Source organism: Cygnus atratus, chromosome 3 (genome assembly GCF_013377495.2).
Source record: "Cygnus atratus isolate AKBS03 ecotype Queensland, Australia chromosome 3, CAtr_DNAZoo_HiC_assembly, whole genome shotgun sequence".
NCBI lineage: Eukaryota > Metazoa > Chordata > Aves > Anseriformes > Anatidae > Cygnus > Cygnus atratus.
In genome coordinates this window covers 84,703,281-84,846,648 of record NC_066364.1, presented here as the reverse complement: position 1 = coordinate 84,846,648, position 143,368 = coordinate 84,703,281, and the positions used below count along the sequence as shown (strand labels likewise).

At 40.9% G+C, this 143,368-nt stretch overlaps 6 protein-coding genes and 2 long non-coding RNA genes across 21 annotated transcripts; 3 read left to right on the top strand and 5 right to left on the bottom strand.

The window, feature by feature from the left end:
* Window positions 1-32,831: 32,831 nt before the first annotated feature.
* SULT6B1 (sulfotransferase family 6B member 1) lies at window positions 32,832-40,171 on the bottom strand. The gene is made up of 7 exons (XM_050709999.1): window positions 39,958-40,171; window positions 37,137-37,249; window positions 36,797-36,886; window positions 35,689-35,815; window positions 34,915-35,009; window positions 34,472-34,628; window positions 32,832-33,558 (listed from the first exon to the last, which is right to left on the bottom strand). The coding sequence occupies exons 1-7, from the start codon at window positions 40,157-40,159 to the stop codon at window positions 33,428-33,430; spliced, it is 915 nt and encodes a 304-aa protein (XP_050565956.1). The 5' UTR covers window positions 40,160-40,171; the 3' UTR covers window positions 32,832-33,427.
* Window positions 40,172-41,510: 1,339 nt separating this feature from the next.
* LOC118255008 (uncharacterized) lies at window positions 41,511-46,503 on the top strand. 2 transcript variants are annotated; one of them, XR_004780855.2, is made up of 6 exons: window positions 41,511-41,673; window positions 42,832-42,876; window positions 43,136-43,220; window positions 43,340-43,745; window positions 45,648-45,794; window positions 45,888-46,012. It is a non-coding gene; the product is annotated as an uncharacterized LOC118255008 (long non-coding RNA). The 2 variants fall into 2 exon arrangements; XR_004780856.2 differs by lacking the exon at window positions 45,648-45,794 and having other exon boundaries at window positions 45,888-46,503.
* Window positions 43,235-58,182, bottom strand: CEBPZ (CCAAT enhancer binding protein zeta). The gene is given in 17 exon segments (XM_035560835.2): window positions 43,235-43,440; window positions 44,211-44,292; window positions 44,379-44,440; window positions 44,943-45,026; window positions 45,884-46,095; window positions 47,143-47,203; window positions 48,035-48,135; window positions 49,250-49,316; window positions 51,003-51,071; window positions 51,757-51,859; window positions 52,581-52,634; window positions 53,162-53,250; window positions 54,421-54,595; window positions 55,115-55,346; window positions 56,378-57,654; window positions 57,656-57,895; window positions 58,003-58,182. Coding segments are annotated over 17 exon segments (3,195 nt in total). The 5' UTR covers window positions 58,150-58,182; the 3' UTR covers window positions 43,235-43,300.
* Window positions 58,183-58,214: 32 nt separating this feature from the next.
* Window positions 58,215-63,807, top strand: NDUFAF7 (NADH:ubiquinone oxidoreductase complex assembly factor 7). 4 transcript variants are annotated; one of them, XM_050709998.1, is made up of 9 exons: window positions 58,215-58,491; window positions 58,587-58,640; window positions 58,927-59,094; window positions 60,072-60,282; window positions 60,792-60,850; window positions 61,569-61,682; window positions 62,541-62,684; window positions 62,974-63,147; window positions 63,639-63,807. In XM_050709998.1, exons 1-9 carry the CDS (start codon window positions 58,237-58,239, stop codon window positions 63,708-63,710), a joined length of 1,251 nt encoding a protein of 416 aa, XP_050565955.1. In that variant the 5' UTR covers window positions 58,215-58,236; the 3' UTR covers window positions 63,711-63,807. The 4 variants fall into 4 exon arrangements, with proteins under 4 accessions (XP_050565955.1, XP_050565954.1, XP_035416803.1 ...); XM_050709997.1 differs by having other exon boundaries at window positions 63,514-63,807; XM_035560910.2 differs by having other exon boundaries at window positions 58,587-58,661; window positions 58,984-59,094; window positions 63,514-63,807.
* A 653-nt stretch (window positions 63,808-64,460) lies between these two features.
* Window positions 64,461-104,965, bottom strand: PRKD3 (protein kinase D3). 5 transcript variants are annotated; one of them, XM_050709994.1, is made up of 20 exons: window positions 104,468-104,570; window positions 103,660-103,771; window positions 101,513-102,556; window positions 93,378-93,516; window positions 91,570-91,701; window positions 90,725-90,882; window positions 88,641-88,830; window positions 85,867-85,944; window positions 83,910-84,093; window positions 82,180-82,303; window positions 79,358-79,435; window positions 77,418-77,694; window positions 74,635-74,687; window positions 74,189-74,261; window positions 71,171-71,277; window positions 70,424-70,585; window positions 69,854-69,952; window positions 69,456-69,723; window positions 68,499-68,584; window positions 64,461-67,699 (listed from the first exon to the last, which is right to left on the bottom strand). In XM_050709994.1, the coding sequence occupies exons 3-20, from the start codon at window positions 101,801-101,803 to the stop codon at window positions 67,526-67,528; spliced, it is 2,673 nt and encodes an 890-aa protein (XP_050565951.1). In that variant the 5' UTR covers window positions 101,804-102,556; window positions 103,660-103,771; window positions 104,468-104,570; the 3' UTR covers window positions 64,461-67,525. The 5 variants fall into 5 exon arrangements, with proteins under 5 accessions (XP_050565951.1, XP_050565952.1, XP_050565953.1 ...); XM_050709995.1 differs by lacking the exons at window positions 103,660-103,771; window positions 104,468-104,570 and adding an exon at window positions 104,928-104,965; XM_050709996.1 differs by lacking the exon at window positions 103,660-103,771 and having other exon boundaries at window positions 104,530-104,698.
* A 1,117-nt stretch (window positions 104,966-106,082) lies between these two features.
* Window positions 106,083-123,532, bottom strand: LOC118255068 (uncharacterized). Of its 2 annotated transcripts, XR_004780866.2 has the most exons (5): window positions 123,415-123,532; window positions 121,844-121,941; window positions 111,620-112,030; window positions 109,361-109,466; window positions 106,083-108,066 (listed from the first exon to the last, which is right to left on the bottom strand). It is a non-coding gene; the product is annotated as an uncharacterized LOC118255068 (long non-coding RNA). The 2 variants fall into 2 exon arrangements; XR_004780865.2 differs by having other exon boundaries at window positions 121,844-123,486.
* QPCT (glutaminyl-peptide cyclotransferase) lies at window positions 110,710-124,247 on the top strand. Of its 3 annotated transcripts, none has more exons than XM_035560981.2 (7): window positions 110,710-110,874; window positions 114,650-114,796; window positions 117,003-117,284; window positions 119,633-119,809; window positions 120,699-120,798; window positions 121,283-121,399; window positions 123,502-124,247. In XM_035560981.2, exons 1-7 carry the CDS (start codon window positions 110,770-110,772, stop codon window positions 123,648-123,650), a joined length of 1,077 nt encoding a protein of 358 aa, XP_035416874.1. In that variant the 5' UTR covers window positions 110,710-110,769; the 3' UTR covers window positions 123,651-124,247. The 3 variants fall into 3 exon arrangements, with proteins under 3 accessions (XP_035416874.1, XP_050565950.1, XP_035416864.1); XM_035560971.2 differs by having other exon boundaries at window positions 110,712-110,874; window positions 119,630-119,809; window positions 123,502-123,915; XM_050709993.1 differs by lacking the exon at window positions 119,633-119,809 and having other exon boundaries at window positions 110,711-110,874; window positions 123,502-123,915.
* A 3,649-nt stretch (window positions 124,248-127,896) lies between these two features.
* On the bottom strand, window positions 127,897-143,119 carry SLC30A6 (solute carrier family 30 member 6). Of its 3 annotated transcripts, none has more exons than XM_035560940.2 (14): window positions 143,052-143,119; window positions 141,885-141,971; window positions 140,190-140,274; window positions 139,259-139,301; window positions 136,756-136,821; window positions 136,223-136,303; window positions 135,007-135,042; window positions 133,835-133,929; window positions 132,936-132,984; window positions 131,942-132,061; window positions 131,546-131,648; window positions 131,224-131,271; window positions 130,579-130,647; window positions 127,897-129,116 (listed from the first exon to the last, which is right to left on the bottom strand). In XM_035560940.2, the coding sequence occupies exons 1-14, from the start codon at window positions 143,052-143,054 to the stop codon at window positions 128,619-128,621; spliced, it is 1,383 nt and encodes a 460-aa protein (XP_035416833.1). In that variant the 5' UTR covers window positions 143,055-143,119; the 3' UTR covers window positions 127,897-128,618. The 3 variants fall into 3 exon arrangements, with proteins under 3 accessions (XP_035416833.1, XP_035416844.1, XP_035416853.1); XM_035560951.1 differs by lacking the exon at window positions 143,052-143,119 and adding an exon at window positions 142,672-142,861; XM_035560960.1 differs by lacking the exon at window positions 143,052-143,119 and adding an exon at window positions 142,588-142,702.
* Between the last annotated feature and the right edge of the window lie 249 nt (window positions 143,120-143,368).

Sequence of the window (143,368 nt, the reverse complement as noted above, 5' to 3'; positions counted from 1 at the left end):
AATACCAGCCAGAGTGTATAAAATGAGTAAGGAGGGCAGGGAAAAAGAAGAAAGTGGGTGAAACTAAACCAGGACTATATTCATCCTACTACCCTAGTGCTTCTTATAATCTCAGTGTACTCACAGTTCCAGTCCATAGAAGGACAATAATACGTTAGCCTGAAAAATTCAGGGATCCACATACAGGGAAAACCATTCCCTACAATCTATTTTGTTAGGCAGAAAAAAAAAAAGCTGCCTCACAATAGACAAATATGGGGAAAGGAACATCATCTGCTTGTCATCTCTTAAAACATTATTATATCAGCCATTTTTTTGGTGTGGTTTTTAATTCCATTTGATCAGAGAGACAGTTTTCATCAACACAAATCAATCCAGTAATATTGTAAGATTATATGGCTTACTGTGCAGGTATTCCCTTATTCTGTAAACATAATAAATAATAACAATCTTCTGACCCATTTCTTGGTGTGGAACTCACTAAGCAATAGTCCTTCCTCAACAGTCTTTTGCATGAGAACCACAGGAAAAATGAATTTACTTTTATGCAGGTCCCTAACGATGACGAGTTTCAGAGCGTTTGCTTCGTTTTACTGCTCTTTGAGTCCAGCCGAGCAGTTCACCCTCCATATATCCACGGAGGATAGCTTCCCTACCAGACACGCTATGTTAACAGCAGATTGCCTAATGCTCAGGGAAAAACAGAAGGAAATGAAAACTCTCTCCACCAGGTAATCTTTAAATAATATTATTTAGGTACTCTGTGATGTTGATAATGCAAGAACTTTCTCCAAAAGATAAATCAACTTGCAGACATAAATACCTGCCTGCTAAGTGACCAGGATTAAGGCGTGCTGAGTTTGCCTACTGTCTTCATCAGGCAGCACAGCAGTTTTTCTGGCTCAGTCTGAAGGACCTACCCTTTGTTTTATTCCATCAACATCCTTACTAGTCTGGCCATGAATAAGAGACTGTGACATTACCATACAAAATGCCTGTCCCCGAGTCATAACACATGCACCCTTTCATAACACATTTCTTTTATTACTTGAGAGAGTTGTTAGCACCCAACAGCTCTTGAGTTATGCCACCTTGGCTGACAAAGCTAAAGTCAATTTATTGCAGAAAACGCAATATAAACAAAAATATATCCTCCAACAATTACACTACCAAATTCAGGGCCATGTAAGGGCCATTTCGTAACATTTTCATTTATCTCTTTGAGACCATGCTTTCCAGCTTTACTTACAAATAAAATTAGATTAGACTTAAGAGATCAAAGAGAACCTTGCTGCTGGACAGATGTAGGCTAATTGGCAATGCCTTGACCCCCACAGGGGTCTGCAGTCAGCATGGTATATAAAGAGCTATTATAGTTAATGGGTTAGTTCTAATTGCACCTTGTTTCCCCAAACCTGCACTAAAAATATGCCCTGTGGAGACAGAATGTGCTGCTTGGTCATTCACACAAAACTTGGGCACTCGAGCAAACTTACATAGTGCTTACAGCAGGAATTAAGACATCACAGTCGCGTGCTTTAGAACTGAGACAGTAAATACAAGGAAGGGAGAACATTACAAAGCAGCTGACTTCGCTTCTTCTAAACTCTTGCCTTTACAGATGCCACAGATTTCTGAGTAGAATCCTCCTTCACACAGCCTATTACTTCCCCTTTATCTCTCTGCTCCTGCAGATTACTCCTTTCCAGAAATGTTGCATTACAAAAGAAAAGTATTCATAAGAAGATTTGAAATGCCAACATCCTTACTTATATTCATTGCATATTCAAGTCCTATCTGACACAAAGTCCATCACAAACCAGAGCACGGCCACTAACCACACAGGAACTGAAAACCACTGTCCTTCCCATCACACCAGTCATCACTAAAGTTGCTTGAATCTCTTCCTGGATGACAAAGTACCAGACACCAGGAGAAAAAGCATTTTGCAGGATGAACCATTACGTTCGTTGTGAGGAGGACTCCTTTATGCCTTGAAGATGTACGTGACATATTACAAGAGCAGAACCAAGAGGCCAGGTTTTATCCCTAGCACAATAAGGCCACATCTCATACAATTTTCAGCCTGATCAGAGTACCAGCCTCTTTGCAGGTGCAGAGCTGATCTATTTCTGTTGTGCCTTTTTCTTGTGCAACTTTCTTTTTAACAGAAAACGAACCCAAAGCATGTTTCTGACAGCTTTATCAGCTCTACAGCAACTTTCAGGAACCAGAGAGAAGAATACTGGCAAACATGAGGTATTCATAAACATGGGGTTAGCAGCAAGATTCAGCCTTTAAAAATGAAAATTTTCAGGCTATTGGTGGTATACTATAGCACTTTGCACAGATTTCAGGTGCAGTACATACTTTCTTATGCAACAAAGCAAGATAAGCAGCTAATGATCCAATGACTACCAAAAATAAAAACACCTGGAAATGCAAAGAAAAACAAAAAATAAGAATTCATTCTACCAAATATACCTTCTCACCTTTTGAGGATGCATGCAAACTACTTGAATTAGTAGGGCTGTGAGGGAGATAGTGAGATTAAAATAGATTAGCTTCTTCAATTTGAAGAAAGATACTGAGGGTTGCAAGACTTACAGCTTTCCTCTAATCTTCTGTGGAAGTTAAAATACCATATTCAAATGCCATAAAGCACAGCTTCCCCAGAAAACATTGTGCCATTGCGACTGTGCTAGATGTCCTACATTTGAATACACAGCAACTGGACTGTTCAGTCCGCTTGCTTAGGTGGCTAGAAGAGCACACCTATTTTGTGCAGTCTCCATGTATACTTCCTTTCAACAGCAAAAACGCCACATTTCCCTACAACCATCAGTTCGTACTTCAAGCCAAAACCCATTGTAAGTAGCTCAAACCCAGAGGCAAATACTGACACTGAATTTGAAATCTGTTAACTAAGGTCTTGCCATGAGCCCATCCATCTCACAGGATCAAGAGACACTGCTTACCAGTTTCTCTGTGGGTGGCTGTGAAACAGTACAGGACAGTGATAAAACAAGTTATTGTTGTTCCTCAGGCTTATTTCTGCCATGGTTTCAAGAGCAGAAAGCAACCATCTTCTTGGACTCTTCATTAGAAGAGAGCTGACACGTCACACTTCAAATCCTACAGGGCTTTTCCTTCTACCTACAATAAAGATAAGAAGAATCCCATGAGATGCTGTAAAATGAGGACAGAACTTTCTCCCCGTCTCTGGTTAATTTACATTAGACACGTTCCTTTGCAGTTTAACCCCTATGAGCTGCCCTGTATCATGCTGGGAGATCATGTTCAAAACTGAGGGCTGAGGATCCTATAAAACAGCTCAGAGACCAAAAGCGACGACAACAGCCATTCAAGGACGTCCCTGTGAATGTTGGTGGTGTTTGCTCCTTCTGAAGCCTCAGTTGCTGCAGAGGTAACATACCAGGGAAATCCCAGACTGAGAACACCCAGTTACTATCCTGAACAGTGATAAACCCCAGGGACCTTCCCCAGTACTTCTGATGGAGCAGAGACTAATTCTAAAACAACCACCACGCTTGGACACTGTGCAAGCAAGCATTCCATCAGTACCAGGCTCCATTTGGAGGGAGAGGTCCTAAGAAAAGGACTTGCCCAACAACATGCTGACACACAAAAACACACCAGTTAAATCTGTCTAATCCATGCACTCCCAAACACCTCCCAGGGAGGCTGCTGATTTTAGGCTTAGGCTCTGCATTTAAAGAAATTACAGCTCAAAAAAAAAATAGTCTACTGTTACTTTGTAACTCAAGGGCCAGCTTAACAGATCAGAATCATTTTTATATTTAAAAAAAATTTGCACATTTAGCCTGACAACCTGGATATTAAGTTTCACTGCTGTGGGATTTCAAATGACTGCCTGATTTGGGAGACTTGCATTCAACATAGGAGCTTATGGGCCCCATCAAAGCCAAGAATTTAACACCTCCAATTCCAGCCTAAAGTATCAAAAGGGCACTGGAAGACGGCATGCTTACTGAGCAACACATTTTCTTACTCGGCACACTAGGTCACTCTTAACAAGTAAAAGACGAAGCCGAACGGACATAATCAGCACGGCATCTTGCCTTTTAAAATATGCAAAATGGTAATAGCACTGGAAGAACAGCGTGGCAAATCCTCATACGGAATCATTAGCTGGACTTCAGTAATAGGCAGCTGCCTTGCTTAATGACCTCTTTAATACAAATCATATTTCTTGTCAAGAACGTTTGATTTTGTTTATTCATTTAAATCATAAATCAAAGAGCAAATGAGGTGACAGGAGCTCTGGAGATGTTGTGGCCTCTTGCTCCAGCCTCTCACTCTCTCTCAGCTCCCGCTTTGGAATACAAAATCTCATGGGAATAGTTTGTGTTCCAGTTAAATATCAACTGTAATTATTCAAGACAATGTTCTGGGAAGTTAGCACAACATGCAACTTTTCCAGTTATCTTTTTTATTTTTTTTCTGTTCATGGTTCCTGTGTAAGAGCCATGAATATCAAAGATGTGGTAAAATCTCTTGGGGAGTCCATCAACAAAAGATCTGAGGTTTTACATCATTTCCCAATCCCAAACCTTCCTTAAAGAGTTGACACCTGAGCTGATGTAAACACATTTAGAGGGCAGATATCTCTTACTTATTATCTCTTAAGACCAGACAGAAACAAGATATACAAGGATATGCAGAGATACACACAAGATCACTCCCCGTGTTTGCAGATAAAATTCCAGAATAGTAACACCACAGCTAAATTTGGCCCACAGTCTCCACATACAGCGATGAATCTTTTTTCCACTATTATCCCTTTCAAGGCTTTATTTTATTGCTGGTATTCAGGCTTGTAAATCAGTCCAGAATAAGTCTTGTGGGTGGGGAGAAGTGATCAATACAAAACAAAATGTTCATCTTGCCTTCAGAGCTACCTGCAGAGGGAAGGGGTTGTTGCTGGCCATGCAGGTATTTCACTGAGCTGAAGAAATCCTCTGCAAGCCTCTGACTTAACAACCTGCCTCACCTTGCCGCTTCAAAGGAACTTATTTGGCACACCATAAAATGTTGATTTTCCAGGTGTTTCCTTAGAGGGGAGACATGACTGCTCCTAAAAGAGGGAAAAAAAAAATCTTAGGCTCTAAATTGTAACCTTTCTTTTTTTTTTTTTTTTTAAAGCAAGCAAGGGGTGAGAGTGAGTGTCACTTACAATTAGGCAAAGCCATAGCCACAGATGGCTGTCCTCCACCATACTAAAACCCTAACATTCACACCAAGCAATAAACGATAGAGTCTTATGGAGTCAGAAACCTGTAATGAAACAGAAGCACACTGCCTTTTTTCTCTCACAGCTTCAAGGATTAGAGTGGATTCCTAACAACTCTGGCATTATGCTCTCAGCTGTGCTTCCTTGTTCTCCTGTGATGGCATACCGGGCTCAAGAAGCACATGGATACAAGATGAGCCTTCCCCATACAACTCCACCCAGAAGCAAAGAGTGTTTTATGCCCTTGCTGCCTCCTGAGCAGATGGCAGCTGCCAGCTGGCAGAGGTGTGCTGGCTGAAGGACAGCTTGAGCTTCATCCCTCCGTCCCATCTCCCTGCCCCAGCTGGAAAGAAGCACATGCTTCAAAAGCACCTTGAAAATAAACAGGTTTCAAACAAATCTCTCCCAAGAGTACTTTGCTGTCCATAATCTCCCATTCCACTAACATGCTTCATGTCAAGCATCTTCCAAGGGAGAATTGTCTGCAGAAGTAGCTCAGGTGGACTTTCAGCTGTGGGTGCTTAGCAGGTGTAAGTCAGCATGGCTCCTTTGGGACTGCGTTTGTTTGGGACTGCATTTGGAAAAAGAAGCCATGTCCAATTTCTACTGTTATTCCTTCTTTCAAAAGAAGTAACCCCTCCTCAAAATGCTGCTCTTTAGAATTTAAGGCTGACGTAGCGGGAGGAAGCACACACGAAAATTAAGTTGGAGAGAAGACAAAAGTACACAGGAGGGAGAGAAAGAAGAGTGAAATAGCATGAGAATCAGCTACTTGATTATGCTTCTGGAGAAACTGCCCTAGTAAGCACAACAACGCAACGCTACCTATTTGTATCTTATCACATCCATGTCAGCATTGCCTAATTTATTGTGTATTTGAATAGCCATATTTCTATTAGTCTCCGCTCCACACTATCAACGTTGCTTACAAAATGCAAGCTGTTGCATTTCTTCCATGCATCAGCACCACCAATAGCCGGAAAAGAGAAAAAATCTGATTCTGGAGCAAGCAGGGAGACTACCAATTGACACAGCAGTACACAGACAGCTTGAGTTCATTTTATTGCTGTTCAAGACAAAACCACAAACCTGGTTTTGTTATTCAACTGGACTACATGGCAGGGATGTCACTAAGGAAATACAACTAAACACTACAAGACACTATCTTATCCTACTGAGTTTTTCCAGAAGGAACTGAAGTGAATTGTACTTGCAAAGAGCACAAGCACTACAATCTGGAAAAGGCTTCAGGACCGGAGGACCCACACCTGTTTACCTTGCACAGCACAGCAGACAGACATTTCGGACGCCTGTGCAAAGCAGAATCAGGCCTTGAAGGAAATACCAGTATTGTCAGAAGTCAGACATCGGAGAGAGGGAAGGGAAGAGGGAATTTAATCTCACTTCCACAGGCTCCTACGCATTAGAGTATAGCCCAAACGCTGCATGTGCATAATGGCTCAGATGATCACAGGGAACCTGGCAGGGAGAAAGGGGACAAAGACCTAGCCCTCACAAGCTGGCCTTCTTCCACCAATCACAAAACAATGACATTAATGAAAAATACAACAGCTGAAGTTCTTTATTTATCCTTAGAAGAGCTTTCCATAGTCTCCAAGCCATTCCTTTTCCATTCCGCTTAGTTACCAAGATTCCCCTAAATTCAATAGAAACACCCAGTAGGTGCTCTCTCAAGTAAGTCCCAGGCAGGCTTTTCTTCTATAAACTCTTGAGGGGAACTGGAAGACTGATTTTTGGGTCAAGACTCTACAGGTAAAGAGCCTGTTCTCTGCATCTAGCTCCTGGGCAACCTAGATGTGCAAAGGGAAACAGCCTTCAAAAACCTGGCCCTGCATTTCTTCAGCACTCAAAACCCTCCATAATCCCTGAGGCATGAGCTCCACAACTCCTGACTGACTTTAAGGATATAGAGGGACTCCCGTGTTGGTTTGTTTTGTTTTTTCCTCTCCTACCGAGCTGAACAAACTGTTCGGTATGATCCCTCTCCAGAGGTTCCTTGCTGGTGGTCATTATCATCTTTTAACATTGTACTGAACCTCTTGATGTCCCTAGGCAACTGCAAAGTCACATTAGCTTCATTTTATATATTGAGCGCTGAGGCAAAGATGCTTACCTCGACACAAGCAGGGAGTCTGATAGAAGCAGCCAAGGCACAACACAAATCTCTTGACACCTACCCACGCGCTGCTCCTTTCCATAATCACAAACTAATCCTTCTTCATTACAGAGCCATGGAGAAAACAAAATGCCACAACACATCTAAACCTCTATCAAGAGAGAGGACAAAGACCCCTGTGGTTTACTGAAGAATAGCAATTATTCCTACTTTCCATGGTCCACTTGCAAGAAACCACTTCTGCAGCCAATTTAATGTCTCAAATTTACCTCTGCATTTAATCAATCACAAAAGACCAGATCATGCTGGGACAATCAGATGATGTTATCACTGCTAATGAGCACTAAGGAACAGAACACAGTTTTAAGCAGGTATAAATGAAAGCGCTAGAAACTGTATGTGTTCACTCCGCAGTGATGAACAGTTGCATAGCCTTCCCTCAGAGGCAGGCACCCGTGTCCAGGAATGACAAGACTGATACCAGCAGGTCCTCTGAACATCAGGATCTCCTGGAGTCAGCTCAGCCGTCCCTCCAAATTAGGAGAAGCATCACTGCTGCCAGCGCAGGCACACTGTTTTAAAACCTATATAAGCAAAATCAAAACGTGGCTATTAGGGCTGCCCCAGAATAAGAATTCAGCGAGAGGACAGAGGAAGGCAGGAAGCTACACGGTTCTAACCCTGCCACTTTCCCATGCAACACTGCCCAAGGAAGTACATGCTCAGCAACGGGTAACAGAACGGTGTCACGCAGCATCCCCTCACTGCATCCCGAATCAGTGGCAGAGAGCCCCAAAGCCACCACCGATCTGCCTTCGCCACAGTAGGTTTGTGTCCGTAGTACAAGTGGAGTCATTCCCCAGCCACAAAACTGAAGGATGGCCAATGCATCCTACAGTATTCTCCCACGTAACCCATAGGTAACCATGCCCTTCTCACATGAGGCAGTACACGAGGGACCTTTCCACTGAAAACTCATCCTTGGAGCAGAAAGCAAGGACAATTGTGGTCCTCTTTCTACCAAAAGGAAACCACAACACAGAGATCACAGAATCATTCAGGTTGGAAAATACCTCTAAGACCATCTGGTCCAACCTTTAATGTAGCACTGCCAAGTCCACCGCTAAACCATGTCACTAAGTTCCACATCTACATGGTTTTTGAAGACCTCCAGGGATGAAGCAATCTAATTACAATCCATAGAGATCCTTTGGAAGATCACAAAGCTGAAAACTTATTTCCTTTGTCCCTTCTAATACCTTAAATTAAAAGCCCCGAGTGGCAGTTTTCAAGGAGGGAAGGAAAAATAAATAAAAATAAACAAAAGAAGAAAGAAAGAGAGACCTGATGTCTGTGTCAATTAATGACTATTACGTTTCTTTCTGAAGCTACCAGAAGGAAAATCTTGCTTATAAGAATCTATGCTGTCTACATCCTTCTCACTCTAAAAGGCAATGCACTCTCTTAATATATGAAAATGTCCTCTCTCCTCCTACGATCTCACAGACCGAAGGGAAATGCATCATTTGATGCAAATCTTCAGAAGGAAACTCAAACAGTCCCTGTGGAGAGATAACCTCTTCTTCTATCTGCATCTGTCAAGTTTGACTCATGACAGAATTATGACCCCAAAATAACATTTTAATAAGTGTTTACATGCTACTGCTCCCCAAAGACTAGGCTGATAAAATTCTTCCTCAGAACTAATTACGCTTCAAGACAAGGCTGCCCTCGGTGGATGCAGCAGTGAAACAGGACAGAGCTGGAGCTTTAGCAAGTGCGGGGCTCCTCCTTGTGGATGTCTCTGCAAAATCGTGCGTTCTGCACGGATTTCTATGAAAAGACAAAAGAAAGCGAAGTCGTGCGTCAACGTGCCTGGAATTTCCACTGCCTACATCAGTTACACTACAAAGATTCAAATTGCAGAATGTCTCCCCTCCTTTTCTGTGGAGCTGAGGATCAGAGCACTGGAAAGGTAACACAGCAGCAGCCATTTGACGTTATCATCTTGTGTTACACAGACCATGGACAAGACCATACCTTGTCTTCTCAGGTGTAGAAGTGAAGAGGAAACACGTGGAGGGCTGCCGCGCATACCTGAAGATCTGTGTAGGAGATACAATAGTCTTGGCACTCTTTACAATAGTCTTGGCACTCTTTATTCCATCCTGCAACTTTCAGACCGGTTTCTGTCTGCAGAAACCAGACCACAGGAGCAGCATGAAAATGAATGGAGATTTTAAATCTTCACCTTTTAACATTAATTTCTAAAATAATAATAATAATAATAATACTGCTGGCAGAGCTTTTCAGCTTGGCAGAGATGTGATGAGAGATTACGTCCAGTAGGAGAATCAAGATATAGGTAGCGTTCAGTTTCTGAAATCCCCATATCAAGAGTCAGCTGATAGTACTATTACTAAACATTCCCACAGCAACCCTGCAAACCGCAAGTGTCTCAAGCGCAGCAACCCTTTGAGCTACCCAGCATGCAATCCCTTCCAAAGTAGACTCACATAGAGCCACAGTACAGTCCTCAGTTGCATGATAATTCACCAGAACACCAAATATTTCAGTTTCATATGTTTGAGGAATGAAAAGAGGTGACAAGATCAGTTCTCAACACTCAACCAGACCATATAACCTACTGAAGAAGAACATCAGTAAGGTTTCTCTGGCCTGCACTGTGTCTCAGAAGTTCATTTAGACCTCCCTGCTTCAGCAGGGAATAACATTTCCTAGCCAGAATGTATGTCTAATTCATATCCAATTTGCTCTTTTACTAAAATGACCCTTTAGCTTCTCTCTTCCCTTCTCCCCCTGCCCACTGTCTCCCTAAACGCTGAGTTTCATTTTTCTGGTTAAACAAGAAAAGTTGTCTTAGTCTCTTCTTGTACGTCCTGGGGCTGTATTAACACCTGGTTTAGCCCAAGTTAATCTTACTTAAAGACAGGGTGACCAGAAGTGTATACAGCATCAGAGATGACCATCCACAGAGCATTAACCCTCTTCTGTCTCTAGTGGAAATACCTTATCAGAAACATACTACACTTACTTTTGACGCCAGGATCTCATGGTTACTTATATCCTGATGTATACACATGGTCTTCTCCCTGTCCGTAATTTCCAACTTGCAAAAGAAATTCTTGTGCAATATGGTGAATCTGGAACAAATGGCTCCATGTCTTTGGAGTCACTGTCCTCATGAAATTTACTGAAATCACCATTTTACAATGTTCATTTACTACTGGTGAGCCTTCAACCTTCATACCGTATTTAAAGGAATATCTTTCTTTAACCCACAAATGATTAATCTTGTTTTGATCTGTTATAATTAAGAAATCTATCCCTCTACTACTATATTTTTACACTTCAAAGAGATTCGGTGTCCTCATCTCTGGAAACAGCCAAGGCAGGAGCTGAAGATACCCACTACCCTGAGAAACATCAGGGAGGGAAAACTCAGGGAGGGACTTTTGGCCCCAGTGAGTTCCCTTTTGGCACAACCTGTGATGCTCAGGAACCTCTGACCCAAAGCTCCCAGAACTCCACGACAAAGATCTCGGTGCACACTCGGTCTCTAATCCCTCCAACCCACACCTTCCAGGGAATCCACATCACTCTGCTTCTGGCACAAGGCTTGTTTACTCTGACACTTAGAATAAGTACATTGCATTATCACATAAGAGTTTGAGTCTGAAGCGTGCAATGCTCAGGTTCAGTTTGTTTACTTGTACAGAACCTAGAAAGCACTCTGCTCTAAAAAGGTCACATAAAAAAAAAAAAATCACACTTTGTTCTACCACCAGAGTGGACAAAACTGCGGCAGTGCGTAAGGAAACTGTCTCGAACCAAGCTTCGGGCTGTCAGGTGTCATTACAACTTCAAACACGTATTTTAACTACAAAACAAAGCAGGAATAGTCTTACTTAAATAGCAATCTAAAAGGATCTTTATTCAAAACGCAGACCATTGCCTGAGGAGCAGTAAGTACAGCAGAACTTGCCACTGATTTTTGTTGGTGCAGAACAGCCCACCCTTAAACTACCCGAGAAAGCCCAACAGGAGGTCCCTAAACAGTTACCCAATTTCTGCGATCGGCTGTGTAAGCTGCAGCATGCTGATGGAAATCTTCCACCCTGGCTGAATAACCTGAGTGAAAAAGACCATTCCACCCGCTGATGATAGCAACAAGGAAAACAATTGCGTTTGAAACAAGATGGTACGGTGCCTTTCAGCTATGTAACGTTGCCATCTAGTGATCATCTTTAGATATAACACACGAGGGCACCCACCTGGTCCTGTTCTAAGCCTCCTGGCCCCGTTCGGATTCACCTGCCAACCTCGCACCCGCAACCCTGCCCCGGCTGACAAAAGTCAAATCAATTTGTACCAGGCAGCGTTGGAGGGATACCTCTTCTGTATCTGCCATATATATATGTTCAGAGCAAATAGATACAAGCCAAATGCTGGCTCCCAGTCTGCTGATGTAAACAGACTTGGGTTATTCTACTTAAGACAATGGTGTTCTGTAAAGAGAGGGATAATAGGCAACATTACCTGGAAGTCAAAAGTGAAACTACCAGAAAACTGAAGATTTTCAAACACTCCTTCCATATTCAGATTTGAAAACTCAGCAAATAATCATTTCTAATCATTAATAACTTTGGCTAAAGAGCATTTTTCCGTGACCAGAATAATACAGATACCTGAGACATGGGGGCAGAGACGACAACGAGCATCAATACCCACCCCACCCAAAAAAAAAAAAAAAAAAAAAAAAACAAGTGGAGAAAAAAATAGCCAGGGAAAAGCTTTTAAGTATAAAAGCACACCACAATCCACTCATCGCAGAGAGCTTGGAAATATCCAGCAGTGCCAGCACTGGGAAGCCTGAGTGGCAATATTCGTGCCGTACTGGCTGTGTGTCCAAGTCACAGGATATCTTGAGGCATATAATGACAATATTTACCCTGCAAGTCTGACTGCGTCTGACTCAGATGGTGGGAGTTTGGGAGACCCCAGATGGGCCTCTCCAAAAATTCACTGCTAATCTAAACCTCTGCCATGCCTGGGCAGACAGCAAGCACAAGTAGCTTCACAGGGAGAAAATAAAAGGAGTCACTGACCTACGTACTGCCCCTCTGCCAAACCCTAGATTGCTGGCATACAGCAGTTTCTTTAAAGGAGGAAAGAAAAAAAAATTACACTTCTCTCAAAACCGATTTACCATCAGAAGTAGAAGTCAGTTTCAGAGATGCATGATGGCTAGAAAATATTAATCCCTGCAGAAAATTCTTCATAGGGGTTGTTACCCTGGTGATTCTTTCCCACTTGCTACATACCACTAAATGCTGCCTAAAGATGCCAGATTCTATTTTGTGCTTTAGGTGTACCAAGGTTTTGGAAGATCTCACCAAGAGTCAAACAAATTTCTGGAATTTCATAATTGGCTTTAACAGCAGCAGAATATGGCCAATGCACTGGTGCTCTGCAAGTCCACCAAAGTAAAACTGCCTTGACTAAAATGTTGAATAGAACTGAGGGAAGACCAGATTGAGTGGAAGCCACCACAAAGCACTGCTGAAGATGTAATGTAATTCAAAAACTCAAGTGAGAGAAAGTTAGGTAGTAAGGTTTTACTCTTGACCATTAGACATGGCTTAAAATATATGGGAAGTCAGAACTAAAAAGGCCAAATCACCAACAGAACCAGTAGCATCAAGCGTGAGCCATCAAGATGAAAAGCCTCAAAAACAAAGGCAGCAAGTGAGAGTAATATTACAATAATATAGATGAAACAATGAAAAGTTGTTTACCTGATGTCTTATTATTCTTGACTATTTGACAAGGCAATTACTGTCAGCATTTAGCACTCTCCCATGTCTTCCCCAGGCGATGAGGTCTAATTTTTCATCCTTTTGAGGAAGCTCATCACACCAATATGTCAAGAATAACTAATGAGCTTTTTGTAAGCACTCGGCAGAAAATCCATTTAGAGGGTCAGTTATGTGTGCATACAGCTCCTTCCATGCAAGCTTCTAATTTGCTATCCTTCCTCCCCATAATTTGAGCACTTTAGCGAGAGCATAAGTGTTCTTCAGAAATAAATACAGAGCAAAAGTAAAATAAAAATAAAAATCTGCAGAAGGAAAATGATCATCTGTCTGCCTTTTCAACAAAAAAGTACTGAAAAACCTATAATTATCACCTGAGAAGACTCATAAAGTCAAGTACTCTGAAGATAGCACAGCAACAGCTGCGGATACTTAGGTTACTCTCTCCCTCCACTGTAAATATAAAAAACTTCTTGAGAATAATTTTAACCAAACACAGACTATGAGCTGGTGAGAGTGTACTGTCTATTTCACTGATCTGAAGAAAGAAGTTAATTTAGAACCAAACTTCATACCCCTTCCTTTTGGTTTTCTGCTCCACTGAATACTGTTTTATCGGTAGCATTCGAGTTCAACTTTCTTGTGCATTTTGGTACCATAAGAGAAAGCTTCAGAACACTAGCAAGTGCTATTCACTAAGGGCTTAATCCAAAATATACAACAAAGATTGACTATATTGCTTATGGCTTACTGTTTCTGAACACAGAAAGTAGAATTGGTTTTCAGCTGCACTTTACTCACAATTTACTACCTTTTCAGTTCTTGTAGCTGAGTGGACTCTTTCTTTTAAGCTGATTTTTCAGACAAACCAAGTCCATATTTTGGTTTCAACACTGAATAAACTGCAACTAGAAGATAAAGAGAACCAAACCTGCCTCCTCCCAGCTACCTATCTTACCACTAGACCACAATCAAACACTCTCAGGACAGAACTTTAATATACCAGATTCGGTAGCAATATTACCCTCCTCTAATCTCTGAGTAAAAAGAACTCAATGACATAAAATTGCATTTTGTAGGGTAACTGCTACCACAGGCCCACTCCATGAGCACTTAACAGAATCAAGCAGCCCGCAAGCCAGAGGCAGAACAACTTGATTTCTGAGCCTGAAAAGGATTCAGACATTATTTAAAAGCCAAGTTGCTTCACTTGTCAAGGCAAGGATAATTACTGGCATGTGCAGAGGGACAGTGCTGACACTAGGGAAACTTCAGTCAAGCAGGAATGCCCCTGTGCAGGTTAGGAGCCTCCAGGGTTTAAGCACTAGTTATACAAGTGTTTTGGGGTCATAATTTAGGATTGAAGGACCTGAATTTATCCCAAGTGCAACCTCAAGCACAAAATCTGACCTACACCTGGCCTTGTCCCTACTGTGTCTCCATACAAAGAGCCTTGAGCTGTAAGGGAGGTTCCTAAACCCATGGGACCACTAACACAGTAACTATGGTCAAGAGTTGCAGTTGGATCACTCAGAGCAAGATGGAACTGGAACAACCCTCCGGCAACAGGAAAACAAAACAAGTCACATGCAGAAGTTATTAATCTACAGCTAAGTCTGCAAAACTGCATGCCTCAAAATTATTTCTCCTCCTCTAACAAGCCTGCTATGGAGATAGATTGATATAGAACCTCTGAGCCATCTTACTCTGTATCCATGGCAGTGTTTTGCAGATTTTAATGGCCATCCTACGATACCTTTTTCTTGCTGTTGTTGGCTCTGCTCAATACTTCACAACCATTTTTGTTCTCTGTCTCCCCAGAGAGTTAAAAGGATTTAGTCTTTAACTCGGGAGAGAAATTAAACCTCTAATTAGACGAGGTGTGTCTAGAATTGCATCCCCAGGAAACCTAAATAATTCTACTTGCATTTTACAAATTTATAAATCATTAGAATGCAAAGCTTGTAAATAGCAATCAGTCAGAAGCTTGAAAGTGCACTGAAACGCCAGGAATGAATGCATGCTTCCCGCGCTGAAAACATCCCACAAAGCATTAAATTCCTGATCCAAAGCCCAGTGGAATTAGTGAAAAGAGACCCATAGGGTTTTGGATCAAACCTGAAACCCTGCAGGCATACAGTGTTTAACAAGACAGAGCTGCCCTGGCTTGACAGAAGCAGCTCAGGAGCCACAGATTAGCTTACCCAATGAGTTAGATGAGCTTCCAGAAGCCTATGTAGAGGCTTTGCCTAGAGGATAAAAGCCTGAATAAAGCTGGACCTGTTGGGCTAAGTGCCTCTGAACAAGAAACAGTCCGCCTGCAGCTCAGAGAAAATTAAAGTGCAAAAGAAGAAACAATTTGCTTAAGGTCACATAAAGTCAGAATTACTATATATATTGTTCAAATCCACTTCTCTTGGCTCATCTCCTAACCCAGACCATCTGCCTCCTGTACTGGAACTCTTTGCACTTAACCCAGGTCTATAGCTAGCACTAGTGCAGGGAAAGCAGGCCTTCCTGAGATAAATAGACATTAAACTTACTCTTTGCAAGGAAGAGAAGGCAAGCCTGGTAGCTCTCCTGAGCAGGTGTATCTGTGAAGAAAGGCTACCCACACGCAAGTCAAAAAGCCCTCCAAAGGCAGCACCACCTGTATCCTAGAGGGTATCCTCTGCTATTAGTTGGATTGCTTGGTTGTCCAAGGGGAAAAAAAAGCAAATGGCAATTATGGTTTACCCATGCTAATTTGCAAGGATGAAACCTGCTCACATTGATCTGTTAAGCATCCACCAATTTTCTCAATCATGGAACAAATGCTGGCATGTCAGTAATTATAATTAGAAAATAAAAAAAAGCCTTTTGAGGCATTCATCAACCTGAACATCTGCTGGGGAATTCAGAAGAGTAATGGCCCATATTAAGGTTACTATACCAAAGGTTTAAAAGGGATGCAATGTCTCTGCCGTCTGCGAGATCTACTGAAAGTTATACGTGAAGCATAATTACACACAATATACACCTCCAAAAGGGAATAAACTTTTCTAACGTTGGCTGAGAGCGTGCATAACTTTCCCTAGGACCTGCCTCTACTCAGTTTCTTCATAAACCTTCTCCATGGGCAAATTAGCCATAACAGCTTGCAGGCATCTCAAAACATCAAAGCAAAGAAATAATAAAGAAAGGTGGCTCAGAATCACATGGTAGCTATGGACAAAGCACATGTGACTTATATTAATCAAAAGAATAAAGACTCGAGTAAAATGAGACTTAGATCCTAGTGTTTTAGATAGATTTTAACACACAGGAGAAAAAAAGACTGTTAACAGACAGTTTTCAGAGTCTACTTCATATTTTGCTACTAATTTAAACAAATAGCAAAATAAATGTCTTACTAAAGACAGATTCCACATCTGAAGTCTGTAGTAGCCCTCAGCACTTCTTGATGCAATATTCCCAAGGAGACCCACCTAACTTTAGTTGGTGGATCCTACTTCATCAATTTACCTTTTTTTTTTTTATTGAACTCAGCATCAAGTGCAAGGCTGTGGCCATGATACAATGCTAAGGTTTCTTTCTGAGAAAAGAGCAGTGACTTCAATTTGATGAAGGGTTGCTATAAAAACAACTCAAAGCAGATATTTTCATTGCCATCCATCAAATTCCATTTTAGCCACAGGCATCAGTGCAGTGGAAGTATAGCCTCTAGTTCATCTTTCTCGTTTATTACTCACAAGAAGGGGGAACCAATTTACCCAAAAAGATGACTTCTTAAACTTTTTATAAGATAAAGTAAGACACTGGCCTTGACATAACTTGGAAAGGAAAAGAAAAGTCATTGGATACAAGTTCAGATAACGTCACTTTTTGTATGACATGAAGTCATAGATCCCACACACAACAGGGAATTTAAAAGGGGGTATATATAAAATATCTGTTATCTTCATATCTCCTTAGGATATATAGATATACATAGGTGTGTGTGAAACTCCTGCTTTCTAGCAAGAATCCAGCTAGAATATTCTACTGCAATTACAAGTACACAAATTTGGAAAGTTAAGATAGCTGCAAATACAGGCATATCATTTTTATTTGCAAAAGACATTATCTGGGATCTCTGCAGAGGCCTAAGACTGCCTTTTATTGTTTTGTCTCAAAAATGACGTGGTGGGAGGTTATGGAACTGGCCCTGAATCTGCTACGCTCCACCCCAGTGGCCTGCTAAAGTCCTAGTGCAGGACAGCTGGCTGAACAAGCACCACTGATACCTCTCATGATCTAAACCAAAAGCATTTCCAATACCAGCATTACTTAAAGTTTCTAAATAAAATCACGTAGCTATGAAAAAAAAATAGATATGGGAGAAAGGAGAGGAGATTTGTAGTGCATTTTCTGTTGTGGGCATCTTACAATATTAGTATTGAAGATCTAGTCCATTTGCTCTTATTGGGAGAAGATGGCAGAGCCGCAAGGAGTGCCCACAAGGCAGCAGCATCACTGAGAGGGGCAGGCGCAAATTTTAAGACCTCCAGCAGCGCCACACACTGTATGGTGGCCACAGAACGCTGGCAGAGTGTGAACGCGTCCACAAGAAACGTTCAAGAAAGCATACATAAGAAGCATTACAAGCTACTTGAATCAAGGACACAGCTTGACAAAGTCATGAGGCCAACAACAACGTGACAAGGGCCCACAAGAGGGTTCTGTGGCTCCTCGTGGTAGGGTACCCTGAAAACAAAAACCCGTCTTTTATGTTAATGGGTTCCTACAGACTACCTAGAAGTGGTGGACTTCGATATGAATCCCTAATCTTTGAGCAGCTTTGAGGATTTAAGAAGGAAAACATTCCAATTCAGCTTCCTACACCTTTTCACTGTACCACATATAGAGGTGTCACTCATTTTTTGAGCGGCAGACAACTGTGATAACTCGATCCTGTAATTCACTGATACAGGATACACACCACCCACTTCATCTTGCTCAGCACAACACATACAGGGAAACAACTCAGATTTTGACAGCCTTTATACTGGCAGCCTCGTACAGCCATGCCATCAAATTAGAGCCCACAGTGGAGGTAAACAGAGGGGAAAAAGGCAAGGGCTGACCCTGCAACCAAAAGGAAGCTTGCAGCCTGGCATAACCACTCTCAGAGAGTTCACAGTATACCACAAAAAAAAAAATCCATAGAAACATATATTCCTATATTCCACATTTTGTCACAGATGTTTTTAAATACATAACCAAAATACTTTATATTTTTTAATATATCACGTAATGCCAGAAGGCAAGAGTACCTCACAAAGCGCTGAGGTATTTGGAAGTTTCAATGAAGACTGGAATTCAGTTACACTCAATTTCAAAAGGTCACCAAGGCTTTTACACTGCACCAGCAAATTAACTGTTCTTGGGATCTTTATCTTGTCTGAAAAAAATATATATCATCCTATACACGTGTTAAAAACAGCTTTTTGTAATCCTTGACCTTTAGCAGCACACACAAAGGCTGTATACACAAAACCACATTTGAGCCCTGAGCAATAGTTGATCTCTTAAGTCACAGGAACAGCAAATACTTTCACAGACCTACGAAGCATTCACATAAGCAATCCAAAGTGAAGCCCACCTATACTTGCCCTAAGGACAATTTGAACTATACAAACATAACGATATCTGGATTGTTTTAGTGACATAAAACCAATCTTTAGCTATTATGCTGTTAGGAGTTAGACAAACTTTTAATCAGAACAAACTCTCTCCTGCAGGTTCTATAAATTGCCCAAATCTTAGGGTAACCCAACCCCAGGTGTAGTCCTGCAGAGGCAATTCCTATGTTTCTAAAATAGCAAAAGAACAGATATCTTTTGAAGATAAAGAACAGAAATAGAAGCTTCTGTCCTCATGAACATTAAGTCTCACACAGTGTTAGAGCTCCAGGGATGTAAAAAGACAGTTTCTTGATTAGATCTGCAGTCAGATGAGAGTTTGGTCCCAAATTTCAGCCTGAAATATACCATGTGCTGTGTAGGGCCTTCAGTAAATAAATAGATAAAATTCAGTACAAGTCAAACTAATTCTATGAGCAGCTAATGCAGATAAGAGAATGCAGGGCATGAGTTTTTGCTTCCCACTGCGGCACATATGTAAGCGCAGAAAACCTTGCAGAAGGTGGATCTTGGCATTTCACATAAAAGACTGGTGGGCAATGTTTTATAATAATCCAGTAACGGAAGGAGGAATGAATTAACAATCTCCTTTGCCTCTTTTTAGTTACGCTGTAGTTTCACCTGAAGGTCTTAGAAGAAAGCTGATACCCCCTGTACCAAACACTCTTCTGCTGTGGATGCACATCAGTCTGTAAACCTTGGATTTACCTCCACCCTCCAGTTACTCCCATTAATGTTCTGCAATGCCCCATATGAAAAATGCTTATATAAAGATAGACGTTATTTTACTAAATGTCTCCATGTTTATCAGATAAGAGAAGTGGTCAGTCTAGCAATACCATGCACTGTCAGTTGCTCTTGAGGACCTGGGGCCCAAACCTGAAACCTAATGACAAACACTCTTCATTAGAGACAGTGTGGTTAAAACTCCGGATCTACATTTTTCAGCTGGTCACGCTCTCTAAAACAGGAGAGACCAATTCCCAGATATAAATATAGCCACATCTTCGGAAATTCAGCATCCAAACTCCTTTTCTAAATAGGAATCTGGTGCATTACAATTCAGGTAATGTTAAATCACAGACAGAATATGGTTTTGAAATCTAATGGTGTGACCTCAAATCAGTAATGCCTTGTGTGCAGAACATACAGCATTTTTACATGGTGTTGTGAGACACAAGAGGCCATTCCTGGGCAACAAACCTTTGGCCTTCATCCTGCTCTGCAATGCCATCACTGGGCCAGGAACCACTGTGACCACTTCCAACCAGGATCACCAGAACAGCTGCAGCCCTCTGTCTAGAACAAGGGAGCCAGAGTAAAGAAGGTGAGAAGGGGAAGAGGCACTCTTATCTTCTAGGAGGGCAGTCCAAACATCAGTCTCCCAGAGGCCTTGGGGGTTAACCCACCTTTGAACCACAAACCCATCTGGAGGGAGTACTTTTATCATAATATCTGAGACCAAGGAGAGTGGTGGATGAAGGATAATTGACACCATGCCTAATGAACTAAACACTCTCATAAAAACATAAACACTCTTATAATGCAGGAAACTCCATGTGGTCCACAGAGGACCTTAAACTAAGCCTGCTCTCACATGCTTTTCTGAATAGGGATTGATTTAAACAAGTGTTTAAGTGCTTTTTCTTAAAGTGGGACTTTAGGTACTAGAGAAATCAATAGCAGCATTTATCAGGAGAAAATAAAGATCAGTTACTTTTGATTCAAAACGAACACTGGGGGCAAACTCGAGTTCAGAGTGCTTCCTTTTATGCATGCAGAATTTCAAATGAATCCATAACAGAAAGTTGTGTAATATAATTAGCTAATTCTTAGTACCAATCTTTCAACACCATTATAAATCTTAAAATCCCCCTACAGCTAAAACATTGTCAAATTTCATTAGTACTAAAGCCAAAAAATCAGTAACCTCAATGCTGGAGATAGACTGTTATTCAGCTGGTCAATAAACAGTAACTACAGCAGTTCCAGCTTTTGTTTGGGGATTAGTAGGACTGATAAGAAGAAGTTTACAAGAGTAATAATCCTGCACAAATTGTTTCTTAATGTACTTCTGTGTAAAAATAGCAGTACTACACTAGTACATAGATGTGCCCTGAATACATACAGTCTTGACACAACATCTGGCTAGGGTGAAAGTCTTCTGTAGTGTGAATGAATTAGTTATAAAGTGCTGATACTCCTGACTTTTTTTTTTTTAAAGTATATTTTTAACTCACAGACACTGACTACCCACCCAATTTTGTTCTCTTACCTGCTATCTCTTTCTTCTTCTTCTCCTCCTCCTCCATCTTGCTGCTTCCCCTAGTTATCCCTTCCTAAGCAGCCTGTTTAAGGTGACTAACAAATCCTTAACAGCTGTAGATTGCATCTTCAGCAGGTGTTCCCTAGTAATCAGAGGCAAGGAGGGCTTGTGGCATTGAATACGTTCCCCAGAAATAACAGTAGGAACAAAAAGAGTCTAGAAATTGAGAACTCGGGTATTGGTGTTGCCAGAGATGATGGATGCCAGGATTTCCACATAATGCTGGCACGTCTTGGAGCTCGCTCCTCTGTCCAAAACACCTTGCAGAGATAGCACACACTAGAAATTATGCTGCGAACTAGAGATTACCCACACGTTCTCCTTCTAGGTGCTAGCAAACAAATGACCTCTTTTCCTATATTTTCTGTGCTGCTTTAGGTGTATCCAAGCTGACAGAGCCCGTGGGACAAAGCAGTAGTAATGCTACACACGTGCCAGAATGTTTTGTTTCAGATGTGGGTAGGATACAGCATAGATAAACGTCTATGAAAGCTGAAAGCTCCAGGAGGACAGATGGACAAAAAGGTGCAAGCAGAACATTGGGTTGTACAGAATTTTTTTTAGCAACCCTCAGCTAGATTTTCCCACTGTTCATTTGCCAGAAACCTTTCTTTTCCAAGCTGGTCCAGCCTCTCTTCTTTACCGTTTATTTCCCAGCTGTCCTGTTGCTGGTCCTGAGGGACATCAAGGTGACAGCGACAGGGTACTGCTCTCAAGTCCAGCCTCTCTAGGAGAGAGTGAGAGATGAGCTCGTCCAGATAAGATTTACTCTAAGAATATAAATTTCCATTTAGCCAGAAGATCATATGGTTTTCATGCCCATACATTTTCATCCTCCTGTGTCTAAACCTGCCAAAATTAGCACGTGGACATTCCTCAGCCCCCCTGAAGACCTCTGAGCTTGCCCGCCTGCCCGAGGCACACTCATAGGATTGCTCTCCACACAAGGCACAGCACAACGCAAAGTTCAGCGACTAATGTACTATGCACAATCCAAGAGACACAGTAATTTCCCTCTCCTCTCCTAAAGTTCCTGCCCCTCACCTCCCATCTCCCAGCAGCATGTAAATTGGCCCAGTCAATGTCATGTTCCTGCTGTCTTACCCGATTTATTTCAATTGTTTTAAGCTAAGTACAAGAGGTCACTGAGGTCCCTTTATATCACAGGAGCCTGCAACTTGGCACTTTCATTCTGTCTTGGGAGATGCAGCTTTGACCCCTCTGTCTGAAGAAGGAATTACACTTAGAAGTAAGATCTCCCCCGAGGTTGCCCCTAAAAGGAAAGAGAGGGACACCGGCATCATTGCTCCAGCTAAACAAGCAGAAAGGTGAAGCCCCTGCTTCATTTTTGGTTTTGTGGGGTGGGGAGCAGGGGTGGGGATGACAAAATGTCTGGCTTCAGGGCACCATCTAAATCCCCTGGGAACCTGAGTCTGTATTTTAGGCAAAGCAACTGTAAAGAACAAATGAGAAGTCCAGTACTTCCCTCGTACCCTGTAACCATTGACAATACCTAAATGCCAATGGTTTCATTCCCAGGACTATTGCACTCAGGTGAGAAATGACAAAATTATGAACAACTAAAGGTACTTTATCGGCCCTCGGGATTTCCCCTGATTCAGCGTCTCTGTCCTGTAACAGTGTGAAAACCTATCAGGCTTTTTGCTTTCTCTCTGTACAGAGAAATGGCTTGTCACAATACAAACAGCAACCTGATGCTTACAGGGCACGACCATGTCACGTTTTGCTGAAGGGCATTTGATAGGTCTTTTCATATATTATTTAGGACTGAACTTTGTAATCAGATGGATAGAACGAAATTAATACCTGATGATAAAGCAGTGCCAGCCCCTCAATGATCTGCTTCCCACAGCACAAAACTGGAGAGTAACACGAATTCCCTACCTGCTCCCCTCGATAGGAAGGGACAGGGAGCACACTCCAGTGCACGAGGGAGAGCACTTAAAGGTCCAACTCATCCCCTACAGAGGGATGCTGATACCCCCACAGCAGCTGTTTCCCATCTGAGAATCTCCAAAGGAAAATACAGGTCTAAACTTTCTCCTCATTCCCAAATTAGCTGCTAATTAGAGGATTCATTTTATGCCGTTCTCATGCAAACAACGTTATAGGATGAAACAGAAAAAGATGGCTCCAAAGATCACAGCAAGGAGATGATTCTGTTTGGTCTGCTTTCTGTGCTCTGGAGGACGTGAAGTGGCTGCTGACCATGCCCCTCTATTCTGCACATGACCTGGCATTAGAGCTGCTGTGGCCAAGGATACTACTTTGATGTGACCATACGGGAGTTCCAAAACTTGAGAGGATGCAGTGAGAATGACTCTGAATAAATGCATCACAGAATCACAGAATCGTCTAGGTTGGAAGAGACCTCCAAGATCACCAAGTCCAACCTCTGTCCTAACACTAACAAGTCCTCCACTAAACCATATCACTAAGGGCTACATCTAAACGTCTTTTAAAGACCTCCAGGGATGGCGACTCAACCACTTCCCTGGGCAGCACATTCCAATGCCTAACAACCCTTTCAGGAAAGAAGTTCTTTCTAATATCCAACCTAAACTTCCCCTGGCGCAACTTTCGCCCATTCCCCTCATCCTGTCACCAGGCACGTGGGAGAATAGACCAACCCCCACCTCTCTACAGCCTCCTTTAAGGTACCTATAGAGAGCGATGAGGTCTCCCCTGAGCCTCCTCTTCTCCAGGCTGAACAAGCCCAGCTCCCTCAGCCGCTCCTCGTAAGACCTGTTCTCCAGACCCCTCACCAGCTTGGTCGCCCTTCTCTGGACTCTCTCAAGCACGTCCATGTCCTTCTTGTAGCGAGGGGCCCAAAACTGAACACAGTACTCGAGGTGCGGCCTCACCGGAGCCGAGTACAGGGGGACAGTCACCTCCCTAGATCTGCTGGCCACGCTGCTTCTTATACAGGCCAGGATGCTGTTGGCCTTCTTGGCCACCTGAGCACACTGCTGGCTCATATTCAGCCGACTATCAACCAGTACTCCCAGGTCCTTCTCGGCCAGGCAGCTTTCCAGCCACTCATCTCCCAGCCTGTAGCGCTGCTTGGGGTTGTTGCGCCCCAGGTGCAGGACCCGGCACTTGGCCTTGTTGAACTTCATACAGTTGACCTCAGCCCATCGGTCCAGCCTGTCCAGATCCTCCTGCAGAGCCTTCCTTCCCTCGAGCAGATCGACACACGCACCTAACTTGGTGTCATCTGCAAACTTACTGAGGGTGCACTCGATCCCCTCATCCAGGTCATCGATAAAGATATTAAAGAGGACCGGCCCCAGTACCGAGCCCTGGGGGACACCACTTGTGACCAGCCCCCAACTGGATTTGGCTCCATTCACCACAACTCTTTGGGCCCGGCCATCCAGCCAATTTTTAACCCAACAAAGCGTACGCCAGTCCAAGCCACGAGCAGCCAGTTTCTTGAGGAGAATGTTGTGGGAGACGGTGTCAAAAGCCTTACTGAAGTCAAGGTAGATCACATCCACAGCCTTCCCCTCATCCACCAAGTGCGTCACTTTGTCATAGAAGGAGATCAGGTTCGTCAAGCAGGACCTGCCTTTCATAAACCCATGCTGACTGGGCCTGATCGCCTGGTTGCCCTTCAAGTGCCGCGTGACGATATTCAAGATAATCTGCTCCATGAGCTTCCCTGGCACTGAGGTCAAACTAACAGGCCTATAGTTCCCCGGCCTTAGATGTTGAGCATGTGTCCCCTTAGGATGACTCACTCACATTTAAGGGGCCAAGAAAACAAACTCATTTTACTGAGTACGTCAACAATTATTCACAGCATCAGCATGAATACAATTCAAATTCTAATGGATTTCTTCACAAGAAGACTGCTGTAGTAATTACATAAGGCATTGTAAATGGGAAACAAAGTCAACTGTAAATTTCAGATGTTATTTCATGCAAATACCGTAGCTGTAGTTTTCTGAAGAACTCCATTGTGAGCTGAATTGTCCATTTCTGATGCCATGAATATGTACCAATTTATTTCTAATAGCCTATTATTTATGTGCAATTTCTTTTGTTCTCTAAATGCTATGAAGCCATTTAGAGAAACCACCTACATGACAACTTACCAATTATCCATACAAAAACCCTGTATTGCTTTGGATTAGGCACATGCATAATTAAATGCCAACTAACTATTATGTTCATATAAGTTAGCAAAAGTCTGTGAAACTCAGCAATACAATATTTCATTTGATCCTAAACAACCATTTCTAAAAGGAAGTGATTTATATAGAGCCACCCCAGGATACAATCAAATTAGACTCAGATTTCCCATTAAAGAGATTAGTGGCTGCACGTATCAATATTTAAATATGCAAATAACAGCCACCATCTTCCGGACTACCCCAAAAAGCAGACTAGTTTTCCACTTTGCTTCTGTTGTGTGCCCAGTGGATCGCCCAGGAGCAGCCCCATGGCATCGTGTGCATACCACCACATTCCCCCCTGGGATACACTGACGTGGTGCTTGGCGGCGTGGCTGGAGGCTGGGGTGCTTGAGCCCCGTGTACCCACGCTGCGGGCTCCAGCTGTCCTCCAGGTCACGCTGCAGAGTGTCGGCAGTGGCTCTCTGCTGCCCGACACCTCCCAAATGCCCCCGAACAGATGTCCTGCCAGGACACCAGCCTGCCACATAGCTTACCCCTTGCTAGGCAGCGTGAAGAGCCCAAAGGCTTATTCTTCCACGAACACGGAGAAATTTAGTCAATGTGGGCATTTCAGCGAAAACAGACGCAACGTGGAAAGCCTGTGACTTCATGGGAAAGTGGCAACAAGAAGACAGAGATGGTGTACTCCCTCCAGAGCCCGCAGAATAACATGCTAACTTTTTGGTGCAAGCCAATATGCTCTCGCCATTCCACGAGTCAGTCAAGACAGCTTCATTGTGGGGGCCATACCTATAGCACCCCACAGCAAACGCATGAGAACTTCTTGCCTTTGTAAGGTTACAGAGCTGTTTGTCCTGACCAAGGATGTAAATAAACCACACACCCCTCCATAGATTCCTCAAGGTGAGCAACTGAAAATCCAAAACAGTCGATCTACAAGCCAAACAGCCCAGCTTGGCAAGCTGGAGTCCCCTGAGCAGCAAACGAGAGGTAAAGCACCCAAGAACAAGGTTCACAGTATCCAGCACACTGAAGGGGAGTGGCAGAGGGAGAACATCACCTTCAGCTAACTTTTGGAAAAGACTGCAGAATTTAGCATATCTGCAAAACCACCTTCCTGCTTCCTAGAGGTAGGCACAGATGGGAAGTGAGAACACATAGCCTGAAAGCACTTCTTGAGCTCTGGCATCCCTTTAGGCTCCAGAGATACAAAAAAAAAAAAAAAGTGACACTTCTACACAGCTGTAATCACCAGGTGTAAAAAGTTATTACCTTATTTTCAGAGAGGAAAAAGCTCTTTTAAGCTCCTTTCCTCTCTTTAAGCTCACCTGCCGTAGCATCTCATTAGCTCCCGTGCCCAGGAAGCAAAGCCTGGCACTGTCTCAGGAGACAGCAGGGTGGCCGTGTGACATACAGAGGACCCGCCAGCAAAGAGATGTGCTGCCACATGTGGGCTACAGAGGCAAAGAGCAGGGTACGGCTGTGTACAGACAGAAGAATTCATTAGCACTTGTGTCCTTGTCCCCCCCACACACTGAGGGAGATGTGCTGGAAGCCGCTGTATCATAAAACCGAACTTCATGTACATTTATGTAAATGAATGTAAATTTCATGCAAATTTAATCCGTGGGCAGGTAGACAAGAGGAGCTCAATTGGCCCAAAGGGATTTCAGCCTAACTTTTCTGTTTTGCTTTGTTTCAGTTCATTCTGTATTTATGTTCATTCTTTTGCAATCGGATGCCATGTTTGATTTGATTTCTCTCTTTTTTTTTCCAGCTGAACTGTTCCTTACTCAATGAATGCAATTTGCCATATTGATTCTTTTGATATCCTTTTTTCTTTGGTAGATCAGCATTTATCTTCACTTTTGTACTACAAAAAGGCTGCAACAGCATCACTGTACCCTAGTTAACACCGTCTCTTTTCTTCCTTTTATTCTCAATGGTTTTGACAACTTTGAACTTTGAACAGTTTTCCTTCTGAAACAAACTACCATTGCTTCCATTATTGCTATTCTGGAAAGTCTGTCATGCTGGCAAATAGCTTTGTATTTACAATAGTTAATAATGATACCTATTCTACTGCATTACATAGTTGTCTTTCTATATTAATGCATTTTTCATCTCTTCCTTTGCCCTTGGGCTTTCAGCACACAATTCATTTGTGGACAAAGCACTTGTATGGCCCTATTCTGTAAACTATTTAAAACATTGTCAGTGAAAAATGCAACGAGAAAGAGCCCTAGAGGACCCATCCCACACTGCACTGAAACTTTGAAATCACTCACGTAGAAAATGCACACTCTGTCTCCTGTCCTTCAGATTGCTTATTTAAAATGGCAATAGCCAGGGCACAGGGGCCAGAGAGGCATAAAATGGCTTGCAAAAGCAATTAAATGCTACAGAGAAACTCACACTTGATAACTGCAGAAGGTTGTTTATTGCCTTGTTTACCCCTCCACCCTGAGCATTACTCTCCATGGAATGACAACAGGAAGACTGAACAAACCACAACACGTGTACACATTCGTTTCTCTGCTGACATTATGTAACGTGCACGCATTTCTCACTGGCATCACTTTACAGGTGGCTTTCGAAAGGCTTTTTGCCCTGCGTGGTGACCTCTGGCAGTGTGGGGAAGACACCCATGGCACACGTACAGACTGCAGAGCTGCAGGTGGGGGGCCAGGTCCACCCCCACCACTACCATCCCATGACCATTCATACCAGAGCCTGCGCAACAGGCCTCACTCACCAAGAGGGGAACCAATTCCCTCATATATTTGCCCCACTATGGGCTCAGAGCTGAACATATTTTTAGACAGAGAAGAACAATTTATCTCACCTTTAAGAGTAGACCATGTACTGTCAGCCCAGAAGAGAAAATTTGAACAATTTCTCCACAGGCCACACACACTGCTGGCATTACCCTTCCTGTTGCTGGCCCTCAGCTCCACCCTTGCCCTGTGCACACCTGGGCTCTGGCTGCTGTCCTCCACTCCTTCCCCACAAAAGGCCCCACTTTTCCACTTTTCCTGAGGAGAAGTGAATGTTTTTTTCCCTCCACAACCTTCCCTTGGGGCGGTGAGGGCTTCAGGGCTCAGGTCAGAGGTGGCACTGCTGGGTGCTTAGCCCCCCACCCCACTTCAGGGCAAGTTAGGTGCAGGGAAACCCAATCTCCACCGCTACTCTTTTTCTACTCCAGTTAACTTCCCCTCCTCTTAAACCCCTTCATAAGAAAGTTCTAGGCGACTGTTCAATGCTACCTTAGCGGAGGCAGACTTCACCAAGCGACACCCCAGCTGCCTGGGCCAGGGCACCTCCTTACAGCCTCACCGTGTGAGGTGGGTATTTGGATGCTGTCGGTACGGTAACATTTTGGTGAAGTTTCCACAGTGATGCATAACTGGCTGCCCCTGCGTCTGATACCAAAGCCGCAGGAGCTTGCAAGTTACGAGGGAAGACAAACCCAGTGGCTCACCAGAAAAGGAAAAACAAATATATATATATATATATATATATATATAAAGAAGAAAAGGAAACAGTTCTCTGAACAAGTAACAGTCTGAAAACAAAAATAATTCCATGCCATCAGGAAAAAAGAGGATGGACTGCATTGAAAAAAAGAAAATTGTACACAGCAGAAATACTCACACAAAGAACAAAAGCAAAGAGCAGTCTGGAAATCTGCAGAAACTGTTCCAGACACTCTCTGTGCCTTGACAAAAGACATGAAGACGGACGGTTGTAGGTGTCCCATTTTGGGGGTTGGCTGGTTTTGGTAGTTTCTCTTTTGTTGTCGTTTGGTAGGCTTTTTATTTTACTTTTGGGGGGACATGGTCAATGTCTAAGATTATCTCATATTTAATTTTTTCCTCCGGATATAAATATTTTGCCTATGGATATAACAGAAATACACAATAATGAAACTATGACTTATTTACCTGCTGGGGGAACGCTAATGACTGTTGTAGTAGTGAAAACAGCTTCATTGGCTTGTAAATGCAAAACAGCAGGGAACTCACAGGAGACCAACATGCATATGTCAGTAAGCTTATACTATTCACAAGTACACAACCCTCCCAAGATATTAGTTTCACAGCCTCCTTTCAGTTCCTGACTGCTTCATATTTTGGGCAAAGTCAAAGAATAATTTTCTATCTTCCTCAGGCTTCTAAAGGTTTTGCAGAAGCCAAATGTTCTTATGAAAAACATTCCATTCAGACACAAACTGAGTATTGTAAGACTTAAGCACAACACCTACACATTTCTAATGGTTACATTTCTGTGAAGCTGGGAGCAGGGAAGTTAGTACTCAGGCTACTCCCAACACCAGCTGCCTCTCACCTGGCTGCGAAGCTGGGTGGTGGTGCCAAACACCTGGCATGAGAAGACCAAACACACAGGATGGTGGGCCCTTGCCCTGACCTCCCTACTGTGCTGTTCTTCTAGCATCTGAACAGCTTTGTAAGGAAAGGAGGGAGAGCAAAGGATCCATACCATCACTTCATCACCCACTCCGCCATTTAACTTGGACCCACAAGATCTGGTCTTCAGTGGCTGTGGCAAGGAGCAGAAGAGCCACATGAAAGAGAAGGGGTAACTGGGGCACACCTTGATGCGTTCATGGGCAGCTGTGCCACAGCCAGACAGCTGCCCCCTCACCATATGGCAATACCAGTGGGCGATACCTCTGCCATCATTCCAGCCTAGGACACCCAGGCCAGGTGTTGCTCTCCCAACAGCTGGTCTCCAGTCCAAGGACCACATCAAGAACCTTTCTAACATGGTCAAAACAAACAGGCTATGGCTGACTGAAGTAACAGGCTATAACTTAAACTGTGCCAATACTAAACATCTATACACTATTTTATCAGCAATTATGTCATATCATCCCAAGTGTGACAGCAAGTCGTGACAACTGCATCCTTTTACCAAAAACAAGGTAAATAACATTTTACCAGAGTGCCTTAGCAATGTGCTAGACATAGCACTGATACAGTATGCTTGCATTCATAATGTTGTTTTCTATTTCTCTCCTTTGCATCAATCCTGACAATATCAACATTCAGAACAACCACTGATCAGTCTCATTTCAACACCATCAGTGTATGTTGCCAAGCTCTGCAGTGTGTTAAGAGCAGAACAGAAGGTGCTAATCCCCACCAAAGGTGATCTGTCAGACAAAATTCAGGTCAGTGTTAGGGCTTTTCCTAAAGAAACAACATTAGAATACAAGTCCAGGCATTTGCTATTATAAAAAGATTGGTATGACTGTCTCACATCCCCCTTCATTATAAATCCATTTGGCATCCACTCTAATAACCAGCCTACCCTCCGAAAAGAATTATTTGATGTTCCTGTGGAGGTCATATGTGCCTTGTACTTTCAGAGCACTTCTACTGTAATTCAACATTAATTATCTTTCCAATTAATGTACTGCATAATGCTGCAATATAAAATGCATGCATTTTGTAAATGAGAAAATTGAGCTCAGTTCTGTCTGCTTTGATCCCATTTTATCTTTATTATAATTCAGTGCCAAAATTCTTTTTCTTTTTGGCTGGGTTATTGACACCCTGAACACACACAAGGGAGCTATCTCTTGCATGCAAAAGATACGTTTATGCTTCTCTTTTCCAAGAAGACCTCCAATTTCTCTTTTTCAATATCATTTTAATATACTTTCCTGCTTTATGATTGTTATCGAGCAGCTCATATGGGAAATGGAGGTGACAAAAGTACTAACAGATTAGCGTTTAGCAGTTACCATAATATAGATATCATAAATACTTACAACTGCTAAAAAATAGTAAGTGTGAAAAAGGTCACCAATACAGAAAAAAAATCAAAAACTGTAGTTAGGGAGTGAAAAAAATCTCTTCTTTAAAAGGTAGATGATCCGACATATTTTTAAATGCTGTTTGTCAAAAATACCACTTAAAGTTTTACTGCTGAGTACCATAATAAAAAGAAGCATAAAAGGGAAAACATTTATAAAATAAAAAATATAAATGGAAAATATAAAACCAAAATTGCTGTCTATATGTATGGCTGAAAGAATATATGTGTGCCTAGTGATTTTCCACAAAATGGAGTTTAATTTTGCTGTTGGGTTTGATTTTTTTGTTTAGCTGCTGTTAAAAGCCATAAACACTCTGGGCCACTGAATTTGACCTTCAATACCACCATCCGAAAATGTTTCTGTGCTTTTCCATCCTGAATGTGTTTGAGGGAGGTATAAATTTTCCCTTTCTCCAATGACATTTAGCTTTCTTCTGTGTCTTCCTACCACATCATTTTTAACAGAACAGAACCTAAAACACACAGAAAGCTGCAAACAAATTAGCTGCCCCTCACACTCACTAGTCTTATACTCAATGTTCTTTAATGCTCTTTTAAGAGATGGTAATTAATGAATATGTGAATACATACTGAGAAGAGTCTGCAAATCAGACTGAAAGAACATAAGAATGCCATCTATAAAACATTCCCTCAGATGGCTAAGTAACCTTAGCTTAAATAACCTTGCTGGTCCAAAAGTGTAATAATTTAAGAGTAGTCTATTTAGCATCTTGAGATGGGATTTCCTCTTGAGCTGCCCTGGGATAATTCATTAAAATCTTAAATAGAGAAAGATGGCAGTTTAAGCAGATAGGCTGGCTGTTACTGATCTAGTAGTTCAGGCAACCTACTTTACTAGGGATTGGTGCTTCTTTTTCAACATTATCCTCAACCAAAACCCTTTGAACTTCTTTCTGTTAACTGCTTAGCAATTACACTAACCTACTACTCCAGCAGGGCCTATTACACCTCAGGCAAATACATGAGAAATACAGCTGCTTTTTTTTTTTTCCCCAGCATCTACAAAGGACTTACATGGAACCTTGGATTTGTTTGGGAAGCTTCATCAACTTTGAACTTTCGCTTGTTTGGTATTAACCCACTTCATTCTGGTTTGATATGTTCTATTTTGCTCTGCAATCCTCACCGGTACCCCAGTTTTGGTTTACTGATTTTAAATGGTTGTTATCACAGCTGTTGATTTCAAAAGCAAATTCACATCTACAGGCATAAAGTAACCCAGGCAAACCTACACAATTACACAAAGTATTTCCAAAGTTATGCAAGTAGCACACTTCCTTTTCTCATATCTAAAAAGACCCTTCTTCCAACCAAGTGAACCAAATGGTTACCGACCCTCCTGCCTTGATACTGTGAAGAAGTCATTTACTCACATTCCTACCGGGCAGGAACTTTTTCATTCACCTCCTCAACATCCAAAGCAGGGTGAGTGCTCTGGAGTGCTCCAGAGTCCTCCTGACAATCACATGTACAAAATCAGATATTCTCAATGTGTTTCCAATTTCTCCCTTGGGTGAGCAGCAAAGCAAGCCACCACCAGAAGGTGGACTCCAACCTCCATGTGCAAGTTCCCAATTCCTTCAGTTGCTCAGGATGAGATCTCACACTACCAAAAGAAACAAAAATATTTGTGGTGAAAGGGGGAGAAAGTTTCTCCCTGAGTTCCTTTATTTTTTTTTCTCATATTTATCTACACGCAGAAAGTGGCAAAACCCAACAAAACTTTTTGAAATTTCACTTTAAATTGAAATGTTATGAATTTCCAAATCTAAAAATCAAGAAGACATTTCACTATTATTTTAAAAAATCTCTTGGAAAATCACTTGCAACATACTGAATACATTTCCAGTGATTTCAGCATGTTCAAATACTGCATATATATTTCATGCAGGATTCTACTAGGTAACATGAAATCATGGCAAAAATCAGTTTTAAAAAACAAGTGAAGCCAAAGAACCACAGGACATTTAAGAGAATCTGGTATAGTCAATATACTAACTGTATGAGTGAGGATTGCTTGTGCAAGTTAAGACAGCACAAACAGGCTTGCAATTGCACAGATACTCAAAAGTTTCAAATCAAGTATTGTTCTGATTTCTCTTTGATTTCATAAAAGTGAATGAAAAACTGTCTGGACACAAGATTATTCTATAGAGGAAGCTCAGGACTTGCAGTACACATCATATTTTAACTTTGCTCCCAGCTTGGTTCCTTCTAAGCACACTTTGAATTTGGCATCCATTTCCTTGTTCTGAGCTTCAGTGAAAAGATTTTTCCAGTCTCCGACAACACCTGGAACATAAAGAAAAGTAAAACAATACCCTTGACTGTAAGGACCAAGGAGTATGATTTCAAACAACAAAAAAAAATAAATCCTGTGTCATCTTCTTTCAGGATAATCCACTTTTTTCTTTTAAGAACAACAACAACAAAAACAACAAAAATTAAATTAAAAAAAAAAATCTCTGACCCAAGAACATATTCCTCTGCTTTACTTTTGATGTCCTCAACAGAATGTGAACGTAAAGGGGACATAGGAAGCTACTGGTCTGCTTTGTGTTTTGTGCAGCTGCAGAGTACTGCCAACACAACCAGCAGTTGTGAAAAGAACTCTGAATGTTCAAAGATGTCATTTTTAACAGCAAGAGCTTTGTGCGCTGTAACCAGACACTGCCCTAAGCTGCAGTCTACTTCTGATCTAGTTTTGGAGAGTCCATGGCCTGAGTTTTTCTGGGTCTGCATCTCTAGCCTGATTCATGGCTAAAAGACACAGCTCAACCTGTGCAGTGTCTGGATTCAACGTGCTGAGCGAGGTTCCTAGGCAATCCCAAGGGTTATTTAGAAAATCCAAGAAAAATCTGTGGAGGCACTTTGTCCAGGATACCCCCAGTACTCACAGAAGCCAAAATATGACTCTTCTTTGCTTTAGTTAGTGTTTACTGCATACCATGACTGGAGGTTGTGCTACCTGTAGGGCACGCCTGCTAATCACATTATACAGGGCTTTACTGAATGATTTTGGCCCTTGTGATGAAAACAAGTGATAGCATCCTGAAGCACAGTCAGTGTTCCTTAACTTCTAGCCCTGAAAATTATGCACAAAGATTAAGCATCTACTGATCCAAACTCCCATCTGCCCAAAATGTATTGCTACCATTCACCAACCTTGCAAAATATGCTGTTTGTTTGCTGTAAACAAATTTACCTTTGCGGAAAAGAACTGAGCCAACAGCACCATGAGTTTCCTGAGCTTTGTCCTTCATTGCCTGGAAAGTGGCCCTGTCTGCAATGGACTGGATCTGCTCTGCCACTGGGGAGAATCCAAAGAATTCAGCTATCTGCTTTACACCAGAAGTCAGATTCTGAAAACAATGCAGTGAAAGGGGGTTATATAATTTGCTTCCTCTGACAAAGGAGCTACCCACTTGGGGTGTGTATAGCTATCATCTACAAACAATATCTTCCTTCACAGTATGTCTTCTACATTACATTGGAGCTCTGCTTTCATATATCCAGACCCAACTTGTTCCTAAATAGATACTTGATGTTGCTCTTTCAGGAACCTGTGCTTTCTGCTTTTAATTTCAGCAATTTTCAGGGAACAGACCCAGATATGTTTTGCCTGTCGGTACACAGTGGCTGCTTTACCTCTTTCAGGTCTTCATATGTTATGATCATGGTATTCTTGTCTTCAATGTGTTTGTTCCAGGTGACTGCATGGTCAAAATAAGATCCCCAGCCAACTGTGAAGAAGCAAAAAAAGCATCAGTGTGACCTTCTTTTATTACTGTGTACTTATTTCTCTCTAACTGAAGAACCACCTTCTGTTACCCATCAGTTACATCTACACAAACAAACAGAACAGCCTGTCTTTTCAGTGGTACCATGCTGTACAACAGAATGATGGAGACTTCCACGGGACTTTTGTAAGTGTAATGTAAATGTAAGTGGCTTCTGCACAGATATATGAATTTCCTCTGTGCTTCCCCTCCGTTTCTATATTGTCATTAAAGATAACTCTTAAAAGCCAAAGTTAGACATCAGTCGAAATCTAAAAGTTGAGTTGCTTATGAGGTGTTTGGCTCATGCCTGGAAACAGTAAAGACAACAAACTGTCATTTCATTACTATTTCAGATCTGTAGCATTTCCTCCATCACTTAGTGACATAATTTCAGCCCAATACCATTATCAAGCTGCCAGGCGATTCCCACACACTTTTGCATGGAAGAGCAAAATACCCAGAAACAAAGCATATTTTGGACTTTCTCCCCATTCTGGCATTCAGCTGCCTCCTTTATCATGGGGTATGGCCACCAGTAAGCTAATTATGAGACAGCTGTTTTCCCACTGGCCCCATTTAGTTGTTTTTAAATATTTTCTTCTGTTACTTCTTCAGCTACATTCAGTAACTATAGCAATACCTTTTCCATTCATGAACTCGCAGAAGAACTCATCCCAGGAGCTGTAACTGGGGACGCTTGGCACATTGTTGTGGAAATGGAAAAATGAAACAGCTGTATCTTTAGGGTTTCGAAACAACACTAGTATCTGGAGTAGGAGAAAGAGGTCAACAGTTTTAGGTGACATATTTCCTCTGGCAACCAAAATGAAAATATAACCAAACATTCTGCAATCAATAACTTACTGGGGGCTACAAAATATTTTCACTATTACGTAAGGCATTGAGAACAAATGTATAATGTGGTCATAATAAAGACCACTTATCACTTTTAAGATTTGCTTATGTTACGGAGCAATTGTAGAAAGGAACAACTGGAAAAAATGTAATGTTGTCAGAGAATACTACCCCATAACTACCTAAGACCTGGGAAATAGCAAGGAAACATTTGCCAGCCTCTTGCTACAAAAAACTGTTTGATTCTCCTTCAGGAAACCACAGCTGCTACACTTATATCCCATTTTTCAAAGCAGGGCAATAATGTACTTGAAATCCTAAGAGACAGCAATCCTTAGAGAAGTGTAAACACTTCTGAAAACTTGTTATACATTAACCAGGAGAAAATATTAATGGAACAAGGATAAAACCCTTATTCCTTAACCAACTCCTCCCTTCCTCTGTGGTACCTCTCCTAAATGCTATGTACCTGACATTGTTCGGTGACTGAGAACCAGAAATACTGAAGTTTTAACAGTGTGGCTCTCTGCATGGAGACAGTCAATGTCCCAGAGATACTGCTGCCACTTTCATTCCCATCCACAACCATTGTTGTACACAGAAAAGAGTAGCATAAAAAAGAAAAGCATGACACCCCTGCCATTTTTTGAGCACTCTAACAGCCTCTAGAACTGTTCTTGTTTATGCACCCCTAGGGTTACTGTATTACAGCAGGTGCTAAGCCAGCCCAGGACTCATGAGATTCCCATTGTCTCCAAGTCGCTTTTCCTCAATGCCACCTGCATGGGTGCAAGAAAAGGATGCAGCCTGAGAATTATTCTTGCGTGTTGGTACTGTCAGAAAAATTAAGCTTGTTCTTGCAGAGAGAGAGGGGAAAAAAAAAAAAAGCCCACCTTGGCTTTGTTCTTGAAAATAGACTTGGGGAGGCAATCATAATTCAGATGTGTTGCCAGAATCCTTGGGGATGGAATCTGCTTCATCCTCTTTAGAAATAAACAGAACAATAAGTGAGAACAGGCTTATTACATGAGTGCAGCAATGATCTGTGAGAGTTTCCAGTGTGAAGCAGAACCTAATCAAAAGGCATTAGTCATCCAAGATTATCCTTTTTCCCCTCTTGGGAGAAATATCTTTACTTGCTGCATGACTTCATTTTAATAACTTGCATGCGGGGGTGCAGGAGAGAAAGAAAACAACAGACTTTAAGTGGTTCAGTAGGTTCTTTTCACTAACCTGATATTTATCTGGATCTCCACATTCAATAAATGGTAGTTCTGTGCTTACAGGTTTACTCTGGACAGTGGTGAATATCAAGTCATTTAAAATCTGGATAAGCCAGTTCACACCTGGACCAAGAAACCCAGAGAACAAAATAAAAAGGTTTATATAAGATCTCAAAGCCTTCTCATTACATGGCTTGATTCAGCATAATAGACAGTCATCAAATTACAGATAATACTAAAGCTCTCAAATGATTATAAACAAAATAATGTTTTCAGTTAATGAGATCCTCAATGGCTTCTTAGCTGTGACCTTCCTGGCTCACTTACGATTGATATGTGGAAAGCACTGGGGGTAGAACTGACTTAGTGATGCACTCAGTATCTTTTTAATATAGTCATAAAACAATCTGTGACAGACAATAAAGGGAGCTTTCCTGACTTTTACAGAGAAACACTTGGGAAGGGTCTTGATAGGAGAAGGAAGGAATGAGCAAGGAGTTTCGCTCATTCTGCGGTGGAGAAGTGTCTGCCCCTCCCTCCTTGCACCGGGTCAAGGATGAAACAGTCATCAATGCAATGCCACCACCAGTGCTCGTCCCCAGTTGCGCCTGTTGCTGTCTCCATAAAGTGCGCTCCAGAAGAATGCTAGAGGAGCTGCCACCCACCAGACCCTATGCGAAGGATCTCGTGGTGAAGCCTCCCCACATGTGGCTGTCCAGGCACCAGCTGTGCGGGGGCAGCACACCTCCACGGCCAGCTCCATGCTCTCCTGCGGCTGCTTCATGCTGCCTGCTTTCCTCAGCTTCCCAGGGACCTCGCCCTGTAGATGCCCCACTGACTGGTAGCGGGACAGAGCGAGGGAATGGCATGTTCACCGCGCCTGCGGCACCCTCCCCACGTTCTTGCAGAGGCACTTGGAAGGCTTCCTGCTGGGGCCACGGGGATGGAGCTGCGGAGCTGCCTCAGCCTCCAGCATGCTGCAAGTCCCCTGTGAACGCAGCTGCCAGAGGCACTAACAGGGAACACAGGATGCAAACAGCGTTAACCTCATGCTTTCAGCTGAAAGTTATTCTCAGAAAGGAGGTCTTTCACCCTATGTTACATAAAGTGGCTCAGGACTGTGTCCTATTCATACAACAATATGTATGCAATGTGTACACACCATGCAATGTCTTATAATACATCTGAATATACTTATATACCACCAAATACCATAAGATTTATACATAAGACATTTTGTGATGTATATAATCTATATCAATCTCCCATTTACATAAAGACCAATGCCAAAAGCATTAGAAGTCTCTAAATCCATGTCTCCATCTGCCCAGTATTAACTGCACGTGCACAAACACTGATTTTATTTTAAACAAAAGCTACAGCTGATAAACCTAAAATTCTTAGTCTCTAAATCCCATCTTGGCTTCTCAATGCACGACCTGTCCCTGGGAAGTACGGCATCCAGGAGCTCCGTCAGCCTGCAGCCCCACCTCATCAATGTCTCTCTGCATCAGTCAGCGCTTTCCTCTCCACTGCACACACCTGAGTTGGGGGAAACATTTCATACAGTGAGACTTCACTGTAATTTAACCTTCATGCTCCTTAATAATTAAAAGGAACGAGGACACTGTTAAAGCTCTGAGAGACAAAGCTGTGGTGCCAAGCTCTGTCAATGGCCTGTCTTTATACAGTCCAGCAAAAACCCTGGACTCAAAATCAGCAGAAATAAAGGTCTCTTACAACAAAGATACATATTTCACATTTTATATCAGCTCCCTTCTTTTGTATTTGCCCTCTCTTTCTCTTGGCTCAGTGTTTTGTCTCACAGCTGCCATATATTTACCCTAAACACTACAAGCTTACTTCTTAAGCCCCTAAATACATAACAGTTTCTTTCCAGATCAGAACTTACCAAGCCAAAACCACAGGAACAGTATGTGCTCTTCACCTTGCTGGATGAGACCTTGGTTAAGGGCCTCCTGATTAGAGACCAACTTGAGTGCATCAGCTACCGTGCTATTCCACTGAAATCCTTTCCTGGACCCACATTTTCTCTGACAACCCTAAGCTTCTGCTGCTTGGGTCTCAAGGCAGAAACACTTGGAAAGGATTTCCTAGACTGAGAAAACCCATCCCTTTCGTATAAGCAACCATCTCACACAAGACATTTATAACACTGATCAAAATCAGCTGGTTGGTTGGTTGTTGTTTTTGTTGTGTTTTTTTTTTTCCCTCCAAAGCTCGTATTGCACCTTTCATCCTTTCTGCAGACCTCTGACTACAAGATTTCAAATTCCACCACGTCACAGTCTATCATGTCACAGTCTATCATTTGCAATCACAAAACAAAAACCAATAGTGATACTGAATATAATGATAATGCTAAGAAGCTGCTTGAATTTTGCAAGATGCTATGCCCTGCTGCTTTCTACTTCTTATAAGGAGTCTAATGCGTAACTTTACTGCTTTTGTACATTACACTGCATTACATTACTAACACACTTTTCAGAATGCAGTTTATCACACTGGCAGAGGTATCTTGCCCCACTGATACATAATAACTACGTACTATATTCCCACTTCTTCAGCCAAAAGTAGTTTTGAATGCTAAAACATTTTATCTTTTCAGAAACATAAAACATATTAAAAAAGAGTGGACCAGACTACATAACAGAGACAATGAGCACAAAAACCTGCTGCCTCTGGTTGTACTAGAAATGCCCAATATCCCCACACAATGTAAAACCATCCTCTGTTGGTTATTTTCCTCCTTATCGTGTCAGCTAATTACAGTATGACAGACTACAGCGAGCAATTTATAACGTATTCACCGCATTTGGGGTAAGACACCAGCACCATATCGTCCCTTCTGGCTTCCAGGTTCTCCAGGGCTTGGAAGGTCTCTGCACTGCACACTGTCACGGGATAAGGAGTCCCCCGGTAGGAGAACAGCAGATCCTTCAGGGCAAGGCCTTCGGACTTGGCCAGTGCTTTATTTATTTCATCAACAAAGGCTTTCCTTTCCTCAGCCATGCTTACCACCTTTTGCTGAGGATTGAAACTGCTGGTCTAATGCAGTTAAGTGCCTTTAAATAGGCATTTTTAAGGGGTGGAGTAGAAATACTTGGCATTATTTCTGCCTCTGCCTCCCTTCCTGAAAAACCCTTACAATTTGATACATTTCTTTCTCTTCCCCTTCCCACCTTTCTGGAAACAGAAACTGGGTTGATCTTGCCCATTTATCATCTACAGAGAAGGAATTACTTTAGCACTAAATCCCACTGTGAGCAAGTAATACTAGCAAGCCTGGCCACCAGGGAGAACAGAATTGGAAAAGAATTGCCCTGTAATAGCAGCAAGGTATTAAAACTAATCATAAATAACATTAATAGGAAAAAAGCGCCTCACAGGAAAGGAAAGTCCTTAGTAACGAAAGTCCCAAGAGATTTTGGCAATAAACTCATCCCCATACCATGAAGCAAGAAACAGAAAACAATGAAATCAAAACCACAGAACAAAAAGAACAATACCGAGAGGGAAGTGATGCTGCCATTTTGGTAGATGTGATTGCTGGGCCGCTCTCCATCATCTATCAGTGGTCATGGTCATCCAGAGAGGTCCTGGATGACTGGAGACTTGCTAATGTGACACCCATCTGTAAGAAGGGTTGTAAGGAGGAACCAGGGATCTACAGACCTGTCAGCCTGACCTCAGTGCCAGGAAAACTGATGGAACAGGTCATCTTGAATGCAATCTCACAACGTATGTGGGACCACTGGGTTCGTGAAAGGCAAGTCCTGCCTGACCAACCTCATCTCCTTCTATGACTGGGTGACCCGACTGGTGGATGAGGGAAAGCCTGTTGATGTAGTCTACCTAGACTTCAGCAAGGCCTTTGACACAGCTCAGACTGGCACGGCTCGACACAACACAACTCGGCATGGCTCAGATCAGTTCGGCACGTCTTGGCACAGTTTGGCACGGCTAGGCATGGGACAGCTCACTGTGGCTCGGCATGGCTCAGCACAGCTTAGCATGGCTCCGCATGGCACGGCTCAGCATGGTTTGGCTCGGTATGGCTCAGCACAGCTCAGCACAGTTTGGCACGGTTTGGCTCCGCTTGGCATGGTTTGGCACGGCTCAGCATGGTTTGGCACATATTGGCACAGCTGGGCATGGCATGTCTTGACAAAGCACAAGTAGGCTCGGCATGGCTCAGAACAGCCCAGCATGGTTTGCCACGCATAGGCACGGCCCGGCACGCTTCGGCACCGCTCTGCAGCCCTGCCGAAGCCCGGCGAGCCGCACAGACGCCTTCACGTCGCCTCCCCGCTGTGCGAGGTTGCCACGGCCACGAAGGTCGGTCGACGCGGCCGCCATTACGCGACCGCCCCCCAGGGGAGGAGCGCGGCGGCGAAGGGCGTGCGCGGCCGTTGATGGCGGCCGGGCGGCCATGAGGCGGCGGCTGCTGGCGGGGCTGGTGGTGCTGGAGGCGGCCGCGCTGGGCGGCGTCCTCCTGCTCTACCGCGCCATGGACGTCAGCCAAGGTGCGGCGGGCCGGGGGGCAGCTCCGGGCTCGGGAGCGCGGCGCGGCACCGCCGGGCTTGTTCCAACCGCGGGTTTTTTTAGTTTTTAAAGAAAATAGGAGAGGTTAACCGGTGCGGGAGTAAGGTTGAACGCTGCGCGTGTTCGTAGCGAGAGCACTGCCTCAGGTACGGGCTGAAGGAGGAGAGGCGGCCGTCAGGGGAGGCTGGCGCCGGTCGCTCCCGTGTCGGCCGTGCAGCCCCGGGGGATCCCCGGGCTCGCCCCCGGCTCAGTCGGCGCCGGGGTCTGACATCGTCCGGGTGAAGAACTGACCCAGCCGGCAAGTCGTACGGCAGCTCCGGCCCCTGGAAGCCTCTGAGGCTTCTGACGGGGCGCTTGGGTAACGCAGAAATAAGCCAGCCCCCGGCTGAGGTGATCCGCCCTGCAGCGGCCGCCTTCTGCCCTGGGGCCGCTCAGGGCACGGTGCCAGCCGGGCCGGCCTGCGGCCCTGCAGGGAAAGGCAGCCACCGCTGGGGCTGGAGGGCACCAGCCCGCCCCTGCCAGCTGCCAAGTGGGCTTAGACAAGTTCCTGTTGGTCTCAGCTTCCACGGCTTCTTATTTCTCCCCCTTTTTACTAGTCCATCCCAGTTCTGACATGTCCTTCTACTTTTTCTTTATGGTGTAGTTCTGCAGGGTGTGCTGAGCTCATCCAATAGCCGACTGCACACAGAACGAGGCTTTCAGCACTTTGTGCTAATGCAAATACATTTACACAACCTGTCTCTGATCTGCTGTAAATCATTCACATGGCATAAAGCTGTCATTTCATGGTTTTCTGTTGGGTTGGTGTGGCTGCCTGCAGGAGGATTCAGTGGAATGGCCCTAAGGCCATGTAGGGAAACTAAGGATCCTGATTATTCCTTTGAGTGTCTGCTGTGAGCATCCTTCATCTTCAAGTCTAGCCTGTATTTGGTTGACGCTATTACAAGTAAGCTTAGAAAACACACAGGAGAAACCTGAATACAGTTGTGATACAATAAAAAAATCAGATCACATTACTTAAGGGCAGCTATAACAAAGGGCTAGGACAAACGTAGAAAAAAAAGTAATTAGAAAAATAGTGCATTTAATTATGTCTTGAAATATGCTGTGTAAAGTAACCAATTTATCTTTCTTGTCAGATTTCAGATACACAATGCAGAAGAGGTTTCCATCAATTCTGGAAGGTAGGTTTGTAGTTGTTAGCTTCGAAAAGATGGCTCAAGCTTCTGTTGCGTCTCATGTATAAAACAGTTTCTTACTGCTTAAAACTACCCCAGGAGAGATTGCAGAAGTGTTTATTGTAACGTATAGGTGTGGCTGAAGTGTCAGATGGTTGGATAGAGTCCTCAGTGGAAGACTATACATCCAACCAAACTAGCCATAAAGTGGCTCACTTTTACACAGGTCTAATTTACAGCTAACAAATATTTTCTTATTTTTCAGTTTATTACAAATCTAATGAGTGGTCTGGAATTCATGGCATAAAGGAGAATGACCAAATGGCATGGTTAAGCAACAAAAACTAAAAGTAAGAAAGACAGGTGGATTAAGAAAATATAATTATTTTACAACAGCTATTGTAAAAATGTCCACATTAAGGTGTTTAGCTCATCTTTTTGATTTCTTGCCTTTGTACTTCTTTTTCAGTCCTTTGTGCCTGAACTGTTTCTTCCTTTTGATGATGCTTTTCACATCTCTGTTGTGGAGCCACCTGTCACGCTCTACTTCCCACTTGATCTGTTTGACATCTGTAAGAGGGAAGGTGAGAAGTGAGAAGCTGATGGATACTTCTGTACATTATGTGGAATATGGATAAATCACGAAGAACTTAAAACTTGACTACTATATCTATACATGTTAATAAAGTGCAAATTTCTGGATTTGACACTTGAGAATTTTTTTCCCACTTCACAATATGTACCATCTCAAAATCTCCAAGTTTAAGACCACCCTTGCCATTGATTTGTATTTTATTAACGTTCCTGTGGAAGAATGCAATGCTTGAATGCTGCTGTTAAAACTTTTTCAGGTGACACCAGAAAGACTTGTAAAGGTAAGTACACAAAGAACTACATATTTCATTTGTATTGAAGTTATTTCCAGGAAGTTACTTTTTCTTCACCAATCTAGCAAGGAAATATTTCCAATAGATAAAGATATCTGTGCCATGTCTTCCCTTGACAAGGATCCAGAATACTCTATATCAGAGCAAAATTCACATAAAAGCCTGAGTAACAGCATATTGCCACTTCTTATTTACAGTGTAAAAGGAGCACGATAGCCTGCTTCTCGTTTCTGAAGCTTTACTCACTCCAGCAGTCACAGTTAATATTAGTTTTCTTCAGTTAAGAGAGATGCTCAGTACTAAGTCATGTCTTACTGATCCTGAGCTGCTGTCCGTATTGTGTGCTCTCTGACATTGTATGTATCCCAGTTAAAGTGTATCTTTTTAAGTACAGAATCTGAAAAGAAGTAACAGCTTCTTTACAGCTATCTGCTCTTCACAGCATGTACTTACTTGCATTATCTCTGTTAGCCATGGCGTTCAATCCAATATTGTCAAACTTGGACCCAGCATTTTCATCCAGCAGATAGCCAAACTTTAAAAAGATATAAAATATATATTTTAGTATAAAGAAATTATGTAAAACACCTGATCACTTTTTTAAGCACTCATCAAACTTGCCTCCTCTGCGGATGCCAGCATATTGGCATCTGTGAGTTTCCTCTTCTTTCCTCGGCTGGATCCTTCAAACAAAAAGTATGATTCTTACGAGACAGAATTTCAAATTCACTATGATACTAAAACAAAATGTTGTAAATTTTTTAATTATTACTATTGTTTAATAAGACCACCTGAAAGACCTGTGTTAGAAACCTTTACTCACCACCCCTAAAAAGGAGAAAAAAAAGTTTCCAAACAGAACTAAATAGCACAAATCTATGCAATGTGTGTTAGTAACAAACGCACCCCCACAAGCTAGAGTAACTGCCAGAACAATTCCATCCCTCCTTCAAATATAACTCCTTTGATCCCCAGTCCTTCAAGAGCAGATTGTCATTCTGAATTAGGCCACCCTGGTTGGAGGACAAAAGAAAAAATTTGTTTTCATCTACAGTTTATTCAAATCTGAAACCAGATCCAAAGTGTAGATAATCTACTGTATTAAACTCCTCTGATGCCAAAGCTTTCAGACCGTATATTTGCATTAAGCCTTCTCAAATGGAAATAACAGCAGTGCTTCCTTACCTTCAAGCGATCCCACAGAATTCATCTCTTTCTTTCTCTTGGTCTTTTTACTGACAGGCTTCAATTGACTGTCATTGTTAAGGTCTGTCGGGAAAAAAAAAAATCTGTATTCTCATACTTTATGCATGATATTTAAAGCACACCAGCCAATAAAATATCTATTCAGACCTATTTGTCTAAATAGTACGAGTCTTTATTTCAAAAATAAGTTTAAGACAGAGTGGACACAATTATCACTTAATTAAAAATTGTTCAGTGGTGTGTCATTCCTCATAACTTTTTTCCACAGCACAAATATTAATGAAATATGATACTAAGATAATATGAAGGCTAACACATTATGTAAACTTTGAATGTCTGCTTGGTAAGCTTAATGAAATAATCTCGTGAAAGATTAAGGTGTGAACACCTGTATGAGTAGTTTACTGGCTCTACCTTCAATCATCTTCCTGTGACCTTAAGTCATCAGTTGAAATACTCCATTAATCTGTGCTTTTCCAGCCACATAAACCGCATTCTGAGTAAGCTGTTTTTCAGTTGAGAAGATAATAAAACCATAAAGGTGCACCAATCAGTTGATGCACCAACTATTACAGAGATAATAGATTTTTTTTTTATTTTTGTCTTTGCAATATTTTAATACATTTGCATATTGCATACAGCTATTTATTTATAAAGCTACATTTGTTCTGCCAAATTTTTCAGAATGAAGAAAACGAATTTTTAAACCCAGATGCCTAATGCCCACTTTCACCTAGGAGACTGTGGCAAGAAATGTCATTTCTCTTAAGACTTCACTGTCCAGAGAAGGACTGGTCACTTCTTTACTTAAAAGCCAAACCTCCCACATAGGTAACTAAATTTAGCTATGTAATTACATATCAGGTAATATACTTTTAAAAGCTTTTTCTTCTTGTTTTTGATACTAAATGTTACTTTACCTAGGTCGTTATCATCATCAGACACATCCATAAATACACCCCCCTCTTCGTCCATATCCTCCTCGAAGTCTTCTTCTTCCATGCTTCCTAAGGAGACCTCCTCATCATCCAGATCACTAAATTCATCTTCATCATCAGAATCATCCCAATCAGCACCGGAATCCTCAGTTCTTTTGCTTTTCTTACTGCCTATGGTTTTCTTTTTTATGTTACTAAAAAAATACATAACAGTCTGAGCAAATCATCTGGCAAAATCCTGTTTGCATCCACGTAACATTTATCTACCTGCAAACACTCTGTTAGACAACTTAAACATCACTGCAACTGCACTGCATCACAGTAGTAAATGTAGGATGAGAGCTAGTGAACGTGTTATGCACTCAGGTATGTTTTCAACATCAGCATATGGAACTGTTAAAAACTAAGCCATTTTAAGGTCTGGAGAAAATCCTATTCCAAAATAAACACAAATGTCAGCTTTAGTATTTTCTCCCTATGTGTTTCTGCTCCTTTTCAAAAAGCCTTCTCTGTAAAAAATACATCACATGCTGGTATCCCTAAATGAGGATAACACCTGTTTTCTTTTTTTCCCAGAAAGTAAACATTGCTCTTCAGACACTAGGTGCTTGGTTGTTTTGTGTCTCTTTTTTTTTTTTAAATACACATACTAGTCTGGATCACAAAAATGTTCAACCTTCAGTAGGAGTTTAAGCTTTAGTTCTTCTTTCAACTCTTAAAAAAACGTTTCTGTGCTGATTTTAAAGTTGCATTGCAGATGCTTTAAGTAAAGAAGAGGCTACTTAATCAGTAATGTAACTCCTGACTTCCTGAAAACTGAGCTGTGTGATTCTGGATCCCACAAAGTTTACCACTGAGTTAGGTCCAGTTACAACCAATCCTTACAGCAGTACCATTATGCCTCATTCTGCTTACTTTTGTACTTGGTAATTCTCAAACAGAAACCTGAGATGACAAAAACCAAGACTGCACTTTCCTTACTAGGTCACCATATTGTACAGATAAATGCTACAGGTCTCACGCTTCAAGCCAACGTACTGTAAGCACCACAGGATCACGATGCCCCATTCTGAGGGATGCAGAAAAGCAGGATTACCCAGAGTTCAACTGCTATTGCCTTTTTTTTTTTTTTTCCCCAAAGTGATACACCCAGACTTTCTGAAAAAGCTCTATCCAATTCCTCAGAGTAAAACTCTATGGGTATTAAAACAAGAGATGAAAGAACCGTCTCAAGGTCTTACCCAGCAAAATCAAGGTCATCCTGCCTAACATCAACGGCACTATCATCAGCTTCAAATGTATCTGGGGGGGGAAATTCAAAGAAAACAAAACTTTTTACTAAAAGAAATAAAAAAAAATGAAGTCAATGCCAAATACATTATTTTAGGTGTCATTTTCCTGAATTGTTAATAACATCTGCTTCAATAACAAAGGGCCCTGATTTCAGGGAGCAAAAGCTCCTATCATCAGATTCACTTAGGAATAAATTGCTCTATTAAAAAAAAAAAGTGGTAAAAACGAAATCTGAAAAAATAGAACTGTTCTTCAAAGAGTAAAATCTAACATTAGACTATCTTTAATTTAAGCATCTCAATTTAATGTCAAAAATTCTCAGAGACAGTTGATGTATCAGAAATACTAGGAATTATAAGATAAACACAATTAGTGACAGCTTCTTGTCATAACTAAGACCATATTAATCGTGTCACTAAGGAATACCCCCACCAACTATGGGAGCTCTGAATTCTATAAAAACATTATACAAAATTATAAATGTTATTTAATGCTTAGGCTACGTTAGGAAAAGAACAAAAAGGCACGAACTGCTATTTACAAGTTTATATTCAAACTCTGAAAACTTCCAACCTGAGCTGAACAAGCTGAACACTACTAGAGTAGTGAGAGAGAAACCTCTCACAAGACGGCCGTCTATCTGGCTTATCTTATGTGAGGGGACAGTATGACCTGCTGACTATAGTAGCATAGAATGGGAATTGAAAAGATAGTTTTCTTCTACTTTCATATTACTGTATTTGGTTCTTTTATACAACATAAACTACTGAAGGATACATTAATAATTCGTATAAGCACAAAATACTGGGACAGTTACTTCAAGGAAAAACGTAACCTTACCCAACGCTCTTTCGAACTCATCATCATCTACATCTTCCACACTTTCTTCATCATCTTGACGCTTTTGTTTCTCTCTCTTATTGTCAAACTTCTTATAAAATCTGAAATAATACATTGCTCTCAAACACAAAGGCACAAGTGATGATCTTTATGACAAGTTTTAAAAAGAAATAACCCAGAAGATTTTGTGCGTATTTCCCCAGCTGAAAAGTCTACGTTAACTCTTTCAAACACATCCCAAAACAGAGATTTGTATTTTTTTAAACTGTATTTTTTAAACTGTAAGCCACTACCGTAAAGTTTAAAACAAAGGAATTTTACAGTCAGAGGTGATAGAAATCATTTTGAACACAGTGAATTTATAAAAGGGCAAAAGGAAGATGGGAAAATCTGCTTTATATGGATAAGTTCAGCTTGAATCTAATTTAAAAAATAAAAAAGCGATTCACCCATTAAGTTCTGTTAAATTTTCCCCCACAGCCCTTTGTGTTTAGTTTTACCTAAACCTTCAGCTACTTTAAACCACTTTCACTCCTTTGTTTACTATTAAAGAATACAAAATCCCACCAAAACACAGAAGGCAATTTTAATCATACACACGGTCAAAGGACTTTATAAAAGACAAAGTAAATTCAAAGACTGATCTCCCAAGGAGATACTCACAGGTAACCAATATTTTGATTTAATACGAACTATTTTTTGCCAAATGTGTAACACTTAAATTGAAGCATTACAGCTGCATTTTTACACAATAATCTGAAAGGAAAACCAACCATATAGAAAGAATGATAAAAAAATGCAGAAGAGTAGCTCCTCTGACTTTTTTCACACTTTTTTCCATTTTAATAAGCTTTGATATTAGTAATACAAACAATGTATGTTCCATTTTTTTAAAATCTACTTCTGATGCATAAGAATTACAACTCGCAAGACATTCACCATCACCCAGTGTTTTAGGTCTATTTATTATAACGTCAACTTATTTGATGTGTAGACTACAAGCACTGGTTGCTTTCATTCATAAGTGATATTCTTTCCTTTTGCCACATTTTTAAATCATGCTCTAAGGAAAGTGCTACCATCACAAGTTACTCAAATTAATCAGAATTTTCAAACACTTGGAACACTAGAGAATACTTATGAAAAGCAGTTTTTTTTGAAGACGCTGCACTCACAAACACCACTTATAATGAATGTTCACAAATATTTCATTACCTGTGAAAGAACACTTCATCCACTGGGATTTTGCTTTCATCTCTGGCAAGGAATTCCTTACTGTTGACTGCAAAGGCCAAAAAGAACTGATTTTACTTCAAGTTGAAATGATTGTTATTCATTTGAAAGGTGAAACTGCATTGCACAGACAGAAGCACACTGATATCCAGTGTCATCTGCTACATAAAGCGACCTCACCACAAAACCACTTCAAACCTGTGCTAAATGGTCAGTTAATTCCTTCAACTCAAATAAACTAAAGAATGCAATAAACAAACTGTATCCTCAAATGCACTGTAGGTAAAGCTTCTTACCTTAAGCTTTGATAGCCCTAAAACCATGCATCATTATGGATACATCAGCTACTCCGTAGTAGTAAAACCTCTGCACAACCCAACAGACCTGAAGTGACAGGAAGCGCATCTCTGAAAATGTTACAGATTCCAGCACAGAAGATGGTACCTCCCTCTGTCCCCAAGCAGCAACTTTCACTGAATTTTTACCCTGATTTTTAACTAGTGGTTCTTAATTACTGTAAAAAGTGGGTCTAGACAAAACCCAGCCTCTTTCGGGAGGCAGGAAGACGCTAACCAAAATAACACTGCCAGAGATACCTTACACTAATCCTAGCAATAGCTGCAGCTGTGGCATTGCATGAAGGAATCCATATCATTTAAGGAAAGAGGTTACTGTGATTTACATCATTTTATAAATCTATTTTCTTATATTTTAAGGCACTTTTATTAAGCAGAATGTGGTTACACAATAATTTGGAAACAAAAAAAAAATTAACTACATACTACTACTGCATTAACTACTACTAGATAAGCTCACATTTTAAAGATTTTTACATAATCTTATGTATTTTTTAAAAAATTAAAAAGCAGTGTTTGTAAAACTAGGATGCCAGACATAAAAATGGCATGTTTGTGAGCAGAAACCTTAGTATTTTATAAATATGTCTACCTCTGAAGTTAGTACCCTAACAGATTGCTCTTCTAACTAGAAATGCCATAACCTGGAACAAACTCTAAAGTTTTTAGCATTTTTCCCCAATGTTGTTGCTAGCTATAAGCACAATATTCTAAATTCTTAGCATAAGACTGCAAATCTACTCTCTACGCAGTGAATGTATTATCTTTTCTCATACAAGGATATGCAGAGAAGGGTAGTCTAGCATGAGGGAAGATACAGAAAGCACATGCAGGTGATAGCAAGAATAGCACTACAGACAAGGCACACTGTTTGCAGTAGCTTTGTGCGTTGCTGTTACACGTTTTTTAATGGCTAAGCAGAGAGTATGACCTTAACGAGGCCTAAGAAAAAGGAATTACATTGATAGAAAGTAACTGACAACTAAAGGAAAAAACACAGGAAAAAGAAAGGTATTAGCAAGCTTTGATGTGTAAAGCCAAGGAGAAGTACAGTAGAAAAAAACTGCTTTCCTACTCGAGGATAACGACTGAAGTAACTGACTTCTTCTATACCCTTTGTCTCAAAATGATTTAATGGATCCAAAGATTCAGCTGTGGAGACTTCATGCACCCTTACATGAAGTTTAGACCTGATCCTGAACATCAGATACCACCACTGCACTCTTGATGGACAGAACTTGCTATCTGTTCTTTTATTGCTAACAGAAGTGGTATGGACAGCACAGAGGATGGATGCCCACAACAATCAGTCAAGAATTTCTTACCTATAAAATTAGGATTTCTTATTCATAATCTGAAATGGTAAGTGGCTGGCTTACCTGCAAGACTTTGCCTATCTGTCATAAACTGCTTCTTCTTCCGCTGCATTACCACACTGCTGGTGTTCTCTGTAGCAGAACAAAAAAAAAAAAAAAAAAAAAAAACAAACAAACAAACGAAAAAAACCACTTCATTACAATTGATACAAAGCTGGGAACAGTGACTGATATGCCAACAAACATGTCAAGGGATGGGATCCTTTTCCTCTACTCAATCCTGGCAAAGCCACACCTGGAGTGCTGCATTCAGTCTGGGCTGCCCAGGACAAGAGAGACATGGGTGTACTGAGAGAGGCCAGCAAACACCCACAAAGATGGTGAAGGGACTGGAGCATCTCTCCTGTGAAGAAACGCCGAGAGAGCTGGGACTGTTCGGCCCTGAAAAGGCCCTGGGGTAATCTCATCAATGCACACAAATACCTGAAGGGAAGTTATAAAGAAGGACCAGCTGGCCTCCACAGATCCCTTCCAACCTCAACCAACATATAATTAGCCTTTACACGCCCCTATTACTTTGTTTCTTCCTGACAGTTTCACAGTTTCTGCATCTGTGGATATGAGAGGCAGCAGTATGTGACTGGCAGCTAAGGTGCAGACACCTCCCATACAGCCCTGAAGACTGATGCCATTCCTCTGTTGCACCACATGCACTCCAAATTCTTGACAAGCACAAATTGTCACTCAACCGTCTGACAGAACAGTTTCATCATCAATAATCAAGATTAAATGCTGATATGTACAGAGAAATTCTTACCTTTGCCTTTATGGAGTTTGGGATTTCTGTACACAAAGCGATCCAAGAATCTCATTAATGTGAAATCCTGCAAAGGGTCACCGGAGTACTGAATGTGATTTCCCTGAAAGAAGAAAAAATCGTTACAGTCTTCATTTTCAAAAGACAGCAACAAAACATAGTTAGAGAACTCAAACAGACCAAAATCATTAAATCACAATTTGAAAGATGAGGACTTGGGGGATATTTCATCATATAAGCCTGACAGGTTACAGCCTTTACATGTTTATTTTTTTTGGAATTGCACTATTTTCTACAAAAAGCATCTCTCGCTTTGTTTCAGTGATGAACTACCTTGCAATGTACTGTACTAATAGACAAAACATTTTTATTGACAAAAAGATTTACAGCTTGCAGCCAGGAAGCCAGTACTCAATGTAATTTAAATATCATATATTCAAATGAAAATAAAAATTTTAAGTAGGCATTGTGCACAATTCAACAGGATTAAAAAAAAAAAGGATTTTATTCAAGAGCAGAGCTCCCCACATTTAAAAAAAAAAAAAACTTTAAACAGATAGACCAAAACTCTAAAACAGCTTTAAGAATCATGTGATACCATGTTTTGACCAAGCTGATTACTTCTGTGAGCAGCCTGCTTTAGATAGAAGGCTTTGATTCCATGAAAAGCTTTGTATTCAAGTGTATGCTACTCCCAGTGTTGCAGAACTTCTAATTACCTGCAGAGTGCAAGGAGGCTTTATGATGTGGTTTTTTTTTAAACGGTAAAAGACAGCTAACAAAAAAATCAAAGTTCAAAGCTACAGACTGATGAGAAGACTTACTTCTAGAATTGTTTTTGCAAACAGAGCCACAGATGGATGGAAGTGTTCGGAAAGCTGAAAAACACAAATCATGTGTTTATTTCTAGTCCAAAAATAAATGCAATCATCATTCGTGCTGTCACATCAGACTCCTGACACTAACACTATGTTTTAAGACCAATTTGCAACTCACCAAATAACACAGACTTGCATGAAGTAGCACTGTGCTGATGTGCTCTGCCCTTGAACAACTGAGAAACATCAAGTCCTAACCTTTTACTTATATTAACTAAATACGACGAGGATCAACTATAATTTTATTTAGTGCAATGCTAGAAAGTTTTGTTAATAAAAACTAAGATGCAAAAAGTCAAAAAAAGAAATTATTACAGTTCAAATCTCCACCTAAAAGTTACTATTCCCTCCTCTGGCATATCAGCACTGAATGTAGCATATACAAGTTAGAGCTGAACAATGTGTCCTTTAACCTTTCTGTCACGTTACCCAGGTAGCTACTGCAAAAATAACCAAGTTAATTTTCTTCTCCTGAAACAAGAGCCATACTAAGAAACACATTAAGTAGCAACACGAGAATGCTTTACCTTCTTCAGTTCCCAAAGGCTTGTACTTTCAGCACCACAGTAGAGAGGACTTCGGTGCAAAGGATCATATGAAACCCCATTCTTCCTGCCTGGGGGGTAGAGGAGATGAAAAAAAGACTTTTAAATTTCCTCAAGCAACTTTATGAGAGTATTATTTTCATTTCACCACAACAGCAATGCTGCCCATCATTCTTAGCTGGACAGGCCACAGATTTGTATGGTAGCAAGAAAGGATTATGTTCAGCAGCCCGGAGTATGATCAGGCACACAGGAGAGTTCAAAGGATTTGCTTCCAAGGAATCACCTGAAAAGCCCTGCTCTGCTCCAAAAGGGAAGTGATCGTTCCCTTGTACACAGCACCGGTAAGACTGCATCTTGAACACTGTGGTCACTTCTGGGCCCCTCACTATAAGAATATTGAGTTGCTTGAGCATGTGGAGAGAAGAGCAACAAAGCTGATAAAGGAACCAAAAAACAAGTGTTATGAGGAGCGGCTGAGGGAGCTGGGGCTGTTCAGTCTGGAGAGGAGGCGGCTGAGGGGAGACCTCGTCGCCCTCTGCAACTGCCTGAAAGGAGCCTGCAACAAGAAGGGTGTTGGTCTCTTTTCTCAGATGACAAGTGATGGGATGTGAGGAAATGGCCTTAAGTTGTACCAGAGGAGATTTAAATTGGATATTAGGAAGAATTTCTTCACAGTGAGGATGGTCAGGCATTGGAAGGGCTGCCCAGAAAGGTGGTGGAGTCCTCACCCCTGGAAGTATTTAAGAGACGTGGCACTAAGGAACATGCCTTGGTGATGGGACTCGGTAGGTCAGGTTGATGGTTGGACTTGATGTCTTGAAGGGCCTTTCCAACCTAGATGGTTCTACGTTGCTATGAAAAGGTCATCAGGAAAGAAAAAAGCTAGAAGCAGGCTCAGAGCTAGACAACTTGTTTTAGCAAGCTTCAAGTGAACGTGCAGTTACACATCGTAACACTGCCTACGTCGCTCTGGAGGTGTTTCAATTTGGAAGTAAGAAATCCCCAACCTGTTTACTACTTAGGCACAAGCACACTGAACTACATAAAGAGAAAATAGCTAGGAGATTAATATAGTCTCTTTGAAAAAACAGAAAAATGGTTCTGATTGCTTTGAATCAAACTTAAATTTGAAAAATTAAAACAATGTTTAAATCAATTTTACAAAAAAAACTCTTGATCAACATGTTACTGTTACTGAAGTTAGGACTTGCATGCATTATAGTTTCTTGCTAATTTACCTCTCATATTCACGTGATGCACCCATGAGGCTGATGAACTCGAACTGTCTGGTTTAACAGAATTTTCTGCTGTACTCTTCTCTTCCCTTTCTACTTCTTTGTCTGCATCCACAAATTTTTCCTCATTCTCTTCAGCCTCTTCTTGATCCTTAAAGCACTCTTCTTCATCAGACTCCTAAACAAAAAAAAATGTTTGCGAACACCTTCCCTTTTCCAATTTTACTCTGATTTGTTAGAAAGATGCATGTATTTCTAAAGCAGCTGCTCACAAAAACATAGACAAACGATGGCCAGTATTTCAGCAATACAGACTTTTGGCCTTCATACTTACAAGACTTACAATTGAACTCTACAGTCAGAAAGAAGGACACGTTTTGAAAAAGCTTTTGGGGCAGGAATATTTACCTGCTTGCTTATACAGCATTTAGCAAGATAATCCTCTCTCCATAAAAGAAGGACATAAGACTTGCTAGAATGCTTACATCTATACAGATTCTTAATGTAATTATGGTTGTTCAAGTACCTTCTCCCATAACGTAACCAAACGTTAGTAAACTCTCATAAAAATTCTGTTTAGAAAGGCAGTCCTTCCCGTATAGGAGGAATTACTTGTAAAGGGAAACAGGTTAGGGAAAGGCGTTCATGAACCTAGCCCTCAGTAAAAACGCAATGAAATAAAGAAATCATGCTGTACCACGTGATCCTGTAACTGGACCCTTAGCCCTGGTTTTACTTTCAGAAGCTCAGACAGAAGGTAGAGGGTTCCACAAATGAAGGGTGGCGTTTGCCCGCTAGCGACTTGAAGTAACCTCTTCACAAAGGCCTTCACCCGCCGTAATACTACATCTGCCTTCAGAGACTTATAGACAAGGTTAAGAAACATGGATGGCTTTGAGCAGGTTGCTAAACCAGGATCTAGAAGCTTCCTGTAGAAAACACAGGAGAAAACATTGTTAATTGTCACGATGCACACAGAATAGCAATTGCTGTCAACAACAATTAGGTACGTTTTTCAGACCGGTATCTAGAAGACCACTTCCAGCTTGCTCACCAATACTCCAAACCATTATGACCAAGCCCGAAACGTCAATGTCTGTGTAATATTTTTAATCTTCAGTATATCGTATATTACAAATAAAGCTATCAGTAAATGAAAAAAAAATACTAGAGAAACTGAGCTCAACAGAAAAGTTTAAAAACTGAAGATGTACAAAGTGAGAAAGTAATCTCTCCATTCAGATGTTCAAAAAGTAGAAAGAAAATGGTTAGCAATTAGCAAGCTTCACAATGAGTCCAGATATCTGTGTTAGCAAGTGCATTTCCTATTCTACTTTTTTCCAGGCTACCTGGCGCAGGAAGGCCCCTAAATGCATTGCATGTCCTGGGAGAACCTCAGTTCCCTTTCTAAAATCAGCAGCAATTAAACAGAAGCCTGCATGGATCCTATGAAGAGTCTAAAAAATCAGCCAGGACGGAAAAAAGAGATGTTTTACAGCACAAGGTTTCCCAACTTAACAAATTAAATCACCTAAGGATTTTGCTGACATTGCCTTTTTTCACGAAAAAAGGATTTTCATGAAAAAACGGGATTGTAGGCTATTACATGTCTAAAACACACTACCGGTACAAGTGATTTTAGAAGAAGCAATTATCATTTAGTTTCAAAATATATCTGGAATTAAAGCACACTACCAGAAAACAGCACAAAGCATAAAATCCTTAAGGCATGTTCTCAGGAACTACCACTGCCATGTTTTATCCCCATATTAAGTAAAAGAAATCCCATATATTTTCTTCTAGCTCACAGAAAACATCAGAAACGTCTAGCCAGCGAGACACAAAACTTGCAAGATCTTAAAAGCAAAGTACACATTTCTACAAGTTAAAATCAATTTGAATCAACAGCGACTCCTTCATAAAATTAAATTTAGACCGAAAATCCAAACGTGCCGCTCACCTGTATAGCGCTGTGTAGTACCTGTCCGACACAGTCTGCTGAGAGTCCATGACCTGAAACAGCAGCATCAGGGCCTGGACACTGGTACTGAAGTTGACGAGATGCAGAACTTTAAACAAGGTGTTCATTTGCTCCTTCACTTTCTCATCGCCAGTCTCAGCGTAAGGGTAAGCTCTGTTCACCCCGCTAAGAAGAGCGCTGAGCATTTTGGATTCAACATCTTTTTTCTTAATGCAGTTCCGAAAGAAGCAGAAATACAAAGCTATCAGCTTGTTAGCCAGCGGTGTTTCTTCGTGACTGAGGACTATCTGATTCAGAAAGCACATGGCATAGTACTGAGTTTTCGCGCTGATGTTTGACCGGTACAAAAGCCTCTCCATCTCATTGCACACCACCCCTTTCATATTTGGATGCTTGTAAAGCAACGTCTCTAAGAGATACGAGGCTTTGGTGGCTATTTTGTTCTGCGGGTCTCCCAGTTTATTTACCAGCTGAACGAGCAGAAATTTCTCCTGCTCCGGCTTGTTGCAGAGCAGCTCATGGGCAGCTGCCAGCGCTCGCGCTTTGGTTGCTGTCACAGAATCGTGACTCAGGGTTTCTAAGGTTTGCACAAATTCTGCCACCTGCAGTTTCAGCTGATGCTCAAAGTACCAGAGTATCAGTCTCCTGTCTCTCGAATCCCTGTTGCCACTTGACATCTTCTCTATGTTGTTAAATGGACGCTGCGAGAAAGACCACAGTTTTCGAGTGTCTGGTAAGAGATCTGAAAGGAGAAGCTCCCTGAAAGTATCCAAAGCCATGAGGCTCTGCTGCCTGCCACCCTTTTTCTTTACGAGGTTTACCAAGTTCTCAACAAACTGCAGGCTGTGGACAGCACTGTCCTGAATGAGCAGGGTCATGGCTGCCATCCTGTCAGCTAAGGTACCCGATGACACCACAGTTTTCATCCACGCCGAAGAGGCCCCCTTCTGATAGTCTGTCTTTTTCTTGTACAGGTCTGTCTCGTGCTGGTACAGCTTTTGGGCCAAGGCCTTATACTTAGACAGAAGCGTCTGGTCCTGTGGCTCAGAGGAGAACTCGCTGGTGTATTCTAGGTCATACCACTTGCCCCCTGGCTTGATCAGTATCACTTGCCTGGCACGAAACTCAAAATCCTCCTCCGGCCTCTCTTTCTGTACCGAGAGCCGCTGGTCTGGACCCCCACCTGCTTGCTTCTTCTTGCTCTCCTTCTTACCGCTCACTTGTTCTTTGCCTTTTTTTTTCCTTTTTCCCTCCTAACGAAGAAGGGGCGCTCTCCTTCTTGCCTTTCTCCTTCTTGGCGGGCTTCCCCTTCCCCCCGCCGCCATCCTCCTGCTCCTCGTCCTCCTCCTGCAGGCAGCTCTCCGCGTACCTGCCGAGCCCCAGGGAGCTGACGAAGGCCTCCAGCTCCCCTTCCTCCAGGTCGTCGATGGCGCCCTTCCTGCCGCCGTCCACCATCTCCTCCTCCTCGTCCAGGGCGCACAGCATGAGGAAGTCTTGCTGCGGGGACACGAGGGGCCGCCCGTTACCTCAGGGCCGCCCGTTAGTTACCGGGGGCCGCTCCCCGACGGCCGCCACGTGCTCCCGCTCCCCGCCGCCCCCCTCACCTTGGTGCCGCCGAGCCGCAGCACCTCGTCCAGCGTGAAGCCATCCCCGCCGCCTCCGTCCCCGTCCCCGTCCTCCTCCTCACTCCACTCGGCCCCGCCGCCCGCCTGCCCCGTGCCCGGCCACCGCCGGCCCCTCAGCTCCGCCATGGCCGCCTCGCCGGACGCCCCCTGCCCGGCGCACGCGCGGCGCCTCCTTCCGGCGCGACGCGGGGCCGAGTGCGGCCGCGCCCCGCCATGGTGCAGCCGTGGCGGAGCCGCCCGCTCCTGGCTGCGGCTCTGGGGCTCGGCGGCCGCCGGCGGCTGCCCCGGAGCCGTGGCGGCACGGCAGCGCTCCTTCCCCCGGGCTCGGGCTCGGGCTCGGGCACGGCCCCGGCGGCGCGGCCGTGCTCGGGCGGCGGCGTGCTGCGGCACCTGCTGCTCAAGCTGCGGGCCACCGGGCCGCTGACGGTGGCCGAGTACATGCGGGAGGCGCTCACCAACCCCGGCCAGGTGCGGCGGGGCCGGGGCTCCGCGAGCGACCCGGCGGGCGGCCCCGGCCCCGGCCCCGGCCCCGGCCCCGCGGCGCTCACCGCCTTCCCCCGCAGGGCTACTACACGCGGCGCGGCGGCGTCGGCAGGGACTTCGTGACGGCGCCCGAGGTCAGCCAGGTGCTGGGCGAGGTGAGCGGCCGCCGGCACCCGGCCGTGCGCGGGGGGAGCCCGGTGTCAGCGTGGCCTCAGCGGGAACGGGTCGGGCACAGGCGGGCTGCGGCTTCAGTCAGAAATAAACGGCCTTGCGCCTCTCCACCTGGTGCAGGGCTGCTGCTGGGCTCGCCGCAAGCGGTCGCTCCCTTTACGCCGAAAGGCGAGAGGGCCGAGTCGGGTGCTGTAACGGCTCTCGCAGCCGTACGTTTCTGAGAGAAAACGCCGCCCGGGTTACCGCCAGGCAAGACGCGAAGCCGCTTCCCGCAGCTCCCGCAGTCGCGCCGTGTCTGTGTGTCAGTTGGTAGGGATATGGTACCTCAGCGAGTGGATGGCCGCCGGCAAGCCCGCAGCGTTCCAGCTGGTGGAGCTGGGCCCGGGGACGGGCGCTCTCACTGAGGACATACTGCGGGTAGGTGGAAATGAATCTTAACTGCTCTCCTTTCTGGCTTTGTTCCGTAGCTACGCTGAAAGCTGAAGAAATAAGGTTTTGCTATGCGGGTTTAACGTTCCCTAGTAACCCAGTTGTTGGATTTGCAGCGGGGAATCCCATTAAAATACATGCACATGGCTGCTGCTCGGTGAAGAGACCGCGTTTCTTGCTGGCGGTAGAACAGGGGCTGGCGTGTGCACGCTGCACAGGCACATGTGTAACGCTGCAGTCACCCCTTGATAGAAAGGGCAGGAATATTCCAGCACAGATTATTTATGGAAAGATCTTTTCCAAACTGGAACACCATTTAGGAGGGTGCTGCTGGGCCTAATTGGGAGGCCTTGGTGCAAGCAACAGCGCGGAGCAGGGAGGACATGAGTGCAGGAGTGAAGTTGCGTTCATTTTCTCTGAGGCTTCCAGGGGCTTACTGCTTCTGAGTTAACCCTTCCTGCTCTATCACTTGCGCAGGGTTCCCTGGTAATTAAAATACCACTCATTCAAAAAACAAACTGCTAATAGGATTTAGTACTTCAGAAGCTTTGTTTTATTTATGTATGCTAATGAAAAAGCCCCAATAACCATAGTGAAATAAGCAATAGTGAGCAGGTTTTGTTTAAACAGCATAAACAAACTGAACCATTTTTCTCCCTGTTAGCTCCTCTGCAGCTATTAGAGGAGCTACTCACTTTCAAGCTACTAACTAGCATTTCATGTCCTTATTGCTATATAATGCATGTTGTAGTTCTCCAACTTTTATTAGAAGCATAGCCGCTTTTATTAAAACTAACAAATTTACATTTTCCTTGTGGAAGAGCAAAACACAGTCCTTTCTACTGAGACTATTTTACTGATGAGAGCTAACATTCTTCTATCATCAATATAATGTGATGAAGGGTTAATTTGAGACATACATGCAGCCTGTGACTGTACCTAATAGAACTCATCTGCCTTTGTAGGTCTTCAACCAGCTTGCCTCTTTACTTAGTAAATGTGATGTGTCTATTCACCTGGTAGAAGTGAGTCCCAAACTCAGTGAGAGCCAAGCACAGATGCTGACAGGAGGGAAGGTGCAGTCAAACTCCGAGGACGAAGCTGCTTACATGAAAGGCATCAGCAAGACTGGAATTCCAATTTACTGGTACAGAGGCATTCAAGATGTACCACAAGGTAAGGAGCTTGAACATCTTGTTACAGCAATAGTGTCCTCCCTCCATTTGCAGTGTTTGATAACTGGGGACGTCACACCAGCCAGCCTTCATAATGTGTAGAAAAGTAGTTTTACATATTAGCTCCTACTTCATGTATGAGCCTAAGATGGGATCTTGACTCTGATTCTCGTAACTGAGAATCGTAACTTCATTTTGGGATAGCTACCCAATTTCATGTAGTTTGATTTATTTTTTTTTCTTTGCATGGGAAACCATTCAGTGGTTTTGTCTAAATAATGACTGAGGAGCTAATGTTGAGATACAGATCTAAAAAAATCATGCACTGGAAGCTGTAGCTAGCACCTCAAGTGCTCCCTTTAATGTCTCCAAGCTGGGAATAATAGTAATTTCCCAATGACATTAACAGCTTAACACACTACAATTTATAAAAAAAACATTTTAATTTTCAACTGGAAACTGCTATGAAAGCATTGGTAAGGTAATGCATTTATTTTAACCTTCCCACAGGTTACAGCTTTTACTTAGCACATGAGTTTCTGGATGCCCTGCCAATACATAAGTTTCAGGTACAGCAAGAGGAATATCGTAAATGTGACCATCAACTTAAAGGCCTTTGCAGAAGAACAGAATTATGGTGCCAAAAGGAACACATGCATGGACTGTGGTGATAAAATGTTTCTAACTAAGCTTGGACGAATCAGAACTGAACCAAGCCTTATGTGAATTGTTCTTGAATACAAAAACCTTTTACAAAAACCTTTTAGAAACCTAAAGACTTGTTTTTACTTACATAAGTAAACTTTTTTTTTCTATTTCCTTACACTACATTAATAAGGCTCCAATTTCAACATTATTCTATGTATCACTGCTAACAAAGACAATGCACTGGATGGCTTTCATTTGAACAGCAATGTGAATAGCAAAATGAAGTCTAGATGTGGTTCAAAAGAACCTTTCAACTTCAATTTCATAATTACTTTATGAAAAGTAACTGATAGAATTATTTTGATAAGTTAACCAGTGCACTGTCAATAGAAGAGGCAGCATTCTTCTCAACAGCATCATTTATTCCGTTTAATGAAACCTGTACTTACTAAATCTTCAGACCCATTTCTACCACAAGCATTTCTAAGGCAGTTTCTGAAATTAAATAGTAATGAATAATTGTTAATAGCACATTATGTGCTTAAAACTTGAGAAAATGCTTGGCATGTTAGTCCAATCAAATAAGATTCTGTGTACCTACTAAGAGTGTAAAATGAGTACTCTGGGCTTATTAAACAGAGAACAGAGAAAGGCTGGCGTGAGGTGTTGGTTGATATAGATCCAGAGGCTCCTGACCAGCTGCGGTTTGTCCTGTCACCATCCAGTACCCCTGCAACAGAAAACTTTATTCAGGTAAGATTATACCTGTCAGTAGTCATAATTTGATCATTACTCTTTCAAGTCACGTACTACCTGTCAGTTACTTGGACAGAAAGAGGAGGCCTTTCCATCTATTAACGAGTAAACAGTTAGTTTGTATTTTACAAAACTTCCGTCAGCAATTCAACCTTGTGTGCTGTGAATATATAGCATGAAAATAAACTTGCACATCAAATTTACCGAAATCAGGGCTTAAGCAGACACTTTAGAGAGGCAGCAATCAGCAAAGAGTTCTGTGCTGCAGTTGTCACCTCACCATCTCAATACCGGCCCTGCCTAATCCAGGTTCTGAACCTGCTGCGTACACAGTCACTGAGTACGCGTGCTATACTGATCTGTAATGGCAAGTGTCTAAGACTTGCTTTTTCTTCTAAAGTTCACTGGATTCTTAAATTTACAAAATGAAGTAATAGAGATTTAAACCACCTACAAGATTTTACGCAGAAAGGCTTTTTTGAAGTGTGTGCATGGAAGAAGTGCTATTTTAATTCTTTCATTAATGCAATTAATGAAATTTCATAAGTTTTCATTAATGAAATTAAATTCTTTTAGTAATGAAGTTTCACCCAATGCAGGTATTCTCACTTATTATAAAAACTCATTCCAGTTGACTCTGGGCTGTACAAGAGATGAAAGAAAGAGAGAACTCTGAAAGCACTAATGGGAAGTGGCCATTAGCAAAAACTAGCTCGAGCAATAGGTAGCCTGGAGTATACCCCTGGACCTCCATGCCCAAATAATGACAACAGTTCCAAGAAGTCAAGTGTGAAAAGTTCTTGCCCTGTACCTGTTTGCTAATACAGGTGTTTTGATGTTTGAACTCTGCACTAGCCTGAAGAAACGAGAGATCACGTGGAAGTATGTCCCGAGGCCGGTGTCCTCATTCAGAGGCTTGCCTGTCGCATCGAAAAGGATGGTGGGGCCGCACTGATTGCTGATTATGGTCACGACGGAACCAAAACTGACACTTTCCGGGTAAAGCATTTTCCCTGAAGTACTGTGCTAAAACACTCAGTTATCTTCTCTTTCTCACTTGGATGGTTAAGTTCCTGTACAAGAAAGGTCTTGGGTGGACATAATCACAAAAAAACAGTAATACGCTGCAACTATGAAAGTGAGTAATGGGAATTCTCATTTAATCAGTACCCGCTGGGGTTTCTATCATATGGGAAGGATGACTTGAGCCCTTGCTGCATTTACAGCTCTACTAGACCCGGCTTCGGTAGATAGGAGTACAGCTGAGTGTAATCTTCCAATTTTTCAGGGTTTCCAGAATCACAAACTCCACGATGTGCTGAAAGCTCCAGGTACAGCAGACCTGACAGCAGATGTTGATTTCAGCTATCTTCGAAAGATGGCACAGGGAAAAATAGCCACGTTGGGCCCCATAAAACAACGGGAGTTTTTAAAGAACATGGGTGTTGACCTCCGAATGCAGGTACAAATAGCGTTTACAGGCACATAACACACTCGTAATCCACAAGCAATGCTCTTAAGCAGAGAGCTTCTTTTAAAATCAGATTTCTGTTTAAAACTACTTGTAGGTCCAAGAAAGAGTTGCTTCTCCTAGCCCTAAGTTACTCTGGATCCCTTAATATGAATTTATCATACTATGTTTAGGAGTATTTAATGCAAAACTTGGCTACATACATTAATGCGTGAGTTCTGCCAGCAAGCTCACGAGTTTTACTGAACACTCCGGTACTGCTATACTAGCATAAAAGAAAGGATTCAATGAGAGAGTGCAGGTACGAGGGAATTTGTAGGAAAGCAGGAAGGGCTACAACCTACCTTTGTGTTTTAGGTGCTCTTGCAGAATTCACACGACTCAGCAACTCGGGAGCAGTTACTCCACAGCTATGATATGTTGATGAACCCTAAGAAAATGGGAGACCGTTTTCATTTTTTTGCCTTGCTGCCTCATTACAGACTTACACAACCTCACAAGGAACATCATCTGCAATCCAAGTCCCCCCTCCCACCTGTTGCTGGATTTGGTGAGCTCTTACTGAAGTAATTTCAACTGCAATACCAAAATGTCTAATAGTGGCAGCTTCCAGTAACAACCTATTAAATAAAAACAGTAAAAGAAATCAAATCCTGTGCATTTTTTCGTTTCACATATTAAAGCTTTTGCAATAATATAATCGGTACAGAATTAAGCATTTCGAGTTATCTTTGAACTGAAAGCATGTGAAATGTCACACTTTCTCCAGGCAGTTTTCCTACACCGATCTTTCACAAATCTGATAGGGAAATCACTACGCTTCAGGGCCTAGGGGCATTTTGGTAGAGCATGCTTTCAGGATACAGCTGATGCCAAACCATAGCTGGACACTGACCTAATTAAAGCAGTGCATGTAGAAATCAAAAACTCCACCTGTGGAAATCAGTGTGCACAGAGGGGAGAATGAACATTTCATGGATCTCACTGTAGAGCTAAGTGAGGTATTCACTGATGGACTCAAGTTAAAATTTGTCAGTGACAAATGTGATCTGAGACTTCAGCTGTATTCAGGTGAGGTACTTCCTCAAAACAACATGCCTTGATGCAACCGAAGGTGCTTTTCTTAATAAATAGAAGGGTAATAAGAAGCATGCATAAACAGTTCTGTTAGAAAGCACCTAACAGAATTCCCATAGCAGGATATACACCTCATGCCAGACAGATCCCCAAACAAGTATGAAGAAATATTGACTTTAAGAACATTTGATAGGAGAGGGAGTTCATGTAAATAAAGAGAACAAATGTGATAGGGAAATAAATTTTATTTTCAAGCTTATCAGAGGATATTTACAAACAACGGGATGTATAAAAATATAAAAGTACTTGACAGTGTCCTTTTGAGGCTATAAAATTTTACATGAGCTTTTTTCTAGCATCATCATAGCACTATTGAATGAACGCAACTTAATTCATCTAGGGATAAGGATATTAAACACTATAACCTACTGCTGTCAAAGTTTGCAGTAAAGGTAGAAAAAAGGGAATAAAAAAGTCAGCTATTTTTATTCATCAGTGAAGAAAGTTTACTTCTAATGGGTATCTGATTTTTTGTGGTTCTTGTACTACTATAGCTTGTGGCTTCTATTGTCTGGCCCCATAAGTCTGCATATCTGCATATACTGTCAGGCAATCCACTCCAAAGGCTAACAGGTTTTTGTTTTTTTTTTTTGTTTTGTTTTTTTAAATACAACTTAAGAATAAATAGCGCATATAACTTCTTGGAGCACAGAGCAGACTTCATGGGGAGAGACATCAGCCAGGCCTTTTATTTTTTATTTTTATTTTTTAATTGTACCCCCTTCTTCTGCATTGTGCTTTTCAAGCAACTGAGCTGGCTTTTCTCCTCCCTTAAAAAAAAAATAAGGAAAGAAAACCTGAAGTGACAGCTCAAGTTCAAAATCTGAAGCTTAAAACCAAACTGTATCTATGCTATTACAGTTGGGATGGAAGATCGCAATGGCTTCACTGAAATTTGGTCACTTGGGTGGTAAAAGTTAGGAAAAAAACACTGCTTCCCTTGCCAACTGGGCCAATACTAGACTACCAACTTCATAGATGATTGTTCTGTCTCCACAGATTAAGAAAATAGTGCCTCTCTGAGAAGAATCAGTCCCAAAGCTTCACCTTAACGCAATAGCAAGGTTAAGGGACAAATTCTGCCCCTTTTGAATTCCTTTATATTGCTCTGACAGCGTGAAAGGGGAAGCATGACTCCCCAGTGCAGGAGTGGCACGGACCAGACTGCCATCAGGCAAGTCCCCTGCACAAACCTGAGAAAAACACGTGCTAGGAGAGAGGGTGGGACAGCAGGAAGGGTGGGAACACACTGCCCACAGGCAGCTGTAGGAAACTGCTATGCAGGCTGCACCAGAAGTTATGTGCAAAGTTCGGTATATCCTAACAGGGAAACCAGGCTTCATCTTTAATCAACTCAGATACATACAAAACGCGGTAGCAGTTAGATTAAGGGCAACCAGAAAAGGAACGGTAGGTTCAAGACGCAAACCTGCCCACAGGTACGTACTTCTGCAGCTGCCGCTGACTTTACTGCCAGTTCACTGACACTGCAAGCAGCTGCCAGCCCCAGAAGAACTCTAAAATGTTATGGGTATCTAACGGCTTGGAAGACATCTGCTCACCTACTTCCTTGCCTGAACAACAGTAGGGGGGAAAAATACTCATCTACACGCACAAAAAAAAAATGTTAGGAGAGAAAGGAGCTACCCCAAGGTCTCCTACTGCCTTTGCAGTTCAAGCCTGTATCAGTATTTTAAAAAGTATTTTAAACCAAGCACCCGTTAAGCAGCTTGGCACATCAGGGATATGTACAGCCATCCAGCACCTTCCAGCAGCACATATCAGTTGTTCCCACACAAAATATTTCATTTTTTCCCACTTTTAAATAGGATGGGGAAAAAAACCAAAAACCTCTTCTATCTGCTTATTATCCAAAGCTTCAAACCTCCTTGAAATACGATGAATTTTAACTGTTATACTCTCCTCCTAAGGAATCATTTCCAAAGAATATTGCTGCTTCCTCTCAATTGTGCCACACAGTCCAGTAAGTGGTTGGGAATCCATCAAGTGAGGCATCTGCAAAAAAAACTGAATTAGAAGTTGGTTTTGGATTCTTCATTCAGCTCAGAACAACAATGCTGAGCGCGGTGAAGAGGATAGGAGGGGCTGCAGGTAAAGGTTGGAAGGCAGAGCCCTTTCTCTTACAGTCCATCTGCCCTGGCAGAAGCAACAGGTAATTTTGTCACACCTAGGTTTTGAACAGAATTAAGATACAAGCTAGCAGGCTACAAACTACTCCTGATGCAAATCCAGGGAACCTTAAAAAAAAATTAGAAAAATACTAGAAAAATTTTAAATTTAGTTATTGAAAAACAATAGAAGAAAGCTGCATGTATTTTTCCCTATTTTTCCACATCCTTCTGCTAGAAACTTTTTCCAGAGTGAAAGGATATGCTACATCAAGTCTTGTGCTCTCTCTGCACTGCTTGTGTGGTTTTAAGGCAAAATGCCTTTGGTGTGCATCTATGACATGTGCCAGCCTTGCACAGCAACACACTGTTGTGGCTTATTGCTCTGTTTTAACAGACAAAATAAAGGACTAGCACAGCTTTGATTGTCGTCTCTTTAGATTGTCAGTCAGCATTTCAAGAGGAATGTAAGAAGTTACAGGATTTTCTTTTTTTTTTTTTTTGGTATCTGGAAAAAGTTCAGTTAGGGCAAAGACAGACATACATGCCTGTCTTAACAGCAGCAAATTACTCCTTCATCTCTGAAGCCATATTCAACCCCAAACCACCATGTTCTGCTATTAGCCAAGGTATTCTGCACCAATTTCCTTTTACAACCTCTTTTCACAATGCACAGTCTAAGAAGTGGGAGATGTATCTAAGTAACAGAAAACAGTCCTCTATGGCCTACTAAATAGGGATTAGGAAACCATTACAAAATTCTTATTGTGTAGGCTACAAAAAAAAAAAAAAAGAGGAAAAACACGCAAACCATTCAATCTGTACACATTCCACTTCGGAAATGGCTTTGTAGCCATACAACTTGGTGTAATGTTACCCAACGGGGCTTATCCCACTGTCCAATAACTACTCAGAGTTTAAGTCAGAGATGGAGAAAAGCTTGTTGGGCGACAGTCTATCCCCACGTCAATGCAGGATCCTCTGAGGCCTTGTACACTGAGCTATGTGTACAACATTCAGAAAGAGCGACAGTTGTTCCAAAACTTATCTTCAGTTTCTGTCTGGAGTGTCCATCTGTGCTGGAATTTAGCAAAATGAATAAATCAAGGGTCTTCTTCCATGTCATCTGGATTAGGAGCCATAATAAAATGCTGGGGGTACTCAAGGTTGTGTTCATACGCATGTTCTTTCCAGCGTGCATCATCACTCTCATGGGTAATGTAACGCTCTCCGATGCGTGTTTCAAACTCTCTGAGGTCAAGCCAAGTCTGATAATCCTAAGGAGTAAAAGATTCAAGGAAGCAGTTTAAGAAACGGAAGCCCTATTTTCCCAAAGATAAAAGTACAGAGACTAACTGCAGAATTTAATATAAATAACCACAAGATACAGCCAACAGGATCTGTTTAAATAAAAAGAGCACGTCAAAAAAGAGTTCAAAATGAAATTGTCTAGTGTCCAAGGCCATAAGACTAGAAATTCTGAAAACTCTTTGTAGCAAGACAGATACGTGAGTTTTAAAATAAAACTAATGGTATACATACACATATATGAAGTGACACTATTTCCAGTACCGTTTGTACTCAACATTAATTAGATTTTCCCCTTAATATCTTTTTAAATTGTTTAATGTATTTCAAGTTATTTAATACATTCCATTTCAATTCTCTTCTAAAATGACTACAAACTATAGCACACACTAGCTTGTGAATTTCCTTCAGCATGGAACAATGTTTTTCTCTATCCTGTTTTCAGTGGGGCTCCGTGCATTCCTCACTGTCTGCGTTCAGAAGCAGCAGAAAAGTGAAAGTGTCTGTTAGCATCAGGCAGGGAATAACAAGGAAAGGGGAGGGAGGGCAAGGAAGGGTGAACAGTTTTCCCTGAAAACAAAGCCATTAAGAAATGGGCACAATCCTGGAGCACAGAAAATACTAAGCTAAAAACAGAAATACTCAAGCCTCCATAGTTGTTTGTTAACAGGCATTAGTAGAAATAGTTTTGATAAGCACTTGAAGGATTTAATCCAAAAATCGTTATTCACCCACTATAAGCATAGTGAAAAAGGCAAATCATTTTACCTGTAACCACGGGTGACTAAGGGATTTGTCAACACTGAAACGTTTCCTCATCTTCACTTGAAGCAAATTGTTTATTAAATCAATGGCTGTCAAAGAGGAACATAACAATTACATTGTTTAAATACTAATCACATCTATCATCATTCACATGTTGCAGTGAAAGTGAAGTGTGCGTGTCCTACTGAACTCTTAAAACAAATCAAGCTCCTGAATTTTATTTTTACCTTTGCTTATGTTAAATGAGACCACAAAAAAACGGAATGGGGTAAGCTGTTTTTTGTTGTTGGCATTTTTCCCCCTTTGATGGAAACATTGAAAGCTTTTCAGAAGTGTCTAAACAAAGCTTGAGCATAATCGTACGTTCCAAAATTATGTAGGTACTTCCACTATTTGTATAATGATGTGTCATTTTCACATCTACCTGTGTTAATCATATATACATTAATAACAACAAAATTGGTATTAGAGAGGTCTGAAGACCAACTTTGTAAACTTCTAGATTGTTCAGATCTGACATTTAGATCCAGGTTTTGCTTTGCTTACTAATGTACAATACTAAAACTCCAGATTCAACTTTGAACAATTTCTGTAATTATATATTAGTTTAGATAAAGTATGTTTTAGGTATTCACCAAAGACTCATGCAAGATTAAACTTTCCATTGGGATTTCTGGGGGGTTTTGGGTTATTGATCCAACTCCCCATGCACGCTATTAAGTTATTACATCATTTTTTCTTGCTAAATCTGTTGGCTCCTTCTCTGAAGATGATCTAAAACATGGTATTTGACATTTTATCTTTCAGAAGTGTATGCCAGCTTATATTTAGCCATTCTGGCATACCCAGCAAAAACCAAACTATTAATAATTTTTGCACTCCTGTCTCAGTAAATCTTGTGGTTCAAGTATTTGAATGCATTGTCTACACATAAATATATAATAAAGTTCATTTCTTTACCTTCACTAGAAATTTCCTTCCAAGGATTTGGTGGGTACATAAATGCTGCATTTTGAATCTGATCATTTATATCCTCATCTTCATTAAATGGGAATGTACCACTAAGGCTCACATAGACAATTACTCCAACCGACCACATGTCCAGAGAGCGGTTGTAACCTTTACTCCTGAGCACTTCAGGGGCAAGATACGCAGGTGTCCCCACCACAGAGCGCCTGAAAGATTTTTCACCAATGATACGTGCAAAGCCAAAATCACACAGCTTTACCTGCAAAAGAAGTATATTTTAAACTGAGAAATCTCTGGCTGATCTCTGAAGTGTACTTCTACTCCCATCACATCCTCCCTCTCCCCCAAAAAAAAGTCAGGAAACAAGTATTTTTTTAATCTTCACTTACTTGAGGGAATGGCTCTGCTGATGCTAGTAGTACATTTTCTGGTTTTAAATCACAGTGCACAATATTCTTGAAGTGTAAATTCCTCAAAGCAACAAGTATCTTCGAAAAGGAAAGAATATTTTCAAAATAGAGCAATACAGTAATTTGTATCAACATAGTATATACGGGTTAATTCTTTAAGACTGTGCAAGTACTATTTTTTTCCAATCAATAGGCTGAAACTGATGTGGAAAAAAACGTGGAACTGATGGTTTTGTGTTGTGGTTTAACCCACTGAAACATTTTGATTTTCTTTTAAAATTTATTTTTCCCATCCCTATCTATCTTTTTGAATATTTTGAGTTTTGATGTGCATCTTTGGATACCCACAATGTTAAGCCTTAGGAAAGAAGGACAAAAAAATAACATTCAAAGTTCTTTCCACATTTATTCAACTGCTGTTAGATATACAGCCCCCCTGTACTATCTCTTACATAACTACACAAAAACCCCTTCTCCAAACTCCATTCTCACATAATTTAAAAGACAAATCTAGCCTTTCCTCTCAAGGAAAAAAGACTGAACACCAACCTGAGTGACCATGAACTTAGTTATTCGTTCTGGAAGTCGACTTTTCTCACTGGAAAGAATCATCTCTAGCATATCACCATGCAGCTTTTCCATCACAACAAAGACCCGTTCTGGGGTTTCAAACATACATTCCAGGTTCACGATCCCAGGGTGATGCAAATTCTAAAACAAAGTAGTAGAGGTACAGAACTAAAATATAACAGCATGAAATATTCTGAAATACACAGAAATAACGTACCACAGATCAAGAAGTAGCTAAGTGGATAGTTAGAAATGAAAAACAAAATGTTAGAGGCAAGAAATGAGCTTGAAACATACACGTCATCCCATGAAACATGCCACCTATCACTACTAAGACTAATTTATTTTAACACAAATTATCTATAATGATTAATTTTTAAAGTTGATACTCTCTGTAGTTTGACTGCAGGACATGCGAAAACACCACTTAGACTGAGTGGCCATTAGCAAAAAGACAAACATTTTCCTGTTGCCTGAAGGAGACAACATGGAGACGAAGTACATGGCTTCAGTGGATTCCCCATATGCAGTAGATACCAACGCCCAGTTATCAACACTACCAAACGGTCAGGAGTTCCCCCAATAATAAGATTCTCTCTTACAAAAAGACTCAGAAATCACATATACAGATCTAGGTATCAATTTAGAGCACCTACATGCATTACAAAATCTTAGGAATAGCTGATTTGACCCGAACTCCAAAACGATACAAAAATATCTTGGTACCTGGAGAATGGCTACTTCATTACGAAGCTGACTTTCCTGCTTAGTTGGAAACCTCATCTTGTCAATGACCTTGATAGCTACATCTCTTCCAGTCTTCCTATGTTTTCCTGAACAGAAAGTCAATGTCAGACATCAAAAGGCAGAAACAATTCACAGCTATAAAACATTACAGCAAAAATTTCTCTCTGGAGAAACAGGTCTACTTTGTACAAATGTACAATATCACTATATTTGTATTTAAAACTGCAGCTGGTATGTGAGTAACCAGGAGTGATCAACCTCAATAGGACGGCTGTAGATAAATTTAAGCTGGTTACAGTGCTGCTCTTAGATATACACGTTGACGTTAGATGTATTAGTTGGAGGTTTTGCATGTGCAAGGGACTCATACATTATGAAGTGCTACCTACGTGAGAATTTTTTCTCTCTTCTGTGTGAAAAAAAAAAAAAGTCTTCTCTGGTGGTTTCAGCAAATACCTTTATGGGCTCCATGTGCACAGAAGTTATACCTAATATTCTGCAGGAACTGGGGGTAATTATGTGCCATGAAGAAGAAAAGGTTAACACCCAGGAGGCGGTCTGTTGTCACCAAAAAGCTCTGGAAGTTTATAGTTTAAATAAAGCGCTGATAATGCCGATAGTATCCCTGCTGCAGCCTGCATCAGCTAAATAAGAAACATCCTGCAATACACACGATGTTTCAAGGGCTATCTGGGTAGCTGTAAATGCTCACTCAGCTTCCCCATAACTACTAAAACTGTTCTCTCTCACATTCAAATCAGAGAGGTTAATGGGAACACACACTGAAAGACCTTGATAATTTAATACTACACTAATACAGATAAAGTGAACCTGTACCAAGGAAAAAGAAAGCAGTTATCTGCGCAGTGAAAGGCCTGGAGGCCATTTTAGAAGCGATGATGCACACAGCTACAGCACAAGGCAGTACAGGGGATTGATTCTACCATCACAGCCAGGGGCAGGGCTTTGGAGAGCCTGGTGATGCCTCACCACTGACCCTGACAGGCCTCACCTGCTGCTCTGCAGTCAGTACTGGTGGCCAGGGCTTAGGCAGGGCAGAGGAGCTGCTCCTGAAGGCTGCTGCATGGAGCAGCTCATGTTCCTACCTTAAAGGTCACCACGAGTAAAGGCTTAAAATCAGGCTTATCTCCACTGGAGCAAGTGAGGCAGTAATGGAGACATCACTCAAGGACCAGAAGGGTTAACAAGGTTACCAAACAGAAATAGCAGAAATACCATCAGAAGACAAACACAAGGTTGCAAGAGAACATAAAACAAAAACACTAAACTAACAACATACTTAGCTACAGAAGCTAAAAGAACATGAAGAAAGATTAACAGAAAGGCAGCCTGAAAATTCCTTTTCTGATGTCAAACTACCTTTCAGGCGGGAGTTTAACATCAGTTAGAAACTGCCAAGAATTTTTCCCCCCTGTAAGTCTCTATTTTTCAGACCTTTCAAAATGAACTTAAATAGAAAAAACAGAGGGAAACTATTCTCACAGGAAGAAACACCAGTTGTATATTAGCATCCTATATTTTTTTGACTTACAGTTTGTAAAAGTGCAATGTTTGTCCAGAAGAGGATGGGGTTGAGGGGGAAAGCAACAATGGAAGCAACTTAATGTTACCTTTGTATTTCTTTCAATGACAGATTTTGTTATTATTATTTCAGTAATTCTATAAAGGTGGGGAGAAGACAATGCAAAGTTACCAGATACAGTCTCCCCAAACAGCAGCAACAGTTAAGCGCTGTGGAGAGCCAAAAAAAAAAAAAAGATTATATTCCCTTTTCTTGCTCTTTCAGCTTGTGATTGTATCTTAAGAAACTGTGTGCACGTCCTGTATGTTTTGAGACACCGTTTAGTGAAAAAGATTGAATATGATAAAAGCTTTTTATATAAGTATTTATGTATGTCATTTCATTGAATCATGCAAAACACCAAGATGAGGTTTATCTAAAATGCAGTTTAGGAAGTATATATAGAGGTAAAAGGAAAGCATAAAACTACTCTCTGCATTTATGTACATTCTATTCACAAGAAAAGAAGCATAAATCAATTCACAATGTGTTTTAGGAAATCCAAGGTGGGGCGCAGGGGGAACATGGCCTCTCAAGAATGATGTAAACTAGACCCTCAAATTGCATTTCCATCAAACAGTACTACAGTAATAGAAAAAAGTATTTAACTACAATATTGTCTCACAGAAAAATCATAGCCACAATATTTCCTGACTAGAAAGACAACATGATAGAAACAGAAAGGTTCCCACTTTTAAATCATTAGTTGTCCTTTTTTATTCCTCTACAGATTTATGGTTTGTGGTTTTCTCAACACTAGAGATGCAATATATGGTATTTATAAAAAAAAAAATATTAAGGAATAGAGTTCACACAACGTATTTCTTATATTTCTTCTTGTCATGCTTATACACTGTAAGCACATTATATGTTGCAATGGAAGGTTTTAAATAAAAAAGTGATAAAACTACATAAAAAGTCTAAAGCTGAGCACTCTTGACAAAGAATTCCTCTATTTTTTCCTGCTGACAAAAATTTGTATAAAACTGTCTGCATAAAGTACTGTGAAAAGCACAAACTAAAGCATGTTTTTCTAATTGCCTTCCTCTACTTTTCTCAGATACCTATAAAAATAATAGGTATACTCAACAGCCTCTTTAAATACATGACTTCTTACACGGTATAATACAGCCAACATAGGCTGAATTCAGACTTGAGATTGCTTTGTTTTAAATGTGGTCAAAACACAAAAATCCTAAACTGATTTTGATGCAATACAAAACTCTTAATACAAAAAAAAAAGTAACAAATACTATAAATAAAACCTCAAAGACTAAACCACAGTAACACAAACAAAACTTTTAACAAGATAAACTTCACCTAGACATTCTAGATACAGCTAAGCAAATATGAAAATTATATCAAGCAGTCACTCTACCTTAAGTAAACGCATCATGAAATGTAATATAATTTACCTCCATATACTATACCAAACTGACCAGAACCCAGCACTTCATCAGCAAATATTTGGTACACAGAGCTGATATCCTAAGGCATGAAAAGAAGAAATCACAAGTATCAGGCATAATCAAAGCGTTCACGAGCATATTACTTAGTACTGGCTAAGCTGTTCTTAAGTTTTACATCAAATTACGTAAAGGGTACCATCATTACCCCGAATAGAGTGGAAAGATGAAGAAACTTTCCTGGAGTGGTTCCATTTAACCACATTGTATACAGGGACATATATTAACAACCAACCAGTTGTGCTAGGTGAGTAGATTACTTCGCATTAGGTATATAATACAGACTTCTGTAGCTGTAATACCCTGTGGTGTTGCTTCCTCCTTCAGATACTATTATCAATTACTTTAAAATACCCAGGTAAATGAACATTATTATTAGAATGCATATGACTCACCACATTCTCCTGGACCTGGCAATTTGAAACAGAGATGCTTAGGGATAACTCTTCTGTAATAAAAAAAGATATAACAAAATAAGAAAAGTTAGGCTTTTGATAGTAAGAAAGAAAAAAAAAAAGACCTTTACTGCCTTCTAACCCAGTCATACTGAAAGGATTTTTACTGATGTTTTGCAAAAACATCATACTTGGAAACTCAAATTTCACACATTGATTGGATGAACAACTCTGGGAGTTTACCTGGGATTAACTGTTCATTTCTGTCATATCAATGATTATAAAAACAGTATGAGTGTGTACAAAATACAGAGCTGAAGAATCAAAAGCAATAGTGATGTGGCAATCATATCAGAATCCAATAAACTACTAAGAATTTTGGTAGTAATACAGAAAAATACAAGTAAGAGGACCAAGTAGATCCTTTGTAGTCAAATAAATGTGCTTACAGATTTTCTGTAGCTTTAAGAATTAATGTATAAGAAAAGGAAATAAATCAAGCAAAGCAAGTAACAGAAGACTTGATAATTTAGGAAAAAAAAAAAAAACAGTAAAACCCACAATGTAAGCAAAGTATTTCATGGATAAACTACAGAAGCCTTTCAATCCTGGGAATATCTTGGAAATATACCTTGCAAGTAAAAGCATCAGAAAAAGATGTACAATTTCTTTTTCAGCCTGCAACTGATGTTGACAAAATTTTCATTCCAGGAATAACATTAGGATGCACAGACAAGAAGAGATGCATGAAGGCAGAAAGAACCTTTTTCCTTTGACTTCAAGATAGAGGTCAAGCATCTCAGAAAATGGATGCCTACTACTTATAATGTTAATTTAAAAAAAAAAAAAAGCACAACTTCACATATGAGGTGAATACAGAATACTACAGATTTACTAGTACTTTGAAAAAAAATCTTTATCACCCTAAGAAGAGCTTTGTGCTTTAGAAACACTATTTCAGAGAACAAAAAAAATGTATCTGATTTTTGTCACCTGTACCTTATCTCAAAGAAGGAATTTACAGACTTAAGACAGCAACAAATAGTAGTTCTCAAAGGCACTCTGAACACTGCATCTGAAATACTGATTGGAATTACAGCTGTGCATATCTAGTGATTACTGCCCTCTATTTGAAGATGGTCAAGTCTGTATTGTAATAACAACACAGAGCACAAGGGAAAACAAAGAAACAAAAAAAAATGAAGGCATACTAAAAAGTTACTAAGGTCAAATTGCAGCAAGGTTGAAACAAGTCAACTAGAAAAAAATGAAGATACGGTTCTTGAAACTGTTTAAGAGAACACACTGAACCCGTCTGCACAAATGGTTACAGAACACTAAATACCTGCTTCCTCACTTCCAGTAGAGATTAATTTACTCCAAGCCAGTTTTTCAAAGTGTCCAAAATGCACATGAGTAAGGACTGAAATGCTGACATTTCTGAAGAAAACAGTAATGCCAGAAATCAGCATGAAATTTATACCACGTAATAGCTGACTGAACTGTTCCTCTGCCTTTAATCTCCCTGCTCCCATTTCAGCTCAGAAACATACTATAAAGCAACATCCTATCCCAAACACCAGGTAAAGGGTCAGAAAGGATTCTTTCTAATGGGTCAGACTGGAAGAGTATCCTCATTACTAATTACTTGCTGGCTAGAACATAGTCAATTTATACTATCTCATGCCTCATGGATATTTTGACACTACAAATTGCAACTGTGTTTGCAAGTCTCTCATCAACAGTAGGCTTTAGGTTTTAAAGAACAGGTATATATGTGTTTGAAAGTAATATTTTCTTATCAGAAGTGGCATTTCACATAAGTCCATGGACTGTCTGAGATACCTTCTTACAAATGTTTCTTCACAATAATTAAATAGAAATACCAGGACTACCATTTCATAGTTTACCACTGCAGACCATGGTTGTGTTTTAAAAAGTGCCTTTACCTAAGATTAGCATTTACATGCTCTTAACTGTTGCTGATGCAGAATGAGATACCAGAGACAGCAAAACTAATCTCAGGATCTCCAGAAAAAAAAAATATATCACCAAAAGGAGATTAAGGAGTAGGTGGAAGATAAAAGGAAACTAAGGAATGAAAGCATAAATGCCTGTACAGAACGTGCATGAATGTTGTTGCATGGAACAAGGAGATGTCTGAAGAGAAAGAGCACAGTGTGTGCTTCATGGAGCCTTGATAATGAATATGATCCTGCGCCAGAGAAAAAGGGTAGCATGGGCACAATATGAAGATTTTTTTTTTTAAACTAGTACCCACAGCTCAGCATAAGTTCTTTCCATCATTCGCAGTATTTACAGTTCAGCACTAACTCCTTTCCTTCTCCTTAGCTACAGACATTTTGCAATTTTATTTTTTAAATATAGGTGACAATATCAAATAGCATCCAATTTATACATATATGTAATCTGAAATAAATATATGTATGGAAGTTTATATTAGAAATATCTAAACTATACTCCCTTTTTACAACCAGCAACTACGCGTGAGCTCTCAATGCTCCTGTGATAAAGGTTTTGTAATGTGCATTCACAGGAGAAATCCAATTCGTAACTACTACTCGCTGCTACAACAGGTAAGAGATTTGCCCATATACCCTCCGCAAACTTGAGCGTCACTTCTTAGAAACTGGTGGAAGATTATGGACCCAATTCAGCAGAGAATAGACAAAAATATTCCATTCTTCGAAAGTACTTTTCTGAAAAGGAATCTGTAATTTACAGCTTCAGAATGAGTAATAGTGCCTTGTCTGCCTGCTTACTGTGATCTTTTCCTTGTCCTGCAGCAGCGCAAACGCTAGCTTGAGGAGTGACTGGCATCAAAGCCTGACGAATGGCTTTCTCCCAGCCCTGAGCTACGTCAAGTCCAACTCCGGTGGCAGCAAGAACAGGACTGTGATGACTGCTGCCATTGTTTTCGCCAACAAAGTACACCATCGTGTCAGTGATGATCTCAAAACAGTATGGGTTGCTGCCCTGCACCACGTTTGAAAAATCTCGAGGCTGAGTCACCTGGAGAATTTCTGAAAGTGGAATCTCCTGAAGAAAAATATTAAAGATTAAAAAAAAATGAATATGCATATAATACTTAAATACACTGATGTTCAGAACTTAAAGTATTTGCAGACAAATCAAAGCACATGCATGAAAATGCCAAAACCAAAAAAAAAAACACAAGCTTTGTAACTAATGTCAAACTGTGGACAACCACTACCCACCCAGAGCTTTCTGAATTCCTGTATACATGCCTAGAGAGACTGTCAGCCCCACCACAGTTCCTTCCATACAGTCACCATTCTCTTTATAACCTGCATTTATATTCAGCATGACACACTCCACCCCTGGCATATGAGCGATGCGCAACTACAGAGTGACTATTTCCCACCCCCTATAGTTTATACAGCTTAGCTAGAGAAGAACATGACAGGGAAAAAAGTGAAACGAGACAACATTAGGAAGAGGATGTGGTTATGTAAGCTAGCCAAAAAGCACTGCTTCATGTATCTGAATCATTTTGGGTAAAGATTCTGTTCCATATAGATCTTAACTTCTTTCAGCTCCTCTACCTCGCCAGCTTAAGATCATGGTATGAAGCAGTACAGAGAACAGATCTGCAGGAAAAAACGGTTTTAAGTTGACACTAGTTGGAGAAGGACATTCCACATGTTTGGAAAGGCGTACAGGTGCACGTCACTTGCAAGAGTAGTGAACAAGCAGGTGAACACCAGGCTGGCATTATGGGGTTAAAAGACAGCAGCTGATTCAGATGAAGAGCAAATAAACATAGAGGTAAGAACTGAATTTTCTAACAGCAAAGACAAATAACCTGATATTCAAGCAGTAAAAAAGAGGGGCAAAGGGGCAAGTCAAAGGACTAAAAGCAGAGACAGGACGGAGCAACAAGCAAGGAACATATTTTACCAGCTGTGTTTTGAACGCACAGGGCAATACAAGTATCAGGGAGGTCTGAGAAGAAGAGACTGCATTGGTCAAGATAGGGATGAAAAGGATCTGGGCAAGTTTAGCTGGGCGTACAGAGAAAAGGCTTGATCTTAGAGATGTTATAAAGGAAGAAGCTGGAAGATTTGGACCCCCACCTAAAGGTGTAAGATAAGAAAGGGAAAAATCCTGTTTATACATTTCAAGACATTTTCTGAATATTCCACCACTGAACACATTAATATATTAGCAATATAACATACTCATTGCTCAGCTTCATTTATGCCAGGCTGCACAGCAAATTTTCCTCTAAATCTTACTTGTAACTTTCAGTTGTACAGTTGGGAATTTCATTTTAGGAACCAGGAAATAAAATATTTAAGCATGCAAACTTTCACACACTTCTTACAGAATGCAAAAATCCTAGCCTTTAAATAGACTCACTGCCAAACACGTTGCCTAGTAATTGTGAAGAAAGCTCAATATGCAAGGCAATTCAGGAGAACAGAACATGTAAAACATAAGAAGAGACATACTCAAGAGGATTAAAACAGGAGCTGCAAGCAGCTTCAGAGAGTTAGTCTTGGTGCTTCCCACTTACAAGCTTTGGCCAAAATTTGACCTGTCATTCATAGTTTTGATTAAAAAAAAAGATGAGGAAAATTGAGATAATGCTTATTATACTATTCACTAGGACATATTTCAAGTCCATAAAGCACCTGGAGTAAATCAAGTGCAACAGTTATTACTCATCATTAAGTACCTTGTAATATTTTGTTCCAGATTCATTTTGAAACAGGGTGAGGCATTTGCTGTCCAGTCTCCAGTAATGTCTTTTTCTCTACAAAACGCACAGTACAAAAAGGAATAAATCACTGGCAGGACTTCATTTATCCAATTATTTAAATTAGAAATGCTTTAAACAACTACGATAATCAAGTACAGTTAATCTACAGTTGCATCTTAGGCTAGATACATGAAAAATACTTTGGAAATGCAGGTTTTTTTATGATTATTTTTTAAAACTCAAGAAGAGACTCACAGAAATATTTCCACAAACCAGAAAAAATATAACTTACCTTACTGTGACAGTAGTGACAACAGTTGTTATCTCCTACAGGAAACACCTACCCACACAGGTTTCACTCCAGGTATATGTACTCACAAAACCTGAATTATTTTCATTTAGTAACAATTATGGGAGCCATGCTTTCTCCTTCCATGCCCTCACAACATCATCTCATGGGTTTAAGGACTGAGCAAGCCTACTAAGTCCTTAATCGTTTTGTCAACACAAAATTCTAGAAGGTCAAAAGTGCACAGTGGCAAGAAAGACAGATTACAAGACTCAGGTGGACAAAATATCTTGGGGGAAAAAATAAAATAAAAATCAAGACAGACTAAAATAGCCATTTTTTAAGAAGTCTCCACCAACGAGAAGTACCTTCTCCACAAAAAAAGCAATATGCTTAATTTGATGCACATAATGTCCAATAACCTTAAGCACAGGAACATTCCTCAAAACAGAAAAGCATGTGAAAGCTAATATGGCCATATGGATCTAACTTCCTTTGCTTGCACCATGCTTATATAGTTAAAAACACTTTTTTCTGCAAGAAAAATCAAAGACCCCTAGCTCTGGCCTACGATTACAACATTTAGAAACTTAATACCCTCATTAATACCAAATGCAGAGCTTAAATCATGGTGAAGCTAACAGCACCTGTAGGAGTTCAGCCAAGAAAACTTGGAGATGAACAGAACCCAATGGAATTCCAAGCCAGCACTGAATGGAAGCTGGGTGAAAGCGTAAGGGCAAACCCATTCTTTTGACATGTGTGTTTTTTTTTTCTGAAACATTAGTCAGGGAAGACCTGGGGAGAAGAACGTTTATGGAACAGGTTGGTAAGTACTCAGGGATACAAAATATGCTTATACTGCATACTGAGAAGGGAAGGGCTCAGAGTGAGGAAAACAAAAATACAGATGATGACATGGAAACATCTCCGTATAAAGTGCGAAATACATTGTTATCCAGGGTCAGCAGGAAGTATACGGATATTGCTGGTAAAATGAACATCTTTGGAACCGATGGAAAGCTAAAGTCATTTCAGGAATAAGAAATAGTCTAACATTGCTGAGAGCAGAGTGATCAATGAAAATAGCTGATGTTGTAATGCTTAATACAAAGCTTCCTCCCATTAGGAAGCTCTCTCAAATCTTGCTTGGCTGAAGGGACCTTGCTTTGGAACAGAATACTCTATTTCATTTGCACCACCTTTTTGGTATATATCATCTAGGTTGCAGCCAAATTGACAGATGAAAAATATCAAACTAAGGTAAGGTGTACAATCTGATCATTGAATCCACGGAAAAAATGTACTGACTGTACTGAAAGACGAAATCAGATCTGAATATCACGTCTACCCTGAACACTGCTAGAGCTAATCATCTTCTGTCTACTACCTGGCCCTAATTTCATAGCCAGCTGACAATTACGCTTATTAAGGAGGCTGGGCTGAAATATGGTAGATATTTACTTTGATTTGTGATAAATACATCTGGTTATTAGAAAACTGTACTTTAAAGACTTGGTTTGTAAGGCAGCTTTCGACAGACCACTTGTGGTGGTCTGTTTAGTTGACAACCAAAACAAGTATAAATACTGCAGTAACCTGAGCTGACTAGTATCACACCTTTGAGCGTGATTTCAACATAACTGAAATAAACCTTGCCTCTCTAAATTCCTGAGGTCCCCTTCTGCCAGACTCCTGCACGGAGACAAAGAATACAAGGGTGTTGATGCTCCTTTTCATGAACAGTTGCAATGTGACAAACTGGGTGTCATGAGCTCTGGGAACTTCTTGACTTCGTATTTTTCTTTCAACTACTGAGATGAATAGATTGACTCTCTCCTATTAGACAACCAGCTACTCTTCCTTATCTTCCTCCTTAATACACAAAAACAAGGAACTTGCCTAAGAAGGTTTAAGTAAGAGATCATTACTGGTAGCACTGCAAACCAACACAGTCCTTGTGGAAGGTGCTTGCATACCCAAGGGTATGCAGCCAAGCCACAGATTTGACATGAAGAGAAATAGCAGGCTGGGGGAGGAAATGGTTTTCAACAATGCTTACTTTTAAATAGAATTAATGCTAGAGGAATGAAGGGCTTCCATATCCACGTATTACATTTACTCAATACCTTGATCATTAGAATACGGTTAACTGTTTCAGTACTCGTCATTTTATAACAATTTTCACCTTTTCATATAATTGAAAAAACTTCCAAACAGAAAGAAGATGTAAGTAAACAAATTATTCCAGTTTTGGGAAAGCTGAAATCTTAAAGATGCTATTCATTTGAGACAGTTCAGAGATGCTTCTCTTTCTAAAATGTAAAGTACTTCTGAATCACCACATGAAGGATTGTGAATAAACTACAGGTGCACCAGAATTCTTTATAATGACCATAATTGCTAAATTATGTCAGATGATACTGCAAATCAGTATATCTAGATAAATAAAATACACTGGTTTAGAGAAATAATTTAAGTTAATATATGAAGAATCAAAGTCACTGACCAGATTGTCTCTACTAGTATAGTGGACCATCCATCCTTCCTTCACCATTGTACTGCTCTTCCTCTTTGTATGCTTGATGGACTGTACAACCCTCATGAGAGGAATATTATTGCTTGTTGAGGGACTAAAAAGATAGAAGAGTTAATATTTAAATTAAAATACAACAGTACTGCAATTATAACGGTACTTGAACTATTGGCTAAATGTATAAAACAGGCACCTTCTCTTCCCAACTTATTTCATTGATAGATGAAATTGATATGAAATCTGAGCTCCCACTGGCTGTCCAAATGCAAGTATTGCGGTACTTAAGTGACATTACAGAAAGACAAAAAGAAGCACAGTGGAATAGGGATGACCACAGAAATCATCCTCTCAAAACAATTAACTGACCACTTCATTCTTAGCCCAACATAAAAATGATTAACATTGGCACTGTTATTACTTTCTCTTGCCTACATCAACTATATTATTTCATAATATTACACTAATAAAGTACAGTTTCTCTTTATGAAAACAAACAGAAGTGCATTAATTCAAATCATACTAGAAAATTTTATCAATGTTCATTAACTTTCCTGCAGACAAGTATATGACAGCCTAACATTTTGAGTCATTAGTTAAACAACAGGTTTTGATAGCATTCAGAGTGGAACGTACCACCACATTGCTTGCTTAGCACCACAGCTCCTACATGTGGTGCTAGCAGAAAGCTTTGCAATCACACAAAACCGTAAGACAAATTCTAAACCAAAACATAAGAATGCTTTAAGATGGCACACAGTTATACAGTACAAGTGGATGCCACAAGATGCTGAACATGCTGAAAACTTGAATTGCTTCAGATGCAGTTAGAATTACATGGAAAAATCTTACCTAGAGGTGGAACACAAAAAAAGATGCTACTTTCAACTCAGGAAGTCCTTGAGCTATAAATCACTGAAAACTGGAAAGGTATCATTATATGCGCTTCCTGTTCTTATACTCTCCTTATGTATTTGCTATGAGACACTGGGCTAAAATGACCTTTGTTTGGCGTACTACAACCACGCTTCAGTTTTTAAGAATGACTTAAGAAAATCAGGATGACGCTATTCAGAATAAGAAGTTTCCCAGTGACTTGATAGAATCCACATCACTGGAGGTTTTCAAAATGCGATTGGATAGGGTGCTAGATAATCTCACCTAGTTTCTCTTTTCCCACCCCCCAAAAAAAAAAAAAGGTTGGACCTGATGATCTTTCAAGGTCTCTTCCAACCTGAGCTGTTCTATGATTTTATGAGAATACAAAAAGTAAAGAGGCCAAACTTGATCAAAGGAACTATCACTGGTAGTGTTCACAGGCAGGCTGGACAGGGCTTTGAGCAACCCGATCTGGGGAAGGTGTCTCTAGACCCCCCTAGGCTGAAGTCATGAAGATCTTAGTCATGTCTTAGCCTTAAGACATGAGTTAGCCTAAGGCATACATTTTTACCATGGTTTAATAATCTGGCTTATTTCTTGAATATCAGTCATAGTATGGTACTTTCTCAGTTAGAAAAGACTACATTATTTTATTTATTTTTCAGATTTACTTGGGACAGGATAACTTTACAAAGCAGTTTCAAGTTAAAAAAACAAACAAACATTAAGCAGTACAGCTGGACTACTCAGAAATGTTTTATTCAAAGTTTTACTTTGACTATTGAGGAAAGTGCATCCAGAGCACTGAAATCCACTTTATGACTTACCTGATGGTTTTGACAGCTTCCTCATCTTTGTCTCCATCAAGGTCAGATGGATCCATAAAGAAGATTTTGTCCTCTGGAGGAGAGGGCTCCTCAGTATCATCAAGACCCCGACTACCATCACTGTTCATTTCACTGCTATCAACCTCCATTGGCATGTCCAAATCCTGGCCTGGGCTAGCAGGTTCTAGAAGCAATACAGGATTCAGATATTATTTCAAATGTACAATTAAAAAAAAATCATCTTCTCCAGTTCCTATTTATGCAAGTAAACATAATAGTGCAATATGAATATACAAAATCCTCAAGTTTTTGCTAAATGATACAGAACGTTGTATGTTCTGTATGTAAATGATAATGAACGTTGTCAATTTGCTTTTGCTTAATATCAGGGCAAGAGAAAGCCAACCAAAACAACAGCCATATTGAAAGAATCTTAGTGAAAATCTTAATGTCTACATCCACATCTCACTAAGTAATTCTGTTCCACAAGCGATTGGTACAAAGTGACCTCTTCATGGCTAAAGACGATCCAGGCAACTAATGCCTATGTAGATCAAATTCTTCATCAACAGAAACTCTACTCTTGCTGCCCTTGTAGCCCATAACAACAAAAGAAAGAGAAGAGGGTGCTGTGGTACTGTAGAAGAGAAAAGCAGAACAGGTCTTGTTCACATCCAACTCTCTGCTGGCTGTTTACCTAAAGCTCTACAACTTGCACAGTTGAAAACAGAATCAAAAGATATAAATACTTTCATCCGCAGCCCTCTGTTGTTTTTGTTTGTGTCTGTGTTTTTCTGTTATTTTTTGTTTGTTTTTTGTCTGAGAGCCCCATTTAACAGTAGAAGAAAAAATTAAAAAATAACCCAGACTTTAGTCCACAATAGAAAAAATTGTCTGAAACCGTAGTTCCCAAATTACACGCCCTAACACCTTAGCACCACAAGCGTGGTGAAAACAGGCTGCTGCAACAAGTTCAACATAACAGTTTATGGCCACCAGTCTCAAGACCCAGGCAAGAGCCCTGAAGCTGGAAAAGGCAAACACTGATGACGGAACATGCTGTGCAATTACAGCGGACCCAATGGCAAACAGGGCTGCTGCCAAGGCCTCTGAATCAGGCTCTGTAGTTTGGTGTGATCTGCTGGATGTTACCAATTTTATTCCCGCTAAAAATAAAAATTGCAAGTCCCAAGATTTTGGGCAGCACAATCCCACAATGGTTGAAATTGTGAGAGACCTCTGGAGCTCATCTGGTCCAACCTTTCTGCTCAAGAAGGGTCACCAGGACCATGTCTATGTAGGTTTTGAAGAAGAAAAGGAAATCAACAAAATTTCTTCCCCACTTTGCTGGGCTCTCTCCAGTATGGTAACGTCTCTCCTATGAGGAGAGGCTGAGAGAGCTGGGCCTGTTCACTGTGGAGAAAGGGAGGCTCAGGGGGATCTCATCAATGCACAGGAATCCCTGAAGGGAGAGTGCAAAGGTCAGAGCCAGGCTCCTTTCAGTGGTGCCCAGGGACAGGACAAAAGGCAATGGGCACACAAAAAATGGAACACAGGAGGCTCTATATGAACATCAGGGAACACTTTTTTTTTTTTTACTGTGCAGATGACTGAGCACTGGCACAGTTTGCAATGAACAGTTTCCAGTGAACAATGAGAAGATGAATAACAAGTGTTAATTTTTGGACATTAAGAAAGTTTCTCAATTTTTCATTTTCTATGAACAATCACAGTCAAGCAAAGCATACTGTACTTGCCAAGACTGATCAAGTGAAATTAAAGCCACCAAAATAAGTTTTACAGTGAATCTTTTAATTGTCAACAATCTCAGGTGAAAAAATTGGGAAGGTAAAATAAAAGCATACAAAATATTCAAAAACGAGGGCGTCAAAAGCCGATGCATCTTGTTAAGCCTCCAAAGACCTGTCAGTGTTTGAAAGCATGTTTCTCATCTTACCTCCATTGAAAGTCACCTCTCCAAGACAGTCTTTAGGCACTTTAGATGCACAACGTTTGTGACAATTGAATCTGCAATCTAAAATAGAAGATAAATAAGCCCAAGATACCAGGATTTTACTCCTCTTCAAGCAGACACTAACATACAATCACTACTTCCTTCACAAGCTTCAGTCCAGATGCACATAACAGAAGACAGTACTGATGAGATCACTTCCAGAATTTATGATCTTGTCCTGATGTCTCATGATTTGTCCAACCACTGTTTATTATGTCAGCACTTCCCTTCCCAGTACAAAAGATTTTACTTCTATAGCTTTCCCTCTAGTTATTTTTTTCCATTATGATGTAATTTTTCCCATCCTCTCATCTGTTCCACACCCTATTTTTCCATTGCTACTTGTTTTAAATGTCTCATCTCTATCATGTTTCCCCACCTGCTGCTTAAGACTTGCAGCCACCATAGCCCCTAGGATCACACTCCTATACTGTGGAGCAAGTATGCTTTGCAGTAAATCCCAAAGTTCAGTTCCCCTATCATTCAGGCTACAGATTTGGCCAGACATCAATAAAGCTCCATTTCTGCCTGCCCAAATCTCCTTGGACACAGGGCTGACAGAATACTGTACGTCCAGATCTGGCCTGATGTGGAGATGGAATATAACTTGGATGTGTGCCATTTCTGCATTTGAGGTATCAGATGCTGCCTACTCAACAGTCCAGCACACGTTAGTAGCATTACAGGAATTTCCTTTACTAGCAGCACCACTGTAATTTTCAACTGTGTATCCATATTATGAATTTTAAAGCTCCCTAGTGTCCCCACAGCTGTTTTCAAAGCAATAATTTAGCCCATTTCTTCTATCCAGAGAAAGTTCATCATGCTTTCCCTGTAAGCCCAAATAAGAAAGACATTATCCTTCCTGTTTTAGTAGCTGAGTAGCCAAACCCTGGGGCCAGCTGCAACCTGGTTTAGCTTCTGAGTGCCTAAGAGGAAGCATTCTAGAAGACTAATAAATCATCCTTTCTGTAGCAATGTCTTCAGACCATATTATCAAATACGGTTACTTCGCCAGTCTGAAGCAGGCTGGAAGAAACGGAGAAATTTCAGATCCTCCCAGGAAACTAGAAAAACTAACTTATTAGGATTGACTTACTCTTAATGTCCAGAAAAATTCTGCACCGCAACTCTAGTCTAGTAAACAGCCACAATCCCTTAAATGCTTTTAGCCTACGGCACTAGCACAATCCCAAACAGTTCCCAGACCTAGTTCATAAATTAGAGCATCCCATGACATTGTTCCCAACAAGCCGTCCACACACAGCCACTCAGGGTTGGGAGGCTAAGATAACTTGGGCGTGAGTAAAGATCATTTTGTCCTAGTTGACCTCAGTGTCCAGGAATGTTCCTGGGCACATTTAATTTAATATAAATATAGCATTAGCATCCCAAAGATCATCTCACAGTCTAAGTACAAGCCTCGATGAATTTAAGAAATGCAGGGCTCTTAGAGACACTCCAGAACAGGAGACTGCTGCAAGACCCCAGGCTTTCGGAATCTTAGCAAGGAAGTCAGTGGGAAACATTAAGAACCTGTATGAGAAAGCAGTATGAAAATATTTTGATTGACATGATTTACCAATATATTAAAAGTATGTATAGGATACGACTGCATAAATTAATGCCTATTAATATACTTATTTCTGTTCTGTGCGTAAGCTTAGTATTTTTCTAGGCTTGTTTTCTATATATTAACAGTTTTCTATCCAGTGTCATTCACTTTACTGAAAAGTGGTAACCCCAGTTGTTCATAGCTGTATATACAATCACAACAACTGTGTATGGTCACTAGCATTTAAAAGTTAAAACTGCAAAACATCTTTTACAGGCTTCATTATTACATGTGTCTAAGAGATAGAGCAATTAAAAAAAAAATCAAACAGTTAGGGATGCATACTTCAAGTAGGCTAAAAGACCTGCAAATTAATAAAAACGAAAACGGAAATAAAACTACTCTTTCATATATAAAACAGCAGTATATTTAATCAACAGAAAGTTAACACAGCTATAAGCTTACAGTTTTCGCTCTAAGTGACCTCTTTCAATATGTTAGCCTCTGGTACTCACATTTGACAAACTCACATGAGAAATTAAAAGTCCTTCCCATATTAATATTTAGGATTCTTCACTAGTTTTCTTTCCTGCAAAGCTAACAGATCTGTACAATCCAGTAATGAAGAGCCAAAACAAAATTGCAGTGCCTTAATTACGTCCAGGGAACTTCATGGAAGAGTCTAAGAGTTGAAGCCATGCATCTTTACATATGCTAAACAAAAAATATACAACTGATGGAACCTAAGCTAATTCAGGAAAGGTACCTATCTTTATGAAATTTTCCAAAATATAATAATCATTAACCTGTATGAGAACAATATTGTGAAAACTTCTGAAGTCTTTATTGATGAGTCTAGAAGACAAAGATTTAACAAAGAAAAGGATTTCCTGTTTTCATTAATAGTTCAGAATTACCCTAAAATTAGTGTCTATATGTGATTAGATCTCATGTTTCATAAAAATGAAAATAGAATGTGCAGTCTACTCAAATGAAAAGGACGAGTGCTGTAACACTCTCAAAAACATGCAATTTTCAAATATGTATACTGCTTTATTTTGCAGTATACAAGCTTCTAGCAATCAAAACGTATGTTTAAATAAGTTATATATAAAAGACCTTTACTGAAATTCATTGCTGTAGCAGAAAATTAAACGTTTACCTTTACACTGCATTCCTTGGCGAAAAAGGCCCTTGAGGAGCCGTTTGCAATACTGGCATATGGTGGGACGAGTATAAGAGTGAACAGCAAAGGTGTGAGGAACCTTCACTCTGCAAAGCACCATCTTTTCCATCCAGATGGGACGGCCGCTCCAAGAGGGAATCCTTTTACTAGGTTCTGGGCAGCAGCGCTAGAATAAAGAAGGTATGCAGGACTTGCATCAACAGAGTTTCACTTCAGAGGGGAAGCAGAGGGGAAAGTGAGGTGCAGGTGGGACAAAGAGTTGGCACAGAAAGTGACCAGATAAGAAAGCAAAACCTGGCCAAGAAGCTTTAAGAGGACGTTTTGATAAAATAAAATTTAAAAAAAAAAACACCAGACGGAAAAGCCTTGCAGAGTTCAGGAAAGTATGCATGAATCTATATTTCCACAGGACCTAAAATGCCAACAAACAAGGCCAAAATTCATTCTTATGACTTTTTTTTTTTATTAGAGCAACCTGGCGACATTCACAGATAGCATATACAGACCCCCAAATCGGGGATTAAATGGAAAACTCTGGAGGTAGGCAAACTAGAAAACTACAATTAACTCACATTACCAGTTTTCAAAAGCAAAGTACTTCATGCCTGGATAGCTTATTAAGTTAGGTAAAAATATTTAAAAAATTTTAAAAATATTTTGGAAAGTCAAACAAACAAATACTCAATATCTTACTGAACTTTCAAGCAGGATAAACTTATAGTTATCTAGATCTACAAAAAAAAATGTAGAGGAAAATGTGGCCCTACACATGAAGTAAGATTGCTGGAAATTAACAGTAATTACCATAATATATTACCGATAATCTAAGCCAATATTAGAAGCCAGACAGCAAAGAAAGTTATTGACGAGGTACTAAATAGGTATGCAGAAGTCAAACACTAGGAAATTCCATGAGAGGAGAAATACTATTTTATGTTCACTGAAGAAAATCTTACCAATAGTCACAAACAGCAGAATTAATATATTTTATGACTCAAAATTAGACTTCTTAGCTCAGAGCTAAATAAAAAAAAATACGTTCTTGAACTAGACAACCTAAATAAATTATATTTTAAACTACGACAAGAACATAATAGTTATACTGTAAAGTAATAGAAACTTAGATAAGTGGGAAAGACTAAGTGTCAAAAGCACTCTTTTTACCCCTTGGTAAAAGCTGCAATGAAAGTGGATCCAATAACCATCTGTCCTGTCATAGAATCACAGAACAGCTCGGGTTGGAAGGGACCTTAAAGATCACCCAGTTCCAACCCCCTGCCATGGGCACAGACGTCACCCACTAGATCAGGTTGCCCAGGGCCTCATCCAACCTGGTCTTGAACACCTCCAGGGATGGGACATCCACAGCTTCCCTGGGCAACCTGTTCAAGTGCCTCATCACCCTCTGAGTGAAGAATTTCATCCTAACCTCTAATCTAAATCTCCCCTCTTTTCATTTAAAACCATTCCCCCTTGTCCTCCCTGTCTTATGAGTATATCCAGTAATGTCTCAGCAATCATAGCACCCATTATAACAAAGAATTGTTACAGATGATGGTTTTACCACAAGCCCTGCATCTCCTGCACCCTCCTAGATACGGGCTGGTTTTTCAGATTATCTCTGTGAAAAGTTTAACAGCATATCAGGAACATTCTCTACTCTCCCAACATAAAAGCTAACAGTTTGTACTGAGCTAGCCAAACAACTATTCTACAATGATACAATAATTACAGAATGAACTTGTATTACAATGAAGGCAAGGTATTTTATCACTCCCAAAATCAAGGTTCTCATAGTTCACATAACCACAAGTGACAGACTAATGACAAAATTATACATAAGTTATCACTTCCTTCCAGTTTCATTTCTCACAGTAATAGTATTATCTGTAAATGTCACAGTCTAAGACTCACCAGAGATTTAAAAATTAACTAAAACCAATCATAACGGTCAAGCTCAACTCTCTCCTACTCATTTTCAACCACTTAAAACATCAACTAGTTCCCCAGATGTTAAAAGGTTTAAAGCCAGAAATGGTTTCCCCTTTCACATTACGTACTTCTTCAGAGGCAGAGGCTGTGTATTCAGCTTGTGCTGGCCTTGGAACTGAAAGCCCTGCTCCTGGTAAAGACACATTAGACAGACGCCTCTTCCTCACTCCACTACAGTTATTTGGAATCTTGAAGGCACATCGCTTATGGTAGTTTAACCCGCAACCTGAAAGAGACGTTTTTACAGACAAAAATTTTAAAAAGTAACAAAAATAGTAACAAACTGTTTTTGATAAAGGGGATCTTTAAAAGTAGACCCAAAAGAATGGTGAAGACAGAAACAGATTGTTCTGTTAAATTCTCTTATTTTAGTGTTCCTGATGCAATTCACAGAAACAGCAGTTTTTGCACAGCATGCTTGAATACTGTTTTCCGGTAAGCCCAGCTCTAGAAACAAGGTACAAGACTCTGAGGCAGCTGATCTCCCTCCTCACTTCTTCTCCCAGCAGGAGGCTTTCACCACTCCCTCGCTATGGAGCAGAGGAGCCAAGGAGCAGCCAGCGAGCAGGCAGGGTTGGTACCTGTCAGCAGGCTGCAGAACACTCTGCAGCCAGCTGGACGAAGGCCATAAGCAATGGGATTCCCCTTCAGGAGTCTCTCCAAAGTACATGCTCCTTGTGCAAGGAACACGCATTTGTCAGCTAGCTATTATTTCAAAGTGAGACAAGAACAGTTGTTAAACCGTTTGTTTGCCCAGTGTCACACAACATGTGTTAAAGCCAAGATCAGAACTCAGGTTTCCTGAGGCAGGAAGATTTCCAATGCTACCTGTTTCCATATTGAACAAGATGCAATTTCTTCCTCTGCATGTTACAAATATACATAACAAAAATACAGCAAAAATCAGACTTACCTTCACATTTCAGCCCTTGTCGTACCAAACCCCAAAGCATCTCTCCGCAGTAGTCGCAAAAAGTAGGAGCCTTGTAGGAATGCACATAAAGTGCATGAGGACGAATCTGGAAATCTTCAACTGTAGCCAAAGCTTTTAAAAAATTGCAGTAAGTTACGGTTCTTGCCATAAGATCAACAAGGATTTATGAAAAGAATAGATTGTTTTTTAAATGGCAGATTCAAAGAACACTAATAAGCTATTTAGACATCAGCATTATACTGTATACCATTTAAAAATGCATTCAGAAGATTACATAGTTTTCAGTAAGCTTTTTTATTGAGGAAAAAAATCCTGTGGACTTTGCAGGCTAATGGCCACAACCAATCAACAGTATGAGTCACAATAAAATATGCAATCATCAGGTTGTTTGTTTTTTTTCCTTTCAAGTTGAAAACCTCAGTAAGTCAAGAAGGAAAAATACAACAAGCTTTGTTAAAGGTAAACAATTGATGAAACAACTTAATTTTCAAGTTGTTTTGTAACCTACATCATTTTCAAACAAAGGATAGTTCCACAGGTTCTTTCATCTTGTAAAGGATTTTTTCAATAAAAGTTTATTAGAATGAACTTGATGTGTGTCAAAACAGAACTGCGGATAGTGTCTGTGGAACACTGGAAACTTCACTAGTCCTGTTCTTTTTCTTAAACAAGCACAAATATATTTTGTCCCGTTGTACTGTTTTTGTCCTGTTTCTTTGTAACATTAAAAAAAAATGGAATTTATGCTAACATTATCTTACCCCGATGTCTTTTATTCTTTGACTAAAATATACACTAATGCTTCATATTCAGATTCTCATGTCTCAGTTTTAAAAACCCTACTGAAAGAGATTTATGTCCTCAAAACGCCTCAATTTCTGGTGATCTGTCTCCGTTTACAAGGAAACTGTCAGACTGTCAAGAAGAAACACACACAAGTTTTCCCAATGTGCCACTAACCAGAAGCAATGAAAAGCCCAAACCAAGATGATCAATTACTAAACACGCTAAACATGCCTAGGTCCTGAAATGCAGCCAAGGAACTCAGCCTTCTAACTCTGGAAGTCATTCTTTATCGACCCAAGTAACAAATCTAACCCCATGACAGCCAAGACATCTCTTTCTAGAGCACAGCCTCAGTCTGGCACTTCATCTTCAAAGCCTGAAAGCACTGCTCAATACTAGTCCAGCTGTCATTTGTAGCTTAACTAGCTACCAGTCTGCATCTGACTTCTGGTTGACTTCAACAAGGTATTTCCGATACACATACAACCCAAGTCTGTCAGGGTTTGCTTCATTGATGTAACTGAAGAGAACTACACGTTAATACTGCCAGTGCTAGAGACTTTATCGTTTAAAAGAAATTGTTTTCAAACAATACGAAAACCATTAAGACCGTCCCTATAGGTATGATTCAGCAACTACATTTGTATGAAACATTTTAGTGATATGAACTGTCAATGCAAAAGCTACGGAATGATGACAAATCTAAGCAAAAGAAGACCAAGAACATGGTTGGAAAAGCAAATCCTGAATCGTACCTGCATTTCAATTTCAATAATTAATAAATCTGAAGAAGATTAAAACATGAAAACAATAACAAAACTCAGTACTGAAGCATCAGTACTGTGTCGATTTTCTTGGAAATCTCTACCCCAAAACGGTGACCCTGTGTGAGACTGCTTAGCCAAAAGAGCTCAAGGCACGCATGATACTAATATTCCATAAAACCCTGTTTTCTTTTAAGCAACTGAAGTAAGTGCTGTTCCACTGTTAACAATACCTACCAGAGAGAACAACCTCAACCAGATCTCCCTCATGTATCTCTTCTGCTGATGTAATCCGTTGCAAAATATTATCTGAGTTCAGGTCATGCCGGAAGAGGAGAATTTTGTCATACATGCCAAAGAAACCACACTCTGGGAACTGCAATAGAAAGCAAAATCTAAATTAACACATGCTTTGTTAATCCTATCCACAAAATGATTTATTTTTTTTTAATAACAGCTACAGAACTTGAGTGTTTTAAGTGTTCCACGGGGGAAAAAATATTATCTGCTTGACATTTTTGAGGAACTGAGCCATTTTCTGAACTGAAATGTAGCATTAAACGATAAAAAAAAATAAAACAACAAAACCCACTGATAACAACTTTTTCCCTGCCTCCCTCCCTCTTTGCTAACCAACAGTGACACTTCTGCAAGCCTGAAATGGAAAAATGCTTGGGCTTTTTATCTCTCAGACATATGTAATCAGTCTGGCACCTGAAAGCCGACGCGGATCTCTCCAAGTCAGCTTATCACCACCTGCAACCCTTATTTCACAGACACTGTGATCAGCCAGGCAGTCAGCTCCAGATGCTCCTGCAGCACCTGCCACTCTTCCATTGAGGGACAAGCCAAAGAGGCTCTGTGCTGATGTTCCACAACAGTTTAGATTTGCAGATGCAAGAAAAGGAGAACTCAGTTCATTCCAAGGGCAGAAGGTAATATTCCCAATTCATACAGGGAATAGATATGCTACATAACATGCCATATTTCCATGACATTCCACTAAAATGACTCTTATTCTGTATTTTCTCCACTCTTTACAACGTTGTCAAATGTGATTAATACATATTAAACTGCAAAGTTTAAAAGTTAACAGACAGTTCACAGAGAAAAAGAGCAGGAATAGAACCATGAGAGCAATGAGCAGCCATCAACCAGCTTCTCTGGCCTTTTGTTTGGACCAGAACTCAAACTCGAGGCGTGAATAAACACACAGAAGGGCTTGACAGAAGACAGGAAGAATGTGCGGAAAAAATATAGAATAGCACACAACAAATTTTCAATTGATTAGGTAATAAACAGACTACAGCTTGGTAATTTAGGACTGGCGTCATAAGTAAGAGGGTCTAAACTGCATGAAGCCTGTGGTATGTCAATTGTCCTTAGCTAAAGTAGTCAAAAGACTCATTTCTACCAAATCAAAGACGTAATGAAGGTATCCGTCATGGCCATTGTTTTCACACTCCCTTCCCACTCAGAGAGAAAATAATTTCCTCTTTCCGGTAGCAATTTTATCCAAAACATTAATTTGGCCTTCTCTGTTTTGGTGTGCACGCCCTGCACATTTACATCAAATATTCACAACAGTGTTCTGTGGGATGCAGAGCCCTTGAGGGGCTGTTTTCCATTTCTTACAAGAAAGTAAAGGACTTGCTCACTCTCCAACTGCTGCATGGGCTCCAATGGCCCCTTACACTAAATCACTACAGATTTTCCTCCAGCCCCATTAACAGGAAAAAAAAATGTTAATCTGGATCTCCAGTAAATGAGTAAAAAGGGCTCTGTGCCTCAATTAACAAGAAAGCAAGATGTATTTACAGTTTTTGAATGTGCGCTGTGAGGTTTTATTCCTTGATCCTATACATGCTGTTTAGCTGGGTATCAGACTTAATGATAGTATCAACAAGAGAAAGCTATCACATCAATGCTACAATTCATTTAATCCTCAAGATAACGTCTAATTATAGCATATCTATTGCATTATGTTGCTGAATAACTTAATCCCAACAAAAGGGAGAGAAAGTCAACAAGAATATGCTATCTGCCTGCAGATAACCACTCCTTACTGATGCTGGCAGTTAACTGCAGCTGCCAGGACGGACAACTAACTGATGACTCAGAGAAATAGTATGAACTATTGCCTCTTTGTACTCGGTTCACAACACCACCTACAAATCACAGATTTTAAATAGCCCCTGTGATACTTCACAGGTTTAAGTCTCCTTCTTCCGATAAAAATATTCCTTAATTTCTTGCTGGCTCCTCCGCCCCACACCACGGCCGGGAACGCAACCCTCCTCAACAGCACCTTCGCCAGAAGGATACATGTGGAGTGCTGGCCAGCAATAACCTTGGTGATTGACACACGGGTTTGGTTGTGGTGGTTGTTTGTTTGCTTCAGGCGGTACCTCGTAACAGGATTCTTAGGCAAAGCTTAAACTATGCTCACATTGTACACCACCAGATTTTTCTCTCTTGTACTGCAGTGAAGTAGAGCTTTTATAGCTGTCCGTATGCTAGGCTACATGAAGCTGTTAAGGAGATACACTATCCAGCTCCTTTGAAGTGTTAAGAGCTCCTAATGTAAACTTGAAAACAAAATTCAAAGTGGAATTTTTTAAAGCTTGTTTTATCTTACTGGATTATATAGCTATTACTTTCCTGCCTAAAAGCCCAAACTATCTGCACAGTCACTCAGAACACATAAACTGCTAAATCCCCATACCACTTTGTTTCCTAAAAGCAAAAAGGAGACTGTTCCCAGTGTTAACAGTTCCAAAAGAGCATCTAACTACAGGAAATCACTTGCGGGAAGTCTACGTATGCGGTGGATTGTGCCAAATTCATCTCTGGTACACCATTATTAACTCACATAAAGAACACACGTAATCCTTGTACTGGGGTGGTGCTAGCGCGAGTAACACTACTACTGCATTACTACAGTTATATCGAGGAAAAAAACTGGCTTATCTAGAGTGCTCAAAGTATTACCACATGCCTGCTTTTCCCTGATGCGCACCGGTACACCGTTCTTTTTCCCCAGAATGCAACATCCAGCGGCCAGTATTGCTGGAGCAAAACACAACTGGGGTTTCTTTCTAGCTTGGCAGTAACCGAAAGATCCTTCTAGTTCAAGTTCCAGGACTTACTTTACAAAGTTCTGGACCAGTCGCCAAAAATTCACACTAGGGAAAAGCGTAGGCGGATATTGTTTCAAGGTCCAATATCTCATGACCCGTCATAACTCAAAACAAATGCTTCAAACCGCTGAAAGTTAATCCCAAAGTCTAATGGTGCAAAAACACCCATTACCTTGGAAAGTCTCTTCCTTCACTGAAATCAGTCCCATCTCTTCTCCCGCATCCCTATGCGGCTATCCACTCCCACTCTTTCAAGTCATGGGCCAAATCACATTATCGCACAGAGAACTGAGCTCCAGCCATGTTGTAGGAGATCTTTCCCTCGCCAGATGCCTCAGTACAGACATACTTGGACTACTGCTTGGCTAGGTTTTCCAGCACACAAACCTATTACCACGCCGCAGATGCTCACCTGCCCTGCACATACCACCTCCGTGCCCCTGTACTCCCCCAGCTCCCATTTTCCTCAAGGCCTGTTGGCTTCTCGTGCCCCAGCTCTATTACACTGCTGACTTGTTTAGCTTGTACAGAGAAAGCAGATGGCAAGTCAAGAAGGCAGACCAACAGGGAAAAAAAACATTCAAGCGCAGCCTGATTACGAAGCAAGATTTGGATTAATTTTAGACCCATTCAAAAATAAGCACCATGAACTAATAATACAAGCTTAACCTGGGGGGAAAAAAAGGTTAAAGTACTGATACCTATTACACCAAATTACTAAAAAACGGATCTCTGCAACTCTCGTAGTAATACAGATCAATTGTAATATGATCCTTGTAATAGGATTCTTTTACTTCTCAGTATTTTATTAATATAACATCTGTTAGCAGTTTAGAAATCACATTTAGCTCCAAGTCAACGCCTCTGCCACAAACAGGTTAGAGAGTTCCCCATTACTACCACAGTGTCCAAACCTTCAGAAAACAGCTCATACACATACCACATGTTTTGGTCTTTTCACAACATAATTTTTAGTATTCTAAAATGAACACTCTTTTTTTCCCCTCTTCAGCAGCCATTACAGAAGAGCCACCTATCCGAACTACCGTCGTTCGGCCCCACTAAAACTGAAGTTCTTAGGTATATCAATAATACAAGTATACAATTAACCGTCACTCGGTTAGAAGAGTCTACAGCATTATTTGTGTTTTTCCCGTCAGGCTTATTTCATTATCAAAGCAAAACGGTTGGACACATCTCTCCAGTTTTTGCTTGCCTCCTTCAAGTATACTTCATCTTCACAGAAAACTGGCTCGTTTTCTGAAGAACCCAAGGACTTCAGTCATGTTCCAGTTATCAAAAATTAAATCCCAACCACTCTAATTAGAATGATAGGCAGAGCTATCAAAAAAGTACGAACATACTGCCAGGATCATATTCAATACAGATCATTCAAATTATTGACCAGGGAACACTGTGTACCAGAACTATGACATTTATAAAAGCAACTAAAGTCTGAAACCACAGAAACAGTAGAAAGAGTCACAAGCAGGTGTAATATGCAAAATTTAACTCCTTTTGAACACAACTATACTTGCAGTGACTGCATTCTCAACACCTTACACAATTCAGAGGTGGAAGAAATAAATATGAGTACACGTTAGGCACCTGCCTAAGTAGCTATTAACAGATTAAGGACGGAATTCAGGCAAGTCAAAGCAACACAATGCAGGAAACAATCAGGGAATTAATATTAGTAAGAAAGCATAAATATTGTTGAGAGGAGAGATTTAAGGTAAACAATGACACCTTAAAGACTCTGCATATAGAGAGGAAGATGACGAAAAAACAACATGGAAAGAAAAGTGAAAAAGGGAAGTTTCAGAGTCATGAAAGTAAAGATGCACAAGTTTAAGAAAAAGGTCACAAGATATCCTGCAGATACTGATGCTGTACAAGTAATAACACAGAACAATCAAATGTCTTTCATTTGTAGCTATTACTTCAAGCAGGACAAAAGAAATGAGCTAGAACAAAGCACTTTTAGCACCATATGCTGTCCTACATAATTCTGTTTGCAGACAGCAGGGCATCACCGCATGTAGTGGTTTTTCTAGTCTTAAACTAGTAAGGCCCATGTTCTACTTGTCTAGAACAAAGAAACAGTATGTAAAGACAAGATTAAGAACTTGTCTCTCTAATATCTGATCACTGTGCACGACATACACTGTCCATCTACAACTTATGCTAAAGACACATTTGTCTGCATCTAAACACACTCTCTCTTCCCATCTGTTCTTGCTTTGCTTCCTTTGCAGACTCTCCCTGAGGACTGTATGCCTGATGCTTCAACTTGCAGCAATCTAGGTAAGGAATGAACAGAGAAAAGAGATCAGGACTAGAAAGAAGAATCTTCACAAGCAACCCTACCAAGTTTACAGTTGACTTTTTTCCCTGAAGACTTCTTTTAGGCATTCTAATACACAATACCATTCACACAGCCCTCCCCAAATTTAACTTTAAACTTGAAAAAGTCTTTTTTGCTCCTCTCCTGATGTTTAGAACATTTTTAACAAAGCTGAGAGACACATCAAACGTTTGCATTACCCATCTCCCTCTCCCTGCATATGTGTCTGCTGCTTCTTTAGTTTCAGTTCTGCTGATGCTACTTTTAAATACCCTTCTGCAAAACCTGAACAAGCTGCACTGAACAGCAGCATCTGAAACAGGAAGCACCACTGATCATCAGTACTACAGAAAGACTGACAATAAATGCTAGGAAAAGGCATTAAGTAAACGCAGTACTGATTTCCTAACAATAAATGCTATGAAAAGGCATTAGGTAGACAGAGTACTTATTTCCTAACTCAACTGCTCCCCGACACAGGCTTTTGCAAGATTTTTTTCCCCAGTTGTTTAATTTCCCCTGGGAAAAAAAAAAAAAAAAAAAAAAGAAAGAAAAGGCATAAGTCATTTTTCTGAAGACTTCTGAGGATGCTGTAATTACTTTTACAAAGGTCAAAATCCAGCCCCCTCAGAGATCAGCTGCAAGTCCTAATCAACATTTTTGATATTGTAGTTGTAGCCTCAAATAATGCTAGGCACATAATTCAAGCTCCCAAGCAACTGAGGATGGTCACATCTCCCTCAAACATTTTTGTTCAAGGTATAAAGAGACATACAAGTCTGAAATATGATTTGAAAGCACTATTAGAAATAAGTAAGAAAAATTCCACTTAATTCTAGTAGAGTTAAGATAGCATTCAAATAAGAAGACAGGCTATGAACAATTCCAAGTATAAAAAATATACCTCCTTTTTCATTAAAGAAGTGCAACAATATATAGATACCGCTAACAAGAACAAACCCTATAGTTTCCTAAAGCTGACAACCAGGAACTGGTCAAGAGAAGACAGTCTGAGCCAGCCGCAGAATGCCAGAGAAAAGGGAAGCTTTAACGCTGCCAAATTCTAAAGGCATGCCCAACAGCTTCAAGCTTGCAACTGGAAAAAACAGGCAGCCATATGCATGGCAGTACATAGAAGAACATGGTTTACAACTTCTTACATAAATATGAGGTTTATATATTAATATTAATTTATTTTAGATGCTTGCAACAGCCACCAGATCAAAGAACAAAATCCAGGCAGGGCACATTACTATCAAATAGAGGGAGGATATTGCCACTTGTGCACTGGCTGCAGAGCTCCTCATGAAAGATGAACCCGCTACACATAAGGTTGTTACCCCACGCACATTTCCTGATCAGTTTGCTGCAGGCAAGCATGCGCTCATTATACAGTCATTTTCTGGTAGCATCAGCTGCAGGAGAACGTGCACTGAATCAAAGCCAGATGGAAAGAGGTAAACTGTGATCCTGAAATCCTTTTGCAGTAGGTTAGGCTCAGCATGTAGGAAGTTTCTTAAGCTATAACAAGAACTTGAGCTAAACTTTTAGCTGAGTCTGCTTAGACAATAGAAAGGGAAAACAGAAATAAGTGTGAATATATTTGTTTTCATCTTTCTTCAAGATAGAAGACAGGAAATATGCAGATGCAAAGAGAAGGAGTTGATACAGAAAGAAAAAGCGGCCCCTAAAATGGCTGCAAAAAAGTACACCTAACACACATGGTATGAAAAAAAAAAAGGTTGACCCAAATAATTTGTCTGTTTAGAAAGGAACTAACACGCTGAAGTACACTGTGGTAGCCCATAAAGCTATTATGAAATCAGCTTGCTTGCCAACTAATTTGTAAACATATGGAAGACACAATAAGTTGTGAGATGGGGAAAAAGATATGCAAGCATATGCAAAGGAGAGTTTATATAACATTTGCATTTACTTTCTCTCAAGCTATTAAGTGAAAAAGAACCATCTAATAAAACTAATTAACCAAAAATACCAACCACTACAATGAAAGACATGAAGAAAGCAATTCCCTACGAAATTATCTACCTTCGACTTCCTTGAGGGAAAAGAGTAATTATTTCTTATTTACATTAAACACTGTTAACTACTTTTCAGGCTGGTTAGTAGTACCTAGCCTAACGTAAATATACGGATAAAACTTGGATATAAAAACAACAAGATAGATGGCATTTCCTCCCCAGAGAGTCAAAACACTGCAACAGCCTAATCAAGATACATCTTAAAAGTACCCTAAGACGTTTATACGTTTTGGTCAACTGTCTTAGAACAAAGAAATGACGCTGATAATAGTCCTCTCATAAAAGAGGAGAGCATGTGCTCCATATATGGAAAAAAAATCATACAACATTAGCTGTTTAGTGTTTTTTTTTTTAAATTATTAAGTAGAAACAAAAGTAAAAGCTAGCATCATGCAAGTCCGCAGGCTTGCAGTGTACTTCTGTAGCCACAATTGGTCCTTAGGTTACAGCTGGCTATACTGTACCAGGACCATCCGCTGGCAGCAGTAGTAAGCACAAACTGAAGCAAGGAAAAACCCAAGACACCGGTGACAATCATGGAAAAGAAAAAACACTTGCCATATTGTGAAAACTAATCCTTGCAAGAAGTTTACTACTACACCTTCTTTTATTAGATTTCACAAGCAAGAAGGTAACAGGAGGGTTTATTCCTTTTAAAGTAAAAGCTTCTGTCTCGGGAGTCAGCTAAATTTGTGTGCAACTGCAAACACCTGCCACAGATCTCTGTCCCTGTACCAAACTTCTCGACACATTCCAATTACACCTTGATATTCCTAGCAGTTTGTTCAAAAAAAAAAAAATAAAACACTGCCAACAGCAGAACGCGGTGCTGTCATTCCATACCTTCTGGTAAACTATAGAGCACACGAGGTCTTTAACAGCAGAGAGGGACAGGTCCTGAGCTTCAATGGTGACAGTCTCTCGAGTGAGACCGATCTGCAGAAGGAATGAGACCCCGTGCACAGAGCCCCTGGAGTTTGTGAGGCTCTGCGTGCTGAAACTGCCATTGGAGAGCCGACTGGAGAGCCCCGACTGGGGACTTGAAGACAACGTTGGGGTTTGTTGTGCAGCAGCATGACATGTGGGTGGGGAAAACTTCTGTAAGGATGGGGGAGAAGAGTCGTTTGCTGACATCTGACTTGCTTTAAACTGTCGAGATCTGCCTAGTAGTCAAATTCTAAGAAAAATGTTGTCAGTTCTTGGTTTTAAATTAGAAGTTAGGAAAACCTAACTTTCCCTCTCTTAGTTCAGTAAAAAGCCCCTGACCAGTAAAACATGTTAATTTTCCCTTTCATTCTGTGCAAGCCAGAGAGTAAAATAATTTCAGCTGGAAGTTACTTTAAATTAAAGGTTCTGTTCCACAGTCACAATCAGCTGATCAAAAGCAGATTGCTTTTCCTTTAGCACCAGGTCCAGACAACAGAGGCTTACAGAAAGGCCTCAGAGAAATACATCAGCTCTGCTGTTTTATACTTGTCCTTCATTTCTGTATTAAAAACAACAACCAAAAAAAATCTGGAAACACCAATGGAAATAAACGTTAGTAAACTCATTAACAGTGTCCTTTTTCACCTAATTCCCCAGACTGTATCTTGGATGCAAACTCATCTTCATGTAGACAGCTTTTCAGAATGAAAAAAGGGAAAACTGTATCCTTGGGCAACAAACGAAGTCCATGTATATGATGAATCTACTCCTCCTTCAGAAAATCTCTGAATTCACAGGACATTGTTAACCTGGAGATCCGCGAAGGTATCTGATTTCATCTTTGTGAAATAGTTCAGCTCATGAGACGCAGGAGCAGAATTTCTGAAGACGCGATCGCATTAAACATAATCTCTAGGTTCACCCAGATAACCTCCAGCATTTTGAAACGTTGTATTCTGCCTGTAGGGAAAGAGATACAGTTATTTCATGTGAAATGCAAGGAGTTGCACAGCAAGGCCATAAACGTTCCTCTGAAGCAGCAGGATCACCAATTCCTTGCACTCAAATATGGGGTAAATTGGCAACATTTTATAAGTATAACTTGAATTTAAGTGTTTTCCTACTGTACGATATGCAAATCAGACCTAATGCTGGCCAATACATGAATATAACTTTAAATTATCAGTAATTTAGCAAAGCAAAGCTCTTCAGTTGATAACAGGAAAAAAAAATAAAAAAGAAGGGAATAGACCATAGGTCTGCTCTGCAGGCGTAGGCTGAAAAGCTGGCGGGTAGAGAAGGAATTTTATTAAATACACTGAAACTTCCAAAAAACATAATGCCAAGACTCAGAAACCTTCTATATAGAATGTACTCAGGATACATTTTATTCAAAGCAACTTAAAAACATCCTGCACAAACTCTTAACTGGAGGAAAATAGATAACATACAATAGAGCATCAGTTCCTTTGGAAAAAAATAATTTAGTGCTTACACATCTGATAAAAAAGACAGCCTGCCACAACCTTTTAAAATAAATCATTTCATTACTGCATTCTGGATTATTTTTTTTTTGAGTTTCATGAGCAGAGATTCAAACTGCTTATTACAAGCTGGTGCACTATCTGATTCAGTATTTCAAGCATTTGGAAGGAAAGACAAATGCTCAAGCACATTGTCCACTCCAACTACGGAGAGTTTCCAAACAGTACCGAGCAGCTCTATCCAGACCCAAGTCATCTCTGGTAGTATAGAATGAAGGAAGTCAGACTCGCACTTCGTAACTTTGGCAACGATTTTTAGTTATAGGATCAACAGTCTAAATACATCAAAGCATCCCATTATGTTTACCCTTTACAGCTAACTCATGTTACTTATTTTAAACCACTGTCTGTTCTCATTTATTTCTGCAGAGCTGAGTCAAAATAGGTTGATTACCATTTTGGATAGCACCAGAACTGTGAATCATGCTTATTAATTTTATTCTGGCCAAATGCATCGGAAATGCTAGAAAATAGACATTTTCAGATGCCCCACGCAACGCCTTCCACCGAAAGAGCTACCTGTATAAGGAAGCAGTCTGAGCACACCGATACTACGTGTCGCTATGTTGGTTAAAGGAGCGCGAAACCACATGGGATGCCGACATCAATAAGCTTGGATATTTTTCATTCCCTTACATACAGAAAAAAACAGAGAAAGTATTACTAGGATTAAATGGAAAGATGTTTTAGAAAAGGAATGCCAGTTTGTCACATGCAGTATAAGCTATCTTTACTAGAAATATGGCTGGCAATCAGTTAAGGAGTCCGGTTAATAGACTAGGCACGCCTCAGGTTTACCAGCACCGTAGCTCAAAAGCTCTCTGCCGTTGCATCCTATGAGGAAGGTAAAGAAGCGGGGTTACAGGACTGCAAGGAAGGAAACCAGGTCTTGATTCCGACAAAAACTCCTGGCAGGGGCTCCAGAGGAGAGAACAAACCGCTGCCTTCTGGACCCTCAGCACCGGTACCTACAGAGCAACGCCTACAAATACGCAAGAGTCTCTGGCCCGCCGGCACAGACACCTGCAGAGGCACCTTGTGCCTCGAAGGCGGCACTCAGCGCGGTGCAGACGAAGGCCACGCGCAAACAGGAAGAATACGGGCAGCGCTCAGGCTCCCTCCTCAGCCCCGCAGCCCCGCCGGCAGATGCCCGTTTCCCCCCTTTTCCTCGGCCGTTTCCCTCCCTCGCTCCCGGAGGCAGGGTGGCGGCGCCCCCCCCCGCGGCAGGACCTTTCCGCCGCCGCCCTTCCCGGCCCGCTTCCCGGCCCCGCCGCCGCCCCCCGGCCCTAACGGCCGCGCCGCGCGCCCCCCGCGCCCCCGCCCTCACCTGCGCGGCCCCGCCCGCCGCCGGCTGCCCCCGGGGCCGCCGCTGCCTCGCGCGCATCTCACCCGCCGCGCGGCCCCGCGGCTCTCCCCGCACACGCCAGGAGCCGCCCGGGGGACGCGGCTAGCGGCGCGGGGGCTGCCGGGAGCCGTAGTCCCGCCGCCCCTCTCCGACGCGGGGCTCGGCGGGGAGGCGAACTACGAGGCCCGGCGCGCCCCTCGCCGAGCAGGAGCGCGGCGCATGCGCGCGGGGCCCCGCCAGAGTTTCCGTTACTTTTCTCGCCCGTGGCGGCCGCTGCCCCGTAACCGCTAGCGGGGCGGCGGCGGGGGGGGGGGGCGCTCGGCATCGCCGCCTCCGCGGGCCCCTCCCGCCGCCGCCGCCGCCGCCGCCGCCGCCGCCGCCTCCAGCTCCCCCGGCCGCCCCGCGGGGCCCCTCGGCCCCCTCCCGGCCGCTCCGGGCTCACCTCGACGGGGCGTGGGTGGCGGCCCTTCGGCCCTGCCCAGGAAACGCTCGGCGTGCCCCGCCACAGCGCCCCGCCGGCCGCCGCCGCGGCCTCGCCCCCGGCCCCAAGGCTCCGAGTGCCCCGCTCCTGCCTCCCGGCGCCGGGCAGCTCGTGCACCGTGGGCAGAGCTCTGCCCGCTCAGCACGAACACCGCATAAAGCGGTGCGGAGCCCCCCCCAGCCCGAAGCCCCCCGTTGAAGACCACCCGCCATCCTCCCCCGTGAACGGGCGTCCAGCCTGTTCTTAACGCCGCACCCCCCGTCAGGAGCAGTCGCAGGGGTTGAAATGACTTACCAGACCACGTGGACGAAGGGAACCGTCGACAGAAATTCAAAGGATTCTGGTTCTCGGCTCAGAGATGGGGCAGCAGATTAGTGCTTTGTCATTCGCGGTGCTCTGTGTAACGCACGCTGTTCGTTTCCTTCATCTCGCGCTCCTGGGGCCTGACCTAAAACCCACTGAGGCCCGGTGGAGTCTTTCCGCTTACTTCACCCTAGTTTGCATCAACCCCTTCTACAGAGCAGCTGGTAGGGTCTATAACAACGTCTGGTGTTCTCGCTGGAGACAGCTTATTTGATAAATAATTAGCCTGAAGCTTCTTGTTGAAATCTGGAACTACTTTAAACCCAAACTGCAGCAGTTAATAGTTGATTCTGCTTTTAACTGGTTTTGAATGCTAAAAACACCCTGGGACTTTTTAATGAAGGCTATTCCATGAATAGAGGATGTTCTTGCCAAAGCTCTGCACAAGATAACTGAGCAATCTTCGTTTCCTTTTTCCTCCTGAAGTGGGACTCCCACACACCAACACTATAAACACAGAGCTTGCCTCCATAAACATGATTTCTGATGTTTAGCACAGCAAGGAGTCGTACTCTAGAGCTTTTAAAGTGCAGCAGGCTTCTCACAATCGAAGTAACAGCCCTAAAAATAGCCAACTGCAGGCAATACCAGATGGATATTAGGCATTACCACAGACACTGGGCAACGATTATACTTCTTTGTAGAGGAGCTCAGCTTTATATCATCCAATAGGGTTGGTGCCATTTAATTTGCTGCTCTAAGCCAGCAGAGCTGCTTTTTCATAAATTAGAACAGAAGACGGATTAGTTAAAATCAATTTATTCTAGAACACAGGAAAACATCAGCCAAAACAAAGCAAACAGCTATAAGCATTGACACGCTCGTACTTTATACTAATGGATGCTCCTGAAGCATCCCAAAATGTTCTCTTCGTGCAGAGCTCTGAGTAAAAACACACACCCAAAAGCAGCTCTGCATTTCAGCATCTAACTATAGAGAAGCACAGACATCTGTGTATATGCCCAACTGAGTCTGCGACCGCGTAGCACAGCCTTACGACAGCATAGCCCCGACTGCCAATGGACAGCGTAAGCGCCCCATTTTATAATTGTTGTGACTCTCATAATTAGTGATTTCCTGTGGGTTTCATCAATGTTCTGCATCCGTTTCACAGCCCCCATCCCTCTCTCAGATGGTGAGCTTGTTTTCACTGCTCAGAGCTTTCCCTGCTGAAGCCAGCTGCGCTTCACAAATTGCTACCTCTTACAGCCACATGATAGCAGGAAATACACATAGCTTCTACTGTTATGTGCTGTTAAAAACCCAGCTTTTAATTCTAGACGGACCAGTACCTGTCATATAGAAAAGGGGCATTTGGAACGACTGTTTTATAACTCTAAAAGCCCATCCAGTTTTTCCCAGTTTGAAATCACTGCCTATAGCATTTGGATGTTCTGTGTCTGTAAACGGAAACTTAATATATTCGTTTCTATTCACCAGCCTGGTGTTTGGAACATTTGCATATCATCTGACTGGGTTACAAAGAAGGCAATGTCCTAGGAGAGTTGACTAGTGCATTTGTCTGAGAAATACCGTAAGCGTATACTGCCATGATTATTTTTCATTGCTTTTGACGCTGCTCTTGCTTAGCGAATGTGCCCATTCACAATCTGCACGTTCTGCAAGAAATGCTTGCAGAAAGAGGAACTAATATCTATTTGAACAAACAGTTAAAAGGCTTTTTTTTCTCCATCCTTTTTTTTTTTTTTTTTCAGTTCATGGTCTCCTTTCCTCACCCCCATTGTAGGAGAACTGAACAAGAATTAGGAGTTCAGGTTTGGTTTGGATAAAATCCTGCAATGTGGATGCCTCTGTGTAATTACCTCATCGTCTCGGTTTGAGCCCTTAGCTGAACTTTGTCCTAAAATCTACCTCCAAAAAAGCAGTGGAAAGTTTAGTACAGGCTTAAAAACACATGGAATCAAATTTACCCTGGCATAAATCCACTGAAAAGTATATATTTATATTATTAATTATATATAATTGACCTTTGGGAGTTCACGTACCCACCACAAGTTTAAAGAATGGTCTCACGAATCCTTACTCCTACCAGGTGGGTAGCCTCACTCAAATCATATCATCCTCCTCTACCAATTATGAGACAAACATAAAGTTATTTCCCTAAATAAGTGTTTAGGGCTCACCCGCACACTCAGTTTACTAAAACACTGCCTGCAAATACACCCACAGAAACAGGCTCTCTTAAGTCTGAAGCGCCAAACCCAGGGCTTTCACAGCCTCAAAGAGGCCCTGTTCCAAAACCTACAGAAATCAGCAGCGGGTGGGCTGACTTGTATGAATAGTGGTGCTTCAGGTCCACGGGATGCACACGAGCACGGGGTGCACCTCCAGGCTTGCGTGCTTCCGTCTGAACACCAGCCCTGCCGCCTTTCTGCTCCAGCTTCTAGGAGCCACCCACTTGTTTCTGAACACGCAGCAGCCAGGCTGCAGACTCTGGAAATCCCAGCCTGCATAACCTACCCGCTGCCGTACCACTGTGGGGAAACCAGCCACAGCTCGGGCACAAAATCACCTCCTGTTAGCGAGTCTGAACACACAACAAAGCACGCTCGCTCCTCTCCCTGCCCTGGGCCCATTAGCCGCAAGAGCCGAGCGTCCAAAATGTCTCTGAAGAGGCAGAAGGTGCAGGAGTTCCACCGGCTTGCGGAGATGGGAATGTGTGGAGCCCGCAACCCTTGGCAGTGCCATTCCCCGCGCGCTTCTCTCACTGCTGCATCTGCTGGGCCACAGGGGAGAAGCAACACAGGTTGCATTTTCACAGATAACATATGGCTTTCTTCAAATAACCTACTTGTTTTTCCTCTAAATGATACCTTGTTACATCTATTTGCTTTTCGAGCTAATAAACTGACTAGATACATAGAACAGCTAACCGCTGAGAAATCTGCTGACGTCTCTTCAATTTGGTAGCACGGAGTAGGACTAAACAATGCATTTTTCCTTTATAAATCACTAGAAAACAAAATGTTATCACCTTTGGTTCCATTTTTTAACTTGGTGTATTATTTTTTAAATAGTTACGTATTTCCCTTTTCAGCTGTGTACTGCTCTGATTTATGCTTCGCTTCAATTTATTACTATTTTTGCCTCCTTGTTCTTCTGCATATCATTAGACAGAGAACTCTTGGGGGAAGTTATGAATGGGAAAGGGAGGGAGGTCTCCCTTCCAAATTTTGAAAGTAATACGGACCAAAATCTATCCTGAAGTTAAACATGTTGTGTTGTTTGGCTGGGTAGGGACCGATTTAAGAGCAGACATAACTGCTTTGCTGAAGAGAATCTTAGTATGGCAAGTTCAATTAAGGGAAGAAAACTGTGTTTCAGTGTTGTTATGCTCTCTGTGGCAATTACAGATGTTAATCAGCTTTGACATTTCAATCTCGATACAAAGCATTCATCTACAGTGAAAATAAAACATGTACAACACATTCATAATAGGTCCAGACTCATTTTAATCCAGACATATTTGTATATTTATAGCGAGATTAAAAAAATAAATAAATTCAAAACTGAAAGTCAAGGCATCAGCTTCCATTTCTAATTTTCTGTATATTGTCTTTTGTGAAGCCAGAAGCAGTTTTTGTCTAAAAATCCCCCGAAAGGTCTCCATCACACGCCGCATTCAGATTCAACTTTACTGATTCCCCTGCCGGGTTTCTAATGTTCCTGTTTCCCTGGGCAGGCACCAGAACTCACTCACATGAGCCAACCTGTGCTTGACACAGAACTGAGTTGGTTTACTTTTAGAAAGGCTAACGGCCAGATTTCAGTTCACTGGGAAGCGGAATCAGGGAGCACCGTCCCCATTTCTTCTTAGCTTTTGTGCTTAAATTCCCAGGTTAATGACCTTGACCAATTCCACTAATACTTTAACAAAAAGCAAACAACCTGTTCCTACCAAAGGGCCAACAGCAAGCATGACACTGTTTGAACTAATGGGTTGGGGGAAGGGGAAGAAAAGCTTAAAAACATCCTTTTCACTACCTTTACATATCTGGTCTGGTACTTACCATTTTATCTGCATTTTCTACGGAGGTGTGATCAATGCCCTCTTACGCCGACTCTACACTTGCCGTACTTGTACTCTGCGAAGGAATTGTAGCCCTCAGTGGTCCCCTGGGGGAAGACAGTATTAGCTAGTCCTGAATCAAGCTTATATTCTTGGCAAATTTCTGCTGCATACATTGTATTTTTTTTTCCTGCTAAATTGTATGAGAACTCTGGCACATCAGCCAGAAACTTTGTCCAGCATCAGGGTTGTGTAGTCAACCACAAGAGCTAGGACTGAAGGGAACAGGCTGTTGTTCTGTTATACAGTCCTGTTAGGGTCACTGTCGTCTTAGTAGGTGGATGGAGAGCAACTTCCCATGACTGGTCTCTGCCGACGTGATGGGGCTTTTGCTTAAGGGTCTGTTGATAGTGTTTGTAGCCCACGCTGGTCTTTTGTGGTGATCTCAGTGATCGCACATTTCTCCTACTCAGCGACGACTTGGTTTTGCATTTGGACTTGTGTGAAAATTGAACGCCACTGATATAAATTTGGTTACAGCCAAATTCTTAGTATCAGCTTACAAGGACGTTGAATCAGCAGTAGAACTATCATCACCAGCGAGTCCATCGGTATGCTGGGCCGTGGATCCCTTGGCTTTCTTAGGAAACCTGCGGAATTGGGGTCAGGAACTGCAAATCAACAAATGGCTCTAGTTCTCTAAAAGCAGCCTCACAGGCACTTCAGATGCTTGCAAAGCTGTAGTTTTCAGGATGGGGCTCCTCAGTATGATGCTGAAGAGCAGCAGGATGAGTAGTCCTGCTCCCTCCTTCATTTCTGCCTTCATTTTGACTTTCTTTTCATTCAATTCGTTTGAGCATTAAGTATGAACATTAACAAAAGTGTAAAAGTTGTGGATTTTAACTGGAATATCTGTGATGAAAACGTCAGATGTTTTGCATGAGAGCACAGAGCGAGGCTGGTGATACTGTCCGACCTACAGGGCTGATATGCTCAGAAGCCTTTCCGTTGGCTTCAACCATTCTAACTGGCCTCTTACCAGACATCACTCGGCACAAATTCTGGTAGCAGGAGCTGTCACTGTAGGCCCAGAAAGCATCATGAGGACAGCTACAAGCAGCTACAGCCGGTAACACCTCGCAGCGGCAGACCTGTCCCCAGCGGCCCACCACCACCGCAGGACGGCGCGGGGCTCCTAACGCCGCCCCACAGAGCCCCCAGCCCAGCGCTCCCCAGAGCCCCGTTCGCAGCAGCCCCCTCCCCACCAACCCAGCCGGGCACCCCCGGGGACGGCTCCTCCCGCCGTGGGCACCCTCCTTCCTCCTCCTCCTCCTCCTCCCCTTTCCTCCGTCCCCTCCCCGCCCGCCGCAGCACTGCCCCTTCTCCTCCAGCCCGGACGGCAGGAGCGGGATGGCGGGGCTGGCCGGGGCGCTCTGCCTGGCCGCCGCCGCCGCCGCCTCCTGGCTTCCCCCGGCGCAGGGGCGGGAGAGCGGCACGGGCTGGACGCTGCTCAAGGTGGGTTTAACCTCTGCCTCCCCTCCCCTCAGCCAGGGACCCCCCGCAGAGGTCCCGCCGCCGGGGCGGGCAGGGCGGGCGCAGGTGTGAGGGGAGATGGCGTCCGGCCGCCCCCGCTCATGGCCGCCGCCGGGGGCAGGGGGCGGCTGGGCGGGAGGCTGAGGGGCAGCACCTGGGGAGCCGGCCCCACACGGTCAGGGCGGCTCGGCCGCCGGGAAACGGGGGGCCCGTCCTCCAGCCATGCCCTGTTGGGGAGGAGAAAGGAGCGGGGAGGGTGCTGATGGCTCCCGCTAACTGGTTTGCGAGGAGACATGAGGGTAGCATCGCGTGGGGCCACGGCGGGCTCTCATGCATCTATCTACAGCGGTGCCTGAACCAGCGAGAAAACCAATCTCAATATAACGCTAAAGGAAAAATCAACAGCAGTAAAACCTCTACTTCGTTCTCCATGTGACAACTCTTAGTGCCTGATTATGAAACACTGGCATAGATCTTAATGAACTAAATCACGAGGTACACAGCAGACCATAGAATGGTGGATATCATTTAATTGAAATGTTCGCCAATTCCGAAATAGAAAACCCTCCTTTAGGGCCCATCCTCAGGTGGCTGTAGAAGAGCTGAACCCAGCGGTCACCCACAACTGGCACAGCTCTACCACCCCAACGCAGTGTTACCTTCACCCCTAAATCAGAGGCCAGGACAAACGGGTGAAAGGGAACTTCCTTCATACATTTCCACTCACCTCCGCTTAGTCGTCGATCCGTTTTCTCCATGATGCCGTTCAATGAAGGGTTGGTGGGTGTTTTTTTTGAAGAAAAAAAAAAGAAATCAAGAGAAACTGTCATTCTCTTCTAGTCATGTTATCTCTATATATAACATCTGCCTCATATATAGAATCTATATGCTTATAATATAGACAAGAATATATATATACACATAGCCCTGGTGCTTCTTTCTTCAGTCCCCTTAACCCACACAAATGCACTCTTTACCTCATTCCTTTCCAACCAGACAATCTGCTTGCTAATGATGTAATGCCATCTAACCGCAGAACCATAGCAGCTGAACTCCTCTGCCCTTGCAGACACTAACCAAGAACCACTTCCTCTTTCTCATCAAATTCTTGTCCCTTGACAACTTTTTCTCCTTCTCCCTAAAGGCAAGTATGAGACAGAAGTTGAAAGTCTTAAGAGCATACCGACCATTCCCTCCTGCTGCTGTAGCTCACTGAGGAGGAGGAACTGGGTCTAAACTTACAAGCTCTTAGAAACAAACTTCCATTGTCGTTGAGCAGAAACATATCAAAATCAGCAAGACAAGCATGGGCTGCTAGAAGAAGTAGAAATCTTGCAGTTTTATTCTGCTTAGTACAAAAGGTTTAATAGTAACCATGCCATAAACACATTGCTCTGCCTCACTGCCATGGCCATGGAGGAATTATGGATCAAGCAACCCTAAGGAATGAGCCACTTATGGATCTCATTCTGTTATGCTTTTATTTTGTGACCACCTTTGCAATTCCTTTTGATTCCCAATTTGAGCATATTTCCATTACAAGGAATGCAAATTGTTTCTTCTCTTCTGAAGTGTTTTCATACATTTGTACTTAAATAATAATGTTTCTTTGCAAAGTGATTCCATGGCCACAACCAGCAGGCATGCTCTACTGCGCTACAGGCTAGACATGATTCAGCATTCTCATCAAGCCCTTCACTTATTCAAATTAAGGAATATTTTCAGAACATCCATCATTATTTTGTCCTTCCACACTTCTGAAGTCTGTAGTTGTAGATTTTCTCTCTCCTAAACAGAACAGTTCTGTCACTTTCTCATCTGTGTCTTTTATACATTGGTTTAAATTCTGCTATAATAAACTTTTAGTCTTTCAGAAATGGAAACATTTTATGCATCTTCTACAAATGGAAAACTTGTAGAAGTATATCTGATGAAATGTTATCTTCTTAGCCCATTTCTAAATCTGTTAACGTTAAAAATGTTAACTGCAAATCCTAAAATGTAGTGTCCTTATAGCCTTAAAATCCAGTTTTTAACTTGAACACTATATTGAAATTGGCATTGTAGGACTCAATATCCTTGTGTGTCCCCCCCCTACTTGATTTCACCAGTGAATTGAGGTGGAAAGTGCCTCACACAGATAACAGCCAGGAAAAGAGAGAAGGGTTGTATTAAATGTTTACAGTGAAGCCTAGAAAATATCTGTGTTGGTGCCTGCTTTGCCCAGCATAGACAAATGAAGTAGAAAAATTACCAATAGTGAGACCCAAAAAAAACATTTTTTAAAGACAATATTTATCTGTCAGGGTAATTAAGATAACAGGTTATTATACAGAACTGCAGAAGATTTCAAGGTCAGTACACTTGCTGACCAGGTAATAAATGAGTTTCAGCAGTCATTCCAGACCACTGTGAAATGATGCACATGAGTAAGTGGGAAAGGAGAGGGAATTTTCTTTTTTACATCATCTTTTGTTAAGATATTCAGTGCTGGCACCTATGAAAATATCAACTCAATGCAACAGCAGCCCCAAAGCAACTCAACTGTTAAGCATTTGTAAGACAGGAAAGGAACAAAATAGAAAATACTGTTATCCTGCACTATAAGCTTTGGTGCTCTCACGCTCCCATTTCTCTCCCTTTCCTCTTTTCAAAAAGGATGAGGTAGACAGGGTACACTGAAGGACAGCAAGTCTGATAACCACGTACGGCAGTTCTGAACAAAGAACGAACAACCAGACTAGGACCTTCCGCTGGGTGAGAGGACTAGAAGGCAGTCCCTAGGACAGAAATGAGGAATGGATAGGATACTCCTATCGTATGATAGAGCCTAAAATATGAACCACTAAGAACAGGAGTGGCTGAGGAATCTCCTGAGAAGACAAATGCTAGAGACTGGGTAGGTTCAAATCAAGCAACCAAAGGGGTGTTTGGGATGTCCTTGGGTCTCCCACCTGGCATTCAGCTACCACTCCAGGACATCACAAGGCTCTCCCACATCCTTGCTGCACCTGCCAGCCCCACGAGGATGTCTCAAGTATTCTAGGGTTACCTCAGATAGCTCTAAAGGTCCACCCTTAGGCAACAGAAAAGAATACAGTATTGAGGAGGTAGCACTACCACCTGTTGTCACAGGGGACAATCTGCCACTTCAGAGGTTACCATGAGGCTAAGAAAGCTGATGCGTGCCCAGGCTAGCTCTGAAGGAGCTGCACTGTGCTGTGTAGTCACACCAGTACCACCACTGTGGGCAGAGGCCACAAAGACACAGCTTCAGTCTTTCTGGGACTAAAGTAGCTTATGCATTTCTTAGCAGTAATGCACCCCATAATGTAGACGGGCCATAAAGCTAAATATTATTGCTACTAAAATAAAGCTCGTCACGTCTGTCACAAAGGAAACCTTATTTGAAGGTAACATGGTTGAGGGCATGACTGTAGAATACACAGAATTAAGATACCAGAAAAGAGAACCCAGCTAGGGGTTGAATTTGTATGGATAGTAGGTAAAAATTTCTCCTGTGTTTTTAATACTAGTATATTTTACATGGAAACCAAAGATAGAAAAGCCACAGAACTTAAAAGAAAAAAAAGTCCTTTTTTTTCCTTGTCAGAAAAGCTTTTTCTTAAATAACTTTATTGTCAGAAAATGAAAAAGCCCTATACACTAGAGTATTATTTGATGTAATTTAGAAGAAAAATTATTTAAAAAGTCTCGTAACAGTTACAGCAATCTTTCCTCCTTCTCCCTTCCACAGTATTCTCACCAGCCAAGAATTTTACATTCTGATGCTATTCAAAAAGTTGCAGAAAACACCGATGTTTCTGAAATGTGGGAAAATGATTTGCGCCCCATCCTGATAGAAAGATACTCAGGATCACCAGGAAACTATGCCGTACGGCAGGTAAGACAACAGGTTCTGAAAACCTCTACGAACACCTATTCTTTGTATTAAGATGGTGCCTTCAGTGACCACGTAAGGGACACAGGATGCACCTTATCATTGTTCTAGGCTAGACTGTGCAGTGCCTACAAGATACAGCTCGCACTTCAGCTATCATTACTTCCTAGGGCTGCATCACAAAGCGAAAGAAAATCTGGTTTTAACTTTATGTTAAATATGTTATTTTAAATTTAAAAGCTTGCCCCAGGTTTGGTAACCAAAGTACAACACAATGCGTTTCCTTTCCCTTATGTGAGCAGGATTTTGGCCACTGGTTCGAACACCCTGCATGGGGATGAATTAAATGACTTCCCCACACACCTCTCTTCTTCTGGAGCAGTGCTATGCTGTTACACTCCCCTGTAATGTTGCCTTGGATGGATGTAAAAAAACAAAACGGACTAAAAGGGATCAGAGAAGCCCACACTGGCAGGCAGCCTCAATGGTCAACATGACAATCCAGAGCACTAGCCCCGCTGGCCCAAGAACAGCTGCGTGTTAATATTGGGCTAACACAGATACACTGCACCTGGCCCCAAGCTGATAAGATCTCCAGCACGTTGTGTTTGAGCCACAAGGATTTAACACCACCAAGCCCTCCTGCGTACCCTGCCCACTCTGAATTACATCAGTCAGTCAGGAGACTAAGACACTGGCACAGCTGAGTTTACTTGGAAGTGCTTGCAACATCTCACTAGCCTTCATTTACCCTTGAAGCAGTGACTCAACAGCTCCAAGACAGCCCTAACTACAATAAGTTCATTTGCCACTCTGCAACTGGTAGACTGGAAAAAAGCAGCTTTTTAATGCTTTGTGTGTCTATAGATTTAGTTCTGTGGTTTCCTTAGTGATACCCTGGAAGGCAGCCAAATAAAAGGGGAAAAAGTAAGAAAAACAAAACAAAACACCAGCACAGCCTAGGCTAGAAAACCAAAAATCATGTTCAAAAAAACGATCACCTTCTTACAAGGGAACAACATATACTAAATTAGACCTCCACCAAGGAAAAAACACAACAGAATATGCAATGGGTGACATTTCTTTGTGAAGACGCAGAAAAAGTATCAGATTCCTTTAACGGAGAGGGCTAGTTCCACTCACAGATAGAGCACACTGGGAACTTCACCCAGGCTTACATATTCCTCTTAATCCATAACAGAAGTCCTTTGCTCTGCCTACAGATAGTGGATAGACCATACAATGCCATAAAAGCTTTTGTAAGGTGACCACAAGCAAAATGGAAGTTTGTTCCAGCACAAAATTTATGGCAGCGTTCCCACTGACTTCACTAAGAACAGGACAAGTCTTCAAAGTCTATTTTCTTTTTTCCCCTTAGAGGCTTTTGTGAATGTTTATTTAGAGAGAGAGGAATCTGCCTTGAAGAAGCACTCTGGGGACCCATAAAAATAAGTTGCTCAACAGAGATGGCCCTCTAGTAAGAGTTAGCCAGAAGTCTGTACTAAGTATAGCTGGCGTAGTTAGAGGTATTCTCTTAAGGTAGGAAGTTACCTAAAATGAGCGATCTCTCATACAGATTTACTGTCTTCATTTTTATCAAGGATTTCATTTTTAAACGTATGAAATGCTTCATTCATTCCTTAGTTTACAAGGACCAGACTGCCTTTCATAGCCTTGTAGACAACCTAGGGCACTTGAATGGCAGATTTCTCATAGAAGTTAAAAAAATTAAACCATCGTTTTATTTATACTGCTATGTATCTATACATAGTAATTGTCAAAATAGCCACAAGTTCTCTGCAGCCATATTTGACACTTAAGCACAGAAGTGAGTTTAGATCTGAGTAGACAAACATTAAATCTATCCTGGTTATACCTGGAAAAGACTGGCTTGGAGTCTTCAGAGATGGAGATCTCAACATGTCACATGGATGAGCAATCATTCGAAACTCTCAGATTCGAAATACAAGAGACGAAATGGAGAGATGAAAAGCAAGCGAGCCAGTCAGAGGGTAGGCTAAGGTAGCAAAGATGGTGCTTATTTCACACAGTGACATGAATTTTTTTTCTATACAGTTTACCTATCAGAGCTTACAGAAATAAACTTAAGTGCCACTGTGATTAATTAGCTACTGATAATTTGTCTGCAACATCTTTTTTAAGCAAGTGATACTCATCTGGTATACTTTTTTTTTTTTCCTAATTGCAGCACATCAAGCATCGCCTTCAAAGGTTACAGGCTGGTTGGGAAATTGAAGAAGATACATTTCAGAGATACACACCGTATGGATATCAAACCTTTTCAAATATTATCAGTACTCTCAAGCCCTCTGCAAAACGCCATCTGGTACTCGCTTGCCACTACGACTCAAAATTCTTTGCACCGCAATGGCACGGGAGGGTGTTTGTAGGAGCAACTGATTCAGCCGTGCCTTGTGCTATGATATTGGAGCTGGCACGGGCCCTGGATAACAAGCTTCAGGCAATCAAGGTAGTTTGTTTCATTTTCATTTGTTTTTGCAATAGCAATAGACCTGAGGGCCTTTCCATGTTCTCTCCTTCAGCCTGTGTCTGATTCTCTGACCACTGTGCCTATAGTAAAACTCCCACGGGCTTCACGAGGAACCAGAGAGCTGTAGCTACTACTACTGTAGAGTAAATTGGCACACTAAAACTTGATATGGAAAGTGTGACTATCTGAAAGTTATCTAATATATACTATATAAAAACAATTTATAAGTGAATAATGCAAGTTTCATAGACTTAGATATAATCCTACTTTGTACATGAAAAGCAACAGACTCTTACTGAAAAAGTTCCTGTCATATCCAGTACTAAGGCTTTATTGCTTTCGGAATCTTGCATTTAACAATGCAAGTGACAATATCATGTTATCAGTCTCCTACTGTAGGAAAATTTGCTTCAAAGCTCTGCCATTGCTGAGCACAAGAACGTGTTGATCCTACGAGCTCTACAAGCTATTTCACACACTCAGGAGTGCCATCTAGTGGTTCCGTACTTACTATTTACAGAAGAATAATTCCCAAACACCAACAGAGCTTTCACAGGAAAAATTTTCTCAAATGCTTTACGAAGCATTGGAATACACTCAGCTCAAGTATTACGGTTACCTGTCTTCATTTGTTTCCAGAAACTGATTTGGTACCTTCCGACATTAGAATATTTAAGAACTGAAAGATTAAGAATATGCCAAGGTTTTTAGTCACAGAATGAAGCACTCCTGTAACACGCACCCAAGCTTCCATTTAGAAGAGGCTTCATTTAGCATAAATTTGCCTGCTTTTTATTTATGGAACAACCTGTACACTGATTTAAGGACTGGATTTTTTGGCAACTAATACATCGTTTCATGATTGTTTAATCACGTAAGATGACAGCACTTGACAAAAAGGCAATCTAATTACTTCACACAGGCTATCGTTTGTACACTCCTGTAACAAAATACACTTTGGGATCCATCTGCTTAATACATTAGCTATGACCTTTTCGCTCTGCTCATAGCAGCATAACAGACCTTGTTATGTTTTCAGCCAAATCTATTTATACTTGGACTTGAAACCATGATCTTTACCCTGATGTTTCTCCAATTATATAGAGTAAATTTAAAATTAAAGGGCAAAAAAACCTCTTTACATTATCCAGACCTGGCAAAGTGCTGAACAGTAGTAATTAAAACTACCGCTTTCTAAAATTCAAATGGCATTAATGCAGTTTGCTCCAAAATGTAACGCAAAACAACTGGTATCAAAGGTGCTCCGTCCAGTGCAAAGGACAAAGGGCAGCAAGAAGGCATTGCCATTAGAAAAATCCATACATTACTGTAAGCATAATCAATAATCATCTTGCCTACGTGAGCGACACTTTACAGAGGTTTTCCTCTATTGTTTGTATTGGATCAGCTCCAGCGAGCTGGGAGGTGTAGCCCATACAGGACATGACGGTTGCCAGCAACCCCACCTTTTTAACCACATCATGCAGTTTCACTTGAAGTAAAATTAATTCATAGAGGGATTAAAATATTCATGGCAACTGCCAAGACTACAGTTCCTGAAACTGTTCATGTACTGGAACTGAACTGGGTTTAGCCATGCTGTTGATTAGTAAGAAACGCTGCCAGAGCAAACAAGGCTTCAGTTAGTAAATAGAGAGAAAAAAGGCTCTTACATCGAGAAGAAATTTCACACCCTAAATAATCATATATATTCTCAACAGTTTCCATTACTACGCTATTTTTGGTTGCTGAAGAGGAAGGGTGTATCCACTCCACTGTCTGTGCTTTGGTTTTAGGGTCAAGTTACCTAGATGGTTGCAAATCCCCCTGAAGGAGAAGAAATGATCATTCTTTTCACGACTAACTGCTCTTCGTCCTTCAGTGAAACAAACTTTACGTAATTCACCTCCACTGATGCATAACTACAGCAGAAATATTATTCCTTTGTGGCACAGTCATGTAATATTAGCACTCACAGCAGGTGTTGTTGCTGACATGTCTCCCCCGTTATCTGAAATGGGGTTTTGGCTACCTGGTTTTGCAACCCTGTCTCAACATACTCAGCTCACGTCCACTGAAGTCAGAAATTAAACTTTTAACCAGAACCAAACATCACACCAGGCTGGAGACATGTCACTGTGCTGGATAAATAATAATGATTGATCACTACCACACTATAACGTTTGACATTAACAGCCATAGGAGGCTTTGCATAGGGTGCCCTGAGAATATACCTGCACCGATGCAGCTTTTATGACTACAGCATTTGTCCTTTACTTAATGCTCTAGCCAGAATCAGTTATGTTACTTTTAACTTCTTCCAGCAGACCAGCTCAACATCAAGACCAGACCTTTCACTTCAGCTTATTTTTTTTGATGGTGAAGAAGCTTTTGTCCAGTGGTCCCCTTCAGATTCCCTTTATGGGTCCCAACACTTGGCTCAGAAGATGGTATCTACTCCACATCCACCTGGTTCAACAACCACAAATCAGCTCCAGGGCATGGTAAGTGCCCTACACCTACATAATGAGTAATAGTAAGTTCCAATTCTTTAATATTTAATTTGGAAATAACTGGCCTAACTCCTAAGAAACCATGAACCTCACCAAAATTAATAAAAGTAAACTTGTGGGAAATCTAGGAGACGACAAAATACAGAAATGGCAAGACTTTTTCCGGTGGATCCACTTAGACCTTCTCCATGCAAGTATAAGGAGCAGCTTTAGAAAAATCAAAATGCACAGATTTATCAGAATATAAGCTAGGATACCCATCTCCTTCAACAGAGATCATTCAAAGTGATTAGGAAAGAGCACAGAACTTAAGAGCCTTTGAAAAATCCCCCCAAGTTCATCCTTGGTTTCAGACCGCTCAGCGCTAAGCTACAATAAGCTCTCTGTGTTGCCTTTTGATTCCTACATTTTGTTGTCTCCTCCCCTCTCCCTGCTGCCTTCTGGTTTCCCAACTCATTGCTGAGACACTTCTGTCACTGTATCTCGTGACTCATAAAATGTCTTTCCCTTGACAGACTTTGTTGTTCTCCAGGGAAGAAGCAATTTCCTCTTTTTTTCTCCCCCCCTACCATAGCTTTTCTTTTAAAGGGATGAAACACACAAACTGCAAAGAAAGCAGCACTGCCTGTTTCAGAATGAGGAACAGAGAAACGCTCTTCCTTTTTTTCCCTTTTTCCTCCTTGGAAAGGCAGCAGGATGCATTAGTTTTGAGTCAGCTTCTGCTAACGAGTTCTTCTCAGGCACCATGGCAGAAAAGCCAGATCTTGGGCAAGAGCCAAAGACCTGGTCATGACCAGTACAGGAACCACAAGGTTTCATTAATGCTGCTGGTGGTGGAGCGATGTAAAGAATTCTGTATTAAAGTTTCTTTCCTCTGTAGGACCTACTTGTACTACTGGATTTAATTGGTGCACCAAACCCAGTCTTTCCCAATTATTTTCCAAACACTATCCGATGGTTTCAGAGGCTTCAAGCAATTGGTAAGGAGAGGGGCATGGGCTCTTGACAAATCTGAAAACTTAGCCTGTATTTTCGTAAGGAATGAAGCCATGTAAATTAGATTTTTAAAGTATGTTTTTGGTTTACAGTTATAATATTTAATAATGTAAATGTTAAATTTGGTGCATCTTAAATACTGAAATCTTCATGCAGGTTTAATTAATAAATATCTGAGTAAGACTCACAGACACTTGGAAGCCATGAAACAGATTCTACTTCTTATTGCTGCTTTGTGACTCTTGGAAACTGCTTCACTTCTGTTTCAGTTCTCACTTCTGTAAAATGATGGTAACACCACCAGTCTTGAGGTCTTCTAAATACTGAACAAATGCAAAAGACAGTCCCCAACTCCTTTTTCTTCTTTGATGGAAAAAGCTTCCATGTGAGAGGAAAAATAATCCCCATGTGCTAATATGCCTCACATTGTCCAGAAACATTAACAGCCACTTTCATTGTGAATTTCAGAGGAAAAGCTACACGGCATGAATCTGTTGAAGAATCACCTTGTTGAGAGGCAGTACTTCCAGAATAATTTACATCGAGGCTTGGTTGAAGATGACCACGTTCCATTTTTATTAAGAGGTACTGGCAGCTCTAACACCACTTTGAAAATATAACTTCAGTAACAAATGCTCCATTTAGTAAATAAGCAAGTGCACATGAACCTGTTTTTCAAGCTTACGTGCCCCAGGTTGAAGCGTCCAAATCCAACATTATGAGGGTCAAGAGTCACAGCTTTGAAAAACATAGCAGAGCAAAAGCAGAGATAAAACATGCCCTTCATCATTTTCCACGAGCACAGCTCCAAGGGCACACAAATAATGGCAATTTCTGTCACCAGTACAGCATCCTACAAAAATGGGTAACTCTGACCCAATGGGATATCACTGCACGCTACATTATGCCAGTTACTGGCCAGTTATGGCTAGTTACTGTTTCTAGAAATAGTGAGACACTTCACTACTTCAAAGACTACAAAAATCTCTAAAGACCTTTTGTCAAATTTACATTAATGATCACAATTACCTGTTTAAATCTGAAGGCACTGACTCCTGCAAAAACTCATATATTCAGATCAGACATCCTCATTCCTATAGCAAACTGAGATTTCACAACTTGAAATCCTGAAAAAGAATTGAAAACGTGAAAGCTTGAGGGGTGGGAAAAGCGCATACAGCAGTCAGCAGGAAGAGCAAAGGCCACAATATGTCTGAAATCCCTCCTGGCATTAGGCACGTACCTGAAAGTGGAATTTCCTACCTGAGCATCTCTCCTGGCAGACACCTACACTACTGCCCTCTGACTCTACGTTCATTCTTTTCTCTTGGGATGCAAAGAAAGGGAAAGCAGTTATACTGGTGCTGCCCCGCTACAGGTCAATGACTGAAGCACTTCGCCAAGTGCAGGATATGGATTTTATCTCCCCTATTCAAGCACTCAGTACAGCAACTTCAAAACTAATGTGGGCCAAAGAAGGGTACTGGATATAACTAGTACATTCTTCTAGTTGAAATTTCCCAACACACAGCAAGGACTATACGAGTCATATTGCTAGAGAAGGGTTAAGCAAAAAGGAGTGTGACATGAGTTCAGCGCAGAGTGTATCTACCTAGGAAAGGAGGGAGGTCCCTTCCTATCCAGTCCTTAATTTTACCGTTGCTTATGCTCTCTAACTGAGTAATGCAAAACGTGCATGCAGCTCTGGAAGCAGGCACAAGAGCAGTCACACCTCACTCACTGTCCTGCTCATCGTCTCTTCAGCTCCATCAATCTTTCATTTTTCACAGCAAGGCAGGGCCCGGGTCCAATGAAATCTACACAGCTCACACATGCACGTACAGGGATATCAAAAAAACTACACGAGGGAAGCTGATAAGGGACTACACCTCAAAACCTTTTCTAATAACATAAACAATGCCTAGTGAATAAAATATTCCTCTGTGGTATTTGGCTGAAAAACTAGAGAGGAAAAGCAATAAAACAGGAAAGAGGCTGGAGACAAACAATGCTCCGCCACTGCCCCCAAAGAAGGATCAGGAAACAGAAGACTGATTTAATTCCTTTTACAGAAAAATTGCATCACGTGTCAATGTATCAGTGACTTTTTATATGTATAAACTTTAAAGTATCTGTAATACTGTATAAGTTCTTTTATCTGAGGATAATAGTGCTTCTACTTTCTAGAAGAAAAACACAGTAATACTGATTTTACACTTAGGGAGAAGACTAAAAACTGCTTCAAGACAGTGCTCAAACCTAACATTGGCATGAGAACATGCTAATCAGTTTGGGTTTATGGAGCTGCAATGGTTTCTTTGCCCTTCTCTAGCTACTAAACACAGTATTAGCAACTACAATGCATGGAATTTTTAAAAAAATATATCAAACAACAGGGCAGGTGTCACAACAGTAAAACTATTAGCTACACGTGCCTTAAAAAAGGAGAAAAAGTACTTGAGGGAAAGGAGGGTAGTACCGATTTTTGGAAGCACACAATCAGATAGGCTGCAGTCAGTCACAGGGTTCAAAAAAGAGACTGTAAAAGGAAACTGCCATAACACATGTTCCTCTCTAAGATAAGCGTATTGAGTAGTTACCTGAATATCATTAACTGGTGATGTATCAATTTGATTAACAGAACTCGTGCGGTATTTTTTCTCCAAATATCACTATTTTCCTCATAGGGGTTCCAGTCCTCCATCTGATTCCATCTCCTTTTCCTGAAGTATGGCACACCATGGAGGACACTGAAGAAAACCTTGACAAAACCACTATCGACAATCTCAGCAAAATCCTGCAAGTGTTTGTACTAGAATACCTAAACCTGCAATGAGACACTGGCAACAAATCGTGCTCCATTTTAAATGCTGTTTGCCCACCTTCACTTTTGCCATTTAATTACATCAGAGAACACTAAAGCGAAGGAAAATATGGTGATATTTTCTGCTAGACTGATTACTGATTCAGTTGTTCCTGGCTCAATGTTCCATATAAACAAATAAAAGATAGCATTAAAAAAGAACTAGTTTCAGCCTGGAAAGAATTTGATCTTTCCATGTCTTACCTCTGAATAAACAAAACCCCAGAATTTTCCCACATTGTTATCACTGTTTTTATGTCGCATATTAAGATCCCAGTAGGAAATGCCTCCAGACATGTGTAGCTACTTAAAAAAAAATGTGCAACCAACTTCTGCAGTCTTCAGCAAGAGAAATTTATAACGCTTTGTTAAAAGAGGGAAAAATCACATTAAAACAATACAATACAAATTTGTTAAATTGTAATATTACGTGACAGCCTGAAAATGAAACTGATTTGTTTTTGTTGCTCAAGATGAAACAAAAATGCATTTTGTTTTCCCATTTTACCATTTGTGAAAAATGTTTCTATTGTGCATAAAACTTCTGAAGTAGAAAACAAATTCTAAAAATTGGTCAGATGTGTTTCTTTTCAGATAAATATTACTGTACATTTGTGTAACTACATCAAAACTATTTGAACTCTTTGCTATCTTATTCTCCTCTACTTCGGCCTGTGAGAATAACATTCTAAATTACTATCTCTGTAGTTTGAATACTCTGAGCAGTGTAAGTCACTGAGTTCCTATAGATGAAGAAAAAGATAGCAAAATGGCTATATACAGAAATATTAATCAAGTTTGTGTGGCTAATTTTGTTTTCAGACACGAACTCTTATGGCACTTCAAACTTTGCAAAATTCATTAGGCACGTGCAATGTGTGCTGCCACTCTGGTTCTTCAAGTATTTGAATGTTAACCTAAAATAGGCCTCATTATGAAACATGGGATCAGAGGGTTGTCGTAACTGGGGAAAGCCTAAATTTTTAAACTCAATAGTTAGTTGAAACCATAATTGAACCACGTAATTTAAACCAATTGTCCAGCATGCCAATTTTGTCAGAAACTTCTAACTGCCTGAGCATGCGGTACTCCTGAGTTGTTAACTCAGTTCAAAGAAATGAGATACAGGTTGCTGTAATATTTGGTGGTTCTCAAAAAAAAAAAGTGGCATTTTTCTTTTACCTTTTTGGTTTTTTTGGACAGGAAGAGGGCCCTCTCAACTACATTTGAGCCCTAGGAAGGGTTTTGTTAAAGAGACACAGAGCTATAATTTTTAGAAGAGGGAAGGGTCATCATCTTAGCAATTTAAATGATCATTCATTTCAAAAAATTTAAACTGCATTTACAACTGCTGAATGTAAAATGTACATCAGCCCAGTACCCATGTGACTACAAATCTAAGCCCCCAAATGCACAAGAACCTGAAGTTATTATCAGTAAAGACATGATACAAGACAAGTCCTCACTGCTACTACGCCAAAATAGAAAAAGCAAGTAGGAAGGAGTCCATACATTTGGTAAAATATCCAGGAAAGACAAGTGACAAGAATAGGACTGGTACCTCTTCCACTTTCAGTTTCAACAGTGTGTATCACTAAGTGCATCTGCAGGATCTGGGCGTGCAGAGTACAGATAATCAGTTCAGAATTCAGACAGGCTTTATGTTAAAAATCATCTTCCCTGTTGGATGGTGGCAGCAGGAGACAGAAATCACTAGAGGGATTTCAGGTAATCTTAAAGTTACGCAAATAAGCAGGATTTGTCACATCTCAGTCAAGTAAAAAAAAAAGTAATAGAAAAAAAATCAATCCACCAGCCCTTAAGAGGCTGTCGCTGGCCTGTCACAGTCCTCCTAAAGGTGCATGTGGTTATTACCTGGGGGAAGGGAACAGAACAGAATGAACTCAAGAGCCATTACTCAGTAGGTAAAGCTGGAAAAAAAAACCACCATACATTAGTTACGTACATTGTAGTACAAACTCTAGCTCCTTTTGTATCAAGACAATGCAGTTTGTCACAAGAAACTTAAGTAAAAGTGTGCAGCCCTCATTCTCTAACGCTTGATGCATTTACCTACAAGTGAAGCGATCCTACGCAAACACAGTTGGAACAGGTTAAGGGAGTAACAATGCTGAATCCTCTGGCAGGCAGAAGTAACAGCGAGTACCAGTCCTCTTTCTCCTCTAGCTGGGGCAGCATTCCTATCACCAGGAATGAAGACAATATAAATTAGCAATTCTTATTCACCATGTTTCAAATAAACATTTTGATTGTGACCGCCCAGCAGCAAAATACAATCATAAAAGGCAAAATATGCTTTTTGAAGGACCCAATCTACATTGGTAGCAGACCCAGCAAAACACTTAGTTTCACACAGCTGCTCATTGAGATTTAAGTATCACCTGAGAGCATCATTTAAACCATATCTATATATAAAAAGATAACTACAACATTTTGCACACAAATTACCACTTTTTTCCTCGTCATTCAAGGATGACACTGATTTTATTTTCCTCATATAAAAGGAGACATTTTACTCTGTGCTGATTTAACAAATATTCTGAATATATTCATTTCAATAAAGCAGCTAAAAAGCTGTTCTAATCTCTAAAAGAACCTTTATCATCTGCATATATGATACACACACACACACATATATATATATATATATAGTAAACAATCACTCCAAAAAATAATTTTGTAAAAGTGATCATATTGCACTCAGAATTCTGGAATTCCATTCTCCCTTCGCATTTTAAATCACAGATCAGCTTCATTTTTTTATATTTTTTTAATAAAATGAAGCTTTAATTTTCTATTAAAAACAAGTAGGCATGCAATCAATATAATACAATATATTTGAAATATCACAAAAAGGGAAAGTGTTTGGTTATGAAACTGGAGTAAGGAACAATTCTCAAAGAGGCCACATGAGAGTAGTAATTGTAAACATTCTGCTGGCTCTAAGGTGTTGCAGATGTTGCAGAGAGTGCAGCCTAGTTCAGCACCCACGAGATACACAGAAACTGTTCAAATGTTCTGTACTTCAGTGAATTTCCACACAGCAATGGCACATCCAAGAGGCTACACATAGAGACAGAGCAATGAAACAAAGGTGGTCACTGAGTGAACGCTGACCTCAGATCACTGTCATTTTTCAGTGGAAGTTTTCCAGGTCTTACATACTCTAACACAGCAGCGAAACTATTATTGTTGCTGCCAATGAAGCACAGAACTAGATTCCCTACTTATAACTTCCATGTACTGTATACCAGTGGCAGACTGGACACTACCCTCAGCCTACAAAATCCCAGCAAGGTACCATCACGCAGAACGTCACCTTGATTTGCTTGCAAGAGTGACAACCTTCCCCATGTGTCAGAGCAAGAAACACACACAGTGGATGAGGGAAGAAAGAAAAAAAAATTCTCAGCCAACATGAAGGGGCTACAGATGTTGAAAATTCAAATGACGGCTGCTTCTTCTCATCTCACTTTACAGGAGAAAAAAAAAATCACTATTAAACCCATTATCTTCAGGTAACATTAGTACACTTGGAGTCCCTGAGATAATGCAGCTCTCTAACTACCTTGGACAAATGGAGAGACTGACTTCGTATATACATCAACACGGTGGAAGCCAATACAGAGCACCCTGAGTTGCAAGTGAAACAATAGGAACGGGCAACCCATTCCTGAACAGCCAAGAGATGCAGAAGAAAGTGCAGAGAAGGTACTGACTAGGGAATTAAAAGATACATATTACAGGGGAGGACAGAAAAAACATGAAGTATTTCTGAAAGGCCTTTCCCTGTTACCATCGGAGCAGTGAAGAAAAAGCAACCAGAGCTAAGAGCTCTTTGAGAAAGGCTGTGAAGAAACATGGCCTTCTAGATGCATGGTAGAACAATAATGCTAAGGCGGAGACAAGTTAGGGAGTCCTATTCACAGGGTGCCCCAAAGGTTAAGCACTCTAGCACTGACAGTAAGAACTGTCAGTGATCACTGACAGTATGCTGGATATAAACCAGGCATATAAGTAGGTAATTTTTTTCTCCTGAAACTACAGGAAAAATACAAAGAGGAAAAATACAAAGTCACAATCAAATTGAAGAATACTTTCCATACTGAAAAATGAAATACTGGCTTCAGAAACAAAACAGCTATCTGTTCTGTATCTTAAGTAGGGTTAATTGTAAAAAAGAGGTGCTTGTAAAATCTTAAGTTTGAAATCCTTTATTTCCCACTATATTGCTAAGTAATTTTGCAATTAGATCAAAAAGAAATATCAGAGATGAATATGGAATACTTACAACTAGAATGGTTGCTGAACCATCTGAATTTCCATAAAGGCATCAACAAAAAATGTAAAAACATTGTCTCATAAAGTTAATTAGAATCTGAAGTACCAGATTGTCTTCACAATGGTCACAATATGAATATTAATGGATTTTTGCAGCCCTGGGAAAAGTAATTGTGACTTTGCCAAAAGAAGACTTAATACAGCAATCAAAACGTCCTTAAAAACTGAGTCCTGCACTTCTGCAATTTCTTACTCTCTCAGCCATTCAACATCCAGTAAGCAGTTCTCATTAGAAAAAGCATTACCTGGTCACAATTTTACTCTCTTACAGAGCTGTGCTATACCTTAATACTTTATCGGGGAAAAAAAGGAAAGTGAATTAAAAGCTGAATAAAAGTAGACACACTATAAAAGCTACCTGTAAAGTACTGTAAGTCTGGAAAACATTTGTGGCATTACACAGGCTATTGCTGATGCAAAGGAAAAAAAAAAAAAAAAAGCAATTTAACCATTTCATGAATATGAACAATGCACTTGTTCCCAGCCATTTAGAATGTTCTGACATTCCAAATGTTTATAAAAATTGGGTAATAAAAGAATTAAGTCAATACCCTTAAGTACAATAAATAATGGTGTTTATTATGGTCGAGGTTGACCACGAGCGTTTGTTCCATATCTGCTTGGGACATTTGTAAAACCAGTTCTGAATCCTTGCTGTGCTCCCATTCCTGGTATTCCAAATCCTTGATTGAGTACACTGCTGTAGGGTGTGGATCCGTGATTAAGGCCCAATCCATAGGGCCTCGTCTGAGTGTTTAAAAGGATAACTGGATTCACATTTTTGCCTGGCGTATTGAAAGAAAATTCTGGTGGTGGGCTGCTGGGCTTAGCTGGAGTAGATGTAATAGGGTTCAAGTTGTCAGCAGCTTTCAAAGATGGCATTGAAATAATATGATGATCTGAAAGGTTCAGCATATTGTTTGCAATAGGCACAGATGATAAGGTAGGTCTGATCCAGTCATCTTTGAAAATCTGAACAGTCAAGGTAGAGACCAACGCGTATAATCGGTTAGTGACATGGGCAAGTACCATTTGTTCATTTGCATCTCTCCGAATTCGGACATGTACTGATCCAGCCTAGAAAACGATAAAAATAAGTTGGCTGTTAACTGTCACTTCAGCGAAGCTTCTCCACATGCATTCAAGAAGAGGTAAGTCGTCCTGCAGAGAACTATGCAAAGACCTTTCTCAGTGGAGACTACTGACTAAACTGGAATGCATATTAAATAATTCCAAAATCAGGGCAGATTTTTATCTTTGCTAATGTGTTAACCTCTTACAAACACATCAAGATCATCATTCATGAAAAGTTAGAGTCCTGAAACCAAACTATAAAATACAACATGCAACGGCAGGAAAACAAAAGGCAACAACTGGTTAAAACAAGGTCCAAAAGAAGAAAAAAGTGCAGACAAACTCCACATTCCAAATTCAGGAGAACGCGTAATCACTGTGCTGCTGGAGCAGACAGAAGACAACATGCATGGGAGATGCACTCAAATCGGGACCATTAGCAAGAACAGAGGCACTGCCCCTTACAAAACAGACTAAGAGCTTCTCCTGAGGAAAATGCTAGGAAATTGTAGGGCAGGCTGCCCCTGCCTACCTCTCAATAACATCATCTCCTTCACCTCAAACTACTGCTGCAGAATAGAACAGGGCACAAAACCGAACCCCTTGCTTCCTATTTCATTTTGTATCGAATAAAGAATGTGGTTCACAGCTTGTGCTATATAGGGCATTTTTACATCAGACTGGGCAGCTGACAGCATATCCAAGTCTCTGGAAGTTGCTAATACAGTCTAGATGCTGACAGGTAAACATACATGCAAAGGTCTGATCAACCCAGAAATGCTGTGATCCAGTATTTCGAGCGACAAAATAATAAACTGAAGGCAATTTGCACAGTAGCGTGACAGAAGAGTCCCTCCACTTTTCTTCTTTCCCCACCCCCAAAAAGTAGCGTAGTGAAAGAATTCTAACAGTCTTAATTTTCTGGCTGTCACAACATACCTGCATCAACTCAGGAATGACCGAGTTCTGTGTTACCATTCCATATGACAAAAAAGCCTCCATTTCTTTCAGTAGAATATCAATATACTGCTGTAGTTGGCTTTTTTTTCCCCCCCTGTTCCCCAGAAATGCTGAAAATATGATTCTATTGCAGACCTTTTGCACCTGAAGGTTTACAGTTTTCTTCTCCCCTCAGAGAGGATTTAAACTAGTGCATGTTTTGAAAAATGCTTCACTAATGTGTGGGGTTTTCTTCATTGCCAAAATACAAGAGAAATTCTAAAGTTGCAAAATACATGCTCTGATTCAGAGCTGCAATACACAGGAATAGTAAGAACCAATAATAAGGCTTTAAAAAAATACAAGGTGGGGGAAGAGAAGTTTTGCAATAAGTCACAGGGCAGGACTAAGTATTGACTGGATTTTTTTTTTTTTTAATAAAAAAGAAATATCTTACTTCATTTAAATAAAAAACTAGAAGCAGTAACCAACACTTTTTTTAAAAGACGATAAAGACATAACTTACCAAATTGCCAAAACCTAATGTCCAGAAATGCTCATTTCGAACTTCCAAGACACCATCCAAGGTTGAAACCTAATTTTCCACAAATATACAAAATATTAAAATAGTTAGAACTAATGTTTCAAATTGTTTTAGCGATATACGTGTTCATGTAGCTGAATAACAGCATTTTCAGTAATGAAACAAAAGCCTCCAGACTGCAGAATGGAACAAGTCTGTTGATGGTGCCGCTGATGTTTATCTACTGTACTTGTGCTATCTGTAAACATCCAAATCCATCAGAAAAGTGGATTTAAGTAACTCAAGTTTAGGTAACTCTCGCTGTCTAACTGCAACATTTTCTCAACTTCACATGCTGTATGGAAAGTGTTCTTTTTTTCCCCCAAATCATGTTGGTAAACTTCTTAAACTCAAAACAAAAAAACACAACCAAAAACCTGCATTGCTTTAATGGATGTGTTCCAGACACCTGTGTGACACTATTCATCTTAGATAATAAGCTCCACATTTTCTACATGCAGAAAAAAAAATATTAAAAATTCCTTATGGATTTTCTTGGACTACTCACTCACAAAATCTTTTCGTATTTCTGAATGCTTATTTAACATTGGCTGTGCATGCTGTGTCATGTATTATACACCAACTTACCTCTCTAAGAAGTTTATCTAACTGGCCGAACACATGAGGTGGGGTTGTCTTTAAACAAATAAAAAAGAAAAAAGTTACAATAAATATTAATTGGTGCTGTTTCAGTAAGAGATCCTTTAAATCCCCTCTACCTAAAGACCAATGGCATTATACAATAACATTCTTGTAAGTTCATGATACCTACTTCTACTGCCCTTCCTTTGGCCCTTTACCATATATTCTCCTTAGAATATCTCCCATACATATCCTTAGAACAGATAAGGACATTTAACAAAAATGAAACAAACAAACAAAAAAATACTGTTTTGCAACACTGCCTTACCTGGAGTAGTACTTTCCCACTGTAGACACTCATGGGATACATGGTACCAAAAGTCATCAAAGCAATTGCTATAGCTGAGGCTGTGTCTACAGCATAGTAATTGCTAGAGAGAAAGAAAAACAATACAGAAAAACAGGTACTTAAGTTACTGAAAGGCATAAGGAATTTTTCTTTTTTTTTTTTTTTAATTCTTTCAAATTAAATACACACAGAGAACAATACATATGCTAACCTTCATCTGAACTATGTATCTTTGAAAAACGCCAAATATATTCAAATAGTCGCAATCGCAAACATACATAGTACAGCTTTTGATGAGATCATTCCTTTCAGATAAAGAAAAATGCAGTTTCCCACAGAGAGGATATAAAAGGAACTTCAAACAACTATACATACTTGATTTCAATGAGCATATACGTAATGCAAAGAGCTAAAGCTCCAGCGATATCAATCAAGACAAAAGGGTTCATTCGCGGCAGAAAGATGCTGCTCAATCCTGGGATGATTCCACAAATACTGTAAAAAACAAAAAAACAAGCAAGCAAGCAGTGGTCAGCTAGTTGTTCATCAGTACTTCAAAACCCGTAAGAGTTACACTCTTTAGTTCAGAATTTGACATTAAATACACCTTGCAGTCACAGCAAATGATGGCTCTGAGGACCCTAAAAGCTCTTCTAATTCTGCTCATACTTAACATTATACAATATGGTTTGACATTCTCATTTTCATACTGACAGCAACAATACTCAAAAGGACGTGTTGGCTAAAAGTAAACACTTCTGTTATCTGACAAAAATATTTTGCAAACGGTGTTATCTTGCATTCAGATAACAGTACAGCCTGAGAGTTAACAGGTGATGAATGAGAAACACTGATTCAGTGCCTGGAAGACACAGACTTTCCACTTTCCTGATAGACAGGTGAGGAACTTCCATAGCTATGTTTCAGCAAGTAGCCTATTTCACATATCACATTTAAGCTGCAATCATCCCAGTTGCTTGCCAACCCCACCAAGTAACTAAAAATAAATTACTCTAAGATATATTGATCAGACAGGTAACAGTTGTTGAGAATGCAGTTCAAGTCTGTACCAAACAAAGCTAGTTTCTGTCACCTTATTCAAGGATTACATGCAATGCACTGAATGCATTCAAAAGGAAGGTTATGTAGAAAGATGTATTTCTATTAAACTGACACATCTGGGTAACGTGAGAGATGATGTTTGGACTGGAGCCCATACACTAGACCTACAATAGACAAAGCTATTTTAAAAACTCTAAAATACAACAGTTCATGTCTCAGAATGTGTTTAAAACTGCTATTATACACAATTAAAAACAACATTGCCTTCCAGAAGCTAACAATTCTGAAAAACATTACAAAGAATTACCTTCTACTGAGATCTGCAACATGCTCTTGAAGCCAACTTGTGCTGGCAGCTGCAAAAGAAAATTCATAAAATGACTAAAAGTAAAGCAATCCATTTCAAAATTAAGTTTTATTTTAAGAGAATAACTTAAGACTCCATAAACGAATAAATTTATCTTAACAGATTCACTGTCGCATGAAATAAAGCAAAGTCTGACTTTTCCAGGCAGTAAGTAAAATGCCTGTTTCATATAATAACTGATTATTGAACAATTAATGATTAAGAACTGATTAAATACAAACATAATTGCAGTTTATAATCAACAACTATCTTTATATTAGGTAAAATATAATACACATACAGTAATTATATCTACAAACAACGTAACCTAAACTATATTCACTGAAATGAAGCATTATGTACGACAAAACACGTGGAACACCATGGAAAAAAAAGAGAACCTCTCACATTTTCACAATGCTCAGCAATCCCCCAACAGCTAGTGAGGATGATAACAAGTCTACTTCACAGTGAAAAGTTCCAGGTAAAAGGGCTATTAAGATGAATTACTACATTCATTTATTTTTAATCCATTAATAAATCAATAAAATGTTCTTAAATTAAAATCTGAAATCTGAAAGATGACCTTCACTGGTTGAATTTAGAAGACAGAAAATTAGGGGTACTGCAGCATTTATCACTCGGTTTATCAGTACTAATTAAATACTACTCTGAGTCGTGTAAGCAAACCAGTGATGAAATTTGAAAAACAATTCAAAATTGCATTAAGGTATATTTATGGAGGTTACAGCAATTTATACCTGCTAGTTAAGAAAGTTATCAGACTAGTTTTAGGTTGATTATAATAGGAACATTAAAACCTTTTCATAATTCTCAGTACAGAGTAATTTATCACATACCTTCAGAGACATAAGCAAAAGGCTTATTCCTAATGGAAAGCATTGTAAATAAGTTGAAAAAGAGAGCCACGAAAGTACCAACCAGCAGTCGCCCCCTAAGGGAGGAAAAGAAAAAAAAAGATACATCTTAATTTCACATTACCATTATAATATGTGAAATCAAACTATAATTAATACTAACAATATCAAAATACTTTGCTTGATATCTTTCACTGAGCATGAAAATGAGGGTAAGATACATTAGCACAAGGTCTAATACCTGGCAGCATATTAGCATTTTAGGGGGATATATGAGATCACCAAACACTGTACATCATACTTGCGTTACCACATTAAGCTGAACACAATCTTCATAGTGTTGAGTAACTGTTCTTACCTAATTGCTTATATCTGTGTACACACACAGGTGTATACACACACATTTGTCCTTTGGAGATATAAATACACCGTCTCCTCAGCCTTGTTTCCTATAGAATTATGCCTTATGTCTCCACCCTTTCCTAGGAGAATTACAACTTCACCATACATCAACACCTTCTCCTCCCTTCCCCATGTTCTTTGCAGCTGTCATCACCTTTGCAATAAGTCCAGTTCCCTAATGATCCCGGTATCCTTCCCCCAACATACTAGGCCTCCTAATTTGTGAGTTAGCAAGAGGCAGCAGAGGCCACAACACTTTCCAAACTATGAATGTGCTCAGAGGGCAGTCAGCCAGACTGCCCTCATGTAAAAAGGTAACTGCTGAGCTCACAGTTTTTCCTACAACGTGAGCAGTAACTCGGCTTTCTCTTCTCTACTCAACCTCCAAATGTTAAAAAAAATCACATTAACTTACTATCTTCAAAATGTTGTCAAATTATAGGGAGACAAAAACTAATAACAAATGCCTAATGTCCTCAAGAAACCACATTAAAACATAGGAATAATTAAATTATCAAAAGCAGCAACATGTATCTAAATCATTATGATTTAAGATATGGATTGCATTTAAACTGTACCTTAAAAGAAACTGTTTCCAATATAGCTTGCACATAGTTCAAAACAAATAGTAAAGTACCAAAACCAGTTTGGTGATGAATGTACTCGTCATAATTAACATATGCTAGATTAAGAATTAGATATACAAAGGGACACTGAGAAGCCTATCATTGTACATGTCAAAAATTTCTTACGTGTGTATCTCAGGCTGTTCCAGAAATCGTTCTGCACTACAAAAGCAATTGAAAATTCAAGTTACATTCAGACAGTAAAACCTTGACATCTGAAGCATACTTTTTGTATTCTGAAATGGCTAATTAGCTGCCATTCATCAATAAAACTGATGGATACAGTGTTGGAAAAAATAATTACTCAAAAAAGCACACTAGTTTAACCTGTTGGTAAGATGCAGGAATATATAATCTAGATTTTCCAACCATTTCCATACATGCCACATAGGTGCTAGCTATCTTAAGTATTGCCTACACAGTAAAAGTATGCTTGTAAATGAACACGCCAGAAAATACTGCTACTGCCACCACCACTCCTGGAAAGCAAAACAAAGAAAGTTTGAAATCCCTGACTTGGAGCTTCTTGCTAAGCAAGGCCAAATAAAACAGATGTTGGATTCTGTAGTGGAGATACAATGTGTTTTATTTATTTATTTATTTATTTATGCACTAGTAAAATAAGAAATAACCTGCTGCTGTAACAAAGAAAAACCTAGCATAAGTTTTGGGAATTCCCTAAAACTGACGTTAGAAAGCCTGGAGGCTCATTATTATTAAATTCATTCCAGTGGTGCAACAGATCTACCTATATTGTAACGCTGCTAAGTTGTTAGCATATCCCTTTATAAAGAAAATATGAAGAGGAGAAGGGAAGGTAAACTGCCTCAGTTTTAAATTCCAGATGTCAAAAAAAAATTAAAGAATTAAGTAGTTTTTAAGGTGAAATACCATCTACATTTTGAACAGTTTGTAGGTTAAATTAATGCTTTAGCTAATGTTGAGAACTATTAAAGCTGATTAAACATTTGTATCCCTAATACATTATGAAATTGCTTTACTTCATGATATAACCAAAGGAAAAAAAACTTTTCTTTAGCAGTTAACTTAAAAAGTCAACAGTTACATCAAGTCCCTAACAGTGTTAAGAAAAAGCAATTCCTAAGAATACGGAGTCTCTGCCTTGGAAGTTGTTTAATTACATTTACCAAATCCTATTATTTTATTTAAGGTCTCCATGTAGTATAATCAATATAAATTAGCAGTAAGGTTCAGCAGGATTTAAAAAAATCTGATTTTTTTTTTTCTACAATATGTCACTACAGATAGCATTTGTGGAACGCATTTGCTTTTGCTCAACATGGACTTTCTTCTCATACAAGAAAAAGGTACAGATCCCTACCTTTCTTTCAGTATAAAAAGAGCACCAAGTTGTGCTAGAACCGTAGAAGCAAATACAGCTAGAACTTCAAACCTCTCAAACCTGAAATTTAAGAATTAAGTTTAGAAACAGTGAAAGCTCAACAATTCATCGCATGCATTCTGGTCTGTGCAAGAACAAGGGGAACAGACCTACTATAAACTAATTCTTTCAAGTGGAGATAGATGAGGAGAAACTGAAAGGTCATGGAGTAGGCATAACTTTTTAATTTCGTTTAAAACAACATTCCAATTATCAGAAACAAGTCTTTGTTCTGAGAAAAGACCATAACTTCCAGCTTAAAATTATGGATTCTTAATTCTTCTTGCTGTTCCCACCCTCATCTCTTACTATTCTGTAACTGTTCTTTACACAACCAATCTTGGGTCTCTTTAATATTTATGCTCATTACATACATATTGTTTGTCATGGCTGTTACAGAATACAGGCAAGGATGATCAACAATGAATCAAATGCTGTATTATCAAATACTGAATCTTGTTATTAGTACTTACCCAAATGAATAGACTGGACTGGGCTTCTTCATCATTACCCAATAGCTTATTAGACATGTTATCAAACTGAAACAAAACAGGGGAGAATTAGACTGAGATAAACGACTGTTACCTTTACAAATTATAAAATTGTTCATATTTTAGATTATAGTTTGCTACTATAAATTAGTACAAACACACTTCAGCCACCAGAAATGAATAAACGAATCTTCTTAAGTTCATCTTATGATGAACTCAACCCTTCCACCACTATCACAATGCGGGTTCCAATGAATCCAGAGATGATGGAGTTTGGAAATGAAACTGGGATTGCAATGACATCTCAGCTGTCCCCATAAAATAGGCAGCAAATAATTTAGCAAAATGGTAAGTCATTCTAATTCTTGATATCAGGAGATGGCCTAATGCTGTACTTAACGGCACGCCTTCCAAAGGCTACCACCAACCTTCTTCCACATAGAATATCACTTAGCCTAACTCAAGTTTACCGTAACCCCAAATGCAATGCAGGCCACTGAAGTCCTGAAACACAGCAGCCCAAGTAGTGTTTGGTTTTTTTTTTTTGCATGCACTCCATGAATTCCTCTGAAAGAAAACTGGAGAACAGGAGGCCAGGACTGTATCTGACTAATAGGGAAAGGTGGTGTGAGAAAATCTTTTTCATACTGTTTGGTAACACACGTTAATGAAGAGTACACAGCACAAGCCTATGAAATTAACAAAGTACACAACCGGTAAATACTAACTTGTACTTTATGAACTTGCCTAGAAATACGTAACCCGACAAAGGCCATTAAAACGAGAAGGAACGTGTTACGCAAGATGACAGGACTGTCATATTTGTGTCACTTACTCAAAAAGAGAAGAAAACTTTCCATTAAACCCTTCTTTTAAGGATATATCATGAATTAGATTTAGCACTCAAGAGTAAGTCTCGCGCTATGCAAAGTACTGCCTTTTTTTTCCACAGTATAATGTATCTACATGTGTAGCCAGAACAGATTTACTTTTTTGTCTGCACTCGTCTCCACACAGCGCTAATCTAAATGGCCATTCTCAGACAGCTACAGGTCTCTTGCTTTTTTCTTTCCAAGTTTCTCCCTCATGCTGAATGTCTGAAATTCAAATTATTTTTATCCCCATGGTACTAGCCTGAATTCTTCAAGCATGAGTCTTGTTTCCTCTGCCTATTTTTCCACTATTGACCCCTCCATTTTTTTTATTGATACTCATGTGGAATCAGCACAGTCTGTGACTTTATGCAGCCCTTTCTTAATGACAATGTTAAATCAGACAGAATCAAGAAGTCATCCCCATAGCTGCTGAACAATCACACCCTCACAACCTGAACCACAGCTGCTTGGAGTATAAGCAAAAGCAGAGGAACTACTACTGCTCGTATACAAAACAGTAGTCATATACTCAGTAAGACTGTCATAAATTTCCAGTAAGATGACAAAAATGAAAGAACATGAAATCTGTTTTTGCAGCAGAATAACTGAGCTTTGTTCACCCTTACAGCAAGTTAAAACTCTTGAAAGAGTTTACTGTTAGAATAATCTTCTAGTCTATTCCCTATTAACCTAATATATCTAAGTGCTAGGGCTATACCGTCTTCTCCTAAAATTAAAAAATAGTATTCTATACAAATATGAAGTACAATGACAAATGTTTCACTATTTCGCCATCAGTCAGATAAACTATGGTATTTAGCGTGAAAAATAGTCTCTGTGGATAGCTGATCCATATTTTTCTATCAGTTAGCAATGAAAATAACATGGCTTAATCATTAAAAAAATGACTGCGTTTTTTGCAGTTTATTTCCCAATCACTGCTACCAGCCAGCATGAGATGAGAACTGAATGTATTTAATTTCTTATTACTAATATTATCAGAAGTGTCCAGAATTTTCACACTTAAAATAGCTTTAACATTTTGTTAGGGAACAGAAAAAAAAATGCTATAGGTATCATTCAATAGCAGGTAGGAAAATTACAGTATTAGTCTTTAGAAACTGGTCTAAACAGACTGCAGCTGACATTCCTTATACAGAGCTTTTATTTTAACAACCTTATTGGAAGAACGTGGGATCTATCTCTTGCCATATTCTGGAATAGAAATAGCATTCTATTTGTCTAGAAAGATTTTGTTTCCTGAAGTTAAAATCAAGGGATACTTCAGAACCAATGACTGTGGCACTAGGGAGATGTTCTGAGTGAAACACCAGATGACAGATTGATGCTAGGTTCTGATTCATGTCGTTAGGTATCCGCATATAGAAATCCACAACCAAACGGGTTAGTTACTAATCACTGTCCATACAGCTATGGTGTTTCTCATCGTCTGCTTATTGTGATGTACAGTTTTATACTCACATAACCTACATTTAAACCAGCTAGTGATGATTCTAAACAGAATGTGTTTGTAAATAAATTTGGTATGTATAGAAATACACAAAGACAGGCACAAATGAACTGTAAGATTAAATGGGAAAAAAACTCACCTGAAAAGATCGAAAATTGTCAAGTATGTGTAAGCAGTTAAAGCTGTAAAAAGCAAGTATTAAAACTTAATACAATTTTTCAATCACTTACATTCTTCTGTTAAGTCCCTCTACTGCATCTTTACACCTGCAAGTCTGTCTTTCGTATGTGTACGTAAATATAAATGTTCTGAACACACAATATATTTCACTTCACGAACAGTTTGATTATGGCAATTCTACTTGTAATAAAGTATGTAATAATGCCCAGCTACATAAGGTATTCAGCTACCAAGAATAAATAGTTGCGACTAAGAATTTAAAATCAGAAAAGTCAGGAGACGTTCTAGTAACACACCCTTCCCAAAGCAAATCTCTTACGCATATTATTGCAGGAAAAAGTAGGCTGAACAGCATTTCTACTTGTTTTGCTTTTCCAACCTACGTCGCAAAGTGAAAATATCAGACATTCTACTTTCAGTACTGATGATAGGGAGCATCTTGGAGCCCCTCTACAAAAGTAGGACATAATAGAAAATATTAAAAAAAAGACGCTCCTGAAATTGAAGAAGACTTCAGCCACACTACAAATGCCTTCATTCAACTGCAAGTGAGGATCTCTCTACATCACTAGTACTACTTATATAAGGAACAGGTTTGAGAACTAGTTTAGAAGTCTACTTCCTGCAATCTTAAAGAGGGCACCACACAGAAAAAAAAAATATGAGCAGGTCTGGAAAACCTCGCACACTTGGAAGATCTTTCAACCACTTACACCTGTCTGCAAGAAATGCTTCTCAACTGACTGTGGGACATCAAAACGAGGCCCTGTCCAAACCTGGCTGTGCAGTCACGTAACTCCACTACATGCAGAGTTTTTCAGTACATTGGAACTTCATGAGTGAAGAAACGTGGTAGTTTTTCACAGCTTCAGTGCAAGAGAGCCACCTACCTATGCTGTTCGTAGAGCTGCACCACATGAGCAGGAAGCCAATACATATTAAATTTATAGCACCAAACAGCAAGATCTTCCAGGACTGTTGATGAGAATAAAAACATATTTTACATCTTCCAAAATGGACAAGACAAAAATTTAATCTATCTTGTTTTAAAAAACAATATTGTAGTACTTGAACATGCAAGCAGTCTTCTCCCTCCATCCCTCCTTCCCAGGAATGCGCAACAATCTCATATTCTGTTTTAATTTTACAGATTGTCCCAAAACTCATTTTTAAACACCATTGTGTGTTATGCTTGTAATAGCTTTTTGGTCTGAAAAATCACACCTATAGAATATTTGCATTTTCTTATCACACACACTATGTGAGTTTGGAAGACAGAATTATACAGCTTTCTATTTCCTGCCCTTAGGCCTGAAGGAACAGCCGAGAGACTGAAGTGGGTTCCATTCTTTATGCTTGAACTTAGGTCCCGAAAACATCTGTGCATCTCCAGCTTACAGTTCTACTGAACACATCAAACGTAAGTACAATTCTGGGGGAAATTAATTAAGAGGGACAACCCACAGAAATCCAACGTCACAGAAAGTACACGATGTATTAAGGCTAATAGTAAGAAAATCTTTCACTTACAAATTCACTACAAGGAATATAATGCCACAAAAAACACACATGGAACCCCACAAAGTTAATTTTAAGGTTTTGTCCAGCAGAAAGGCATGTTACTTCCAATGCCTTGTTCTTGCAAAAGTTAAGTCCCAATGGTACATATGAAACTTGAGGTCAATTTTCCAAAAATAATAACAGAACTTAAATGATAACAGAAAAAAATGAATGAACACTAAAAAGTCTTGTCAGATTTTATCCATCAATTCACCAATGGCAAGTAATTTGTTACAGCAAATGAAACACATGACTTCTTCACTCTCATTCAAAACAAAACGCAGTTCTCATAGCTTTCCAAAATCACAGAACGGTTTGGGTTGGCAGGGACCTTAAAGATCACCTGGTTCCACCTTCCTGCCATGGGCAGGGACACCTCCCACCAGACCAGGTTGCCCAGAGCCCCATCCAGCCTGGCCTTGAACAATTCCAGGGAGAATCTGTATTTCTAACTTGATAAATACAAAATGCAAGCTATTATCACAGTATCTATCACAGCAAGAAATTCATTAGTCTCAGAAACCCACAAGAGTAAATTCCAAGCCTGCCTGCAGCAAATGAAGCAAACCCTTACCTGCCAAGTACATTACACCTGTTCCATAGCATTTGTTGATTACTTCATTTTGATTTGAAATTAAGCATTAAGCACCACAAACCAAATAACAACACACACCATATTGGTTAAAAAACAGTTAACTTTCCACAAATCCAATGAAAACTAATGCAACTGAATTTAAAAATAGAGTAGAAAGTACCATCACTATTCACAGCACTAATAACAATGCCAATTCCATACATTTTGGCCTGCAAACATATTTATAGCAGACAGGATTACATCTCTACCAATCTTAATATTGCGTGCACAAGCCCTATTCCGAACTAAATGAAAAAAATACATTTTTTTTTAAGTACAGCTAGAAATTTTTAAAACAGATTTCTTGAACTACACTTAAGTTAATAATGTATTTTAACTTATCACAGCTACATTTTTTATTATTCATTTTCAAAAAAAAAAAAAAACTTACCCTTCTATCTGCTGCAACAAGCCTAAATTCATGCGTTAACTTTCCAACCAACGATCTCTGTGATTTGCGGAACAGATGTATTGTCCCCTTAAAAGAAATTGAAGTTTAATCAAATTTTTTACTTAAACCACAGTTTAAAGTAGCGAAAGGGGAACCTTCATTTATGAACCACTTTCATAACAGAAACCTTATTGTGATACTTTGATATAATTAACTAGACATAGCCCCTAAACATGAAATTCAACAATACTTTTTGAATATTTTTACGTTTTACATGTTGCGAGAGAATGACGAAAGGCTTAGAATCAAGCTTCACTTCAACACAGACTGGACTTCAAGACAGAAAGAGGTACTAACAGGCTGGTCACCTAAACAGGCCCAATCAACTTACACACACGCTTGTCAAGACAGCCGTATTTCACACAATGGCTGAGGTTGACAGGGACCTCTGAAGATCACCTGGTCCAACCCCCTGCAAGCAGGGTCACCTAGAGCACATTGTGCAGGATGGCATCCAGGCGGGTTCTGGATATCTCCAGGGAAGGAGACTCCACAGCCTCTCTGGGCAACCTGTTCCAGTGCTCTGTCACCCTCGCAGTAAAGTGCCCTCTCATATTGACAGAAATTTGATTTCACGCTGCTCTTGACACGCACAGACAAACACACATCTTGCGTTGCGAGTTAAACAAGCAGTGCCACAGACCCCAAGCTCAGCTTCCCCTGGGACACAAGGCCAGCTCCCTGCTCTCCTTCCCAGCAAATCACTGCGGTGCGACCGCTCCCTCACCAGGGACGCGCGGGACGAGGAGCACCCCGGAAACCTTTCCAGGCAGGCACCACCGTGCCAGCAGCGCCCAGCCCCTCGCCTAGCACCGCCGCTGGCGGCAGGCTGCGAACACGCGGGGACCCCCCGGCCCCTGAGCCCGGCGGCACAGGGAGGGCCGGGGGCGGCTCCCGGAGCCCCCCGCAGCCCCCCGAAACCCCCCGGGCCGGCGGGGCGGACCCCGGCAGCCACGTCACCGCGGGCCCGGCGGCGGGCGGGACGGGCGGCGGGGACTCCCGACCCCTCCGGGCCGCTCCGAGCCCCTCCGTGCCCCCGAGGCGAGCCCCCCGCCCGGCAGCGCCCCGCCGCCCCCCGCCTCCCGCCTCCCGGCCGGGTCGGCTCACCATAGTCCTCCCCGCGCCGGAAGAGAGGCGCCATGCGAGGCCGGAAGAGGCGGGGGGGGGCCCTCCGTCGTCCCGGCAACGAGCCGAGCCCCGAGCCCTGCGCGGAAGCGGCCGTGACGCAGAAGGCGGCCGACGGGCGCTAACCGCCATTAACGGCCGCTAACGGTCGCGGCGCGGCACCCTCGGGGGGGATGAGCCCCAGTGGCAGCCCCCGGTCACGCTTTCCAAGAAAAGCGGCGCTCACATTTGATGTACGGGGCGCTCCCTGAGCGCATGGTGGGGGTTACTTCATTAGTAACACGTGACCACATGGTTTT

What these genes read in the sequence shown, in the direction of transcription:
- SULT6B1 (XM_050709999.1), bottom strand. Translation starts at nt 40,159, where the DNA reads ATGGCTGAGGAAAGGAAAGCCTTTGTTGATGAAATAAATAAAGCACTG. An exon ending in GGTGTCTTACCCCAAATGCG is followed by an intron (nt 37,250 to 39,957) that starts GTGAATACGTTA and finishes TTCTTGGTCCAG; the next exon opens with GTGTGAACTGGCTTATCCAG. An exon ending in CGAGTTCATGAATGGAAAAG is followed by an intron (nt 35,010 to 35,688) that starts GTATTGCTATAG and finishes GCTTCTTCACAG; the next exon opens with TTGGCTGGGGATCTTATTTT.
- PRKD3 (XM_050709995.1), bottom strand. Translation starts at nt 101,803, where the DNA reads ATGTCAGCAAACGACTCTTCTCCCCCATCCTTACAGAAGTTTTCCCCA. An exon ending in GCTCTATAGTTTACCAGAAG is followed by an intron (nt 93,517 to 101,512) that starts GTATGGAATGAC and finishes TTTCTATTGCAG; the next exon opens with TTCCCAGAGTGTGGTTTCTT. An exon ending in ATACTAGTAGAGACAATCTG is followed by an intron (nt 79,436 to 82,179) that starts GTCAGTGACTTT and finishes TGCGTTTTGTAG; the next exon opens with AGAAAAAGACATTACTGGAG.
- NDUFAF7 (XM_050709997.1), top strand. Translation starts at nt 58,237, where the DNA reads ATGGTGCAGCCGTGGCGGAGCCGCCCGCTCCTGGCTGCGGCTCTGGGG. An exon ending in CATTCAAGATGTACCACAAG is followed by an intron (nt 60,283 to 60,791) that starts GTAAGGAGCTTG and finishes ACCTTCCCACAG; the next exon opens with GTTACAGCTTTTACTTAGCA. An exon ending in GTGTTGACCTCCGAATGCAG is followed by an intron (nt 63,148 to 63,513) that starts GTACAAATAGCG and finishes TTTGTGTTTTAG; the next exon opens with GTGCTCTTGCAGAATTCACA.
- QPCT (XM_035560971.2), top strand. Translation starts at nt 110,770, where the DNA reads ATGGCGGGGCTGGCCGGGGCGCTCTGCCTGGCCGCCGCCGCCGCCGCC. An exon ending in CGGGCTGGACGCTGCTCAAG is followed by an intron (nt 110,875 to 114,649) that starts GTGGGTTTAACC and finishes TCCCTTCCACAG; the next exon opens with TATTCTCACCAGCCAAGAAT. An exon ending in GAAACTATGCCGTACGGCAG is followed by an intron (nt 114,797 to 117,002) that starts GTAAGACAACAG and finishes TCCTAATTGCAG; the next exon opens with CACATCAAGCATCGCCTTCA.
- SLC30A6 (XM_035560940.2), bottom strand. An exon ending in CAGCTCTACGAACAGCATAG is followed by an intron (nt 139,302 to 140,189) that starts GTAGGTGGCTCT and finishes TGCTTTTTACAG; the next exon opens with CTTTAACTGCTTACACATAC. An exon ending in CATTAGGTTTTGGCAATTTG is followed by an intron (nt 129,117 to 130,578) that starts GTAAGTTATGTC and finishes ATCGTTTTCTAG; the next exon opens with GCTGGATCAGTACATGTCCG.